Raw genomic sequence first — 144,179 nt, 5'->3', positions numbered from 1 at the left:
ATGTTTGAGATGAATCTGATGAAGAGGCTCCACTAGGCATAAAGAACTTCTGTAAGTATAGAAACAGGAGGATGATGACTAGGGAAAATGTGGGCTTGATGTTGAGTGGACTAGGGACTCTGGTGACAATGTGTGGACAAGGCTGAGGTACTGACAGCCTTCTTTGTCCCAAACTTCACCAATAAGACATTCTTTGGAAAGCCAAGACCCCAAAAACAAGGTATATCTAAACAAGATAATTGTAGAGACTGATCCAGATTAAATTTAATTACATGATCTAACCCAGCTGACCAAGACCTGACCTTCATTTTACATCACATCTATCACAAATAGTAGAGACATTTAAACACACTGTACCAGAAACCAACTTTAATAGTTAGCGAGACTAATAAATTAGATTGTTTCTGGGGAGATATCATCTTGTGATTGACATGATAAAGGTCCTAGGTTTTTAATTTAACAGAGCAACTTTCTCACAAGAAATATGAAAGCTGTAATTAATTAACTTGTTACTATCTTTATGTCAAAACATTGAAGCAAAACATATGTCTTCACTAAAACCTTTCAAGACTTGAGGACAGCACAGATTTTTTAAAATCAACTTAACACTAAATTCTAAAAAAAGTGGCAATAATGGAATCCTTGTCTATTTAGAGCACATTTTTAAACAGAATTTAGTTCCAAATTAAAAATCAACATCCTCCTTGTACCTTCAATTTCTGAGGAAAGAAGTATTTCCATGGTGTCATAAAATGCAAACAGCAGAGTTAAATTTCCTTTTAAATTTTAATAGGTGGCTATTTATTGAAGGAATTTATTATTAACATGTAAATATTTTACAAATAATTGTTACAGATTTCAAAATTTTTCCAAATCACGCTTTAAAACACAGTTATCCAGTATTCTGGGAATACTGACTGTACAGTAGTTACAAACCACCTCAGATTCATCTTGAGTCAGATAAACTACAGCACTGGAGCCTTCCCCCTGCTTAACATTGCCTCATTTAGCTGTGCCCCTAGTTGTGTCCCTCAAGTTAGTGTGTCCCTATGAGGAGAGGACATCCTTAGCAATGTGGGCATCACCTATCAGTGCCCCTGGTGGCTCTCGATCAGCCTGTGGTACTTTTTTTTTTAATACTATTTAATAGCAAGCTCAGATGGGAGGCTTCTAATTGAGGAGAAATTGAGCTGATGCTTGCTGCAGTGAATAGTATGTTAAAGGTGATTTGAAGTGACACATACCCATTTATCAGAGTTTATAATAATCTTCAGAGTGGCACCAAGCTCTGTGGAGCAGTCAGTACACTGGAGCGAAGGATGCCATCCAGAGGGACCTGGACAGGCTTGACAGGTGGGCTGATGGATCCTCACAAAGTTCAACAAGGCCAGCTGCAGGGTCCTGCACATGTTTAGGGGCAATACCAGTTCCAAATACAGGCTGGGCAGAGAATGGATTGAGAAAAGCCCTGAGGAAAAAGACTTCCAGATGTTGGCTGATGCATAACCTACACGATCCACAATGTGTGCTCACAGCCCAGAAAGCCAGCTGTGTCCTGGGCTGCATCACAAACAGCATGGACAGCAAGCCAAGGACTGTGATCCTCCCCCTCTACTCCACTCATGTGTGTTGCATCCAGCTCTGGGGCCTCAGATTGAAGAAGGACATGGATGTGTAGAGGCAAATCCAGAGGAGGGCCATAAAGATAAACACAGTGCTGGAGCACCTCATCTGTGAAGACAGATGGACGGAGCTGGGGGTGTTCATCCTGAAAAAGAGCAGGCTCCAGGGAACTCTGCTAACAGCCTTCCTCTGCCTAAAGGGGACTACAAGAGAGCTGGAGAGAGACTTTTTACAAGGCTCACAGTGATGGGACAAGGGGCAATGGCTTCAAACTGAAAGTAGATTTAGATCAGAAATAAGGAGGAAATTCTTTACTGTGAGGGTGGTGAGGCACTGGAACAGGTTTGCTACTCAAGTTGTGGGATGCCTCATTCCTGGATGTGTTCAGGGCCAGATGAGATGGGACCCTGAGAAACCTGGTCTAATGGAAAGTGCTGATACTAGGTGATCTATAAAATCTTTTCAAACCAAATCCATTCTATAATACTGTGAACAGTCTGAACCTAGGAAACTAAACCCCACTTGACTTGCAGGACACAATAATCTTTCTGACCCACATGAGATTTCAAAAATGTCAGCACTCATTCTAGACATAGTTCTAGCAATTCTTAATTACTTTTATTTTGAAAATCATACAACAACCAGAAAATCCCTTTAGTTTCTGGCCTTGCTATTTTACATGCTCTTTCTCAGTTTCCCTTATTTCTTCAAAGTTTATTCACGCTTGCACTTAGACATGGTACTATTACTATACCTTGCTGTTGCTAAATTATATCATACTGAAATTAATGAATATGTGTTTAATTTTGTCTTTTACTTCCACCTTTCAGTAATTGGCAAACCAGTATTTGGAAACTTTGTAGTGAGTTTCTTTCAGGTATGATTTGTACTATTATTTTAAAAATTCCTTGATCTTTGGACATTTCAGCAAATGGTCATGGCTCACGTGTCCTGTTGTGCATTTGTAACAAAAAAATTCTCCAAATACATTTCTTACCATTTTAGTATTGACAACAAAAAATGTATTTTATTAGGATCACTGCAGATAAACATATGCATAGCTTAAAACCAACCCATTTATTCTTTATGTTGATTATGATCATTACTAATAAGCAATGTTCTGAATAGTGAGTTTATTTTCTTAGAAGTTTTACATGTGTTCATCATCTAAGCCTTCTTCCTGAGAATAGCCCAGTGCTGTAATATTGGTTAAGCGTAATAAGTGCTGTAATATTGGTTAAGAATGGATATAGATATTGTAGTTTCATTCTTAGAAAAACTGGAGAGAAGAACTTAAAATAACATAGCTAGGTTTTGTTGGCAAGATTCTGAGAATTTCTTAAAAGATGAAAAGACACAGCTCTAAGAGGCTGAGGTAGAACTTGTCTCCTTTTTTATGCATAAGTGTAAAAGAAGTGAAAGGAATAGCCCAGGGTGAGAAATTGCCTGGCAAGAAGGAATAGTCCATACTGGACCGTACATATGGAAGAAATAAAAACTTATTTGGAGTTCATTCATTGAACTTAAGTAAGGAGATAAAAGAAAAAATTGCAAAATGTGTGTTTGTAAGTGTTGTCATTATGAGCCACAGTAAGTATCTTACAGGATGGGTTTTATATAGACCAGCAACTCGATATTCTTTGCATAGCTTGTAAATCTTTGTTACCTATACTAACCTATAGACTTCATAGGTTCTTACACAAAATTTAATTGTGTAAACTTCAGAAGATTTAATAAGCAGTTCATATATAACCTTGGCACATGGTCAGAAAAGTAAAAATAACACTAAAAAACTCCCCAAAGACACCACTATTTTCCTTCTATTGCTTTATTATCTATGTGGATGTGTCCAGGAGAAAAAAAATAAAGTTAATTTGTGGTAACCACACAATTTGTCTTTGAAATCTTCAGCTCATAAACCTTACCTGGAAACATGAGACATAGCTGTAGAAAAAGCTGTTCTACAGGACTTGTGAAGGACACTGGGGTCTGTATGAGTGATGCCAGATGAAAAAATCAACATGTTTAAGCCAAAAAATACTGAACTAAGGTTCCAAGGAAAAGCTGTGGACCAAGGCATGTTGTGGCAGTTTTGTGTTCCCTTGGGATGCCCTTTGCAGCTGCAGTGTGCCTGGAGCTCTGGGCTTGATGCTTTTCAAAATGCTAACCCTAGGCCTAAACCTAAGCCTAGGCAGTAAAAGCAGCCTTGGGCTGCAGTAGCATTAACAGGTATTGCTTCTACAGGAAAAGCTCAGCACAACACTTGTGTTCTTCCTATAAATTGTGCACTTTCTGGAAAACAGGAAGATTTGGAACATCTCAAGAAAAAAAGTTTTGGAACATCTCAAGAAAAAAATAGTTTTTTACACAGGACATCCACCTTCTCCATGGAGATGGAATACCTTGTCTCCCAGTGCATGTTTTGAAATCAAAAACTAACCCCTGCTGGAATTGTCTCTGTGCTTATTTATTAAAGGACTTTATTAAAGACATCTGATTTCAGGAGAAGACTCTGAAAGCCAAATTAGTTAAGATGTCTCTAGACTAAATAAAATGCAGGGAATAAATTTTGGAGTTTGAAGAAGCCTAATGATATGTCCAGCTCAGTCGCAGATTAATTGCCAGCCATCATAGTATTTATAGTTCCTGGCTTGTGGCCTTCACTTTTTTAAGTTTTTGGTTACACAGCTGTGGCATGAAGCTTTCTCCACAACTGGGAGATTTGCTGTGAGATAGCACAGCATATTTGAATTTCTGAGAGAAAAGATTTTTTTTATAACTTTTTTATTGTTGATAACTGATGCTGAAGCTTATGCTGGTGCTTCTTTTCCAGTATGAATAACAAAATTTTTAAACATCTTTCATGACTTACTGGCTATATGAGCTGATGCTTGAATGCCAATAAAAATGTAATCATCTTTTGCATGCTTATGACTCACAAAATTTCTTCTTCATTACTATTTCAGACTAAAATATGGGTCAGCCTGCCTGACCTCCCTTTGTGAATATCTATCATTCCAGTTCATACCTAAAAGAGAACACTTAGTTTTTCCTTGCAAAAACTATCTTCTGCTTCCTGTCCTGAATTTGCGGAACTTCTAGCCTTTCACTCAAACCCAGAATCTCAAACCTATCCCTGAAACCCACCACTTGGATGTGCTTCTTCTCAGTATGATTTCACTGCCCTGTGGATTTTGCAGGTTACATCTCTCTTTTTCTGTAGTGATGTCTACCTTCCTTATCCAACCAAGATACCCAAGTACTTTTTATAGCACATTTTCATTTGTCTTGGCAATTGATTCCTATTTATATATCTAGAATGAATCTTCTTCCCAGTGACATTATTTTGGAAATGCCACCTCTTTTTGCATACCTGTACTGATCCTTGTTTTGTTTTGTTGCATCAAGCATGAAACATTTCCAAAGTTCTTCTCCATTTAACCTCTCTTGATCATAATTTCTCATTTAAAAAGTCACATCCTCATACCATTATGTCAACCTTCCTTCCTTCTTAGTTCAGTTTTCAAACACTGCCTTTCTGGATACTTTGGAGTGTATTGGGTTTTTGTGGCAAGGTTTTGGTAGTGGAGGAGCTACAGGGGTGGCTTTTGTGAGAGGCTGCCAGAAGATATTGGCTGTGTTGGTGTCCTGATTTCAGCCAGGACAGGATTAATTTTTGCAGTAGCCAGAAGGCTAATTTCCTGAAGTCAAGTCTATTTTGCCTGTGATAGTCATTGCTGGGCGATCTCTCCCTGCTCTTATCTTTATCCGAGAATTTTTTGTTATATTTTGTGTTCACTGTCCAGCTGAAGAGGTGAGTAATAGAGCAGTTTTGGTGGGCATCAAACATTCAGCCAGGATCAACCCACAATAGAGAGAAACTTCATATAAATGTGATCAAGACTAAGTGATCAAGATTAAGTGCCTTTGATCCTCTTCATCTGTGGGACCTACATTTAGAAATCTGCTAAGGAAGATGACTAAATTATGCCCTTTTATTGTACTTCTCTATCTCATTGTACAATTTTTTTTTTTATTTTCTTTGTATTTTATTTTGGAATTTGAGTGTCTGTTGATTAGGAAATGGAAGATTTTCCCATCCCGGGTGTTTCTAAAACACCTATAACATCAGAGCCTAAACATTCCCAGGCAAGATCTGAGCTATCACCTAACTCATACCATATATCCAAAGAAAAAAGAAAAACAAACACAAATTTCTGTCTCAACTGTTTAGGGCCTTGGAGACAGAGACATTGAAGTTGTCTCTAGAAATCTAGTCAAATTCTCAGAAACCCTGTTTCTGCATATGGGCAGATCTGATATTTTGGCTGAATAAAGGATTTAAATGTATATTTTATAGTTAAAGTCACATGGGGACCACAAAATAGCACATTTGTGCTTGAGAAACCTGCAGTATTCCAGACTAGAATGGAAAGTTGGCATTATTTTTTTCTAATTTGGAAACTAGACACTTTGTTTTATAAGACTCAAATGTCCCAAAAGTATTAAACTATTAAGTAATTAGATTGATAGTAACAGTACCCTTTACACATGTTAAAAGAAAGGATTGTTGGCTGTTAAAAATATCGGTTTCCAGAAGAAACCACTTAAATGCTCTATTTCCAGAGTCTCTGCAGTTTTACATGACCAGTACTAAAAATGAAATAAGAGTGTTTTGCTTTGACAGCTGTAGGGAAACATACAAAGTACATGTGAAGGGATATGTGCTCTGACAGCCTTTTTATCCAGAATCCTAACTGCATTAAATATTTTAAGAGACTAGGTTTATTTTCATATTGACCAATGTACAGTTTTTCTGGGCTGTTTTTAAATTCTGGGGTCATCCACTTGTCTTGCCTGCCTGTAATCCCTATGTCCTAGCTAATCTAAAAAGCAATTCCCATGTGGCAGCTTCTAAGATAAGGATCTATGCCTTAATTTCTGCATCCTCTGAATAAATCTGTCCTCAATTATCTTGACTATTCTTATGTGAGCTCTTTGACTTTGTGTATGCTATTAAAGCATACTTATACTCCATTGAGCAATCTGTAAAAAATGTATAATTGGATTCTCTGTGTGTTGTCTCTCATTAACTCTGTCTTAAGTGTACACTGTTGACAAGTTTTTAAAAAAACTGAAAACCTATTTTGACAGTCAACCTTGCAAATTCGTCCTTAGATCTGCAAGTCAAATTCTGACACTATTTAAATTCTACAAGTGGAGCTTTGTTAATAATGCCTTGATTATCTGTGAGCACGTGAGCAAAAAAAAAAAAAAAAAAAAAAAAGCCAGCAACCAACACCCTAGTTCATATTCTCACAGGCTTATAGATACTGGAGCATGGTGCTAAGAAGAATAAAACAGTAAAGATACAATCAGTACAATAAGCATATCTTTACATAAATAAGTAAGTGTAGATCATACTAACTACATGGAGAAATTAAGTATTTAAATGTAAAAGAGTTGTCATTTTAAACATAGTATTTCAAAGAAAATATTTAGATGCTTGTTCATGTTCACTATGAAATTAACAAATTTTATGTGACTGCTTTGTAACACTACCTTGTCTAAGTAGTAAACTATCCTGTGATGTTACATAAAATACTAACTTTTTCAGTTTTTTTTCTTGAAAAAAAAAAGATATGTGCATGGGCAAGGAATTAGTAGCAAATTTTTTTCTTAATCATATATATAATATAAATTATATACATACTATCACAAATGAAGGAGACAGAAAAAGACAGAATTTTAAATCCACCTTTGAACTTCTTTCCATGTTTTAGAATGCCAGCTGCTACTGCTGCTGGCAATGTCTAAGCAATAATCCATCCTTCCCAAATCTTCAGTATCGCTGGGTCTGAACCAAACTCAAGCTCAATACAAAACTGCACAAGAGCTGTGCTGCCTTGGCTGTTTGCTGCAGGGATTCCTTTGGCTGCTAAGGAATGGATGGAGCTCTGCATATTCTAGTCCACCTTCTTCCCATGTTTGATTCTGGCATGACCCTGACATGCCCCAGGCCGAGGAATGGGGTAACACATTGGCTGTAAGGACATTTATCCAACAGAATTTGGTGTGTCTTAACAAGAATCCCCTTCAGGTCTTTCTATTCTGTTTTCTTTCAACTCTGTGCTACATTGTTAAGCAACACCAGTTTTAATGAGCATTTCAATATCTCTTCTAAGTGTTTTTTAAGCTAAGATACATGTGTATTTACTATGTTTCCTGTTCCACTGTACATACAAGTAGACAAATGAACCAATGCACAACATAAACTGTACTCACTGCCCCTGAAATACTTGGAAACATATTCTAATGTTATAATTGCATCTATCCGTATAGTTTCCAGCAACTTTTTGTTGTAATTTATAATACAGAATCAAGTATGAATTAATACTTTAGTCTCTCCATTTGTTACCATTCTTTCCACTGGGATCAGCAGGCAGATGAGATTCTCATTAAACTCTTGGTTGCATTAAAACGCTTCTAAAGCAACCACTGATAAAGTGCTTTGGGGAGAATACCACACATTAATCTATTTTTTCCCAATTAGTATTTGAGACTATTAGGAAGGGTGGGGTTTTGTTGGTTTTTGTTTTTGTTTTTTTTTTTTTAATATTAATATGCTGTAATCTGTTTAATTATCTGTTTATTAAATGTCCTTTTATTAACTTCTACACCATGAGCACACGTCTGATAATTTTGATTTTTTTCGAGTGGAGGTGAGTTGCAATTATTTTTACTGTCCTCTCTAATTTTTCCCCGTGTTTAAATGCTAGTCCTGTGAGACACAGACTGAAAATACTTCTTTTCTTCTACTGTCAAGAAAATAGAGCTTCAATTATAGTCATTATTTCATTATTTAAACCCTATGTTTATATAGTACCTGATTTCATTTCTCAGACTTCGCTAATGCCAAAATGAAACTAGTTTGACAGTACTTGTTGATGGCAGAAACCATAATTTCTTATAAAATGTCTTTTTTCCTTCTCTCCTAAAATGAACCAAAGCAAAACAAAACCTCTCTTTGGATGAAAAGCAGGCTGCATTGAAATAACTCAAAAAATTGTTGAGAGTTTCAATGAAGTAAGAATTTTATCTTTATTTCTAGTCATCCTGATTTATCTTTTTATTCCAAAAGAGCCTAATCCACAGTCATCAGAAATCACTGTAAAGATTCCTGCTGATATCATGTGGCTCACAAAATTCAATATGGTTTTGTGGGTGCCATTTAATATTTACCTCAGCTGTTAGCCAAGGAAATGTATATGAGGACAATGCATCTTCATGTATATGCACTGAAGTTTGCATCCTAAACCTTAGGTTATGGCGTTATTTGAGCTTAAAATATGAACTGACTGCAAATGTCATGCCATCACACGTATAAGAATCTCATGGCTGCTAGCATACCCTATCTTGATTTTTAAGGCAAGAAGAAAATTATACTGTTCTCAATTAAAAGGACAACTGTGATTTCTTAAATGGAAGGAATAAAATTACCCATGCTGGATTTAGGCTAAGAATTGAAAATTAAAACTCTGTCTTATAAAAGTATCATGGGGCTGTTAACAACCAAAAATTGTCACTAGCTGGCTTTTATGTGTTCTCTGAAAACAAAGACAGTCTGGCTTTAGTAACATTAATTTTCCATAGCACAGCTCTTAAAATTGGATATTTATTTAAAAATAATTTCAGCTGCAATTTTCAGGGAACTGGGATTATGTAGTGATTGCATCTCTTCCTGAGGGTTATTTGTGCACCCAGATACATCACCAAAATTAAATCTACATGAATATTAAACCTATCTTTTAACTAGTATTACAAGATAAGATACTAATTACTCCAGCTCCATTACTAATACTCCAACTGATATGCATTTGTGCATTCCAGTTCTTTTCTAGGTAATTTTTTTTTTTTTTTAATATCCAACAGGTATAGTGATTTAATCCCAAACTCATTCAATCCACTTGACCTTAAATACAAATGCCTGTTCTTCTCCCTAGGAAAAATAGTAGTTTTTCACACAGGTTTGAAAAAAAAAAAAAAAACAAAACTCTTTCTGTCATCAAGTCCCTTGAAGTTTTACACCACAGGGACTTTCTATGGAAGGATAATATATATACTCAATATGTGAAAGAGTCTTCCATAATAGGAACATCTTGCATTTTTATTTTCTCAAAAATTTCTAAATATGATATGTGCTGTGTCACTAGCAAGAAATAGAGATAGATATGGCAAGAACTTCACAGGCTTTTCAAAATACAAACTGTTAGGATGAATTCTGAGAAGTTTCTTCATTAATGGAATGATTATTATGCATTGTTAAGGCAGCAGAGATGTTGCATAGTTAAACAATCAATAGACCAGATGCCATTTCAGCTGTACAGCTGTCGCAGGCAGGTGTGTCACAGGCTTACTTATATCCTTTTAGCTTTGTAGTTTTTTTTTCAGTTGCAAGAAGCAAACTGTAGTGGGATTCCACAGTGGAGACAGAGAGTAAAATATGTTTCAACCATTAAATTTTACAAGCAGTTTATCAGCTGGTAACACAGAAACCTTGGGTAGCAGTTCAAAAAAGAAGCCTGACAAGCACAGATGCTTATGTGAAATTCTTCACTAAGCACATCTGAGAGCTGGAATTGCACAGTGCATTTTCTTTTGCAAAGAGGCTCTTCTCTGAGTCCTTCATTGCTGCCTCAACAATTGTGTTTCAATGGAAGATTTCTCTATTTCCTTTTTTTTTCTTTGTTAATTTGGTCTCTTCTCTTTCCTCTTGGTTTCCTGAAGGGAATAACCTGTCTGGCAGTACTGCCAAAAACGTTATAACAAAAGCCCATACCTGTTGTTTTAATTTCAGAATCAAAAGGGTGAATTCAGCCCATTACTACTTCATTTAGTTGAGGATTATTGAAGTGGTCATGGCATGAGGAGAAAGTTAATTGACGGACCCAAGTAATGTTGATTAATTTAATTAGGAACCCATGTGTGAATTCCTTAAAGTTACTGAAAGAGCTAATATCTAAAATAATATTTTTCCATTTGCATTAATATACACAAAATGGCTACTGTCCATGAAATTTATGCATAGGTATAAAAAATTGAACAAAGGAATGTGTTTTCCTTATGGTCTCTGTGTCTAATGGCTGCAATTGTGCAATACACTGACAAATACTCAATAGATAAAAACCACAGAATTGCTACTGAATGCAAAAAGAAGTGCACATTTTAAGGATGGACAAGATCAAATGTAAGATCAACCACTAATGTAATAACCCATCCTTTTCTTTTGTATTTGAAAAAAATACAATGTTTTAATATTATGTGAAGTAAGCTGACCAGAAATATTTTTGATGTTAAATATTCAGTGCATTATAAAATATTTTTCATTTTCTAAAGAGCTGAAACTCTACATTTCCAGGGTTTTTTTGGGATTTTTTTTCAGCTCCAACTAGCACTACAGTGTTCAGAGGGAATCAAAAGGTTCCCATTGAAACAAAAATTTCTAATTTGGAATGAATTTTAGTTAGATAGCAATATCTAAATTGTTGGTCTTACCTTCTTCAAACTAACTCCCTGTGGCCTCTAAGCAGACGTGTCTTTTTCTACACTCATGTCTTACTAGTAAGTTAAGATGGTATTCATAGAGGTTTAAGTATACATTTCTCTCTGAAGCTGACTATCTTTTTCCATTGCCTCTACTTCATTAGTTTATACTGAAATATATTAAATTGTACAGCTCTGGTTTTAGGTTTTCTAGAATATTTATTTCATACTGCACTTGTAAATAATGGGCTTTGTTTGCTGAATAGCCATCAAACAATTTTGATGGAAAGTTCTGTTGTGGTTTATAAATTTTTCAATTTCATTAAGCCCATTCCTTCAGGTCATTGGCTATTTTGTATGTTCTTAATAACTGTTTACAGTAGGGGTTTTTTTAGTTTTTTTTTTTTTTCTTTGAGACAGTAGTCTGTGACCATTGAGTCTGGGGGAAAATATCACTACAGAGCTGTTTGGTTGAGAAGGAAAAACATGTTTCACAGATCTCAGGTTAATTAAGGCAACCAGAATGTAATTCCCTACTTCAAGTTTGGCCGAGAGAACATTATGAGAAATACCACATAATTTGTAATGGCCACTTTTGTTCAGCACCTTGTTTTTATGTTTTATCTGAAAGATGAGATCTCTAGCAATAGGACTCCATCTAACATGATGTCTGGGCAGTACTAATACTGTGAGAAATTGTCAGTTCCTGTATTACTTACTAATAGTGTCTCCTTAAATACTACAGAGGTCCACAGAGGTCTTCCTTCCATCTGTATACAGACTAGGCTGACGTCATTTAATACAGGGGTTCTTGTGCGATTACAATTTAAACCCGTTTTTCTGCAGCACTACAGATGATTACATTATCTCTCACAGCCAGCACTCTGAAATGAAGCAGCACTCTAGAAATACACCCTTTTGAGGACAATCGACGGTTTGATTAGCACGGCAGTTTAGGGTCAATGGGGTGCCAGGAGTAACTCTGTAATAACCCTCTGCATTAAACACTGATAGCAGAGCAGAAGTGGTGTTTAGGCATTCCTCCCTCACATGAAGGGGGCAACTGACAGGGGTATAATATTATCTGGAATGAATGGAGTTTTGGAACTATACCCTAAATACTGGCTACCATAAACATGCTGCCTGGAAATCAGAATAATTTATACTATCTTTAAGTCTGGTTGAATCTTTTTCAGTCTGTCTCCCTCTTGCTATCTGTCTGTTCAATGGACAGTATGTCTAATTGAAGTTTTATGGTTAAGTCAGAACTTCAGCTGTCTGCTTGCAGCTCTAAGCCAAAGTAGGTGAACTCAAACAAATATGCAAAATATTTTGTAGAGCTGGTGCACAATTTTCAGCTGAAATGTTATAGCAGTTCAATTGACATGTATAGGAACAGTCTTTCATAGAAAAAAAAATTTATTGTTACTATGCAGATTTTGATAACATCTTCACTTAAAAGCTTTTACAATTTTTTTTTTTTTGTTGAAAACATTAAGCCAGTATTACCCAAGTGGTTATAAAAATGCTTCAATTTGCTCTTTCTCAAAATCATTCTTTGAATGATTTTTCTTTTGTTATAAATCCTTCATGAAACATTGGGAGATAACGATTAAATGCTGTTTTGAGTACTGCCCCACATAAAGGTCAACGGCTGTGTAGTAAGATTTCTTTCATACCCTCAAACTTCTTCTTACCTGTTCTTTTGCTTGTATCTAGGTCTGACATTTTTCCTAGTCTTCCTGCAAATCTTAGTCTTTGTAAACCATCAGTAGGGCTACTCTTGTAGTAGAAGGGTCTAGGCATTGATCTGACAAATCCCTACTCATATTGGCAAGTTTAGTCATATAAGAATATCTTCTCAAGTTGATGCTATTTTTTGTGATGATAAATTACACAGGTATTCATTATAAAATGAATCTTAATTTTTAATAGTTATAAACAAAATGGAAACAGATTTGTATTCTATAGTAATAGTGTTTTCCTGTCAAACTATTTTATTGTCCTTTCAGTCCACAAAATTTTAGAGCCATTTCCCAGGAGAAAGCCTTCAGCAAAGTAGAGACACTTCAGAGCACAGCTAGGTACAGAATACAAGAATTATGAAACTGTCATAAATGTCAGGATGTATTGTAATCAGCAGCACAGTACTGTGCCTGGAAACCAGCCATTTATTCTAAGGAGTTCTTTATGGTCTGGTAAATTGCATTAAATTTAAACAAGATTGCAACGGCATTTTATACAAAATAATATTTTAATAATCCAAGACATTGCCAGTTTCATGGGAATTGCATTTACTTTTTTTTTTTATTTCCTCCATATTATCTTTCTATTCCTTATTCTAGACTTTGATTTTACCATACATGCCAGCACATCGCCTCTCTTTCTGTTGTACATACACACTTTCTTGCACACTTCTTTAAATATCAACACTTTGAATTTAGTCTCCCAAGTGCTAGTTTTTGCACCAGTGTGTCTTCATTGGTCACGATGGAGTTTCCAGAAGTTCAGATGATGGCACAGAAGATCAGAGTGAAACTCTGTAACTCTACAATTATTTAACTGGTGTATAGTTTAGTTTTCAGGTGTATGAAAACAAAAGCTCCAAAAATAAAGCAACCTCTACGCACAGTAAGGAAGCAAAGTCAAACAACAGAAAAAAAATCAATGTGATGAAAAAAAATAAAAGAGTATATCTGAAAGAGAATAATTAAACAAGCAGAAGTTAGAACAATATAGAGGAATTCTACATTTCTCTAAAGAGAAATAAGAGAACGCATAGAAGGCAAAATTCTTACAAATAAATAATTAATATTTAACCCTTAATCAGTACATAGTCTGATATACGTTATCTGTGCAGCTATAATTAACCATGTTAACATAATAATTGCTGTTCTGTGGCAGACTGTTCTTTCCCTCTGCTTCCCTCTTTTCTTCTGTCTCCCCTACCCATCCCTGCTTCAGTTCATTTTCTGTTATATTCCTTAGACTTGCATCCAACTTTTCTGTTGCTTTTGACACTTTCTGTAGTCAAGTAATGGTGAGAACAGGTAATATATTATTTATTTATTGAGCACCATGCACACTGGGAGGCAAATTAGTATTCTGTCCCTATCCCTCACTGCTAGACACTGCACGCACTTGGAACACATTACCACATTAGACCAGTTGTGAGGCTTTAAATTAGATTTGTGACTTGAAAGTCTGAATAAGAAAACTAATACAACACAAAACGAAGCAGAGGGAAAATGAGATTAATTATCTACAACATTTGGAGTGAACTGTTGCTGATGCACTGTGTTGTAGAAGGCTATTTTTGTGCTACAAATGTGCCTTAATTTTGCTGACATTAAGATATTTGAATGGTTGTGAAAACACATTTATTTACAGTTTCTAATATACTAGACTTATTTTTTAAATTAAAAATAGATATGTTAAAAGTGTTGTGTAATTTTGCCCTCTGATGTTTTGCTTTACTATTTTGAGACAGGATGAATTGTAAGCGCCACAGGAACTGTAGAAAATAATAGTCAAAATAAAAATTTGAACCCTAATGCTGAATCAGAGGAAAATTAGGTAAGAATTTTTAATGTAAACTTCTTCATTTTGTATCATGTTAAAAGTATAAGAGAAAATTATGTATTCAGTGAATGCATCAATGCAGTTTTTGAACAGGGAACTGCACACACAATGCAAAAACAGATATTTTTTTTCACCCTTTCCATTTTCCTTCTCACCCATGTGAAAGGCTGTCTCACGTTCAGTATGAAAAAAATAGTAAAGACTAACACAGGCAGTAGCCAAATTGCACATTTACAAGTCTGATTTATCATCACCTCTGCAAAGGCTGAGCTCTCGCTTCATTTCTAAAACTATTTCCCAGTGATTTAGGCAATTCAGGTAGACTGAGACAATTCACCTGCAAGTAGTATTGAGTTCAGGCACCTATATTCTTACATCACTGAGTTTCTTTTACTTGTTCTTCTTTACTTACTTGTTCCTTACTTCTTTTCTTATTGAGACTGCTGATATTTAATAAAGGCAAATTTATGGTGGAACATCAAAAAATGTTCAAACAAACCATAGCCTGCCCCTAATGAATCTCATCAATTTTGCTGTATATTGATCCCTCTTCAATATTTGTACATGCTTTTATTTACATAAATAGCCTTCATGTGCTGTAAACACTTATTTTTTACAATTTCCATAGAATTTATTTTTTCTAGTTTATTGGCTCCAGAAAATATTTTCTACTGTGTTTGGACTTTTAGGAAGTATGGCTAAATGCATATCTAGTTCCCGTACCTATGCAAAAAGAATACATATTACAAAATAATGTATAACCCTGGTGTATTTTTAAAATTCAGTATCTAAAACTGGAAGAGAATTTATGGATGAAGAAAAATGGGATAAAATCTCTTGCTTTTTACATTCATATGGTTATACTGACTACACCCACACATAAGTATGTATGATTGAAATGTCTTTAAGATGTTTTGTTGGGTGTCTGAAACTTATTTTTTCTTCAGAAGATATTTAGTAAAAATATCTGAGTTATAAAGAAAGATTTTTGCATCTTTTGGTTGCCATATTTTGAAAGAAAAAAGGTATATTTAAAAATACAAAAAGAAGTAATGTGCAAATAGTAATAGCTAAGGAATTCAGACAGTTGATAAGGACAGCTAAAATAAATATGATTGAAATACATATATACGTGTATATTATACATGTATGTATATATATACATACCTCTCTTCCAATGTATGTACACCAGAACCACAAAAATTAGTGACATTTACTGATAATGGATATTAAACAGAGACGTCAAAATCATGTACCATAATGCAAAAGGGCAGAATTATTTAATACGTTTCTGTTGGGCATCAGCAGGAAAACAATGAAAACAAACAAAAACCCCTTGGAACAAGACATAAGAATAAATAACAAGTTTGGTATTGATAATTACATTTGTTACAAAAGGTGCTAAAAATTTTAATGAAGTTAAGCATTTATTTAAATGCAGAACTAGAATACTCAAATCTAAGAACACCCAAGGAATTATCCACAAATATCTGTGAGCTTTTAAAAATAGACATTTTCAAACAGAAACAATGAAAAAATTACAGAGGGTTTCAAAACAGCTGAACTGCTGTACTGGTGTTTTAAAAGGTTATAGGAGAGGAAATTAAAGAACAACTAGGTTGCTATCAATCTCAGACAGTTATAAAAAAGCTGGCATGGATGCAATCAGTAAATAACTAAGAGTTCGGTAGCATTCAAAATTAATGTAAGCCAATGCAGTTTAATGGAAAATAGTCCTTCTTATACAAACTCTTTACTGTTTTTTATGAGGTTACAAGGTTGTTTGATAAAGGTCACTATGATGAACAAAATATTCAGGCTTCTGTAGAGTACTTGACTTCACATCACATGATTTCATGGTTTAAAAAAAGATTATTATAAAGGAAGACATCCATATTTCATGTATATATAATTGTCTTTAGTACTAAGTTGAAATAAGAAAATAGATGAGAAATCATTAGTAACTATGGGTGATTTTTTTGTGATTTCATGAATATATCTCAGCCCAAGGTTATTCACTGTCTATATTGGTAGTTTAAAATAAAATATAAATGAAGATTGAGTAAAATTACTGAAAATACCAGAATAGAAAACATGGAAATAAATAAATAAAGAGTTAATCCAGGTAAACACATTAAGGTGAGACATATTATTTAGTAATATGAAGTATATTTTAACACTTTACTTTTTAAGAAGACGCGGTGAAAGATTGTGTCAGAATAAACATCGAATCATACTAGTGTGATTTGAGCTGATCTAAAAACTAGGTGCCTATCCAAGCTGCACTCTCCCTAGACGATGAAAAACATAGGAAACATCTGCTTTCTCCTTTACCTCTGCACTGGAAAGTGAGGTTTATTTTTCCTCTACCGCTTCCAAGAAGTAGAATGAAAGAAGAATATATAGTACACGATACAGCTGGCATTTTGACATACAACCTTTACACTGTGGCATTTGCCACCTATAACCCTGCCTTCCCTGCTGTCACTGACTACAGCTAACATGATCTTCCCAAGTTTTTCACTCTAATCCTTACTTCCAATTTTGCCTCTCACTTTGTACTTCTTTCCTTCATCCTCATAGGTATCTACATTTCAAGTCCATGTGTGAAACCTAGCATCAGTACTGTTCCAAAGATAATCAACAGATTTCATTTAGCCAGACATGATTCAGAAATTAAGCTGCATCACCAACTATGCAAGAAGAAAAGCAGTATTTCTGCACCACAAGATGAGATTAATGATGCTATTACTTGACTACTATGGCAAGTTCTGGTGCTTGTACTTTAGGAAAGATGTTGCAATTTTAGAAGCTTTTGAAAATAATAACTGGAATGAGGAAGGATGAAGAAAATAGCTCATGTGAAGAAGCTGCAAAAGCTTCATGTATTGAATTTCTTCAAGGACATGACTTCATCACAATCTACAAATGTCTAGCTGAGAAACTTTGTGGCATTAGGCAAAATGAGATGCAGTGGTTTGAAGGCAAAGTCAGCTAAATTAGACTAGGTATAAAGGTCATTTCAGAGAGATCTAAACAGAACAACTTCCCTCAGACAACAATGGGTTCTTTATTAAGTTACAAAATTAAGCTACTCAAAAAAAAAAATCAAAAATAAGTTAGTAACACAGTTTCTAAGCATGCTTCTGCTGTCTGTATTGTATAAAATAAATAAGATTAAGTAACTGTAACAGTTCTCTTGGTTCTAAATCTTATCAATTCTCTGTAAACAGCCTTTGCTCACTTTTGTATGCCTAATGCTTTTTAGTTAATGGCTAAAAACATTGAGACAGTCACTGCAAAGAGTATTTGAATACCTACAGTGCATTTTCTATGGAATTGGAAAGTCATCTGAAGAAATTTTCCAGAAATATGCTTCTGAAATGATAGTAGTACCTACTTAAGGTGAAGAAACTTTCTTAGTTATAAGATAGTCCTTCTCTAAGCTCAATGTTTATGTGCTTACATCCTGCATTCCTATGTGCTTTATCTAGGAGATAAACCAGCCATCTTTGAGTAAAGGGCTGCTGGGTATCTGCCATAGCTCTGACACCCACAGTGGACAGCTGGCCACTCTCAATGACTTAATCACCCATGTCAATTTCAGAATATGAGCTTTCTTGCCTCTGGATTGGCCCATACTGGGTAATTTTTTGGTGTAGTCTTGATCTGTAATGCAGAATTTCACCCCAGGATCGTTTTCCAGAGGAAGACATATTTGTTCCTTGACCTTCTGCCTAGACACAGATCAGAGAAACATCACTATGTTACAATGCTAATTTGGATTATTTTGATTACCCATGTTAAAATTTTCTTATTTCGCATGAAACTATCTGGCTCATTTGACATTCCCCTAAAGAGTTAAAAGTAATGAAAATAAGATAATATTTGACAACTTTTACCCTGCAAACACAGACTCTCACCTGTTCACTAGGAAGGTTCATCATTAAAAATTTTATAAAGAAAACCATAAGAGTTCCCTCTTATGGTTTTCATTACAAGCATGGCACATGGACTGGTGTCTTTGTTCAGCCTGAGAAGTGTGCAAGAATTTGCAATGAGCAGTGCACCTCCTATTGAGTGGGTTGTGATAGCCATGTCCAGTCATTTCTTCAACACTTCCAAGGATGGTGACTCTACCACCTCCCTGGGCACTCTGTTGGAATGCTCAGCCCCTCCTTCCATGAAGAAATTCTCCTTGATATCCCATATGAAATGCCCCTGGTGCAGCTTGAGACTGTGTTCTCTTGTTCTGTTACTTCTTACCTGGAGGAAGAAGCCAACTCCCACCTGGCTACACCCTAATTTCCAGTGGCTGTAGAGGATGATAAGGTCTTTCCTGAGCCTCCTTTTCTCCAGGTTTAACCACCACAGCTCCCTCAGCTGCTTCTCATAAGGCTTGCTCTCTATACCCTCACCAATCTTTGTTGTCCGTCTCTGGACTCACTCAAGCACTTCAATGTCCTTCTTGTAGTGAGGGCTCAAGAGCTGACGACACAACTTGAGATGTGGCCTCACCAGCGCCAAGTACACGGGGACAAACACTGCCCTGTCCCTGCTGGCCACACTACTACTGATACAGGCCAGGATGCCACTGGCCTTCTTGGCTGCCTGGGCACACATCGGCTCAAGTTCAGCTGACTGTCAACCAACACCTCTAGGTCCTTTCCATTGGGCCTGTTTCCAGCCACTCTGGTGATGTAGTTGTCTTATTAATTTCAAAGGCAACAAAATCTTAATATCTGTCCTGATGTTCTCTTTTCTGTGCTTGATTCTGCTAATCCAGCTACGAAAGTTAATGGACAACAAAACCCACTTAGCTTGTAACTAAGATGCAAAAAAAATCAGAATGATTAGATAATTCTTAGCAACAATTCGGATAGAAAAAGAAAAAAAAAAAAAGAAAGGAAAACAATGAAAGTGACAATCTTAAATTATTAAAAAAACTAGGAAATTGAGAATAAGATGTTCAAATCCCTCAGGTGAGATTCAAAAAATAAGCTTAGATCATTCTGCAGCTCTGTCCTTCAAGACCCTTTAATTTGGGCTTCTCAAATTATTCTTGCCTGACACATGCATTTTAGACATGTGTGAGTGAAAAAGAGAGTGATTTGATAACCTGGTGGCTAAGAACCTGCATAGACTAGGAAGAAGAATATAGCATCCATATTCTACTTTTGTCAACATATTGATGTGAATCAAAAGGCCTTATTTAAGAGGGAAATTAAACTTCAGTCCAGTCTATGTTACAGAGTAAGTAAAAAAAGTAGTTTGTAGTTCTATTCTCTGAGAAGAGTAAACTAATTAATGAGCTAGACAGTAAAAGAGGTCTTTCCGTATCTATAATATTTTTTAGTATGTCCTCTAATGAGTTTTTTCTTGTTTCTAAATTCAGTTCATGGATTTGAGCTTTTCTTTGTTGTTATTCTTTGTTTTATTTTATTTAGATTTAGTTGCTTAATAAAGATAGGATTTTTTAAGTATCAAAAAGACGTAAAACTTAGCATGTAGGCTCATCCAATTTCCCACTACTTTCTTAATCTAATTGAGCTCATGAATATTTGTGACCACACACACATATCTATGCATACATATATATATGCACCTATACTTTCCAAAGGCCTACAGAAGTTTGTAGGTAACTAAAAATCTGTGATTAAAAAACCACCATACAATGGCTCAGGTTATTTTAATTCTTGGTTTATTCACATTCCAAAAGTTAGGCCCAACAGCTCCTTTTCTCTTTTCCACAAGAACAGAAAAATAGTGAGAAAGCCCTAGGAAGAACTTATGAGTATACACTACAGAAGAACATTTTGACTTTCAGGTATAATGATTAAAAGCAGCTAGGAAGGCCTAAAACTGATAATAATGATGAAAGGGAGGATTTATTTTCTCGAATATTATGAGGAAGAAAAAGGCTATCACTGGTATTTATACCTTTTATATGTTAGCAGCAATACTGGAAACAAAAAGTTAGAGGATTGACAGTCATAGAACTGTACATATTGAGAATAACCAGGAGAATCAGAAAAAAACAGTGAGATCAAGTTGTTCATTAAGGGTAGGATAACAGTATACAAATTACTGCTTCAAAGAGTAGAAGAAAAGACATTTTTAGAGTAGTGTAAGGAGTATTAAAAAAAAAAAATATTGTTCCATTTTCTGAAAACTATGTAAGAGTTTCTAGTTGCAAAGCTGTGTCAAATGTGTAATAGGAAGTTTTATTGCTTAAACCATTCAAAACAAGACCAAATAACATACTTTGAAATAATATTGTACCAGGAGGTGGAAAAACTAGCAGACTTTACCCTTTTAAGATGTCTCTGTCACTTCAGTGCTTTATCCTAATCCATTTAATTAGTTACGAAGACATTAAACAATGGGCTCTTTTCTGCCAGTTCAAAAATAGGAGCTTCTGAAACAGTTATTGTAAAAAATGCTATATATATAACATTAATAAAATTTTTATTTTTGTTTTAATAGATGGTACTACAATCTTATTAAGTCTCTCTGCAATTTTTTTTCTTCTGAACTGAAGAAATTCTTACATTCTTTTAAGAACAGTATCAGGTCAGTATAACAATTATGAGAGTGTCTACAAGTCTTTCTGTGGATTGTGACCCCTCCTTTTATTTTCACTTTTAAAAATTTTGCATTAATTAAAATATTAATTTTGAAATAAGGATCAGAGTTTCTGCTGTTTTGAAGACAAGAAGTATATTTATATTACACTACATTTTCCTTGTTTTTCTTTAAGGCACTAGAAAGGATATGATAGGGTGTATTCATGTGGCTGAACTTGCCTGTTAATTACAATATGACAAATGACAAAATGTCTTTGAGAACATGAAGCAGCAGTGTCTGTACAGGGGTATAATTTTATACAGGAATCCATTTGCATTGGAAACTGGTTTTGGGTGAGAGAAAGAAAAATTATTAAAAATGGGGTATAGACAGACACATACTAGTGGTGCTGAAACAACTGATACTGAGAAGAGGAAAAAATTGTGCAAGTCAGTTATTTAATATTACTGAGGTTTGAGAAGGATATCTGAATTCCAAAGAAACCAATATTATCTGATGTATTATAAAGAGACAACTTTAATGGCAAAGCACCACTAGTCCTGTACAATCTTGATGTTAATCTTCACATTGCATTCTTTTTGTATAACAATACTTTCAGCTGGCTTTTCAATATTTTTAAGGGCAATCATTTCTGGCAATGACAGTGATAACCACTATTAAGTACCCATTTTTTTCCCACTGAACTAATCATGAAAATAGTTTAGCAGAATACATTTAAAGAGCTAGTCTATATGATCTTGATGTTAAGAAACACTAACACTTATGTCTAAAACTATTCTTATTTTTATGTAATAAAGGAAGTCTTTAGCTGAAATTAGTAAGTTAAATTTCAATTAATCATATAGTAAAAAATGCTGCTCTGCTAAGCATAAGATATAAACAAATGTCTTCTTACTCTTCATTTCTTAGTTATGTTGTATTACCACACATTTCCAGCTGTATAACAATTAAGAAATGTAGTGAAAGAAGAATCTAAGGCATTAGTATTTTTTTTCCTTGAGAATACATGCCAAATCAGATATTGACACTCCAAGAAGGGCCTTAGGCTGTTCTAAATGTAATTAATGACTCTCACTAGGTTCAAAGATCTTTTGATACGTCCTGCATAGGAATTGGATGTTCAACTGCTAAATTGGAGATTTGAAAACCAAGGTTTGGATTCCAAAATCATGAAGATATGGCCAAGTTATACTTTAATAAACTTTACAGTTATCGCTTATGTAAGAAAGTTTTTATGACATTTTGTAAATGAAAAGCAAAATTTTTTAGATATTGCTACCAAAACAGCAATATTGATATGAACAGATATGAGAGAAAAGTTGCTCATTACTTCATAGTACTCACTATCTTTGCACTGCTTTGACTGACAGTGAAAGCAACAACAACAGTATGCTTTTCTGCTGGGGACACCCTCCATTTTCATCAGACTTTGACAGTAAATTCAAAAGTTAGAAGCTCTGAATCTGGGTCACAGCCATGATTAAAATCTTAGTGCTTCAGCTACAAAGAAAATACCGCATAACAGTTTCAAATTGGCTGTCTTATGATGTCAGAACCATAGTGCACCATCATCTGTGCAAATCTGACTTTCTAGAGTCAAAATGTTAGATTACTTTTCATGAATCAGTTTTGATCCTGAAATAAGTAGGCACCTTTCCAGCTGAACTTACTGAGAGTGACAGCCCTGGTCTATGATTAGGCATATTGGTCAACACTGACAGTAGCAAAAATAACTGAGATGCCTAAAACAGGTGAAGTCCAGTTGCTGTTCACTCTCTCAAATGCTAATAGTGAGAGAGATGGGAACTTTCAGCAGGCATTTTGTGAGGGTGCCTGCACACTCCCTTGGCAGATAGTCAGGATAACTTAGAAATAAAAATGTGAGTGCACATGGAGATTGAATATAGTAAAAATGATCTGGAGGGTGTTTGCACTTAAAATGGTCACACTAAGGACCTAACTGCAGCCCAGACAGGGCAGCCCAACACCACAAAGGAGTGCTGAGGAAGGGCCTGTACCCACATGTGACTCGCACTCAGTGCCACCTCACTTCTAAGTACAGAGGATCTTGTAGGGGGCTTTGTCACACGGCTGGAGAGCTCACATCTCTCACAGGAGGTGAGCAACTGGAAAATCTGTACTGCCAGAGAAGGATGACATTGGTCTCCGGCTATAGGGTAGGGGAACTGTGGGAAGGCACAGAAATTTTGGAAGGTTTAATTGCTGAAGGGTGTTTAGAAACTTATAGGAGCTTATTAGCATTTTGTAAGTGTCTAGCATTGTGGTTTAACTGTTGTATTACTGATATTGATCCTGAATATATAGCTCACTGATTTCTGGATAATTACATGTCATTAATAAATCACTAAACTGCTTTGATCTTAATTTCATTTAAACAATTTAACTGAGATTTTTTTCCTGGCAATTCAGGGTATCTAAATGTTGAAATACCTTCAAGAGTTTCTGTTCCTCTCCACTAGCAATAGTTTTTGACTGTTTTAACTTAAGAGCCTTGGAGAAAAGATGGAAGTATATCTGAGTTCATGCAACCAGCAACAGAATCTGAATAGGTATCTGCATTGCAGGGAATGAAGCTGCAAGTCTCCATCCACATATTAAAGTTATCACAACTGGAACAACAATCCCTAGGGCAGGGACATTTAAATGAGAGAAACTGGATTTTAAAATCTGATTCTTGAGAATTGTACTGTTTCTGACAGTGAAAGATGGTTGCTAAAAGCTCTCAAACTTTATTGAAGTTGCTAAGAAATGATCAGGAAAAAGAACTACATTGTCCTACCAATACTCTGTAAGTGTTCAGGTTTTCTTGTTCTGCTTTTTCTTTTCAAGGGATGAAGAAGAACTGGATGATCATGAAGATGTGTTACCTTTTGGGCTATTTTTTACAAAGCAAGGACTACAGGGAAGTGTCCACACATCATGAAAGTGCTTCTATTTTGCATAGATGAAAAAAAGAAACAGAAGAATTAGGTAGGGCAGGCTACAAAGGGACCTAATAAACAAATAATTTCAATTATCTCATATAAATTAAGTAGGTCTGGTCTAAGTTAGGACATGTAGCCAGGGAAAGAAGAGGTGCAAGGGCCTTACACAGAGAAAAAACTGTTAATTATGAGGTCTGGCAAAGGATCTTTTCTTTTAGATCACTGCAAGCAAATGGTTCTTAGTGTTTCCCATAATTATGTTTATTTTACACTTTCATGGTGCTACACAGCCATTCAAATGTAATTAAACATCAAAACTACTTTTTGCAATGATGACTCTTTTTTTTCTATTAGTCTGGCTATCAACGTCTTGCACAGGAAAACAACGGGCGTGTTGCCCCAAGCTCTACCTGCTGTCTGCACAGCCAGCCTTCCTCCCGCTCTGCTGTCACTCCTGCTGAGACCAACAGCAACCGTGTGTCATCCCAGCTCCTCCTGAACTCCTTGATTCTCCTGAGAAGACCCGCCTGTCTCTGCAAATCTGTTAACTGATTGTCTCCTACCATAACTAAGTGACAACATGTAATACATTCTCTTACCTGTTCCTTCTTAATATTCATGTACGCTCCATATACAATATACACCAAGTGCAACTGGTGTCACAGCAGATGGATTGAGCAAAAAGTGCATTTATTAGAGGAGAAAAAATCACTGGGTTTTTTTGTCCATTTTCTTTTCTCTTCTAGTAAACAAAACACTTTTTCTATTTTATTTCCATTCAAAGCCCCTTGGTACCTAAACAAGATAGAACAATTTTAGATATAGATTACCTTGTATTTATTAGATTTTAAAGAAGAACACATTTTTCAATAACTATTTTTTGCTCACATTTTTCAATAACTATTACATTTCTATTCTGACAGAAAGACTCACTTCTGCCTGCCAATCAGTGTCAACAGCCAATCTCATCAATGTAACTGGACGTTTATTTCACAAAATTAACTTACATTCTGGTTAGTGTTATTGATTATGACAAGTCATACTGTAGGATTACTAACTGGGTAACTTCAAACATATGGAAAATCTCATTTCTGATTTCTCTACAATGTGATTATCCAGGAGAGAAAGTCATAGTAGAAAATGGTGTAGAGTTTAACAGTCATTGAAATATAAAATAATAATTGCTGCTCTACTGGTACCTTGATATATAATTAAACAATACATATTTTAAGAAGTCTCATATTGCATATCCCTATGGCAGACAACTACTTCCATGGGGAGCATTTTGTAAATGGAGGGAATTAACGGGCTAAAAGCCAAATTATCACAGACACTGACAAAAGCAAGGGAAAAATCAGTGTGAAGGATAATACTCCAGGCTTGACTTGTTCCATTATACTTAGTCATTACAGGGAGGCTCTCAGGTCACTGAATGATTTGTTCTGCAATACCTGTAACTGTGCACAATAGGCTAAGTGAAAGGCAGTATCCATCATAACTTTAAATTGCCTTGCTTTTGTCAGTTTGTGCTGTGCCTTTAACATTACTTAAGTATACTACGGGGATTATTGTTATTAAAGACAGATTGTTCCTGAATTATCCAACCTAAAAGAATCTAAAAGAATATACCTAAACGGTCAAAAAATGCCAGGTGTTTGGTACATAAGCTTATTATCTAAAACAGAGTGACTTATCTTGCACATATTTTGCCATGTCAATTAATTTGTTTGACAGACATCAACTGCAATATTAAAAGAAAAAACCTGGTCAAAGAGGCATAGGAAAAAATATTAAGCAGCAAAGCATATTGGTGTTTTTTGGTTTGGGGTTTTTTTTGGGGAGGCAGGGGAGCTGGTAAATTATTTTCTCTCTGTCCTACTCTTGCTTTAATTAAAATAATTATTATATAGACAACATGTTTTTATGATTCAGAATGAAGCTGATGAATGGTAAAGCATGAACAGATGGATATGTGCACATTATGTCAGTGTCATCTTTAGAGTGTGTGGAGTAGCTTTATGACTTCAACATCAAACCCACAAAATCCTTGAACTAATATGAAGCTATCACAGAGTCAGAAAGTCTAAAATTAATTGTTTTTAAAAAATTAGAATCTAAATCCAGCAAAGATACTGAATGCTTTGCTTTTCTGATGGTCGATTCACAGTGGGTTTCATACATGGATTTGAACATAAAAGTGTGGACAGTGCCTCCAAGAAAATTTCAGGAAAGCTGAGGACTTAAGGTAGAGCTTAAACATCATAAAAAAGAGCACATATGAGAGTAGCATTGGGGCTTTCAAGTTACACATTCTGTTTAACAGCTTAATGTGAGTTCTATTTAATATCTTTAGCAATTATTTGGACAAAGGGATCAAATGTACCCCCAGTTAGTTTGCAGGTGACACCAAGTTGGGCGGGAGTGTTGGTCTGCTGGAAGGCAGGAAGGCTCTGCAGGGGGATCCGTACAGGCTGGATCAATGGGTTGAGGCCGATTGGGTGAAACTCAACAAGGCCAGGTGCTGGGTCACAACAACCCCGTGCAACATTATGGACTGGGGGCAGAGTGGCTGAAAAGAGGAGCAGGAGCAAAAGACCTGGAGGATTGGTTGACACCAGCTGAACAGGAGCCAGTGTGTGCCTAGATAGCCAAGAAGGCCAGTGGCATCCTGGCCTGTGTCAGCAATAGTGTGGCCAGCAGGAGCAGGGCAGTGATTGTTCCCCTATACTCGGCACTGGCGAGGCCACTCTTTGAGTATTCACTTCTGGGTCCCTCATTACAGGACACTGAGGTGCTCGAGCATGTCCAGAGAAGGGCAACAAAGATGGTGAAAGTTCTAAGAGCTCAAGTCTTATGAGGAGCAGCTGAGGAAGCTGGGGTTGTTTACACCTGGTTTTTTATTATCACTCTCTAAAACTACCTGAAAGGAAGCTGTGGAGAGGTAGGATATTAGGATAAATTTCTTCACTGAAAGGGTTGTCAAGCCTTGGAACAGGCTGCCTGGGGAGAGCTTGAGTCACCATCCCTGGAAGCATTTAAACTTAGGTGCATGGTTTAGTGTGTTACTTGTAGACTTGACAGTGGTAGACCTGGCAGTGACAGGCTAACACTTGCACTTTATGATCTTGAAGTTGTTTTCTAACCTAAACAATTCTATAATTCTATAACCACTGAACTACATGGTACCTATAAGATGTTTCACTTCAATTGGATGTAGCCCATTCCAATACAGAGAAAATTTGGATTTGAAATCATGCCAGTGTAAGGGCTCTAAGTAGGACTGTTGAGACTGAAGGTGTTGTACAAATGTGAACAGGAAGGAGCTCCAGGTGTCTGCAGGCCCAGATAGCCAGCTTAGAAAGAATTTAGAAGAGCTAATTGATACTTTAATATGCACAGAACCACAGAATGTTTGTGTTGAAAGGAACTTCTCAAGGTCACGTGGTCTGGCCCTCCACTCCAACAGGCCTGTATGCAGAGAGTTTCTGGATATGTGTAGAGATGGAGACTCCACAACCTCCCTGAGCAAATAGTGCCAGTGATCAGTCGCTCTCATGTTTTCTGTGTTACAGTTTATGCCACTGCTTCTGTCACTGGGCATCAATGAAAAGAGCCTTTGCTTCATCTCCTTTGCACCAGCATGTACATAAACTTTGGGGTTAAACGTCCCTAGGTTTAACCTTCCTTTCAGTGAAGTTTCACTGTATGAAATTTCTGCTAGCCTTCCATATTAAATAAAGATACTGAAATATTTTTTCCTCATACTTAACTTTGGGAAGCTAACCAACTTTAGGCAATTCAAATAAAAGTTTAGATAAGAAGGAAGGATCCACATCTCCTTACATAGTCAATGGCAGTTCCTACTTGCCTCTAGGATGCATAAAGGAAGTTTATTGTCATCTGAATGCATTGACATAGAAAGATGATTTACAGGTTTCTAAAGCAGGGACAGTTTAGGAGTTCAGTTACATGCAGCTTACATTTTCATTATTCCAGAATTCAGTAGTCTTCAGAAGGCAGAATAAAACCAGTCAGAGAAGTTAATGCTGCTGCCTTATCCTTCTGAAAGAGGAAGGATCAGTCTGGATCCCCAAAACCTTGCTGGATTTACTCCTGAGTCCCTGCATAAAAAAGAAAAAAAAACTGTGTATTTGTGTCTCTACCAAGCCTTCTAAGTTAAAAGCTTATTTCACATTGGTTTGAAAATTGATCAAATTAAAAAAAAATGGGAAAGGACCTATGGTTATTGGTTTATATATTTTATTTTTCCTATGAAAAAATATAGTTTCCAAAGTACATATTACAGGAATTGTTTTAAGGAATAAATTAGTATTATGGCCTGGTTCATCAGTTCAACTCATTATCTGGAAAAGTATTTAAGCAACAAATGAAAATCACATAAGTAGTTAATGCCACAGTGTTGGAGCAACAGCAATGACTGCTGAGAATTAACAGAACAGTGTGATAATATGTTTTGGGACTAATAAAACAAAGCATGACTATTCAATAGGACTCTCAACACTAGGAAAATGTTTGGTAGGTGGAGAGGATTGGCTCACAGGTTGCATGTCTGCCTGAAGCTCTCCAGTGCAGCAGAGGTTCCAGAAGTGCTACTGATATGAGGTATGGCACAATTCCATGCTGATATAGCTGTTCTTCAGTTATTCTGCATCAGTATGGTTCTTCCTACATGACACTGTACTGTGTCATATAAATGCATCTTTACAGAGAAGGGACTAGAAAAGAAGTTGTGGCAAAAAAAACCTTCAGCAACTGGAAGTCAGCTTCAGTGTCCTGTTATGTTTTATTTTCACTGAATTCAACAGCACATTTCCTGCTGATTTTGGTTGCTCATGGTCAGATTGCAGGTGTACAGATGATTCACAGAAAAAGTACTAATATTAATGAAATATGTAGCTACATGGATTATAAAAGTTGCTTCATCCGTCACAGACAATTTTTGTTCATAAACTAAATAAAACTGAAAAATCTGTAAAACTCCTACGTGTAAATTTACGAAAAGCAAATTGGCTACTTATCATTCCTGCCTCTGTGAACACATTATATACAGAAGTACTCCTTCAAAAACTACTCCCTTATAACTTAAGTCAGGGAACATACATGAAAAATATAAACTACAAGCTTGTACTTGTAAAGAAATGTAATGTTAGTTTATTTCTTTGCTGAGGTATGAAAGTGTAGATAGCTTGTTTTGATACCAAAAAAAATAATTTCAGCCCTTTTTGCTTGAAAAACTACCAGTTTTTGCTTAGCAAGTACTTGTGAATTTGATTTATTGTAATTTTTTTCTAATCCAGAGCAAAGAAGCTTTATATTTTTTAAAATATATATGAAATGGCAAGTTTCGAAGTTTAAAAACTGACTTTCATTAGTATAGAAAATAAGAAAAACCTTGAGGTGAAACCAAAAGGATGTATCTCTATTTCCATACTACAACAAAGCCCCTTTTTTACACATGTCACTCACATATCTTCATTCACTCTTTTCAAGTTTATTGGGGGTTTATTCTTCTTATTTTCTAATATAATTCGCTCCTTTTTTTTTTTCTTTTTTTTTTTTTTTTGTTTTTTAATACAAGCTCTTATAAATGTACATTGTCTTTTAAATAATATTCCTTGATATTTTCATAATTATATTTCTTACAAATCTGTTAATGACAGATTCTTACTGTTTGTGCAGTCAGTCATTAAATATATTCATGTGTTGCATGACAGGTTTAAGGGAAAGCACAAACAGTTCTATAAAGTATTATAATTTATAGACAAGCATCATGGTCCTATGCACCTCTCATGACAGGAGGTCTGCCTAGGGAAAATACATGGAAAGACCAGTGATTTGGGCATTGCTCATATAAGGCTTGATGTCTATGGCCAACATAAACCACTATAATAATCTCAAAATTAATGGGATGAGTCTCATTTAAGCAACATTGGGTAGCTGACTAACTGTAATGCATTAGCAATATATAGCCAGAATTGACTTAGTAGGTACAATAAGTGATAAAACTGCAAAGTCTGAGAAGAATTACCCCTAGTAGCGTAACTTGAACTCAGTGAATAAAGGCTTAAAGTTGTTGGAATACAGCCCATCCCATATAAGACAGTAAACAAATCACATATAAAGCATAAAGATATACATATCTGCTCATAGTAGGTACAGTTTACCTTTTGACATTGTTCCCTTTCTCCAAACAGTATGAACTGGATTGGGCACAAGACATATTAAGGAAAAAAAAATGTCCTTTTCAAATGTATATTTTTAGTGAGGTTTCTAAATATTGCGTTTACCTTAGCATCAGTTTTAATCTGCCATCATTTTTTATTGACAGTTATGGATATCTCCATTATGCACTGGATTTCTTATAAGCGTTGATGAGTTATTATCAAGACATAATAAGTGTGTAATACATTTGCTGGTTTTATAGTTTTGTAATAGTCTTGTCTATGTCATAAAAGTCCAGTTTCATTACATGGTTTCAGAAAAATGTCTAAAATACCTGCATAGTTCTTTCTTATTAAATATTTATATGATACTTTACAAAAAATAAACATTCAAAACCCTGTAATATAACCTGATGGTAAAATTAAACGGCATTTTTAGCTATATATGTATTCTAAGCTCAAATGTATTTGTTATCCATTGTATATGTAAGATAGTACTAATTGTTATTTTATGAGTTAGCTGTAACAAAACATGACTTCCAGTGCTACCAAGGTTTACATGCTTCTGTAGGAAGCTAACTAAAATAAACAGAATAAAATTCTGGTCTGGCCTTGGATTTTTTTTTTAACAGAAAAATCAAATTACCATATATTACAAAATTTTTCTACACTCTATGGCTTTTCCAGATCTTGCAGCTCCCTTCCATGATCTTTTCACACAATATTGATTTATTTTTTTCTTTTTAACTAATGAACAGCATTCATACAGGCATTTAAGTTAAAAGTGATTTTTTTCCTTTACTCTAAACAGACAAAGTACAAAATTATAAACATGGCATTTACTGACCTTTTTCTATATATGATTTTTTATTTTCAGTAACAAACAGATACAAAGGTGCAGGGAGGAATAACAAGCACATACAGGGTGCAGAGTGATATGGAAAAGACCTCAGAGACTGCAAAAGGGGGCAGCAATGTGCCCACCCCAAGGGTATGACATGGATTGGGAAGCACCTCAGAGGTAATCACAGGAAGTGCATTCCCATGGGGGCTCCCTGATGGGATTGCCTTACAGGAAAAGCATGGGGAAGCTCTGCTATCTTGTTTTTGGGAAAGAAGAACATCTGGGCACCTCTCTGAAGTGCACTGCACAGAGTTACACACACAGAGAAATTAGAGGGATTTTTTTGTTTGTTTGTTTGTTTTTAATTTGGGAGTGGGGGAGTTAAACGTGTAATAGCTAGACTACCTTTTATTAGTTAAATCAATTTTTTTTTCATCTTTTTCTGTGATCTCTATGTAGTCTTTGGGGGTTTTTTTTCTTTTTTTCAATTTTTTAAGCTAATTGTAACTTTGACAAAGGTAAAGACTGACCAGTGAGACAACTATAGTAATGACTAAAACAAATCTGGTGTGTGTTTACTATCTGATTTTCAGAGACCAGGTCCTTAGGATACAGAAAAAGGGATAATATAAATAAAACACAAGGGAAGAAGGAAAATGTTTCCTTATTGCATGCAGTCAAACAACCCATGATCCTATAAGAATTTTATTTTCCTTTTCTGATTGAATATGTTCATCTTAGCCTAATATTAACCTTAGCTTAGGTTAATAGCTATCAACCTCTAATATGTTCAGAAGAACATCCGGTGAAATTAATCCCACCTAAACACAGAGAACTAAACTAAAATATCTTGGAAGACTCCTTTTATTACAAAAGGGCTTAAATTCTTGAAGCCCTGAGTAATCTCACTGATTTGGGGACATTGAATTTAGGATGAAATTAATTTCACCCTAAAAGTGCCTATTAAGTTATTTTGACTACTACCATTAACTGCCTCTGTTAGCTAAAAATGTACTGACTGTAAATAACTGAGACAATTACAAAATGAACTTTGAGAGCTAAAAAGTGGTATTCCAGTCCCACAGTTTCAGCTGGGATAATTTTTCTCATTCAGCCAAAAATGAAATTAGGGTGCTAATTCTTTGGAGCTGAGTCAAGAAATACAGGTGGCTCTCTATGCCCCAAATTAAATGTTTCAGCTTCTACACCACTTTTCAAATGTGTATATATTTTTCAAGGGAACCTGGAGAATGATAAGGCTTAAATGTTGTTTTTCACATAAGTAGGATTTCTTGTTTAACTCTTAGCTCTCGTTGCTTAGACTGCCAATTTTTGATTGTTTCTTGCAAGAAGCAATGCCCCCTTTGATGCTTAGTTGTACCTGCCGTGTTCTAAGGGAAAGGAAGGATCCTCACAAAGGGTTCTGTGCTCAAATGCAGAACAGAGTTTTCTTTGAGTGACTATTATTTTATATAAAGACAAGCTAAAATCTGAGCAGTGCAAGTTCTGTCCTTTTGGGTACATAACTCCTGAGAAACTACAGGGGTCAAATTTCAAAACAGAATTGATAGACCGAGCCAGCCAAGTATCCTGCCTGGGTTTTTGCACTCCTTTTTTGGAGGGGAAAAAAAATCTTTTAGATATCCTAAAGAATATTTTAAAACTGAAGCAGATATATATGAGATTGGCAGCATGTCCGAAAAAAATTTACAAATAAATTTCAAGACACCAAGATGCATTCTAGCTGTCAGAAAGCAAATTACATGTTTCTGATACAATGAAAGTTCATAAGTTTTTCTTACTTAACTTTGATTAGAGCAAGCCACTGCTTTGAGAATGACTGAGGCTGAGTTGCAAAGAGGTGAAACATTGAAAGACTATAATGTTTTTTAACTGCAGAGAAGCATCAAGACAGACTGTTATTTCAGGAGAAAAAATAAATTATGTCTTAAAAATTGATCCAAAATATTCTTTTTTGGCAACTTTGCAAGAGTAGTTCATGACCCAGTAACCAAAAGGGTTAAGTGTTTCAATGCCTCCAGTGTCAGAGTACCTGTATGACAGCCTGTTCGCTTGTGATTTGTTCAGTGTGAGCAGGTAAGCTCTCAGTGCTTTGATCCACCACGCTGTTATAACGAACCCATTTGACATTGGCTGAACTCCAGATGGCACATTCAACAGGTATTGCTGTTCTTCAAAGGCTCTGGAAACATTAGCTTTAACCTTTGTAAGTCCTGTACTGATGTCTGCTTCCATTTAATACAACCTCCCTTTAAGGTAGTCTTCATTCTATATTAATTTGCTAGCTTGTTTCATCAGTATTTAAGATCTTAGAGCAAACAGCTTCTTAATGAAATATTTTGCATTTTAGTGTGGGATGCTTGGTCTCCAAAGCCATTCTAAGCTAGCAGTATCCTGTATTTGGTGCAAAGGGCAAGGTTTAGGCAGTGGGAAGGGCGCTGCAGGAGCAGCCTTTATGAAACAAGGCCAGCAGCTGCCTTGTGATAGATGCAGCCAATTTCAGACAGTTCCAACCAGCTCGGCGACACAGCCACCACTGCCCAGCTGAGCCTGTCAGTAAGGCTGGTGGCAGAAAGTTAAGAAAGGGCAAAATCCTGAGAATAAAAAAAGAACAGAAAACCCAAAGCATTGTGTGGTGTTCAGGTGAGACCTAGAAAGAGTCTGTGACCCATGGGTAACCCACACCAGAGCAGATACTTCTCCAGAAGGACTGCTGCCCATGTAGGAGTCACACTAATGCACAGGAACCAAGGAAGAAGGGAGGAGCAGCAGAAAACAAAGGCATGAGAACAAAGCATGGCAGACAGAAACTCTTGTATCCTGACCCCAACATCCTGCACCAACCATCACCTCACCAAAGGGACTGAGAATAGCCTGTGAGATAACAACGAGAGTGGATAGCTGGAAGGGGGAATACAAAGTATCAGGAGTGAAGCTAAGCTTGTGAAGGGGGAAAGAGAGGTGTTTTGCCTAAATTTTTGTTTATCCATTTTCCTCAATGATGGGGAGGAATTGTCTTTTTTTAAAATTTTAATTAATTTGGCAATTAATGCAATTCCCCCAACTTGAGTCTTTTGTACTCATAACATATCCAAACCATGTTCTGTGTGGCTTCCTGCACAAATCAAAACAACCATCCCCAGCTATGCAGAGCACCCCTTCTCCCCTCTGCCAATGCACTGTCAGGAAATTAATAAAACAAATGCTCTATTCCAGTATGGTGGCTACTGTTAATGGTGTTATCATCCATATCAGAGTAGGTATTTTCCTGAGTGGATTATTCTGTTAAAAAATTTAGGGATCTTAGTAGACATACCCTAGGATGATGGGGTTTCTTTTCTGTGTTTTTAAACATTTTTTTTTTCCAATGAAGAAAATAATGAAACAGTTAAAAGCTTGCTGGGAACAAAAAAATAAAGAGACAGACATTAAGTTAATTACTGTGTTTAAGGCAATAAAACTTACTTGGTAAATATTTCAAGCATTAATACAAGACTCTAATACTTATTTGAAATTGAAGGTATGTCAAAGTGATATGTAAGGAATCAATTCTAATTTAATTTCTGTCTCTTGAATGTCTGTTGAGAAAACTGTAACCTATCCTGTAGCTACAGGAAACTTTTTTATGCAGACAAAGACATATTATTCTCTTTCATTCTCTTTCTTTCTTTCTTTCTTTCTTTCTTTCTTTCTTTCTTTCTTTCTTTCTTTCTTTCTTTTTCTTTCTTTCTTTCCTTCTTTCTTTCTCTTCCTTGTCCATTTTATTTTCCTTTTTCTTCTCCTTTTTTCTTTCATTTTCTTTCTATTTCCTTTTTTTTTTTTTTTTCCAAATGGTTGTCCATAAAAGAAAACAACAAAATCTCATTGGCTAATTTCCATACAGGAAAGACAATAATATCTCAGCTTTCAGTGCATGACAAACATCTCCTCAGATTCTCTCACAATTCCTACCACTCCCACCAGATCATTTTCTCAAAAGAGATATTGACCTAATATCAGCCAATAACATGACAAGAAGTTGGAGCAGGAGTTGAAAATCTGTAGATACCTTTTAAGGAGTTTGTGATTTACACAGCACTTCTCTTTAGTGCTAAGACAGCTTTTAGCTGCCTACATGGACATCATTATTTGTGATCTAATGCTATCATAGGGACTGTAGGGTGTCCAACACATTACACGGCTGAAAATGATAAGGGGCCTCTTACACGTGAGAGGTCACATCATTCACAGGCAGCAGCTGGCACCCAGGTAACTAAAAGAGTCACCTGTGTTCAAGCAACTGAATCGTAGGCTGCTGTCTCCCCTGTATGTAAATCACATACTAGCCTGGGGAGAAGAAAACCAGCACGGTGTTGTAATACCAATGTGCCACAATATAATGACAAGTGAACTGCTAATCACAGCTGCATAGGAAATAGTTCTCTGCACACTGAGTGGTACTGAAACAAGAAACAATTGATTGTGAAAACAATAAATAATATTTACCCTAAGATGAAAAGTAAAAAAAAAAACAAAAAAAAAACAAAAACAAAAAAACCCACAAAAACCCCACAAAAACAAACAAACAAGAAACCCCAACAAACCCTAAAAGTACAAATAAAAGCTTGTGTCTCAATCTTGAAACATTCTGGTTTCAAGGGTTTTTCTCTTTTATGTCTCCTATGAGAAAGACAAAACAAAACACTAAAACAATTATAATTTTGAAGGTCAAAATGAAATGGGAAAACATTGAACCTGAAGAGACATATCATTTTTCACTGCTCCTAAGGCCTGTAATGAGGGATATTCTTTAAGAATTATAGATAACCATCAATGTTTTGATTTGAGTTACAGATTAATTGGTGAAGTGGAACACTCATGTTGTATTCAGAATGAAGCTTGGATCCCATACTTGAGCAATCTTATAGAACATGAATGATAAAATTAAACTGGGAGATACACCCATGTATCACATTCTTCAGTTCATGGGAACAAGCTAGAGTCATTCTGAAGAAAATCTCCTGAAACTAATAAAATGTAGGTGCTGATAGCTTGACACCACATGCTTCCAACTGTACAGAAAGCTTCAACTGAGTCAAAATAATTGCTGATGTAGATGTAACCATAGGAAATGTAGACTGTATTTATTCTCCTTCCCCCTGTGCCCATTTCAGTTAGGTGCATTCCCCTCTGGTTTGAATGAAAAGCAAAATACCAAGAGTTATGAAGAGGTAGATTCAAATTTCAGAGGATCCTGCTGTTCCTATTCCCTAAATTCCTGAAGGAGTGCATGTGTGTGTGTGTGAAATTTTGCTTAAAAAATAAATTGTAATTCATAAAATTGTTCAAAATATTCATTTCCTAAGTTGTAGATGTTTTTGACTGAATTTATGTTAGATGAGAGAGGTAGTTCAGAGGTTAAAAGGCCTAGGGCCAAGCTTGCCATTATCACTCTGCCTGGGGACCACTTCTCTCTCTTTGGGATGAGTCATCAATGACAATTATATTGTCACAGATCACAAACTAATAATATGCTGACAATTTCTTGAATTCCTCAGCACCATCACATTTGGGTTCCGCATGTTTCCTTTTGGGAGGGTCCAGGTCATAGCATCACTTTTGCTGAAAAGCTGTGTTTTGTCGGTAGTCCTTTGAAGCCTATAGTTCTTAGGTTTATTGGAATCTCTTTTACGTTCCTGAGTTTAGGCTGGTCTCTGTGGATCTACAGACAACAGTTTTTCAGGGAGGTGCCAGCCATTGCAGAGCACAAATGCCTTTATTTAAATCTTAAATATGACATAAGGCAGCATATTTTAAAAATTAAACAGCATAAACTCATTACTACAACTTAATATCCATCTAACAGGGGCATCTAGCAGAATCTGAAAGTATGTGACTCCAATCCAGATTAGGACAGTTTCTGACATATTTTTCTGTCAAGCTTCCTAAGACAGCAAAGCTGTTCCCTTCAGGAAGTTAAAAAAAAAATAAAAAAAAATTAAAAGCTCAGCATTTATACAAAGAGTATTGAGAATAGGCTTGTGATTTTTGTTCCTGAACCCCCAGGAATACTGCAGTACTCAGCAATCATTATAAATCCTGTAGAAAAGACAAATCATATAAAAACACTGAAATTTCTGCTGTCAGATGCCCTGTACTGTGAATTTACAGTGTTAAACTTGAAACATTTATTGTAGATCCCTAAATCAAGAATGCAGGTTGTTTCATAGTGCTATTCACACAACAGTCCACATCTCTCTATTGACTAAATAAAAACTTAGAAACTGAATTGGGAGGCTTAACAACAGACATTGAAAATACTTCCTGTCCCCTCTGTCAATGCCATTTATTTGAAATATAAATCTGAAAGTTTTCTTGTTTCCAAAGGAGCAAATTTGCATCATGTGATGTCATGAGGAGTTATTTAATGTCACAGAACATTATCAATAGCAAGGTATTCTATTGAAAGTTGCTCTCATACTTTGCTCATCTTTTCTCCCTTAAATGAAAGGAAAATAGATTTCCTTTCATTTTAATGAAGAAGAGAAAAAAGAACACAATGAAACTGTTTATTAGTGATCCTGTCAGTGATCAGTGAAGAGATGGTGTTTACCCCAAATGTGATTGTCAAATAGAAAAGGAGAAAGGAGAAGCAGTTACAAAGTTGATATGAATTTATCCATGGGATCCCAAAATAATGACGTCCACTGAAAATGTTGTGCTCCATAATATCTCCTTACTTCTTTCTTTCAAGGAAAAAGTGACCTTTTGAAGTATGAATTAGAGAATCAATAAGGCTGGACTCCAAAATCAACGAGTCCAACCTTTGACCAAACACCATCATGTCAACCACAGCACTCAGTGCCAGTCAATTTTGGAATGTTCCCAGGGACGGTGACTCCATCAACTCCCTCATCCTGGTCTTCAAAAAAAAAATATTAAACAGGACTGGGCCCAGCTCTGAGCCCTGGGGAACACCAATAGTGACCAGCTGCCAACTGGATACAGCACAATTCACAACCATTCTCTGGGCACAGCCATTCAGCCACTTCTTAACCCAGAGAAGAGTGCACCTGCCCAAGCCTTGGGTTGCCAGCATCTTCAGGAGAATATTTTGGGAGAGAGTGCTTTATTGATGTCCAGAGCCTTCCCTCATCTGCTAGGTAGGTCACCTGGCCATAAAAAGAGATCCGGCTGGTCAAGTAGGACTTGCCTTTCCTTTTCTAAACCCATTCTGATTGGGTCTGATCCCCTGGCTGTCCTGTATGTACTCAAGATATTCTGTTCCATAACTTTCCCCAACAACAAGGTCAGGCTGACAGGCTGTAGTTCCCTACATCTTCCTTCTGACCCTTCTGGTGAATGGGTGTCACAGTGTCCAACCTGCAGTTACCTGGGATTTCCCAGTTAACCAGGACTATAGATAAATGGTGGAGTGGCTAGGCAAGCTCTTCTATTAGCTCCTTTAGTACTCTTGGGTGAATCCCATCCAGGCCCCATAGATTTGTGTGTGCAAGTACAGAGCAACTACTTCCTCCTGAGTCACAGGGGGCTTATTCTGCTGCCCATCTCTGTCTAACAGCTCATGGGGCTGATTGCCCTGAAGTTATCTGGTCTTTCTATTAAAGACTGAGGCAAAGAAGGCATTAGGTACCTCAGTCTTTTCCTCATCCTTGGTGACAATGTTCCCTCCTTCCCCACATCCAGTAAAGGATGGAGATTTTCCTTGGCCCTCCTTTAGTTGTTAATGTACTTATAAAAACACTTTTAAATATCTTTTACAGCTGTGTCCAAGATGAGTTCTATGTGAGCTTTCACCTTTCTAATTTTTTCTGTGACTTAATGACATTCTTGTACCCTTCCTGAGCTGCCTGCCTCTTCTTACAAAAGTTATAAATTCCCTCTTTTTTCCTTGAATTCAAGCAAAAGCTCCCTGTTTAACCAAGCCAGTCTTCTTCCCAGCCAGCTTTGGCACACAGGAATGGCTGGCGCTTGTTGCTTAAAGTATGTCTAGCATTCCTCAACCCCTTTGTTATTAAGGACTCTTTCCCAGGGGACTCTGCATCAATGTCCTGGCTAAAGGAACTGGCCAAAATCCACGTTCTGGAAGTCCAAATTAGGGGTTTTGTTGACTCACTTTGTTATTTCACCAATCACCTCAAGGTCCTTGTGTCCACAATAGCCTCTGACCACCATATCTCCCACCAGCTGCCCTTCTCTAAGTGTAAACAGTAGGTCTAGCAGGATATCACCCCTGGTAGGCTTGCTTACCAGCTGTGTCAATGAGTTCTCTTCCACACTCTGAACAGACCTCCCACACTGCCTCTTCTCTGCTGTATTGAGTTTCCAGCAGACATCTGTCAAGCCTTCCACAAGAACAAGGGCTAGCAAAGGTGAAACATCAGGCAGAGGCTTACAGAATACTCCATCCATATTTTGCGTCATCATGCTCCTTCCAGCAGGCTTTTGACTGTGTTGAAACCTTTGTTGCCTGGAGGGGTGGCTGTGCTCTCCTATACAAACTGCTGCACAAAGTGTCCTTCTGCACATCTTCTTTGTGTGTGGTTGCTCATGGGAGCTGCCAGGTCTCTCTGCTCTTCTGAGGGGTTCCCTGACTCCAGTAACCCCCTCCTTATGTCCTTCAGGCGTTTTGCCACAGAGCTTGCCATAATTGCTGCTGCTATTGCTGCATATCTTGCTGACCGAATTCCTGTAATGACCAATGTCTGTCAACCTGTGCAGGTTAATCTATTTGATGAAATCCACTTAGATGTGCCAAGTATTAGTATTGTTATTACTGCAATGAAAAGATTAAATATATGCTCTTAGGCAACATGAAAAAATCCTGGTTTTCCTGAAAAGTGTTGGGGAGTTTTTTCTTGTTTGTTTGCTTGGTTTGGTTTCCTTTTTTCAAATATCTTTGAGTTTAATCCCATTAGTTCTACATTAGAATTTAGTGGGGTTTGCAGCACTTAAGTTTTATTACTTTGTATTTGTCAATGTTACATTTAAATCCCTCTGTGACACCCTATTTACAAATCAAATCTAACTTGTTTTTAAGTTTGGCTGTCTGTATGGCCTTGATTCTTCATCTTTCATTTTTTGGGTACTCAACACTACTGTACTGTACTGTTGTTCTTTGTGTTTGTAGGTCATCCTTCTAAATTAAGGCATACGACATACAACATTGGACCCTGTGGACCTGAAAAACCACTTTCTCTCTCCTTCTTTCATAGGAACTATCTATAGTCACTGCTTTGCTATTTTACAACCTTTTCTGTGTCTCTGCCCATGTCCTGCCCTGAATCCTTGCATCACCCTTGACCTTAATCAGGAACATGTCATGTGGAATGTTACAAAAGGCTTTCTGAAAATCTAGATTCTGAAAATATATTATGTCATCTGCTGGGCCCTTAGCAGCCCTGTCAGTAGCCTTTGTGTAAATTCTTCTTCCCAAAAACGTAACCAACAAAACCACTGAGAAAATTATTAAGACATAATTAATAGCTCTTTATTTACAGACAAGTGATTAAATAGGACACACACTCTGCCAGAAAGGTATCTTGCAAAAACTCCACTACACATTTACACTGATTTTTCTCACTAATAGTAGTGATGAAAGTAATAATAATAACAATAACAATAGTTCAGTAATTCTTATCTACTGCTTTACAGTGTCTAAGCTGCTTGATAACTCCAGAAAAGCCCTATTTGCAATGGTAGTCCAATTAAATACATATAAATGAATTGAAATGTTTAATTGGCTGGCAACTCAGTAAGTGTCTGTAAAACATGGCTGCTCCTTAATCAGAAGACAAAAATGAGCTGTCATATATTGTTATTCACTTGCTGTTTGAAACACAGAGCTCTGAGGCAAAGAGGATGCCTTTCTTTTATTACTATGCCCCAACTCAGAATGAGCAAAAATGAGAGACAGAGCAGATAATGGACCCCATTCATGAATGCAAAAGGTTATTTCTGAGCAGTTATTGCATTGTTTATGCCACCAAAAATTGCATAACTGTCATTCTCTACAGAAATTACATGTTTTTTATGCTTCATTGGACTTTTTACATAGAACATAAATGAAGCTTTTGCAATAGGTAGTACAAAGACTGCTATTGGAGACAGTCTAAGCCTCATTATTAGGGCTGGATGAAGAATTTGGCTTTCTTCAGGTTTGCTGCAAAGTCAACAGAGCCCAAAATTCCCCTTATGTTTTTATTTCCTTTCAGCTCCCAGTTTCTTGAGTTTTTAGTGAAATGAAAATGGAGGTTTTCCAACCAAAGTTGTGCTAATTGCTTTAAGACACAAATCAGAGCTTAATATGACCCATTGAATGTTGCCAGCCCAGGACAGGGAAAGGGCTTCATGTGTTGACTGAACAGCAGGACTGCCTGGCCAAGGAAAAGGTCACACAGTTGCACAGAGCCAAAACACAGCACAACAAAAATTTTCAACTGCATTGCTGCTGTGAATATGGGGAGGTCATGAGAAAGGAACTTCCATTTCTCAATCCAAGAGCTGCTAAAGTGGTATCTATTCACCCCCATATGATGCTATAGATTACCTTTCAAAAGCAACTTTTGATGGGGTTTTTTGGTGTCTGATTTGAGGCTGAAGTTCAAGCTAGCTATGCTGTAGTTCCACAACTGAATTTGAAAATAGTGGTGAGTTCTGCTCTTGGAATTCATGTTCAATGCATGTCCTAGGCTCAGCTGAGTCTATAAATTTTGGGTGTGGTGGCACAGCAGAAGCTGCCAAGGCCACCGCCCTCCAAAGAGCGTCTTCCTTAGGGAGAAGCGGATATCTCAGGGCAAGCACCAGATGCTCACGTCATCAGGTGTAGAGTGCAGCTTGGCGGAATGAAGAAGAAGGAAGGGTTCCTCGTTTGGAATTCCAGTGGCAGTTTATTCACTAGCACACCAAAGGCATCCAGGGACAGAAGAACCAAGACCAAAGGAGAGCCCAGGGTTTATATGGGTTGAGCATCAGGTCTGAGGGCCAATGGGTATAGGGACCAGGGGTGGTGCAAAGGTGGGGTCAGAGGTAAACAACCTACAGGGATACAGGGGAGGAGTTGCAGGGAGTGGGAACCAGAAGAGAAGGCAGTAGTAGGGAACATTCTAGAACCGAGGAGGAGAACAGGGGTGATATAACTGGGGTAATTAACTTAAAGAAGCAGAGAACTGTGGGAATGTGTCTCACTGTATCGCCCGGTCTCCAAGGTGAGTATGCCAGTTTCTGCATCTCCTTTGCTGACCTGGGATGCATCATTTGGGCCCCCTCACTAAAAGAAAGACATCAAGATGTAAAGATGGATCATGTCCAGAGAAGGGCAACAAAGCTGACTGGAAGGTCTGGAGCACAAATTTTATGAGGTGCAGTAGAGGGAGCTGGGAATGTTTATCTGGAGAACAGAAGTTTCAGGGTAGACCTTATGGCTCTCTACTGCATGAAAGGAGCTTGTGTGAGTGAAAGGGGGGTAGGGATTTGCCTCTTCACCCAAATAGAAAGCAGCACAAAATGGTGTTAGGTTTGGTGAGGGACGGTTTAGATTCGATATTGTGAGCAATTTCTTCAACAAAAGACTGTAAAGAACAGGAACAATGTGCCCAGGGAAGTGGCTGAGTCAGCATCTCTGGAATTATTTAAAAGGTGTGTAGATATGGGTCTGAGTAACATGGTTTAGTGGTGAACTTGCAGTATTCAGTTGATGGTTGGATGTGATGGTCTTTTCCAACCTAAATGAAAATGATATATGTTGATATATGATGATTATATGAAAGCACATATATTTTGCACACATTATTATGGCAGTAGAGTTGGATTTAGCCTGACTATGCTGCTTCTGTTAAAAGAGGGATTTACAACACGATTGCTACCTCTTATTATAATTACTGCGTAGAAGTAATATTTATGTATAGAGAATCTTTTACATAAAGAAACATTCCTTCCTGTGAGATTGCCCATATACATAAATGGATTAATTTTGCTCTATTGAATTGTCTGCTTCTCTTGCAAGACTGCAAAACATTCATGCCAAACCTTTTTTTCCAACATTTGATTCAGAGGGGATGCATGTTTGTCAGTTTGATGAGCCTCTTTCTTTTCCTTTGTTGATAGTTAGGCATGAAAATATTGCTTTTAGGTCCCATGGGTCTTTTTACAATTTTTCCCTGAGTAACTAATACCTAAAAAACTCTTACAACTGAAGCAGTTTGTAAACAAGGAGATTTACCAAGGCAGCATCAGAAGTCAAGATGGATGCCGGAAATTGTGTCTATCAAATCTAAATGCTTATTTTCACCTACTAATCAGAGACCCTACTGCCTAAACAAGAGCAGGACTTTAATTCTGTCTGAAGTCAAAAAGTATGCCTTCACTTTCTTTCTAGTATTCATCTATATTCTGAAGCACAGAAATTACCCATTAAAGTTATTTTTATGACTAGCTTTTGCTTGCTTGGGTGGGGTGTGTGCTATCTTATTAGCTACTGTGAATCAGCCTCAGCCCCTTTGGTGCCTTCTCCAGAAATATTACTTTGGAATCACTACATTTCATTTGCTGATGAGGTGAAAAGAACCTAATTATTCTGACAATTTTATCTAAGGCTTGCAGATTTTATGTACTATGTATATAAAAAATAACTTCTTGATGAATAATCCTCCAGGAGTACGTTTTTGTAACCATCATCTTAAATGGTCCTTTTTACACACAGATATGCAATTCTTCCACTGGATGATAAATAAATTTGCTTTACTTCAGGGATCACTGTCCCCGCATACACACATATGGATAAATATACAAATATATACATATAAATTTTAATTGAGCTATAGCAACCTCTCTACAGAACTGTGAATGACACTGAGACAACTACTAAAGCTTTTATAATTTTCACACATTAGCCATGTGATTTCTGTTGTATGATTTTCTGTCTTTTAGTTGAAACGATGAGTAGCTTTTACTGTTGACATGTAAGAACCAAGAACTGTAGCATTATAAAAGCCAGATATGGCCTATTAATATAAAATATCCATTCAAAAATGCATAAAAATAAAAATAACACTGAGTTTACAAAGTCAAACTTTTAAAGGGTGAAAGTGTTAGTGATTATAATTGGTCTCAATGACCATAATGGTCTTCTCCCACCTAAATTATTCCAATGTGTTCACAGTTATGATCCTTTAACCAATTAACTGAAAATGCAGAGATAATCATATTCTTATTTTCTTTCAAAGTTCTGAAAACAAGGATAGAATCTGGTTTAAAGTAAGAAGTTTTAGTTCTTTGAATTCACAAGGCCCCTGTGGAGGGGATCCACATATTTTTGTTGAGATTTGTCACTCTTCTTAAGCTTCCTCACTTTTCCATGTGTTAAGTGGAGAGTTATAGATTCCCCCAAAGGATGAAGATAACATAACTGAGATTCCCTACTTGGAAATATTCTTGGAATATTAGTCTCCAAGTCTAAGATTAGCCTCTTCCCTGGTCTTTACTGTCTCCACAATATTGTTTATATTTTCCTGTTGCCTCCTGCCTAATTAGTTGCATGTCCTGTATTAGTGTGTTTCAAGTGTGAAATACAAGCCAAACCTCTGTTTCACTTCATTGCTGCTCAGCTCAGGGCTTCTTTCTGGTCCCTTCTCTTTAGGCCAGCTCAGGACAATAATTCTTTAGAAGAATGTAGCCCCAAGGAGATGTTGCCAATGGTCTTATTACAAGGGCTTTGTGCTTGGGTTTCTTTTATTTTTCAGCCTAGATTACAAATAATGAGCAAGAGGTATGTGACTATGTCATGATGGGTAGTATCTGTTTTTTCCTCATATATATGTTGTGGTGGTTTAAGAAAACTTGTTACTAGAGCATGTGAAATCTTCTGACAACGAAAGTGCTCCTTCCCTTTAGGACTGCTGAGAATGCTTGGAAGGGAAGAGCTTCAGTGACAGTAGGAGGGTTTTGTGAGGGAAAAATGAGAAGCAAGCCTAGAGCACAGCAATGAGACTCAGCCAACATTGAAAGGGGCTGGAAGCTGACAGAGAAGTCTCGGCTGTAACAGGAAGTCTTCCTTAGACTGGATGGCCTGTACTGAACTAGCTGTAACTCCTGTATTTGTAAGAAGAACTAAAACCAAGGGTAAAAACAGGAAACCACCTTCCAAGAATTCATGTGAATAGAGAGGAGGTGTCATAAACATCTATTGTTTCTCTGCTGTCATTCTGTACTTGAAAGGTAACTGCTATGATTCATATTCTAATAAAAAATTTGCTTTCTATTGTGAAAGTCCTTTCAGTCATTTTTTTCTCCTCTTTAGGGAAATGTCCTGTTAGGAAAATGCATGAGCAGTTCCATACTTAGTTTCAAACACAGAATACAAGACTGAATTCCTTGCCAAGGTCCAAAGTGAGGATGTGCAAAAAGCATCAACATGGGTATCCATGTGACTGTTAAAGAGAGAACAGAGCAAAGCTGCAAAAGAAAGGAACATAAATTAAACATTAAGCTATAAAATCATCAGAGATAAAGAGGACACAATGGGAAGCTGAACTGACCAGATGTTTTGGAGATCAAATATGCTTTTAGAGTTTTGTTTTCATCTTTAATATTCATAGAAGCAGAGAAAAGGTGATATACCCTGGGTGCACTCTGAAGAAATCACTAGCAGTAGAAAATTTCAATAAAATGTGGTTTTTTATGCTGAAGATGGTAAAACAAAATTCACAAAACCTGAACTCTATTTTATTGGAATTATATTTTAAAAATTATTATTAGAAACTGTTATTATTTAAACAGTGTTTTAATAACTTTATGTTTTACTTTAGTTTATATATACTCTATAAAAGCCATATTCCCTTCTGAATTCAAAAAGTATTCATAAAGATGGATGATAGGCTATTTTGCATTTAATATGACATATCTACTTAATAAGAAAGTCTTGAAATTATATTTGTATGAACTTCTACAAATAGAAAATAATGTTTCACTTCTTTCTAATCCTCACTTATTTTATTAAAATTTGTGAATAAAGGTGTTTAAAGTAGAAATGATGAAGTGAGAGAAGAATAGGAGTAAATATAAATAGATCCTGATTTGACCTACTGCACCAGAAATAGTATTAAGTTCACTTCAACATTCATTTAAATGCAACTAAATAAAAGTGGGTTAAAAGAAAGATAAAAAAAGGAAAAAAAAAATCTTGGCATCATCATCTTGCTGTCTTCAAACTATTACTATTAATAAGAAGTAGAAGAGCAAATGAATGAAGTTTTTCCCTCATTATGTATGTGTGAACTAGATGTCTGCACTCCTATTATAATTAATAGAGACTTAGGGCAGGATTCAGCTACGTAAACATGGGTATATTCTGCCACCTCAGATGCCAATACACCTAAATGGAGTTGGCAGGTTCGAGACAGAACTTATGGAAGATATGCAGCCTTTTGGAGATCAGCTGCTAGAGTTTGGGCATGATGCCTTGTCTGTCTTACATTTTGGTACCTGAAGCCTGCCAAAATGACTGCTGTAGTTACAGCTGCAGAGATATGCAGCAAATTCTGATCCCAGAAAGTGGCATGCTACTTGCCAAAAACCAGGAATCTATTGTGATTCCAGGTATTTTAGTGTATTAAAAACATCTGGTTTAGCATCCAAGTCATAGGACCTACAGGAGACCTATTCCCTTAGCAAGTGACAGATAGAGGCCAGACAAGCATCTCAAATAACTAAATATATTTAGAAAAGCTTAGTAAGGCCAAAATATCTTTTTTTTTTTTTATTTATTTTTTTAATTTTCGTGTGTGAGTCATTTGTAAGAAATACCCAGTGAAAAGTAGCTGAAATGTGTGTAAAAATAACAGTATTCATATAATGGCATACATGTGCATGTGCATGTGCGAGCATATGAAATTGTGTATGCATTAAGTTATATAATATTTTTGTCTATAGATAATTATTTTAGTACAACCTTCATTCTTAGCTATTTCTGGGCTACCTCCTTTACTAAGCACTCACAGAGAAACTAATCTATTATCAGTGTGGGTATAATCATTGTGGGGGTATATCATTGTGGGTGTTCTGTCAATCTAGTGCACTTAGCTGTGATACCCAGAAGTCAGGGTATTTATGTGTCCTTTTCCTGGTAGGTCTACAACCCAGGTTTAATAACATCTTTCCTCTCTCTTTCTACTAGGTTTATGAATTTCCTGCTAGGTAAATTACATTTATTTCATTTGCAAAATGCATTAGCATTTTGATCCAAGAAACTCTGGATTCTGTAATTACTTGGGAAAAATTAATAGGACATGAACATTTGTAAATGAGATTCAGAATCTCTAAATTCCAAGCTCAGACTTGTGGCAATTTGGGATCTTTCTTTCAAACAAAGATTAACTTGTCTGGTCCCTGGGCTCTGGATTATTGCTGTAGAAGCCTAAAATTGATTTATACTGCCATTCTGGATCACAGAGTTCCTTCTATCCTAAACAGAAGCACTCAGATGTCTTTAGATCAATCTTTAGCTAAGCAGTTGGATGCATGATGTTTTATCTAAGCTCCATCGTGATTCAAATACAGACTGAAGAAGCACACGAATTGTAATTCCCTGGTGAGAGTCCCTGGTGAGAATCCCACTATTGACAACTTTTGAATCACCTTTGTGAACATATGCCTTCATTTCAGCTGTTTCAATGTGGCAAGTCTGAAACTAAAAATAACCCAAATGATTTGAATGCTCAAATGAAGATTTATTAAATCCTACAATTCTCCTATAAAAATCTGATCTTACTTCTTGCTCTCATATTTGAAAGAGTCTTCAAAGTACAAGTGTCCTCCTCATCCTCATTAAAGACAGTTTGGTAGGAAAACCTTTGGACTTTGTTGCCTTTTTTTTCCCTTTTCCCTTCACTTATTCTCACCCATATCACACTTTCAGAGTTGTGAGTTTTAAGGACAATAACCTTTTCTATATTTATATTTAAAAGGCAAGTCAGGATACTCAGTACCAGAAGCAACTCACAACAGTGGAGCGAATTTGCACGTGTCCAAAACATGCATATCTGCACATAAATACAATTACCCTCAAATAACTGTTACTAAGCAGAGAGGTAAACTAAAAGTTGATTTTTTTAAACAAAATTACCTAATCTCTGATAAGCTTCTGTCAGACTCTTTTGGCAAAAAAATAGATATTTCATCCGTCTCTGTGTTATCAGAATTTGAATTTGTTCACTGAAATATGAATTCCATGTCTCTGTGTCCTTTATGGATATAATTTTGTATCCTTTGTTACAAAATAGTCCTGAAAATGCATCCATTTGGTTTTAGTGGCAAGTGTCTTAACCTCTATATACTTATTCCCTGTCAAAATAATGCATTACTATCTGAATTGTATGGAACAGGATATTTTTCACCAGCTGGACATCTCCTTACAAAGAGAATATGTCTGCATAGCTAATTTACACATTGCAAGATGAAACTAGCATCCCATCACTCCGAGAATAGGATAAGTTCATACACATTTTAATTCTCACTAAATCATTGTGCTAGAGATAGAGAAATGCTATGCTGTTTCTGTTTTCTAGGTTTTGGGTTTTGTTACTAGCTTGTTGTTATTTTCCCCCCTTACATTCTTGTGCACTTAAAAAAAACAATTCAGGCTATTTCCATACAAATTATGCTTTTCCTGGATTCATTAAATGCTCTTTGCTGAGACATAACTGGACTGTCTTCTTTCAAATTGCCTATGCAGAATATTGAAAGGGTCAAAATATTGCAGCATGCTACAGTATTTCACAGAGTAGAAGAACATGCAGATTGCTCTTGTTTCTCATTCTTGTAATAAGGGGTAGTAACAAGAAAAGAAAATGGCTGAAAATGGTTCTGTTCCCATGTGTCAAATACCATAATTAGAATAAGAAATGCTACAAATTAACCCATTCTCATTACAGTCACTATATTATAATTTCATGGTCCTCTTCTGATGCTGTACTCTTGCTAAGTACATTTACATCTCATCAGTGAACACAAGCAGCAGATCTGCCGGCGGTGAATGCTTGATTCACTCCAATTTATGTCTTTTCAGCTGGGGAATCCATTGTGTGAGCTAATAGCAGGTTTCCCATTTGAAATGACTGCAGATCTCTTCACATTTGGATACAGTGCAAGCATTGTCATAATTTTTTTTTTAATGTGTCACATAATTGTCGTATTATACTATGTGCAAGCAAAAGAAAGGAAATTTTCAGTATTAAATGAACCACAAAGGGCAATACTATGCTTTACTCTCAGAGATGTGTGGGGGAAAGACACAAACCCTTTTTTCTTAAGCCAAGAGGCCAGTATAGCTGCAATATTCGTGTTCACCTGCGTAAAACACTTAACAACAATTTCACCATTAATCACATTATTTCCGCAAGGGTGGTTGTCAAAAAAGAGGATTTTACTAAAACAATTAAATGGACAAATGTATCCTTTTGTAGAGCGTTTGAATTTCCATATCCCTCTTATCTAACTGTTTAGAAGCATAATTTCCAGTAAATTATTACAAAATATTAATAGTATTTCTATTGCTAATTTAGTGCTGTACAAGTGAAAAAGTGAACATGAGTGACATGCTGATCTAACAATATTAGTTTGAAGTTTGTTTTTTTTGGTTTTTTTGTTTTTTTTTTCCAAAACAAAGTGTGTAGAAAGGAAAAGCCATATTTGAGGTGTTTTGCTTGTTCTGTTGTGCCTGGTCTGACAACTAAAGAAAGCACAACCTACTAAAAGCTAAAGGAGGTTTGCTGTTGATGTTAATGGGAGAGGATTTCATTGAAAAGATTTTGTCCTTCTAGGCAGGAGGGTTACATGCACTATCTTTGCAAAACCTTGGAGATTGACGTAAGAGATGCATGATCAGTGACTCAAAACATGGGGTTATTTCAACTGTCCTTAGTCATTAGTGCTTGGATTCACTTAAACTAACTTTAGACATGTCCAATATGATTGTTGATGTCCTGGGCAAGATTCAGTTGCCTGAGCACAGGAACTTAGTGTCACTGAAGGTCTTTTAGGATATTGAAGCCATACGCAGGCCACCCAGGTAGGGCATAGAAGTTACAGAGACACATGCACTCTGGTACCAAAGCTGAGTATCACAACTGGCTTAGCACAATACAAATAAATGACACTATATGCCTACATTTAGGTGTCTGAATGTCACTCCTAACTTGTCTATTTGGATGTTCCAAGGTCAATTCAGTTGTCCATATATTGGTGTGTATTTGTTTCTTGAGTCTACATCACTCATGCCAAAGGTTATGAGTATTCTGCAGGTATTGTATCATGTGTGTTTACCTTAATGAAAATTAAGGTATGGATGAAAATTTCCTTATTAATGAAAATCTCAAAGCTGCCAGCAGAACCATTTTTGGCTTTGCTAGCTAATATTATAATCAATGAGAAAAGTATTTCCTTTCAGGTCATGATTCCTTTAATCAGTTTTACATGTTTACTTTTGGATGAAATGAATAATATCCTGTAAGCTTTTTTTGGCTTTTTTTTTTTTTTCATTTACTTGGATTTCTCTTTTTTTCCTTTTTGTAGAGTTTAACAAGGTACAGGTTTCTCAGCTATGAAGATTGACATGTATTCTTGCCTGGCATTTCTTTTCTTAGTTTTTTTGTATAACTGAGAGTTCAGTAATTCAGTAATTCCATAGTGATGCAGAAGCCAGGCTAACCACTGGCATGAAAGGAAGATTAGAGGTAAGAATATGCCCTTGCCTTTACCAGCACAGTTACAAGAACTTATGAGTCACCAACCTGAAATTTATTCTATTCAATTACCTAATATTTCAAAAGACTAGTAGTAGAGATCTGAAGAATACTTCTCCAACTTCTGGTATTAAGCTGTTTTGGATATCCTGAAACTCTAGTTGTGCTCAGATTACTAATTACTAGATTAGTGAATTTGACTTTGCATGTTTCCATGCGAAACTTTGTGTTTCAAAGCTGCTTTATGTTCAAGTTCCACAGAGTAAACCACAGTTCGCTGGAAAAAAGAACAATAACTTATTTTGTGATTCATAGAGCTCTTTCTAATGGTGAAAACCAAATTTTTAAACCATTCTCATACAAAAAAGTCCCATACTTCTTATCATAATTTTCACCTTTCTGTATTTTTTTCTTTTCCTTTTTTTTTTTTTTTAACATAAGAAAACCATGATACAAAGTAGTGTAACAGCTAAAAGAAACATGGTGAAGGCTGTGAAATCAGTTTCAGCCTTAGTAGTATTTGTCCAGCTGCAACATGAAATATTGAACCTTGAAGAAAGGACCTAATTCTGTAATTACAGAAGGAATTTTCAGAATTTCCATGAACTTCTATGAATCAGATGTGATTTTTTGACACACTAAGCCTCTTTTATGCACATCACTGAACAGAATTTTTCAGCTACCTCTGACCCAAGTTAGATTTCAGTGAGTAGTCTCCAAATGAACAGTTCTCTGCTGCATTTAAATATCATGAGTGATAGCCCTTTTTGGCTTCATTTTAATGTTAATATTAAAAAAAAAAAAAGCCAAAAAACCTCCAATCTGTCATGCATGTGTATGGTAATTGGCGTAATAGGCCCTAACAGCTACTTTGGAGCATAATGGACCATGACAGATCCATTGGAGCTTACTCAGATATTGAGATATTTTAATATAATTTAATTTAAAAATAAAACCTAGACAAAATTATCATTTATTTGTATACAATATTATTATTCATTTAAATATTAAACTGCTACTCACACATGCATATGCACACAATCAGTACCTTAAAACAAATTATAAGAAAAGAATTACCAGAAAGCTTTCTCAGAACTTATCTGATCAGAATGAAGAGTACTTGGTGTTCTTCTCACATATCTAACCTGGCTAGGTGAACGAAATACGTATTGTGGTAATTACAAGTTGAAGTTTTTGTACTTGGTAGTCATAGAAGTAAAGAATGCAGAACTTGCAAAGTTTATCTTAGCATTTTAGTGACCTGACAAAACTGGTTGCAAAATTTGGTTGCCCAGAGTAATAGAGAGAGAAGTGAAAACTAAGAGTAAATCACACAGAGAGAAGGTCATTTTCCAGTGGTTATAAAAGCTGCTTAGCTGGGTACACGCTGACTTATGTTCAGATGGCTGTCATCCAGCACTCCCAGATCCTTTTGTGACAATGTCATGTTTTGCACGCTAATACCACAAAATTCAGAAAGAAAAACAGGAAATCCATATAAACACATCCATACCTTGTGTATTTTCTTATATACTGAATCTAATTTTTTATTTCATTTTTATCCTAATTTCTTTAAGGGTTCTATGTCACTATATAAAGCGCCAGTGAGGAAACATGGTTGAAAGATGGAGTGCAAGGGAGAAAATTTGATCATGAGGACTTTGCTTATCAGCAGTGTTTACTCTCCTACATTTGACTTAAGCCATGAGGTCTGCAGCCATGTTTCATTACTCACCAAGAGCCCATGGACCTTGATCTCAGTACTCAGGTACATTAACCTCAGTGAAAGGTTTGGTCCTTGTTTTGGTCTTTGTTTTGTAATGGAGATAGCTAAGTCAGAGTATGGTTAGTGTTTGCACAAGTGCAGAAACCATATTTTAAGAAATCAAAAGCTTAATTCTAGGATATGGGTATTTTGCTACTGGGCATATTTTGTATCACAACTATATGTTCTTCCTCTAAGTTAACAAAGATTTTAGTTTTCTACCTCAGTACTTTGGAAACTCTCTGGAGTCAAAAGAAAATTATCAGAACCCCAAGAGACACCTCAAATATTTCAAACCTTTCATTTGGCTTTGGAATGAAGTTTTTCTCCATCAAGTAGAGAGGGACTCTTAATTGCCATCTTCCACATTGTGACTGGGATTTATCTCCTCACTGACTGAAGAGGAAGCATGGTTGACAAGATTAAACAAACTGAAGAGCTCTTAGGAAACTTCAGAGAGATTATTTCCTTTATGGAGACAGACATTCTGAATTGCCTTCCCAGGACTCCTGACAGTTTTTGATCTAGCTTATAGGAAGTTAATTCAGCAGGAAACATCTTGCCTATTTGGCATGTGAGGAAAACACAGCTTTAAACAGGAGGGCTCATATTCTGGCTGCGGAACACCAGGCTGCATGTTAGCTATCACTGAGCTCCAGAATGGGATTGAAGCCCAGATACAGCTCCCTGATTAATTCCATTTTGTTTGTTCTATAAACAATTTAGGGGCTTAAAGTCAGCAACATTTACAGTATTTGTACTAACTGTAATGTTTGTAATTTCACCATGTAATTTTCTTATATCCCTCCTTTGTGTGCTGTAAGAAAGGGCACTATATTTAGGGACTGGTCTAAACTCAGTTGACATCATTCCCTCTACTTCAAACAACTCTGAATAGGACCTGACATAGAAAAACTGCAAATTGCCCCAATATTTGATGAATTAAGACCAAAGAGTAGGACTAATCAAACAATAGGATGGAAATCTCCCATGTGTCCTGAACAAAATTTACTGCTGTATGTAAACTATGTGCTTCAGCCAAGAAGGCCAAATATAGACTTTGCTAAATTTTTAATTACACCAGGCTGTTAGGGTTTTTTTTTCTTACTTATGTTATAAATGTAAATAATTTAGGAAAGAAATGCAGTGTAGTGACACCATAAATATTTTACTTGCTCATTTGAAGGGCATAGTGTTATTGAAACACATATGGCTGTACAGGCAAATGTAGACTTTGGACGTAGCACTGTATGTTCACAAAGTTGTCTTGGAAGACATATAATTTAGGATAATGGACTGACACTATAATATTTCATCATGGTATTAACATTTTAAAGTGTAATAATTTCTGAACAATGCTATCAGAAAATCTAAATAAAATAAAATATTTTTATATCTATACCCTTTTTCAGAACCAGGCTGTCTCCTATTTTTGGCCAACACAGGTAGCAGGGAGCACAGGTATTTGCTAACTAATTTGAGGGGTTTGTCAGTCTAACTTAAATACTGAAATATTTGTGTCTACTAAGTGTAGTTCTGGTCAGAGCTTTGAGATGCTCTGGCGAAAATCAGAAATGAATCTGTCTCTCTTCTCAGAGACAGGGTTAGTCTGTGCTAATGGGAAAGGTCTCTTATCAGGGGCTCATGGAAACAATTAATTAAATACTTGTGATGGAGAACTTCAGCAAGTATGTTCTAAACTTGTTTTATGGTTGCTTAGATCTTTCACAGTGCAGTGAGATCATTTTGTATCTTGCTCTTCTATTGGGATTGTGCAGAATAGCTAGTGCTTGTAATGTCATTTTTCAGAGATTTTCTGAGACACTGTGTTCTTTGATGTCTATAAAGTAAAAGTAATCTAATTTACCACTTGTCGTTTGAAAGACTGTAAAAAATGTAGAATATATCAATATTCAGGTTTCTCCTTTCATTTTCATTTCTGTGAATAGCTTCAATATCACACAAAGTATGTTTTTATTATTCAGAACAGTCACTTTTAATAAAGAGACTCAAAAAGATTGATTTGAAAAAGTTCTCTATTTCTATTGTGATAGTCATCAGATTTGGTTTGAAAAGTGGTGCTAGGACTTATTTTAATACAAGAACTAAATCTAAAATAAGCCACAATCAGTAAAATTTTGTGCCACAAATTATAGCTGTGTGAAACATACTGTTTTCTATTTGTCTTTTAAATTTTATATTCATTTTTTCCCATATATATTCTTTAGATATTCTGATCCTCTGATCCATGCCTGTTTGAGGTTTTGTGAAGAGAACATGAAAGGAACACCTTACCCCCAAGTATCCTTTTGTTGCAAGTTCTTTCCTGTCATCGGTTTTTGACATGCTTGCTGCTACATCAAAATGTGACTTCTAAGTTGCGACTGAGATTTCTATAAATCAGCACCTCAGCCCTCTCTAGATCTCTCTGGCCACTCAGCTTGAACACGTGGCTCACATTTCAATGAAGCAGGACCATACAAGAACATGCAGCAGATTGAGCAAAGCCACAGCTCTTACAGAGTATAATGTCCAGGTCTACCTGCGCATTTTTTTCCCACTCATTTTGCTATTTCATTTTCAGTTCTGTCAAAGTGTTACCTTTTTGGTAAATTATTTGGTGCAAATTTCTGCTAGTTTGCTTTGCTTTGAATCAATAGATTTATCTGCTAGGAAGAAATCCTCAGGACAGTGAGATTATGCTTCCATAGACGCCTCTGCTACATAGATCTGTAATGTCACCAGAAGAACTACCAGATGGAAGTCCCTGTTTATTAAAAGCTGAGCTTTGTGTTTTTATCACCTCCTGTTCAGATTTATGAATGTCATTTGATTTCTGTGGGCCTTGTGGACATTTATCAAATAAATAACAATTCTCAGAGCACAGCAGTGTGAGTATACCCAGCTTTCAGGTGATACCATGTTCCATGACCTGAATTAACTACCTGAAATTCTTCATAGGGCAGAAAGATCCTGTCATAAGCACGTCCTGGTTCCCCAGTTTTCCCACTCAGATCCCTGGCTGTTTATTTGCCACTGTGACAATTTCAGGATTTTCAAAACATGCACATCCTGTGCTTGCCCTGCTTTTGAATGTAGTCATAACTCTGTATATGCAATAATAAAGAAGATTGCCACTGACATCACTGGGGTTTAAATTTTGACTCCATTGGTAAGTTGGATGAAGGGACAAGCATTGAACAGGAGACTTCACTCATGCTTCATTTGTCAGAATCTCTACAGCTAGTAGAGATTCTAGCTAGTAGAATCTCTACAGCTAGATCCAAGCAACTAGTTTAATTTCCTCATCTCAAAACCAGCAGCTAAATGATTACTTTTAACAATAGTTCTTCCCTAATTCATTGGGTTTTTTTGCTACATGACAAAACCCAGATGCTTCCTTTAAAAACAGCACCAAAAATGGTCCTCCCTTAGGCTGTTCTCACTGTGCATCAGCTGCCCCTGTGTCAGTGTCACTCTACAGTTCACAAATTTTCTTCTGTTTTTTTGACATCTCAGAATTATTAGAACTGCGATAATAACTGTATTTTAATAAAATATATTCTACCATTTCCTTTGGACTTCAGGCTGCTGAAAGAGGAGATGAGGTCACAGATTAGAGTACAGATAGGAAGTCCTATTTCTTTTGGTGAATTAAATCCAGCATTGCCCTCTTCCTCTGGAATCAAAAAGGGAGGATCAGCTCTGCCTTTCTCATTGATAATAAATGTTTTATTCCTTTTTCAGGGTGTGATAGCTCATGATGTTTTAATTTTAATAGCTTAGACTGATGAGTTCACAGCTCCACCATTAGTATTAATTAGTTATGTAGCAGCATGGTGAAGTGACAGATCTAAACACCCCTCTCACAGGGGTTAATACCAATTAATGTAAAAAAGACACTGGAGAAGGAAAAACTTTTTACGTGGATACTCTTTGCTCCCTTCTTCCTTTTGTATTGTATTTTACTGCAGAAATTGTATACAATTATATTGTATGACCTAGTGGTTGCAACAGCAGCAAAATAATAATAATAATAATAATAATAATAATAATAATAATATACCCTCATTGGAAGTACCAATTAAGAGAAATAGGAATATACTTTAACTGTATCTTTACCTAATAAGTGGATTTGGTGTTTTCAATGAATTTGTGATGACTACTATCTATGAGAATCTATAGGATCACAGATCTTATAATATTTCCCCTTATTTTATAATATTTCCCCTTCTTTTCTGGTCAATCTCACTGGAAAAAAAAATCAAAACAAAGTATAAGTACTAGTGAGGTAAAAATGTAATTTCAATATTGCAAAATATTCCTTTTATTCCTGATATTTCCTTTTCTGCTGCTATCCCAAATTGGCTGTACATTTGATACAAACTTAAATTAATTTCTGATATTCCCCGAGTATCTAACCAGAAGCCAAAAAACAGGGTCTCATCACAACTACTTCTAGAAACTTCTGTATTGCAAATATCTAAACTGTATGTTAAGGCTTTTTTTTAGAATCCTTTTTAAGAAACTCTGAAGGTACACTTTGATTCACGCTACAGTGGTTGCCTAAAATGAATCTGCTGAATAGGACTTTTACAGTATTTATTATTGTTAAGTGATTCAAGTATACTGCAGCAAAAGAGTGAGCAAACCTAAGGGTGGACAGAGAAATCACGGTTCAAATCACAACTCTAATAAAATCTTACTGTCCATCATAAACCAATAAACTAATCTTATTGCTAGTCTATTTGAATAGTTCATCAAAATGTTGAGTACATAAGGTTGCTATATTACTTAGTACAGAGCTGAGATTATTTTCTTGAAATTTCTTGCCTCAAAGCTTGGTCAAGATAAATCCACCATCTACTCTGAGTTGATCATGTTATTTGGAAATCACAATTCAAAAATATTTTATTTTAACAAGAGCTGGGGCCATATTATACACCTGGGACAGGATAACCCTGGTTATACAAGCAAACTGGGGGATGAGAAGCTGGAGTGCAGCACCATCAAAAGAGATCTGGGGGATTTGGGCTGATAGCAGGTTTAACATGCATCAACAGTGTTCCCTGGCAGCCAAAAGGGCCAACAAACAGTGCCCCGTGATGTACAAGGCACGGAATGGCAGCCAGTTGAGGGCAGTGATTGTTCTACTCTACATTGCACTGCTACAGCCTCACCTCCAGTATTGTGTGGAGTTTTGGACACACAAAATGTAAGAAAGATATCAGACTATTAGAGTGTGCCCAGAGGAGGGTTGTGATAGTCACATATCCTCTGAGCAGAGGGAGACATAGTTCTCCCAGGACTTTGCTGGGAAGCTGTGAGAAGCTGTGGGAAACTTAGATAAAAAAAAAAAAAAATTAAAACAATGATTATCTTTCTTTCTGTAACTGTTTTTTATAGATATCATTCTCCGGGGTGTGCTATTCATAGTTCACCAATAATGTGAGAGGTTTTTACTTTGAGGCCAGTCAAGTCTCACCTTAGTGAGTCACCTCATAAAAAGACCCTCTACTTTCATTAAATGCCTTCTGATTCACCTTCTGAAGACTAGAGTCCTTTCTTCCCGTCCCTGACTCAACAGTGTCAGAGGGTGAAAGGTCTTGAAGGCAAGAGGAGCAGCTGGGGTTGCTTGATTTGTTCAGCTTGGAGAAAAGGCTGCAAGGGACCCTCATCGAAGTCAACAGGTTCCTCGATGAGAACAGAGGAGGCAGAGGGGCTGGTTTCCTCCCTCTTGTGACCAGTAGTAGGACACAAGATGGAATGAAGCTGCACTAAGGGAAGTTCAGGCTGGGCATTAAGAAAAGGTTTTTCGCATACAGGATGGGTGATCACTGGAAAAGTCTCCTTGGGAATGTGGATATGGCAGAAAACCTGCCAGAATTCAAGGAGCATCTGATTTGTGCCCTTAGTCCTATGGTTTAGTTCTATGTTTCTGTGATTATTTTTAATTACCTGAACATATTTTGAACATTCAGGAACATTAATTGAAATTTCTGCTTGATAAATTTGTTTGTTTATCATTAGTCTGTTATCTTCAGAAACTGGCCAAGTGTCACTTTGGTTTCATAGACAGATTTGTTATTAGTTCTCACGCAAACGATGACTTACACTATATACCAACTAGCTCTAGTTCTTGTTCAGCTGTCTCATCTCAAATGTATCATTCCAAGAATGTGTGCACATTTCTAATAAGTCTTGTAATATTCGTTTTATATTCACTTTTACTTAACCTCTAGATGCACATAAGAATAATGAGTTCTTTAGGATTTAGGGGAGAAGACATTTTAGATATTACCTGTATATCAAAGGTGATAGGTTTCTGCAATGTTTTTATTATTTCTTGTGCTATTAGTTTAAGCACAAGCAAAAGGATGCAATTTACCATCTGGGTGCAAGACAAGCGCAGGTCTGTAGATTAGTATGGTTTTAGTTTCTATAGATGTTGCCATATTGATACTAATTCTAGAACTAAGAAATTAATTGTACTATGCCTATTCATACTGATTAGGATGTTTCTACAAGTCTTTGCTCAATAATTCTGATAGGTTGAATTGTGTAGTGCTGCTCATCATCTGTAAATCACAGTCGGATTAAGTATATACACACATGCCCATTCATAAGTCATCTATACTCTAAAATCTTTATTTCACTAATTCAGTAAAAATATTTTGAATGTCAGTGCTAAGATAGTCTTTTGATTTGCTGATGTACATATATTATCTTAGAAGTTGTTTGCTTAGCTTATGTGTCTTACTAGATTAGATGCAATGTTTCAAATGAGCAAACGTTTTAAGAGTCTTCAAAAACAGAATTCGAAAGTGTAAATTCAAGCTCATCTTGAAAAAGACTTTTTATCAAACAGAATGAGACTTTTTAAAGAGCTTAGTTGTCATTGAAAAGACACTGATGCAAACTAGTTGAATAACTAGGACATTTTTGCCAATCAACTTTTTAACAATATTTTTTATTTTTAATCTCCTGACTGCAAAGTATAGCTGATGGGCTTTTGTCATGTTTTATGTATAAAGTTGATATACATCAATTATTTCAGAAGCAAATGTATTATATGCTAAGATGATTGCAAAGTATTGCTTGCCTTGCCAGAAGAAAAGAAAAAAGAAGACCAAAAAAAGACCCCAAAACACAGGGAATAAAGCCCCTCCGCTTTAAACTTTGGCAAGTCTGTAAGGAACTATTAAGAGCATACAAGAGAAAACATCCATTCAAAAATATGTGAATTAGTTCAGTTTCATTTTAGGAAGAAGATAGAAATGAACTCCACAATCCTGAAACCCAAACGCCAATATTGATGGTAAAAATGGATTAGTAAACAAGAGAACTCTGTGTTTGTTATGCATACAACGACCTAACAGTGCAAACCATATAAAGCAAAGCTCTTTAGAGAGCAGAGCTAAAGTGTATCAGAGGTTGTGTTTCCATTGTTAGAACTATGATTTAGAATTACTTGAACTCGTGGCATAGTGGGGAGGAAGTGGCAGCTGGTTGAAGCTGTGGAAGGTGAAAGTGAGCACAGTGCTGTGATGGAAAGTTAATAGCTGCTATTGATATCCAAAGCTTCACCCAGTGCAGCTTCCACTGGAACATGATGTTTAGAAGAAACTGAAGATTTAGAGACTCCCTGTCATCAGAAGGCATGAAGATTACCCATGAGCATAGCCACAGGGCAGGACAGCAGACTACAGCTTCAGAAGAACCTAAATATGAGCTGGAGGAAAGACAGATTTGGGGCTACAACTTTTCCTCTCTCAAATTAGAATCTTGTGAAGGAACAGATTCACTCTGCCAAGGGGACATCAAACACAGGTCAGAGAAAAGGAAAGAGGAAAACAAGACAAAATATGGGGTTGTTTTCCAAGGAGCTGTGCCTCCAAAAATAGCCTTACTCTGGGAGGCTGCAAAGGGCTTAGGAACCTGAGTGCATAGACTGTAAGTTCAGGGTGCAATGACAACGAAGGGGGAATTTGATTTGAGTGGCACATTTCCTCATCAGCCAAACTTTAGGGTTTGATGCTGTCACAGATAACACAATGTTAAGGTAATGCTGAAGCCATTAATTCAATAGAGGAAGTAGGAAATAGTAACCTGAAACGGCATATTTCTCCCTAAAATTTCTTGTCGGTGAATATTCAAACAAGACCTGGGGCTTTACCTCTAACTAACACAGATCAATGCAATATGCCACGTGAAATTGGACAAGCTCTTCTAATGACCTAGGAAACACAGATAAAAAGAGGTGTGTGAACCCAGTTCTTTTTACCCAGTTTGAAGTGAAAAAAACCACAGTTCAAACCACTTACCTATAGATGCCTGTGCAAAGAGGTTAGTCCCCTAAATGACCTGTTTAGAGAATGAAGAAAGGCAGATCCTCACAGATAATAGTCCAGATTCCGGGTGTGCTGAACTGGACTCTGCTGTCTCTTCTTCCTTTGTGATGGTGATATATGCAATACAAATTTGACTGATTATGCACATGCCAGCACAAATCTTAGTCTGTATTAAATATACAATTGTTGTAGGTAAGTATATAACACAATTGCCACTTTGGCAATATTCATCAACAGTGTGGTTGCAAGCCCTGCCACACCAGCCAGATTCAATGCTATTTCCAATTACTGAAATGCAGGAAGAAATAAAAGTGTTTTATTATTTTATAGCATCTTTAGCTCTTCTGTGCTGACAATAAAGAGCCTGATTGTTTTTTTAAGATGAAATCTGTTCTGGAATATGGTGTGGTTTTTTTTCGTTAGTATATAGTGAAACTGTCAAAGGAAGGACAGTTGATGTCAGAAAGGTTCATATTTATTCATGTTTAAATTGAAACTGGCTGTGTTTGCTCTCATTACTGCTGTCATAAATGGTCAAGGACATCTAGGTATGTGTTTTCATAAATGATGTGATCATTCCAATTCAACAATTTTGAATACTGAGTCCTATAGCTCCATTACAGTTTCTAAAGTGCTCCTGTTGCAGCAGTATGTAGGAATCTGAAACCTACCTATCTCTCTTAGAAATGCAATTTTTATGACAGCTCAAAGCAGCTTAATATCACTTCTTGAAACTGAGATTTCAAAATCAGAATTGTGCGGTAAGCCAATCCATTGTGATAGCGGACAGTGTAGTGGAGGTGAATGAGAATTGCTTATGCCTTGGGGAACACATTTATTTATCGATACTGAAATAGCTTCATTTTAAACAGCAAGGACAGAGAGAAGCAAAGGTGAAAAATCCTCTATCTAATATTTATCAATTTCAGACAACGTCTCAGACCACACACAATTTGATTTGTACATTACAGTGATCTTTCGCTTTGCTGTATGCAGTATCTCTGAATTTTCTTTCAATTAAAATATAAAGGCACACATCAAATCATTTCTGCTTACAAAGACAAGACCACCTAGTGGTTTTTGTATGTTTAATTCGCTGTCTCCTGCCACAAATGCTTGAGGCTTTGATTAGCTTTATCTTACTTGAAAGAGGCACCCCATGTAGAAGCAGACAGGGTGATAAGCTTTCCTGTTGTCTCTGCAATTCTGAGGGAAGGTTGCTCCATTCTGATCCCTGAGCTACATGGAAAATGCACTTTAGAAATCAAACAGGCTCTTATTCTTCTTAACCACTTAGCCTATTTCAAATACCAAAACTTGATGAATTTTCTGATGATTGACATGTTGAACTAAGCATATTTCCTAAAGCAATGACTGCAAAGTCCTTTTTTTAATCTGTTAAATAAAGATTCATTTTATTTCCTATATACATTTCTACTTCTCTTTGTGTTATTTATGTGCATGTGCCAATATTTGTGTCTGCTTAATTATTTGCAGTTTACTTTGAAGACTTAGATAAACTTAATAAGGTCCATCTTTTTCTTTATCCCTGAGACATTTGAAGACAGAAAGGGAAAAGATTGAGCCTGAAAAAGAGAAGGAATGCTGAAGGAAAAAATAAATTTTTAATTTTGAGAAGCCTTGGATTTGGTGTAATATTTAGACAGAACTGAATGAATACACTTTGCCAGGGCTAGATTTCAGCTGTGCTAGAATTTATAGTTATGTCAAGCTTGCCTGCAGCATGTGGATCAACTCTTGTTTTTTTCAAGTATGTATAAATTTAAAGAAAAACAGTTCCTCTACAATTACAGCTACAGGGTGGGTTTAAATAAAAATACTGATGATTGTTAGCCACTTACAAAGCACCTTTAACTCAGTTATGAAGCCTGAGTTAGAATGCGAAATACAAAATGATTCAGTGTTTACAAAATACCAGAGAAATGAGAAATGGTATATTATGAGTACTCGTTCTTTTTGCTGCTTCTTGGTTCTTAGGTAGTTAATTATGGGTATCATCTAGAGGGATAAAAATTTTACATTTGTCCTCCATAGATATACACATGGCACTGAATATGGTGGCAATAAATAGCCTTAAATTGTATACTCAAAAATAGCGTCTTAAACAGATATCAAATTAACTGAGGAATCTCCACCCGTAGCTTGAAATTTTTCTTCTCTTTGTAGATTTCTTGTCTTGAAAAGAAAGCTTTTTTTTTCTCTTGTGTTTTAATTACATTTTAACTTTGACCCTCTATTTTTTTAACCGTTTTTTTCTCCATAGCATAATAATTAGGTATACACCATTATTACTGATTAAATTATTGAAACAATGGAGCATTAAAGCAGAAATAATTTGGCATGTGGATTATATATTGGCCTTATTTAGTTCCAAAAACTCTTAAAAAACCAACAATAAAAACATTTTTCCTCACTTGCATTTGCTTACACTGTAAAATCAGGAAATATGTTAAAGGTCACAGATCAGAAAAAAATAATTTCATCAAACTGAAAGCAGAAATCATCAGAATTGAAATATAAGAAATTTCTGAAATCTTCAAAATGCAAAACATTATATCTCAGAACACTGAACAGTTAAAGTGTCCAATCACATGCTCTATTGTCAACTGGAAAATCTTAGCCTTCTCTAAAGGATATTTGAGGAATGGAAACACAGAATATATAAGCAAACTTGCCTGGACCATGGGAATCTGAAAGTTCAAAACAGCTCCAGATTTTAATTTACAATGTGTTTAACTCCTAATTAACCCATGAAGCTCAGATAGAAAGTGAATTGGGAAAGAAAAAAACAAATTTAAAAAAAGCAAGCATGTTTCCAGTACAGCAGATAAATAGGTAGCTGTTACCCAGATATTGTTTTTAGATAGTTTACCTCCTTTGAGATCTTAAAATGGGATTGCTTACCAGTAATGAGTTTTTCCCTAGGTAAGCGATTGTTTTTGCAGACATGTACTATGTTGAAAAGACCTATTTCTTGTAGCCTATATATATCTGTAATTTGCCTGTAAACTATACAGAGTGTTTGTAGGGAAAAAGTGAAAAAATGTACTTAGTTCGGAAGGATTTTATTCTCGTTCTGGCTTTTTCATATGCATTGGTTTTTTTTAAGCATTTAGGTTAACATTAACGTTCATTAAGATGCTTAAGCTTAGTTGCATAAGGGACATAACAGAGTAGGCCAGATAGCTTACTAAAATTGCAGGTCAGCTGGAGATTTTATTTTAGTGCATTTCAGAAAAAATAATGTCCATCTTTCAAGTTTAAACAAAACAAGGCAATTTTTTTTTTTTTTAAAGGCTTTGGTGCTTTAAGGATAAAACAGTCAGCAAAGCTTTCCACCTCCCCAGATGTCATGCCCCATTTCATTTAACAACAAGAAGTGCTGGGGAAAGGTGCTGCACTGTTTCGTCGAGGCTGTGTTTCTGGTATGGCCCCACAACACTGCACCAAACGTGAAAGAGAAGAAGCAGAAAGAGGAGATACTGTGGCTCTTGTGTCTCTGAATAGGATGGACAGGGCTGCCCTTTCCATGGGTCACAAGCTTCTCTGCAATATCAGTGCAAAATTTAAGGAGAGGGGCACAGGAGTCAAGTGCTGTCACATTGGATCTGTTTGAGGAGATACATCTGGGAAAGGGGTGTTTAAGTAGTGCAAATATCTGCAAAAGAGCTGGAATGCAATGAAAATAATATTATAGTTAATAATTAAATAAGACATTGAATTTTTACTATCAATATGCCATTCACAAAGCTATACCTAAGGCTAGGTTTTGCATTTAAAAAGAGTTTCTATCTTTTCATAGTTTACAGAAGTCCCAAACAAATTAAGAGCACTTCTTATTTGTGTATGGCATTTTTACCGGTGAATGAAAATGTGCAGAGAAAATTAGATTAAAAAAACCCCACACCTTAAAACCAGTCAGTATCAGAAGGTTCATTTGTCCTCCCAGGTCTTAATAACGTAATCAGTTTTCAGAGAAAAATAAAATTGAAAACTAGTGAATTTCTCATTTGAATATATTCTGAGAGGTTAAGATTCATTTTCTTATTCTACATAAATACAAGTTTTCTTGGACTCAAGCAACTAAACAAGTTACTTGGAAAAAAAGTTCAGTTAATGCACAAAGAGAAAGAAGGTAAAAAATATGTAACCGAATGGTTTTAAAGTCTATTACCATAAATTTCAGCTCAGCACGTTTGTATTTTTACTTTATACTCAAGATTGGACACAATACATTAAAGTGAGTGTTACTTCAGGCCTTTTAAGCATTTGGGTTTTTTGGTTGCATAATTCATAGCATTAATATTCATATATTATAGGATGCATTGGTTCTGAAAGCCTACTTAAATACTGCAGTATTTTAAATGGATACTTAAAATAATGTTGGTGTCTAGGCTTAAAGCTGCAAGCCCTCAACACAAACTGCCTTTGCCCCGATTGAAGAAAGTCATTAAACTTTGTCTCATTAAAGTTTATTGACTTAAGCATAGGCCTGAAGCCAATCATGTGTTTAAATTCTGCTCCTCAGATAGATCTGATTTCCTGAATGCTAAATTAAATTCTGAGACCTATTGTGTTGAATGGATCATTGGCTATTAATGAAATCACACTCTGTGTAGGAAAAAAGTTAAGATACAGTGTTCTTGGACTAGAAAGAGATCCCTGGATCCTGGGGATCTAGTGGTGGAGTCAAACAGAGAGAAGGGATGCCATGAGGCAGAATGTACAAACAAAAAATAATCCATAGCTTGCTTGGTTGATTTTTTTTTTTCAAAATATGGAAAAAAATCTTTCTCTTGAAGGTGAACGACATTGTCCTTTCCCAAAACTGATTAATCTCTAAAAGTGCATCATCCCCTCTTCTTACCTGCATTAACACTTATTCCCAACATTATACCAATAAAGCCCTTCTGGAGAAATTTAAACTGTCCAGCCTGCTTGTGTAGCCCTTAAAAACACTCTCACATGCAAAAAAGGTGCTTATCTTTATACTGTGAATGGCTACATCATACTCCTCCTCACCCCTGCTCTGTGCCCTGGTGACAGCAGCACTAAAATGCTGGAGAGACGAGAGCTGCCCTGTGCTCTGTGTTTGGTGCCCGGATTAAACTGAACCTGAGCCCCTGCTCGGGTCACACCTCATCACAGCAGCTACTTACATGCTGCATTGCAGCAGACATCACCACAGGATTGTCAGTCAAAAGATGGCACAAGCTTGGATAAACAGAACCAAGAGCAAGTTCATTTTAATTACAGGACAGAAGGTGCCCTGATGTTCCTTGGAGAAAAAACACTTCTGCCAAGAATTAATATGCTCTGCATTGCTGTGCAGTGATCTGACAAATATGTTGAAGCATCTGAAAGGAGTTCACACAGACTTTGTCAAAAGAGTGATTGTAAAGCAAAGATGAAAAGTGAAAATCCTAATATCTTCTTCATACCCCTCAACCCCCCAGATTCTAACTATAATCTGTATTTCAGTACTTCAGAGAAGGTTTACAGGGACACTGTCAGATTAGATTTGGCTTATAATGTAAGCTGTACAAAGATAAATTGATATTGGAGGAAACAGTTTTGTTATTTTTCTTAAGGATAAACATACTATTTGTGCAGTGTTACACCAAATAGGTAAACAAGGAGGTCACTGCTACTTGAGGGAATCAAGTAACCATAAAAAAAAAGTGTACATCAATCCTATTTAACATTTAATTTGCTTTATGAGCCACTATCATACTTATGCATTATTTTTTTAATTTGTTTTAAAATTGAACACATGAGGTCATGTTCACAATTTATTACTGCATAGTTGGTGGTGAAAATAGTATTTTATTACAGGGTGTTGTGTTTCTGTTGTTATTTTTCTGAGCTCAGCTATTGCAGTTTGAACTCAGAATCTTACAGTAGTCTGAGAGCATTTTCAAAATAAAGTCCAATTTTATGACAAGTTTAGGAAGCAAGTTTATAAAGTCAAATATAAACCAGTGCAGAGTATTTATATATACTATGTATAGCAGTATAACTGCATTAAGCATATGTACACATATGTTTAAATATATATATATGTCTATGTATCTGAACTTTAGCACTTTCTTCTACATATGCTTTTTTTGGTCTATTTTATTTATACAGAAATTTATGCTTTTGTATGTGTTAACATATATGTGATAGCTAATACATGAACACCAAAATCAACACGGTTTTCCACATACTGTCATCTTTCTGCCAAGTTAAACCTAGTTTATGCCATTCCCAGACTGTCTGAAGTTCGATATTTGTACTGACAGCACATCATTGTATTGTGACATTGTTAGGGAGCAGGCAGAACTTTTGGCTTCTGGGTTACATGTAGGTTTTGAAGAGAGAGTTTAGTTTAGTTTGGCTACTAATTGCAGCATTCAGCTGCTGTATTGGCAAATGTGGAGCTGGAACTGTAATCAGTTTTTTTGGGTGGGGGAGTTATGCATAAAAATAAATGCTTAAAAGGCTAAATTGTTGGGATTATCAAATCGGAGTAATATTCTTTATCAGAGGATTATTAGTGAAGGAGTTTTATATGTTCCTAGTATTTTATCATCCTAACTATCAAATTTCTTAGGAATCAAACAAAACCCATTGTTCTGTTGTCCATTCAAGCAGAATAAAAGGTCTGGTGCATTTATAATCCAGACAAGGCAGCTAAAAAAAATCAGGCAAAGAGGAAAGCACAGAACCAGCAAGATCAGCTCTACTGTGCTTTCTTGTGAGAGTTTGGAGCTTTTTTGTTTTGATTTGTTTTGTTCTCTGTCTGGTGTTTTTCTTTTCTGGTTTGTCATTTTCAATTTCTTAGTGGGGATCATGTTAGTAGGAAGATAATGGGATGAAAAATAATAAAGACTGAGAAGTTTGAAATTTGGGGTCATGTCCGAACACTCTGGGTTGCAGGGAATGAACCACACAGCCAGTTGCTTCAGGGACAGGATATTCTCTATATAATCTGCAAGAAATAAAATAGAACTGAGATCAATCCCCACAAAAAAAAAAAAAAAAAAAAAAATCTGTTGAGATATGAACTCTGTTCTTTGCCCCTCAAAATCTTTCTACAACAGCTGTCCTGGTTTAAGTTTTTGCCTGGCTTATCCCTGTAATTCTTTTCTTGAGCATTTCAGGGCTTAAGGAGAGCTGAAGTACAGGGGAGGAGGGATTGCCCCAGAGATCCAAGTTTCTCCTGGAGCTTCCTTAGTTAGTGAAATAATGTACACAACACAACGATTTTTTTTTTCTACAAAAACAACTATTTGTTGGTGTATTATCAGCATAATTATGCCTGTAACTGTTTTTGTTACTGTAAAATGTATACTCAACCCCTCTGTCTGTGCAAATAAGCTGGATGTATCTGCTTAAAAACACAGTCTTAATTATACTAAAAATATTGTCCTGTGTTGTGCAAAGATATTATGAAGAGAGAAAAGCTGTTTTATTAAAATTGCCCATGGGAACAAAGGACATCAGATGAGGTTAAGAGTCTGTCTTTGAGAAGTCCTACAGGTGTATTCTCTGCAGCCTTGTCATAGAATCATGGAAATCACAGTCCTTCTTGGAGCACACCACTGATCTCATCTGACTTGTACACCTGGGTCACAGTCTGTAGAGAGCAGAGCGTGTGGAAGGCAGGAGGGAAGGGACTTGGGCACACCTTGCAATGGGTTGAAAGCATATCCATCTTGTCCATCCAGACCTGTTTGTGTGGAGGTGCCTTTGGGTCATTCAGATCAGATAGAGCAGGAGTTGACCAAGCATTAAGACAAATGGGCCAGATCATCTACTGGACCGGGGTTTTTTTTTGAGTTACTGTTTCAAGCTGTTGGCAATATATGACAGTCATCACTGTCCTGGTTTATACTCAGTTGATGTTTTCATGGTTATCTTCATTACCATCTCTGTTATAAATATTGGTTTTTAATGAAAGCTTAATATTCCCATTATCTAAATAAAAAGGAATAGAATTGCTAAAAAATATGGAGAAAAAGAATTCAATTGAGAATTGCCTGCTTGACAATAATCTAACAAGGGATCCTTAAACGTAGTTTTCCTCCATGTTTCTTCTACCTCCCTCCATCTTTGATAAAGTAACTGAGATAGTGATGCTCCTATTACTTTGTGTATTTTTCTCTGTGGATATTTTTTTACTTTGACTGTAAGGATTTCTGGCACACTGTGTTGCTCGTATCGTATGGTTTGCTTTAACTAATAGAGACATTTTTTGTGCCAAAACACTGCTGCTACACTGCTGTCTGCTAGTCTAAAGCTCAAAGAAACACACCACAGGAGGAGAAAACACGTTATAATTGTATAACTTTCTGGGTTTTGCTTTTTTTTTTGTTATATATATTTTGTTTTCCTGAGGGCTGGGGGAGGAGGGAAAGGGCACAGAAATAGGAATACTGGCATGGTTCCTGATTTGTTTGTATTCAGGTCAGTAGACAGTGGCAGGACTGCTTCTGAGTGTTTCTCTTTTACAATTGTACCCTATCCAGCCCTGTGACAGGAACATCAAAAAAATTTGGCTTGTATTTTTGTTTTGTAATATCTGCCAGAGTGCTGCTCTATTTTCATCCTGAAGCATTGAGAAGATAAAAAAACAACTGGATTATATAAGAAACCTTTTCCAAAACAAAGATTCTGCACTATTTGAAGAATTGCCAGCAGCCATTTAGTTACCAATATATTCAGAGAAAGGTAATGTTCAAATTCCATTAAATATTGCATATCAGACTATGGTGTATCTGGATATACAAGCACACACAGCACAATCATTTTGTACTACCACTCTCCGTGCTTCGTATGGCCTTGGGCTGACTAGAAAATATCTGATCCAATTCTGCATCAGAAATGCAAAACTAACGCAGCTGCCTTTCTTTTCTTTTTCCAGAAAAAAGTGAAGCACAAAAATGGGAAGAAATTAAGATCTGCTTGTATGACTGGGAATTTCTCAGTAAAATACTTTGGCACATACTAAATCTCTGAGAGATACCTGGTATGGTTTATATATTTTACTTGCTATTTATTTTTGTTGCTTGTTTTTCTTCACTTGAGAGACACTTGTAAAAGCAGTGTATCAACAGGTTGTCAAGATTAAACAGTCCCAGCCTTGGGAACAGCCCATTTTCAGCATATCAGACATATCATCCTGTCTCATACATTACTCAGTTGAAGGAAAGAGACCAGAAGCTAGGAAAATCGAAAAGCATAAAGTACAAATTATCAGTAAAAAGATGAAATACATAGCTTTAATGGAGTCTATGGAGTTACTCTGACAGCCTTTCCCTAAAATGTTATGAGCCACCTGGAACTTGGGGGAATTCAGAGAAAGGATAATAACGATACTCTGTAGTTTTTAATGCCTTTCAAATAAGGGTCTCAAAACACTTCACAAACATTAATCAAATGTCATAACAGTGCTGTGAGATAGTAATCTATTATTATTCAAAACCAACAAAAGATCCTTTAAAAATAAAAGCAAGCTAATCTTTCAGTGCATTTGAGTGCAATCCAACTAAACAGTTTCCCTTGGTGTAGTTTAAGCAGTAACTTTCCCTAATTGTGGTGAATAAGGAATTGGGTCAGCACTGTGCCCGGAACCACTACCAGCCCTTGCATATTGTACATTTTCTTGGGATGTAATCTAATATTTTCTTGTAATACTTATAAGGCATCCATGACCCTGGATCCTAGAGTTTTATCCTGCTCCCCCCAGCTGAAAAACAGAGTAGTACCTTTGCATTCAACCAAGTCTTTGAAAATGTTTCTCTCAATTTCCCCAGTTAGGAACTAGATCAAAGATCCACTTGGAGAGACAAGAAACAGGACTAGTTATGCATGCAAACTAGTTCGACCAGGAAAGAAAAAAAGACTGGGACAAGAAGATTTAATAAAAAAAAATACCTAAAGTTACAGTTAAGCAGCTGCCTAGAGAGGGCTAATGACTATGCAGTGTTTTACTGTGTGACTATCCATGTTTTATCCCATAGCTGGTGAATCTAAAAATCTTTTTATGAGTAAGTATTTGTTAACTGTCCAATGCTAATGATCACTTGGCTCTGGATGATGTATGCACTAGAGCTCCTGTAGTTGATATACGTTGATTTGATTACATATAAGAGGATGGACTCAAGTGAAAAATTAATTATAACCATAAAGGTTGCAGGAAATGGCTGACTGCTTAATTTGTACCTAATGTGAGGTCTAGGTTGTTTTTTTCAATATAACTTGCTTCATCTTATAACTGAGTTTCTGGGTTAAAACATTCATAAATATGTCTTGGAATGTTAGTTCATTACTAGAAACAGTGTCAAGAAAGCTTAGCAGTCATATCATGCAAACATCTATCTTATAATTAAAACTCAATTAATATGTTTGCAACAAATATTTGCTGCTTAGGATGTCTACAAAAATTGCTTAATGGAATCTAAATTTAATCCCTATTAGTAACACTTTAAATTTGATCACAAATCTTTATCTCCACTTCACATTTTAAACATAAAAAGGGGTTCAAGAAGCCACATCATTTTAATCACAAAAGATCTATAACTTGTCTAGATCAGTCTTTAATAAATTATGTTATTCTGGCAGTCTGCACACAAGGGCAAAAAGAGCTTTTGCAGAAAAAAATCAACCAAACAAATCCACATACCCAAAGAACCTGTAATTCCTGTGCTTTTAAAATGCATTCTCTTGTTTCCCTCCCTTGTGTGAGGAAGCATCAAATTCACCTAGATAAGCAGATTCCTTCATTCACTGAAAGCCTCAGAAAATCTAGGCAGTAGTGCTGGTGAAACCAGGATTTAGCTGAAAAAAAGCAGCAGGATTGGGTCCAGGACTAATATGTGGTGCTGTCAGTCTGAACTGTGTCCCTGGTGGACTTATACATTTAGAAGCTGATGGTGATGGTGACATTACTGAAAGGCAAAAGAAAGTATAAAACATCTGCTGGCAAAGAGAGCAAAACAAAACTGGTATGTGCCCCAGAAGGGTTGTAAAGAGAAATGGGGTTAACATCCATAGCAAATGCAAGAGGAAATAATTCTCTCAAAAACTAAACAAGGTGAAAGCCTGATTCCAGCATTCTACATTAACATTAGGGATCAGAAAACACAGCAGAAAACAGATTTTTTTTTTTGATAGAGAGAGGGGAAAAGGAGGGAAGGAAAAAACCCACAAAGCCTACACACACCCCTAAATTAAGGGAGGCTAGCAGACTTAAATATCCGGACCTACTTTTCAAGAGCTAGACTCCTTCCAGACAGAAGGAGAGGCTGGATTCCATGACATTCCCCCTTGTCCATTCTGACATCATTGGTATGGGATGCAACCAAGCAATACTAGGTGAGTAGGGCAGTTCACCTGTTCTTCATAAGCTCATATGTGTATTGAACCAGTGGCTGTATGCCCTATATGCACTGTATGAAGAATCTTGAAGGATCTGGCAGTCAGGACTGTCTAAACCTGTGTAGGCAAACTGAGCACACTCAGGATGTTCCTGTGTCACATTTTCAGAGAGTAAAGTCAAGACTATAGTTGCCATAAACTTTATTAGACTTGTTACATAGATGCATAATGTGTTGAATAGCATCTAAGAGTGATCACTTTGCTGACTTTTAGGAAAATTACAGGAAAATCTGTAACATGACATTTGATCTAGTAATCAGGTGAGAACACCTGAGATATAGGCAATGGCTGGAAATCACAATTCTGGTTGATGGCCTTGGAGTTCTCTTTCAAATGAAACAGTGTTAAGTGTCATGTCATGGGCCACTAACATGATTTGAGCAAGCAGATGATGAATGATGCTTCTGGACTGTTGCCCTATTTTCCTGCAGGTTCCTTTGTCTGTGTATAAGACTGCCCTCTTTCTGTCTCTAGGCTCCCAAAATTGTGGAAACATAGTTAAAATTGTAAAGATGGTAAAACAATACACCTAAAGCTTCTAATTAATGTACCACCCTTAGTTTAAACCTTATGTTTTCTTATGTGTCTGAGGGGGGCTAGAAGCACAGCAAATAGAAAATAGACAAATGCTGTCATTAAGTGCTCCCACTAAAACCATGCTGCCACTTGCTTCTTCTCCCCCTTCAACTGAAAGCACAAAAGGTAAAGATCACAGGTTGAGATAAGAACAATTTAATGGAAACAACAATGAGATAAGAAAACAAACAGTAACAGCAACAATATTAAAAACAAAAGGTATAAGACAAATAAAAGATTTATGCAGAAAGTCCACTACAATACCAACTCTTTCTCCGGCCACATTTTCTTGCCCCTGAAGGAACTTCTTGAAAACCAGTAAGACAGCCCCTTTCCCACCCCTGACAACAACATGAGATGGTATTGAATAAAATTTGGGGCTTGGCCATGCCCACACATATACAAACTCCACCCCCTCATACATACTGAAAAAAATTAACCTTGTCCTTGGCTGAAACCAGGACAAAAACATGTAGGTCCTTACTTACATTGCTGAGTGGCTTCAGGTACAAAGTGGGACTTCTGTCATGCTAAAGTATTTGAAAATTTGTGTCCTGACATGATTTGTATCTTTTTCAATGTCTAGGTTAGTTATTTGCCTTAATTAATGTGATGCTCAAGTTTATTTACAGAAAATATGTATGAGCTATGTCATCATTCTGACAAATATTCTAACAAAAAAAGCTAAAAGAAGGACTTGTCTGTCATAAAATCAGGTATGCAATCTAAACCAGTTGGGTAGCTCCTTTTATATTTGCTGAAGAGAGATAAACACTGCCAGAGAACTATATATCTCACCTGTCTTAAACACCTATCTTAGGGTACAGGAATTGCTCTTCAGAGTTTGTCTCCCTGTCACCTTCTTAAAGAGGAAAATTTCAAGGCTTATTTTAAAGAAAAAACCCTACCACCTGAATGTCAGAAAGCCAAGGTGGGTCTCTTGCTATGTGTTGGCTTCCCTTACTGAAGGTCTGTTCACCTCAGTAAAAGGACTTATCCAAAATCGTCATCCAAGTTATTTTTATTTCTTAACACAATCAATGAGCATGTCCCAAGTGCAGTGTAGGATTTTTCAATCTGTTCAGTGCTCAAGCCTGAAAAAGTAAGTACCAAGACATCCTTCCTCCACACAAGCTGTTCAATTCATCATTTCCTTATTGAAACTTGTTTTTTCCTAGATTCTGCTAAACAGATTACAGAGTACCCTATGGAGAAGTAAGTTCTCCTAATGGTATCCTCTACTTGGGAGTGAATTTTTCTTTGCCTTTTTTACTGTGCCACATTTATCTGCAGTTTCAGTCTCTTATTTGCTGTTCTTTGTTACTCACTGTGGTACAAATATTTGGGCAGTACACAATAAGACCAATTTATATGAATACTCTTCCTGGTTATTAGATTCATTAATTGTACAAGTTGCATAAACAAGTTGCTAAAGAGCTCTTTGCTAAGCTACTTTTCATATTTGTACACTTGCTACAGTCCTTTGCCTCCCTTACTCTCTTAATGGAGCAGCATACAGATGCTGTGGGTACAAAGAGAGCTGTGAGGAGGAAGAAGAGGAGGCAATGTCAGCAGCATTAGCTGTTTTACTTTCATGCATATCCATGCTGCCTGGTCCTGAATGCATCATGTTGACGTGTAATCACAAATGGCTGTGAAAATAGTTGACAGTCATCATTGAAGAGAGACAGCACAGGAACTCCAGAGCTGAGTAAGTGACCTTGTCTGGACATGCTGTGTGAAGGGTATGTCCTCACTCATTTCAATGGACTTATTAATCTCCTCCTTGCTGAGTTAAAAATCAGAGTAACAAGGTGCAGTAGCTGGTTTTGAATACCCACTGTCAGAAGACCTTACGTCATAGGTCCTATTGGCTTTAAAACTCCTAAAGCTGTGAGATATAACATTGGAACAACTCACCACTCCCATGAACAAAGTCAAGACAGTGACAGGTGGAGGGATGCACTTCCCTTGTAAGAGAGAAGTAGCAGTTTATTGATACAGAACTATGGTTTGACTAAGTTTGTAATAAATGCGACGGTGATTTAATCAGATTCAACTGCAAGGTTGGTCTTCATTGCTTGTTGCATAGAGGACAGGGTCAGGCAAAACTGTCAGGGAAACATTCCTGTTGAGACATGAGGCTCAGAAAGGACCACCTTCTGTTCTAAATTCCTTTCTTAGGGGAGCTTATGTGCAGCTGGATCTATACATACTTGGTCAATGGTTTATACCTAAAAGACTATATATGCACAATCAATCCTTTCTACCACTTAGCTGAGATTTCAAAGCTTTAGTGTGTTTATTCCAATTTACTTACTGAGCCTTAGATGTAATAAGGATTCTCTCAGCCTTGAGGAGTAACCTTGAGACACGTCCTTACACAAGGGTAGATCCTGGTGTGCAGCTCACTGCCATGCAGGTTTCCACAAGGGCCCTGGACTGTCCACTATTTATGGAGTAAGATGATTGACTTGTATTTGCAAATCAGTCATATTTTGGGTTGGCATCCACTCAACAAGCCCTCAGCTGTTGAACAAGATTTATTTTACTTTACCTATTGTGTTGCTATGTGTCTCCCTAGAGTACAATTTAAGCCAGAGGTAGCCATCAAAACCACCACTGGTGGCCATTGCTCAAGCAGAAAAGAAGGAAAGAAGGGAGAGCACACAACCACAGTCTGGGACTACACAAATAAATGCTAATGTTAATCAAATTATATAGAGATATATGTGAACATAAAGACATATACTTGTATGAACTGATGGATGTTAGCCAGGAAATTTTAACTCCCCTTGGATTACTGAATGGTTTTATTGTCATAATTGTCTTCTTCTATGGTTGATTTTCCTCCTAACACTTCATCGTCTCTCTGACTGCATCAGTTAATTCACATATTTAAAACAAATATTTCGCACGTATCTGCTTGGTATCCATACATGTACCTCTTCTGAATAGGATCCCAAATTTTTCTAATGAGAATGTCATGGAGACTTTTATTTTATATATTTAATATTTTCTTATTCCACAAGTAGAAAAATGAAAATGTAATAATAACTGTCAATGTATGGTTCAAAACTATTGGATGCTTTTCACTTTGGTAAAAGAAAAGACAGCATACATCTGAAAATCCAATCACTTTTACACAATCTTCCAGCTGCATTGTGCAGCCAAGAGGATGTCTCCCATATTATTGATTCTGTAATAAAATTATGTGCATGCTTATGTAAGATAATAGAAGGATGTTATATCATACTAGCTGTAGGTGTCTGTCTATTCCCTTCTGTTTCAACCCAAATATGTTTCAACTTGAGTAGGATGAAGTACACACACTCTTCTAAAAACAAGCCGAATCAGTCATTTCAAGAATTAAAAATAGTCAGTTTTGAAAAAGCATGAGTTAGTTATATGAAAAGCAGAGCTAAGGAAGCTCAATTTCTTATGGCTCTGTTTCTCTTTGTGGCACACCATAATGTGCACTCCCATCTCTTTCTTTGCTCTCTTTTCTCTTTTTTCTTTCTTTTTTTTTTTTTTTTTTTTTCTTTTTTTTTTTTTTTTTTTTTTTTTTTTTTTTTTTTTTTTTTTTTTTAACCAAGCATCAGATTCTGTAACTTGAGATGAATTACAGTTATGAATAAACAGTGTGCATGAACCTCTGACTTCTGTTTCCTGTAATGCTAACTGAACAAGCTTCTCATTATTGTTGGTAGTGCAAACTATTTACAAATCATGTCTGTAGCCTGTACACTATATTATACAGGGCTATTATAGGAACTTTACACCTTTGATAGCTCTGTCACCTTGTCAAAATTGAATTTTCACAGAGGGCTTAGAAGGACTAATACACTTCTTTTGGTACTGTTTTGTTTTGGTTTTTTTTAATAATGTGAGATCCAGATATCCACTCCTAATGCTTCCACATCCAGATTTTCAACATCCCTGTGACTGAATTATATGCATTTATTTTATTGGTGTTTAGTTCAAAACATCTCAATCATTCTGGTATTTTGACTTCAGTTAAAGAACTATTTTTTAACATGCACCTAAACAGAGATTATTTTCCTGGCCCTTATAAACATGATACTTCAGATACTGTGTTTTGCCATCAGAATTTCTTGTGCATTAGCCAGACATTTCACTATATTTTAAACTGCAAGTAGACATTCTCTTTACAGTTATCTTACAATACTAGATTTTGCAAAGAAAAAATGTTAAAGGTTCTCTAGCAATGAAATAAGAAGTGGAAAAGGATAAAGAAATGCATCAAAGACACTGTAAGCACTTTTTTTTTTATAGATTAAACATATTCTTGGCTTGACCTTAAAATTACATGAGTAGTACATGTGAGGACAAAAGAAGATGAAGTTTAATAATGGATAGTGACAATTAATAAGCATTTCTGCAAAAGTTTAAACCTTCTCTGTTATTAAGAATAGTGAAGAAGAAAGATGATATGTGGTAATTGGCTGCAAGATTATGATATTTCTCTAATATAGTGTCACTATGAAATGGAAATTACAATCAGAAGAGGTGCTTTTAGCAAAGAATAAGAAATTTGGGTAGTGATGTTCAGAGCACTGATATAACCTTATCTGAATTTCTGGACATCATGCTGTTCATTCATATGCAAGATGACCAAACTAAACAGGTGTGGAAAACGAGCATTAAAGTGACAGAGAAACAGATATTTAATCATATCCAAGAAATGTTGTCAAGAAATTTGAAGACTGATATAATTCCTTACAGAAATGGAAATGAAGTAGAGTATCATAAAGCCACAAGAAGGAGATACATAAAGCACTTTTGCCAAAAGAAATAAATGTGTATAATAATAACAATAATACAAAATATAATAATAATAACTAAATAAATTCAGTCTGAAATAAAAGGTTCATATAATAGAAAAAGGCAGGTGAAGTGAGAAGGAGGCATCCTAGCAAGCATTACCGAGACTATTGATACTTATATTAACAAGTCACCTTCTAGGCAACTGAAGTGAATGTTCTAACATTCCTCTGCAGAAGTGCTCTCCAGGTATATTTTGTGAGTATGACATCTCTGTTTACGTTTTTTCTCAATGTGAGCTGTCAAAAAGCACCCAGATTCTTGTCATATACTGTTTAAGAAATAGTTGAAAACACAGTTCAATGTTTTTCATATTTTTTGAGCTGTAAAAGTACTGAGCTCCAGAGGTACTAGAATGCTGAATGCAAGAATACCATGCCATACATAATTAACACCAGACTTAATCAAATCTGACAACTGAGCATGGAACTTATACTGAAAACAATATCTAGAAAAGTGCTTATGGCTTTATTTTCTGAATATATTTTTTGCTTAATATATTGTGTTCAGGAAAGAACACCTGCTGTACAGGGGTAATGCTTTTCTATTAATTTAATTAAAATTATTTATGATTTGTTAAGCATGGTGAAAAAACAAACAGACAAACAAACAAACAAACCTCTTGTACCCCTCCCCTGCAAAAATTAATGCTTTGTGGAAAATTATTTTGCAACAGCTTTATACTGAAACAATTATTACAGAAAGATAAGTAGGAAAACAGATAAAAGAGAGACATCAAATTCTCTGCTGGCATGCCTGTGCTTGCTTCTTTCTTGGTCAGCAGAAATATGGCCCCCAGAACAAGATAAAATTTTTAAGCATCAGCAGCATCTTCACTTCTGTGAAGGCCTGGAAAAAGGAGAGCATTCATGAGAACACTGATAATAAGAACTTTGCTAAAGGGCAACTTGGGCCCCAGTTCTTCGTAAAGGTTTACCTGGGTCTGTCACTTTTGTGTCCTTAGATTCTACTAAAATCAAAGGTGTATCAATCTCATTTCAAAGCAGCTGCCTTACTTGTTCATTCTGCTGCGTGAGAGGCATCGGTCAAGAAAGAGACTAACATTAGTTCAGTCAGTGACTACCTTACACTTCCCAACAATTTTTAGAAGAAAGGGAAAAAAAATAAACTGTCCTTACCACTAAGCAATGTTTGTTCAACTGATTTTAAAATAAAAATTAATGATTTATGAAAAATACTGCATGACTTCTTGCCAGACATCCATACAGTCCAGTAGATGTCAAATCTACTGTAAGACTCAAATGTTGGGCAGTTAGGGAAGTAAGACTGCTGTGGAGGCAATTTAGGGAATTTCTACTTCATCAGTAGTGCAACTATTCTGTGATTTCCCAGAATGCAAAGATGCAAGTATTAGAAACCTTACTTCACAATTAGAATCTATAGTGGAACTGTAGCAACTACCATTGATTTTAATATTTCCATAGTCATCATATCAGCTTCTCAAAACCTGTCATGTGGACAAATCTTTAAAATAAACTGAAAATAACCACCTTGTAGAACAGCCATTAAATAGCTGTTTTGTGCCAGCTGTTTCATTTCATGCTGTTTCTACATTTCTAAAAATTCTACAAGGTATTGGTTAGTGGGATCCAGGACAAGACAGGAAGGTTGTGAAAGAGATTTAAGGCTTGTCTGACAAGTATACACAGGTCTGCTTACACATTGCCACATAATTTGTAACTGATGTACTTGGAGACTGATTTTGTTGTCATTTATATTATCGGTATTATATCAGAATAACTTAGCAGAACTCATTGGCATTTTATCTGTTACATATAGGAATAAATCCAATTAGAGTCCAGCCCTACATTTTGAGAATGCTGATAACAAATCCAATTAAGTTACATAGTAACTTAAATACAGCTTTTTTTTCTTCCTGTTTGCTAGGGAGTCCATCTGCTCTCTCATTCAATATGGAAGTCAACTACTGGCTAATTTTTTACAGCAAATTCATCTTAAAAAATTAAATCCAGAGAACAGGTATTTTCTCACATAGAAAGGAGACGCCAACAGCTTTTTGTCTTTCAAGATTGTGAAGTTAATAAAAATTACAAAGCAAAGAACCTTGCTCAGAGGTTTTCCTGACAAGTCCTAACATGACATTTAGAGTTTTCACAGTGTGTGTAAAAGACAGTATACCAAATTTAAACACCCAGGGCATAATATCCAGGTGCACAGATGTGTATCTCTACAGAAAGATGACAAGTATGATGCTTTTATTTTTCCCCTGTTCTTGCACAAGGTTGAAGGTTGGACTAGTTTCTCAGACACTCTAGAGCTTGTGTCTCAGACCTGCACCAAATGGATCTAAGGGATGGCATTAATTATGTATAAGCAGTGGATTTAGAGAAATTATTCCAGTTATTCATCCCACCCTATTAGATATGTCAATGTACCTGGAGAGAGTTGCACTCTGTGTGTTGCTTTTCTCAACAGGAGATAACTTTTGTCTAGGCCTTACGTTTTAGAGATGAAAGTTAGGTGAGACAAAACTGGCTTTTAATGGCTGTTTAGTGTTCCTTAATGTCAGTTATTAGCATAACATGCTAATACAGTACTTCCCTCCATCAACTCAGAAAGGTTCTCCTCACCTTGACCATAGAGATATGCATCTGTAGAATAAAGAACGTGTGATATAAATTATGTTTAACATGGCTTTAAGGCACTCTGCTGCACCCTGAAGACCCACTCTGCCTGTGAGTGATCATTATGGGGTAGTACTTCTTGGTGTGTTAAGGGCAGAAAAGAGTTTATTGTATCACAATCCCAGGGGACCTCTTGTTGCAATTTCAATCACTGATGTGTTCAGCCCAAGATAATGTGCTCTAATTTAGCCCAATGGTATTGAGGGTTGCTTGCCTGGTAGATTTTCAGTCCTGCTCTTTTCCTTAGCTCTGGCAGAGCAAACTCAATTTACTGGTCAGACATCTCTGTTTCATATACTATTCAGTAGTAACTTCTGTTTTGTTTTGTTTTCCTTTTTAAACACAAACTTTATCTTCAAAGAATGGCATTCATCTATGTGTGGGCACATTTATATCTCGGCTGCATATTTCCTACAAATTATCTGTTCAATTACTGTAAAACAATGCAATTTGAACATTTTCTTAGCACCACTTTAATACACATGCTCCCTGTGAAGGTGATGGTGGGTGAACCGCATAGTTATGCAATAGATCTCTATTTCTTCTTTAAGCCTACTAATTAATGTAATTGAAGAGGATTCCAATTACTTTCTGGATAGGGCTTAGTTTAATTTATGTCTGTGCAGTTCATTTTCCCATGCAAATCCAAATTTTTGGCTATGAAATCAAATAACTTATAGCTCCCAGACAGCGATTTCAGACCTTCTCCTTTCAAAAATTAATTAAACTGAAGCATGCAGTTTTACATGCCAGTATTAGAAGGGAGGTCAGCAACTAACAAAAAGTACTCTGCATATCATGGCTCTGATCCTGCCTCTCCTAACTATCTTTAGCATCAGATAAAGTTCAATGGCACTCTTCACTGCCCTGGATATTAACATCAGAATTAGAAACAGTGACACAGTCTTGAGGAAAAACCTTGGAGAAACACCCTGCAGCAACAGCAATCACTCCGAAATATACTAGAAAAACAGGTTTTTAAAGGGAAAAATTGGTATCCGCTGAGGTCAGAGAATGCTACTTCACCAAGTACACAAATGCCAAGATTTCAACCTGCGTATGCTTTGCCAGGACTTACCAACTATTATTAAGGATAATGAAGCATGGGAGATAGGAAATATTTTATTATTTATTCATTATATTTATTATTTCAAACCACAATGCTCCATAAAGTCTGCTGTGTGCTGAAAAATAAGTGCCATCAGTAATGGATACACAGTTTTCAAAGGCAATTTTATAATTTTCCATATCTTCCTGCTCTTATAAAGCTTTTCTTAAGTATCTGCATGGGAGAGGAGTGAAATATAGTTTTGGAAGCATATTTTATTACTCTATGTCTACAAACATGCATTACAAAAGACACAAAAGACGTTCTACTGAAGCATATGGTTATTGTTTAACACAATCCACAAGTCATTAAGTACAGTAAATAATTTACACGTCAGAAAATTGATTGCTACTCATAAATGATTTCAACTCCTCTTTATTAGATTTTCGAACATTTTCCACTTTCAATAGTCAAATAAGCTCAGTTTGAAAACCCTTGAAGGCATCTAGAAAAGAAGTTTGGTATACATAAAAGTGTTAGTACCCTTCTTTGTGCACTGAATTTATCCAATACAGTACCTAGGGTGACGGCAGAGATGTGGGCCCTTCAGATAACTGCTTTCAGTTTAATCTCAGTAGGAATTTTGTTAGTAAGAAATGTGAGAGGAATGTGGGTTAAAACGAGCACAAATCTCTCCCCTTACCTCTTGCTTCCTTTTCTACCTTAAAGTCACTGTGGTCTAGATCAGTCAATTTATGTGAAACCAGACTTCAGTCTGAGAATATCATACAGGTTAAAATAAAAGGTGTTTTACCCCATCATTAGCTGGATTAAATTAGTAATCTTTCAGATGGCATAGTAAATAGATTGGGAATAGAAGGATGGATGAATAACATTGATGTCTTCACTCCTTTTTCTCAATTTACTGACATTCAAACCTACTTAAGTTTTGTATGTTATTGGCTCTTTTGATCCAAATGCTTAGTTAAATTCAGGATGTTGAGGTTGTTTCTGTTAGGAAAATAAATTAATAATGAAATCATGTAGTACTTTTTTGGCTGTAGTTAAAAATATTAATCAAAAAGCTTCTTTCTCAAATATCTTTTCACATTGGGTTGCCATGGATTGTGTGGATTTCTGATCCTTCTCAGACACTTTTTTTCAGATTGTTCCACTCTCTTTCCCTGCTGAATTGACCACCAAAAAAAAAATTTCCTTCATTAAAATTTTCTACCTATTTGTTGACTATGTATCCATACTTTGCAAGGTTCTAGGTACAACTTTTCTGTGGTGTCAGTATCTAGTTTACTTAAGGACTTTAAATTGTTTGTTTGAATTATACTAAAAATAAGGCGAGAGTTATTATGTATTTCAAATATTTTGAGGATTCTGACCGACTCAAGTATCAAAATTGTATCTTATTTTCTATTTATTTGAATGAAAGTAATAATAAATATTAATTATCTATTGAAAGGTACTCTAAAGGTTTTGTATTTCAGAATAAGCATGACAGTGGTCTCATTTGGGAAGTCTCACCTTCAGGAATCAAGCCAGGTATTGATTGTTCCAACCAATTATGTCACCATCTGAAAATGTAATTAAAAAGAGCTTTTGCATGACTTACTGTGTGACTAGCCATGAACAAAGAAGTGCACACAGGGGGACATATTTTGCAGTCCTTAATGAAATGAAATCCTGTTGTTTTCAGTGATAGTTCCACTCAATTAAGAACCACAGATTTCAGTCCATGCATTATAATTCACAAGGACATTGTGTGTAGTGGCATCAGAGATGATTTTAAGATGAATATATGTGTGAAGGAAATACAGAGAAAAAGGAGTGCTTCATTCTACATGGAGTGTTACATATTATTCATCAGGTTTACATATTCTTCATCACTTTCCCTTGCTGTAAGGATTTATTCAATACTGAAAAATAAGAGAATAAAAGTTTCCTGCCTTCTTGCCTTTTAGCTTACTTCAACAATTTGTAATCTTTCCTTCAGTTATTGCTCTGAATTGAGTTTTTGATGTTGCATAACATGAAACATCTCCCCAAACCACCAAACTGAATGCCTGTATTTAGCTCTCTAAACTCCATTCATTACTTTTACAAGAGGATGAACTGAATTGTTTGACTAGACAACTACTGCCATACCTTGTAAAATGAAAATAATGTTCACGGGCTAGTAGATATGACAGCAGGATCTATGGGAGTGGTCAGATCTATTCTGGAACATCAAACTGGGAAGTTTCCCTAGAGTATGGATCCTCCTTTTCCTTTATAAAACAGAACTGAGTTCTAGGCGTTCCACTTGTTATCATATTCCAGGAATCAATCTTTCTGCAGGCTGATATATTTGAAGATATAAGAGTACATCCAATTGGTTGTTTTATTTAGTGGAAATACTTGAGTACATTGTAAGGGATCTTTCAGGGGCCTTTATCAGCAGGAGCTGCATGTTTCAAGAACTGAAGCAGGGAATTCATCACACATATCTCTACCAGCCAGCAGCATGTTCTGGCTCTTCTCTGAATGAAGCAAACCGCAGAGTTTGAAAGTCACTATCCTTCAAAAGTGTTTGTGACTTTTCCCATTGCCTTGCACAGTTTGAATCTTTGTTGCGTCATGGCAACAGTATTGCTTTGATACAACACTTATGGCAGCTACTGAGTGAAAAGATGACACAATTTTAGGATGAATATGAATGGGACACTGCATTAACAAATAAATAAACACAATTGGTAAGAACTAGTAACCCATTATATGGAGACCATGTTTTATTCTTGGCACCCAAGCCTACACTACTTATAAGTATATCAGAAGCTGGGTTGTATAAGAAATTGTGAGGCCAACAGGACTAAGGAAGAGATTTTCCCTCTGCAGTCAGCACTGGTGAGGCCGCAGTTCAAATCCTGGGTCCAGTTCTGGGCCCCTCATAACAGGAAAGGCATTGAGGTGCTGGAGCACACCCAGAGAAGGGCAATGGGACTGGTGAAAGGTCTGCAGCACAAATCTGATGGGGAGCTACTGAGTGAGCTGGGATTGTTTAGCCTGGAGAAAAGGAGGCTTAGGGGCTCTCCATACCTACCTGAAGGGAGGCTGTGGTGAGGTGGGGGTCAATCTCTTCTCCCATGCAATAGTACAAGAGGAAATAGCTTCAAGTTGTGCCAGGGAAGGAACAACTGGATATTTAGACTGGATATTAGGAAACTTTTCTTACACGTAAGGGTTATGAAGCATTGGAACAGGAAGTGCTTGAGTCACCATTCCCTGAGATATTTAAAATACATGAGGATGTGGTGCTTAAAGACATGGTTTAGTGGAGGATTTGGCAGTGATAGGTTAATAGCTGGACTCGATCTTAATGGTCTTTTTCTACCTAAATGAATCTATGATTCTACAAAAGTAGGGAGAAAACTTAATTGCTGCTTGAAAAGGGTATTCATTCAGACTCACCTGTGCATCACCAGAGTACAGAATTCTTTGTGGTGACAGAGAAATGCTTTGAAGGAAGCAGATATGAAGAAAAATTTCAATTCATGGTCCTGAACAAAGTAAAAAAAATGAGTCAAATTTACAAATGTAAATTGCAGTGTAAATCTTATTTGTACGAGTAAATAAAAAAAAACAAAACAAAACAAAACAAAAAAACCAACCAAACAAAAAATACACACACAAAAAAACCCACACAAAACCAAACAAAAACAAAACAAAAAACAAAACAGAAAAAAAAGAAAAAAAAGAAAAAATAAAAACAAAAAAAGCAAACAAACAAAGAAAAAACAAACAAACAAAAAAAAAACAAACAAAAAAAAAAAAAAAAAAAAAAAAAAAAAACAAAAACAAAACAAAACAAAAAAAAAAACCCAAAAAACTCCTCCCAACCAATCATTTCAGAGTATAAGCAAATGAGAGTGCAGGATAATCATCTAAAAGTAATCTCTTGTGTCTAGGATGATTTTATCACTCCCTGAGCTACTTGTTCCCTGCATTTCACTTGGGAAACACAGTAGCATTACAGACAGCTGCCACAGTGGAATAAGCCCATAGCATCAAATTTCTTATGAAAAAATCACAAAAATCTTGAAGAGTGTATCTTAATTAGTTTTGATATTCAATTAAGTTGTTTTCTTGTCAAGTGTGTTCCCCATTCAGGTTTACAGACTCTTGTAATTTTCAGATGTATTCATTGCATTTCAGAAGAAAAAAAATCTTTTTGCGAGTTATATGCTGCCTGATATGAACTTGTCTATACTCATGTAAATAGCATTGAAAAAGTATAAGTTCCAGAAGCTCTAGAAGAATGAGAATTTTTCATCCCAGAAGTATATTTAATTTTTCTATTTTAACCTATATTTAATGAATAAGTTGTGGTAAGAGATTGGCCTTACATTTTAGAAAATAACCAAATACATAAATCAATTTGATCTCAGGACTCTCAAGACCAGTAGAACATGGGGATTGCACACAGCAAATAATAGAAATAGCACTACATAGTGGAAGAATTCTTTTTAAGGTGATATTTGTGGGGAGAGATTGCATTGATAGAATCTGATTAGCTAGCAAGGGAAGATGAGTTTTTATCTCTTGGGCCTCACAAAGTGATAGTAGTGAAGGAAAATGTAATGTAAGGAACAAAAGCATTCTGGCCCTGTTTCAAAAGTATCAGTCCAGTGACAATCTGTGAAGCCACCTGATTCCATCTTCCTCCTAGGCATTGACCTGTGTGGCACCAGTTTAACTATCTAGATCATGACTAACTTGATGAGTTGTTGTGAGAGACTGCAATGTTAATGACCAATGACAAAAAGTGGGCCATTTGCTGACAAGATGTAAAGTAACAGCCCAGGTGCAGAGGGTGTGGGCACCAAAGGATGCTCATGACAAACTAAACTTTGTTTAGCAACAAGCTGAGGTTTGAGCCAGATAAGGGACGAGACTGATAAGAAGTGAGACCTGTGAGTGGGGATAATGCTTTTTATTATGCCCTTACACAACTGGTTCAGGTGTGAAAATTCCCCTCTCAGGAAGTACTGGGGCATTTACACATAGGCCAGAGAATGTTCATCCCTGCTGATGTGACATAACCAGCTCAACTAATTTCTAAAATGTAAGGCCAATCTCTTATCACAATTTATTAATCAAGTATAGGTTTGAACTGAAAATTAAATGCACTGCTGGGATGACAGAATCTCATTCTTCTAGAGCTTCTAGGACATATCTTTTTTTTAATCATATTTACATGAGTACAGAGAAGTTCATACAGTATAAAAATATGTGGGTTAAATGCTGGGTGGCAGTCAAGTAGACAGATGTGAGAAACTGAAAAAGGAGTAAAACTAAAGCAAAGAAGGCAAGAGAGTGATCAGAGTTAAGGCAACAAGTAGTTTGGGCAGAACTTCAGTTAAGTGGTATATTGACCAGCAACATCAGCTGAAGGGGATGGTGCATATGAAAATACTGTGATTAATCCCCGGATAAAGGCAAAAAAAAATGAGGTTGTCATGTCACAGAAGGTGTTATAAACAATCAATGAGACCTGAAATGCTCCCAGACTCATTTCTGGGGTCTTCCACCGGAGGAATTCACATGCTCTGGTGTTGCAACAGATCCATGGTGTTACTTTGGACAGTGTAAACTCTGCTCCCAGGGGAGGTACCCTGGGCATACCCATGTAAACCTTAGAGTATATTAGCTCACTGAACTTTGTGTTTCACAGGCTTCCCCCACCTGCAATGGACTGAGACTGCAACTGTCATTTTGACCAATAGACATCGAAATTGAAATAATCAAATCTTGTTACTGTATCCGCAAGTGGATCTTTCTACTCTTATAATTTCTTTCTCTTTCTATTCTTTATATATTTACTTTAGTGATATTTTTTATGGTTTTATGTTTTTATATTTCTATAGATAATTGTAACCAAAGCGTCTACGTACCTCCTTTCCATTGCAACAAAATTGTTCTAGAATAAACCCTACACTTAAATATATTTATATGCACCTATTATCCAGTGTCAGTTCACTCTAATTCACTCTATGGGACCTATTAACAAGAATCTGACCTACCCTTACCTTCAGGGGCAGATCGTAACTATTGTGTAACTATTTGCAATGTTTTGTGTCCTGTAAGGCTCTTTCATATCATCTTCAAAGGACCAGAAAGGCACTAGTACAGCTTGAATGAAACAACTGCTCTATTTTATGCTATTTCACCTTCTTCATGATTCATTAGTGAATTACTAAGTAGGTAATAACCATATCAATAAACTGAATATGCAACAATGACAAAGATTCATTTTCATATTACTTATGATTATTATTGCTGCAACAGGGATTTATCAGTATGCATTTTACTGAGGACAAGGAAGAACAATTGGTAGATGTTCTTTGAGGCAATAAATCTGCTCTAAGTTCAATACCCATTTTTTTTCTAAATGCTGTATATAAGAAACAAGAAAAAAAGAAAAAGAAAAAAATAGTTACAATGCAATAGTTATCATTTCACTTTACAATAGCTCTGGTCACCAAATCATCAGCTGACTGTCACTGTCAAAATAATTGTGAAACCATAATACATATTCTGCAGAGTTCTGTGTCGATGTCAAGTTATTGTTTTCCCAAGAAAATGTGAACAGTGTATTTTACTTTTGAAATTAAATACTTATTACTAAATTGAAAAAACAGTACATTTTAAAGTATTTTTGAGTTTTAATACCAAGTTAACCACAAAACTGAGATTTCGAAGGTATAACTTTGTGTACTTGAATACTCTTTTGGGAATGAGTGGTTATTTTGCTTCTTGTAATTGGAAAATATTACTTTTTAAATTGAATAATAACTTGTCAGAGCTAGGTACCTGAAAGTCTAGCTATTTAAGTACCAAGGGGAAGCCTGACTACCATAATCACCAAAACTGTACAAGTATTTTATAAATCTCTTCTTTCCCATTGTTTCTCTTCTGATTGTTTCAAACTCTTGCATGCTTCCTCTTTTTCATGAGGTCAGATTTACAAAGAAGCCCTCATTTTTCTACCTCTAAGCCAGTGATAATTCACAGTATTTTCATATGCACCATCCCCTTCAGCTGATGTTGCTGGTCAATATGCCATTTAACTGAAGTTCTGCCCAAACTTCTTGTTGCCTTAACTGTGATCACTCTCTTATTTTCTTTGTTTTAGTTTTACTCCTTTTTCAGTTTCTCACATCTGTCTGCTTGACTGCCACCCAGCATTTAATCCACATATTTTTATTCCAATTTCTGATTTCTTGACCTTTAACCTAAGTTCTGAGCATAGTTACTGTCTTTTATTTTTTTACTATACCCAGGTTTTCCTGAGTTTTGGTTCTTTCTTTCCAACTGTATTTGCCCTTCAGCAGAAAGATAGTAGGGAATAAGAAAACCATTAGGAGAAAATGATAATGGCACAAAGGAATGAGGAAATCAAACACCTATTTTGAAAATTCTCTAACAATAGCTTGAGGAAAACAAATAAAATCTCACAGTAATTTTTTTTTTTTCAGTTACAGCAAAAAATAAGGGGGCACCAGCTCACAAGAGCATTTATGAAATAATTATTAGAAACAACTAGCTGTGTTTTAGAAAAAGGAAGATTTTTCACCCAGTACCACAACAACAGAGGCATACAGTGCAGGAAGCCCTTTGCAGATTAAAACATGAAATATAGAGATTCCAGCTGAGTTGATTGTTAAAACTGAATTTGAATTTTGAATGTCTTTCAAAGTTTTGGTTTTTTTTTTTTTTTTTTTTTTAATGAAGAAAATATTTCTGAGGGGAACACGTTTCGAATAGTTTATTTTTCTAGAGCAAGAGAAACCATTGACAGTGGTTGTAGATCTCTAGGTGATGCAGACAGTACATCCACGACAGGCACAAAAACTGTATGGTTTCAACATATGTAGGGAATGGAATGCAATTTACGTCACCTAACTTCAGCACAAATTTGTCTTGTCTTCCCTGTGTGTCAACCATATTGGTTTGCAGCTAAGCTTGGTGTTTAGGTTCCTGTTCAAAGGAACAGATTTCTATTACTTACTTGAGTTGTTGATTCGGACGTATAAGATTGGTTTCAGAAACAGGAACATCTAAAACAAAATATCTAGATATGTGTAGGTACAACACTGGCTGCACAAAAGACCTTCTAAAATGAAAGCCGGAGTTGATCTGGAATCCCCTAGTGAAGCACAAAACAACCTCCTGCACTGTGGTTAGGGCAGATCAAAACACACCTCATGTCTCTAAAAGTACATGTTTGCTGTACCAAAAAGTGAATTAATCCTTTCACTGTATTGACTGAAGTCTTGATTAAGTTATTCACATAAAAATATCTAATGCTCATTTTCATGACCTAGCACATCCTGCTACCCTAAAAATTCTTACACAGGAGATCACAGGTCCATTTCAATCCCTATGCCATAAACACCAGCATATATGCCTTAGATGCTCTAGGGCAGTTCAAAAGGCATCCAAGTAGCCACTGAAGTCCAAATTTCTACTAACTACAAAATGCAATGAAGAGAAGACATGCATAGAAGCATTGCAGAGCATCCCTATGGAACAAAGTGACTATATATACTGATAATGCAAGAAGTCAAAGTTGAATTAAAAGTAAGATTATTATTTCCATATTCCAGAACCTTATTTGGATATACTTTTTTGGTAATAACTGAAAAGCATTAGAGAGTAAAGTCATTTTCACTTCCAGGGAAAAGGAGACAATACTATCTAAAAGTTGTAGCTCAATATTTTATTTGCTTTCGAGAAGGCAATCCTTTTAAAGTGGCAGATTAGGACATGTCAAAAATATTGAACATCCTATTTTTATGCATATATGTTTTGTGCCAAAATAAAATGTTAGTTAGCTTGTTGTGATTTTGGAAAGCAGTTTGATTTTTGTTTGAAATGTTTTCAAAGGGAAACCAGGTCTATATGAGTTTTTCTGATGCAATCTAATAGCAATATCTAAAATTTAAAAATAGTAGAATGTTTTCTTTCTAAAAAATAATTATAATTATATAACTAAAAAATTTATAAGTTTCCAAAATGTAATCATAAGAAAAGACTGAAGAAATTCTGCATGGTAGCCTCATCAGAAATCATATGGATTCTATACAAGAGGACAAAAACTGCCTTTTCCCTATTGTCATGGTTGCACTCATTTTGACTACTGGCAGTATCTTAGGAGACAAGAGATAACCTTCTTAAAAAAGAGATAGAGAGACTCTTCACACTTCTTGAAGTGGAATATTTGTGCAACAGATACAGAAAGGCTTAGCTTTGGCTTGTTGAAACTATTTTGTATGTTATTATTTTTACATAGAAAATGCATGTCCTCACTGAAACCACAAATAGTGCTGTTTCAGGTTCAATTCACAGCTGAGGAGAGTTGATTTATCAGAGCTATGCCTTCCTGCTGACTAGAACAGATATTGTTATGTGGGTGAAGCAGTCTTTGTCGGATTGGTAGAGGAATCCATACCAAATGGCATTCTCTCTGGGGTGTCCTGCCCTGCCTGTTGCAGTTGTCCTTTTAGAGAAGAGTCAGAGATCACCACTATAAATCGATATCAGCTAATTTTAAATCCAAATAAAGCATGTAGGGAAGATTTCACTGAGAATTAGGGTCCTAAATACACGTCTCAGTTAAGGCCTAACTTCCTAATCACAAAATTGTCACTAAAAACTAAATTCTGCCCTAAATATCACCAACCTTGGAGGTATCTAAATTCATAAAGAAAATAGTCTTCTTAGAGACCTCCATATGACCAGAAAGCAAGCTGGAGAACATACCTACCCAGCTCTCTAAAATACAGAAATTAATGATACTTGGCTGTTCATTCTTACTGGGACTGATGCAAAAAGCATATTACAGGCATTCTAGCTCCCAAAGACCAAGTTTTCTGCAAAATTTGTTCAGCTTCAAATATGCAGCAGATGCTGGCTTTCTTGTAAAAACCATGGCTGCAATGATTAGTGCATGAAATCAGTGCAGGGCTGCACATATACTCTTGGTCAATAGCCTGGTTAACACCACCTGTTAAGATAAGAATATGAGTGCACACAAGTGTTTGTGTGTATTGAATAGACAAAACTGAATGGTGTTTGTCCAAAAAAATAAAATGTTAAAGAGAAAGAAGACTCCTCACCTGCAACTAACATCTTTAGGAGGGAAGACAATGATCAGCTAGGTTAAACACTACCCATGAATTTTCAGACACTTCTGCAGCAAAGAAAGCTTAAAGAAAAAAAAATATGTTAAAAATTTAAATTAAAAAAAATTGAAACAAAAGCCATCATTAAAATTCATTGCAGATGAGAAAGACTGAGAAGAAATCTCAACAATTGCACTGGACTTGTGCCAGACATGGTGGCCCTGCAGCGCCCCAACCTCAGCCCAAGCCACACAGCATGCCTGCCCTGAAGGGCACCAGGAGCAGCTTGCTTGGTTTGAGTGTTAGCATGAGATCAGCACCCTGGCCCTGCCACTGCTGGATGCAGGGACCTTGTGAGGGTTTTCCTCACACAGCTGGAGGGGGAGCAAGCAGCTCATCTGCACTGCTGGAGAGTGGTATACTAGTGATCTCCAGACCAGGATCAGAAGAATTTCTGGGGGAAGATGAAATTTAGAGGATTTTGGTTAAATAAGGGTATCTGGAAATATGTCCATGCTTATCAAAATTTTGGAAGAATCTAGAGCTGTGCTTTCTCAGTTGCATCACTGATACTCATCTTGATCCTGAATGTGTAGCTCACTGGTTACTAATTAATTATGTTACATTAATAAAATGATAAACTATCTTTCTCCTTATTTTCATAGAGTTTTCAAACTGAGCAGTTGTTTTCTTGAGACAGTCAGGAAGAACAAGTTAATATCTCAAAATGCCCTATTCAATTCTGGTTTACCTCCTTTGCTTTTTGAACAAGAGAAAAAAAGACCAAGTTTGCATGAATTTTTGAAATAGCAGACATATCTAGAGTTATACTGAGGTCCAAGGCATGAATTTCTGTTTGATGTTATTTCCCATATATTCAGGATATCCTGTCCCCTACATCCAAGAAGTACATATAAACTGTGTTTAGATATTTTCAATATAAGTATTTTTGCCTGGCTATCTCTATAGTCAACATGAAGTAATGGGATGCAATTTGTTTGCCATATTTTATAAATATATTTAAGGATGAAATTAACTGCTTCTTAAAATAATTATTTTTTCCTGAGTTTATAAGGGATTTTAAAGGACTAAATTATATCTGGACTGGCGATTACTGTTTCTACTGCTAAGTATTTTTTTCCACCCTTCTTATCATGAATAAAAGAAGATGCCTGCTGGGAAAAAAATGTATTAGAGAGCTAAACATGGAGAAGTACTTATGAACACCTTTCTGTTTAATGTTTATTTTGCTGATTTCTGGTTCTAAGTTATTTGGATTGCCATGCTCCAGCAACCTGACATTTCATTCACTGCATTAGGAGTGTGTTGTGTTGTGATCTATTGTATGGATAATAAAAAGGCAAACAATGGGATCCTTATACCCTTGTCCAGTCCATGACTGCCATTTTGACTTGGAGATTGGGACACACATTTGGAATTTACTGAAATATTTTAATTTTGATTTTCTGGCTATTCTAAGCCAGAAGATTTACTGTAGACCTTCCGCTTCATATTTTTCATGTAAAACTTTTGAATACTTAGTTGTCAAACTTAAAGATTCCTTAAAAAGATTAAAAAAGGGATAATGCAGTACAGTGTTTACACTGAGACGTGGAAACCCAGCTTCTAGATGCTGCCCTGCATAATGCACAGAGCAACCTAAAAAAGCTTCCAGGTATTATAGGCCGTGTTAGCTCATCTGCTTAGCAGCAGAGGTCATGATGAGCACATCACCCCGGTGGTCCATTATCTTCTCATGAAATTCAGAGGCCAAATCAAGGATTCTCCTCTAGTATTAAGACTCTCTACAGGATTGGCACTAGCTGGCAGAAAAATTGTCTTACCCTGCATGATCCTGACCTTCCAAGGCATAACATTTGAGTGAGGCTCTGAAACTCTTGACCAATGGAATAAAGATATTGTGAAATATCTGACAGCATCTGGGCATCTAACTGTGAAGAAGAGGTGCTGTCATACATGCAAGTATTTGTGTAAGTAATGTAGGAATAATTGTTTCTCTGTAGCTTTCCTTTAAGCTTCGTATATATGCATTTTACTTTCATATAGCCACAAAAAGGCAAGTAGCCTCCAGCCTCCTTCCCCAACCCAAGAAAAGAAAATAAAACAAAAAAAAACAAGCAAACTACTTAATTCAGCATATTAATACAAAAAACTTATGGGCTAGATAGAGAAGTAGAGGAAAGAGAGACCTTACTCTTCACATTTTTCTCTTTACGCAATGGGATGAGGATCAGGAAAGTATTTGAGATAAAAAAGCTCAAATGCTGGATTTTGAAATAACTATTTATAAATGAAAGCTTTCTATTTGTATTTTGAAAAATAAATTAAAATGGTGAAGTATGGAGATTGTGGGTGCTGAACAATTCTGATCAAGTCATATTGATTCAAACTTGGTAGAGGAGGGGAAAGAAGTGGATATTATCTACTTTGAGGTCAGTAAAACTTTGGACACTGTGTCACTTAAGTTCTTAATAGATACTGTTGATGTACAGGCTGGAGGAGAAAGCAGTAGAATAAGTTGAAAATAGACTGAATCACCTGGTCCAGTGGACAGTGGGCAGTGGTACAAAGAGACCAGTCACTAATGGTGTACCCCAGGATCAGTAGTGGGTCTGAAGTTGCTCAACATCTTCATAAATTATCTGAATGACAGGGCAGAGCACACCTTAACAGGTTTCCTGAGCAAAGAATGCCCAGAGGAGTGGTTGATATGCCAGAAGGCTGTTCTGCCGTCCAGAGGAACCTCAAAAGGATGGAGAAAAGAGCTGAGAGGAACCTCATGGAGCACAAGAAGAGAAATGTTAAGTCCTGTCTTAGGCAACAGAAAATTTCTTTAGCTGAAATTCAGATTTTTTCAAGGTGACTTTGCAGTCTTTCTAGTTTTGAATGTAGATTTCAAGAAAATAGATATGAGGAAAACCAATATCTTTAACATTCCTTTACCAAAGACGTATTACTAGCTTTCAACAAGCTGTAAAAATATTTGTGCACATATGGGTGTATAAACACAGATACATAAATGAATTAACCAATATTTGTAACCATGTACAAGTGCACACAGACCTCAGTACATGCATACATACATACATTCAGAGACAGATTTTTTTAGGAAGATGTTTATGTGTACATTTGGATATACAGAGGCTTATTGAAAGTTATTTGAATCAGGCACTACAATGATGTAATTTAAACAAATAGGATTTGAACACAAATGAAAAAATAAAACAACTGTTTTTACTTCTATCTTACTTCTTGTGGGGTTTATGGATAAAACATTTTCTATGGCTCGGAATTGAATTTCTGCTGAAGTAAGCTAGTTTAAGCTCCTTGTGTTTTTTGTGAATACTCATTAAAAGAAAGTAAAATCAATAAAGATATTCCTTCTAGAACCTGAGAAATATTTGCAAAAGTTGTGGCAAGTATTTTTTGCTAGAACAGAGATAAATAAATGTATATATCTTAGAAATAATGGAATTCATTGTAGAGTTCTGGCATCAGACCTTAGGACTGTATAGTAAACTGTTGCAAAAACATTACCACAAGTCAGAGAATCTGAAGATTTCACGCTTAATATTCACATGGGAGAGTTTTTTAGGTAGGGTGATGGGAAGGAACAGTAGATATGAAAGACTAACAGAGCAGAGGGAAATATTTCAGTGTTGTTCTGGACAGAGCTGAGCAAATACCTTTTTCCTGAACTTGGCACCCAAACTGTAATTTCTAAAGTATGATTGATACCTTATTCTGATTATGCTACCATAAGCTACAATTATTAAATCTTAACGGAAATTTCCAGATAATGCAGGCATCAGAACAGACCTTTAGTGGTTCTGAAGGACACTTCACTCAGAATGCCATAAAAAGCACAAACCCACTTTGCTGGACTACAGCATCCCTGATGTCAGATTGCCTTCTGTTTCCTCTACAGTGAACAACTGCCTTTGAGAAGTGACTTATGCCAACAAACTGACAACCTCATATTCAGTTCCACTATGAAATTCATGTCAAAAGGTTTTGATCAATGTTTTGGTAGCAACATCCTGTGTGTTGAACAACCAAGGACGTCAGCCGGAAGAAGCAACCAATTAAAGGGGCTCTGGAGATTCAAATAACTTGTGTTATCCTTTCACCGCTCATTGACTTTTAGAATACATTTGAAATCACAGACAAAATCAATGTAGGTTTTCCACAGAGAGTGTCAAAATACCTTACTAATTTGTGGAAGTAATGTAATTTAATATAAGTGTTTGTAATGCATACATTTTCATCTGCAGCACAGACAGGATAAAATGTATCAAATTCAAATTATGCTGAATTAACATATTACAATGATAAAAAACCAGCACAAATTTTTCATTTGCTAATACAAGTAAAAATTGGTTCAATATAATATAATTGTAAAATTATTGATAACATATAATCATCAAAGAATAGCATTTGGCCAGAGTGCTGAGACATTCAGACATATGTTATGTTAGATATCCTTAATATTCCACTTGGAGTAACTATAGCTTTTAGTGTTTAGATTTTTTTTTTCCTCCTACATATTACACAGATGAAAAAACATGCTATGTCAGAACCCTAATAGAATTTTTTATTTTGAGCTAGTCTAGGAAGAAACACCTTTTGAGACACCAGAATGGTTTCTAATAGACTTGGTTTCCTCTTGGAATTTACTTTGCAAGAACTGCTCTGGTCCAGCCCTCCTGAGTGAGTTATAGGAGTGACCAGAACACAGTTCAGAAAGCTACACTTTTTCTGTCTGTAAAGGCTGGGCTGCAATAACAGCATTGCCTTTTTTATTATGGTATGCACAGCACTGGTAGGTATGTAACAGCTTTCTTACAACTTTCCACTCATTTTTGAGGGGAAGTGGCTCATTTCACAGCAGCTACACAGCACTAGGAAATGAGGTTTTGTGGAGAAGTATCCTGCATGATGGTATTTGAAGTGACTAGAAAATGAGGCACAGGGAGATTGCTGTGCAATAGGATGGTTACTGTGAGTACTTCAAATGTTTATCATTATACACTGCATTGACAAGCTTTTTACGCAGTTTGATGTCGTCTTGTTTAACAATCATAGTTCTCCTAACACTGAATAAAAAAATAATTTTTATTACATCCAGGCTGAATAGACAATAATAGGACAATGGTTGTTTTTCTGTGCCTCGTTGGTTTGAAGATACTGCTTAGGACAAGATTTTTGGCAAGTTTCTATATGAAAAAAAAGTCACAGAATGGTTTAGCTTAGAAGGGACCTTAAGGTTTATGTATTTCTAAAGACCTTGCCTCCTGCAGGGATGCCTTCTGCTAGACCAGATTACTCAAAGCTCCACCCAGCCAAGTCTTGAACACCACCAGGAATGGAGAAGCAACAACCTTTCTGGCCAAAGTTCCAGTGGCTCACCACTGTTATACTTAAGCATTTCTTCATAATACCTAATCTAAACCTACCCTGTTTAACTTAAGGCCATTCCCCTTGTCATATCACTACATGCTCTTGTCAAAAGTCCCTCTCCAGCCTCCTTATTGCCTCTTTTAAATACGGCTGAAAGGTGTCCCCAAAGCCTTTTTTTGAACTCTTTCAGCCTGTCTTCATAAGAGAGAAAAATCCTTGTGACAGTCTTTTGTGCATCACATAGGGCTGGCTAGAGACTTCATAGAAGATTTATTATCCTAATACAAAGAAAATTGGTCTTTGTATTTATAAGTTAAATTATCTAAGTTACCTTCATTCGCAATCAGATATGTACAGTCATTGTTCCCACAGGATCAAATGCACCCACATACTAGCGGACAGCTGGGCAGGCGTGTGGCAGACAGCAAATCAGCAAGGCACAAAAATTGCACTTAGTTCCTTATTTATAAAAATGAGTAAGATTTAGATATGGTCTTATATTTGTATTACTTTTCTCAGAGCCACAAGTCAAGAACAAATTTATTCACTATTACTAAGTTTATAAGGATTATAGTTCTCATGGAGATAATAAAAGGTAATGTTTTAGACTACTAGGTTGTTTGTAGAAGATTTCATCTTTGAAATTCTCATAATGGCAAAACTCCCATTGGCATCAAGGAGAATTTTGCCTGCCAAAAGACTGCAAGATCAACCAGAAAGTATTTACAATAAATTTACATTAAATTGAAGGGCTTTTATGACTTCAAAAATTGTTTTGGGAGTTCCCACATAATAGGTCTCTACACTTCTGATGAACTTATTTGCAGATACTTCTTCATGGATATTAGTTTACACATTTCAGATAAAGGTACAAATTAGAATATCTTGTAGTAATAAATTTTGCCCTATCTTAAACTTCAGGGAGATGGGAAAAAAGGAACCATCAGCATTTTGTTTGGTTTTGGTCCAACTCTCCACATAACCAAAGAGACTCATGATTCATCAAAAATTACTTTGTGCAGGAGAGTGAGAGCTAAATTTTCTCTGATTATGTCATGGTAATCAGAGGTACTTACCTCTTTTATTTGCATGAAGAATACATTTGTGTCTTGTGAAGTATTTTACTCTAATTAATGCTATTAATCTAAACATACACTTTCTAATTTTGCATGAAAATGAGGATAGTAAAAATATGCTACTGTAACAGTAATTTAGAAGTCCTCATTGTGCTTTATATTACCTAGGAAGTATGTGGGAGAGGGGCAGAGGAATAAAAAGAGAAAAATAAGAAAGGATTAACAGAAAGAGAGAAGGAGAAAGAGAATGTTGGAAGAAGGGAGAAACTCTTCTGAAGGGTGATCCAGATCAGAAACCCTATAGAAGTTAACTGATTGTGATCAGAAATTCCCATGTCAGTTGCCTATATTTAAATACTACTAATAACTCTCAAGATGTCATGAAGAAAGAAAATAATTGAGTTGTTTTTACTATACTTTGCACAATAATGTTTTTATTTTGATTAGGTCATATGGATTTAGACATCATGACAGGTCTCTTCTGATACAGTAGAATAAGGTGGCTTCTTGCCATTAATTAATTTAGTTCCTTTGCCCTCCTAGAAAAGTCAAATCTGAAGACAAATATATGAGCTTACAATTATTGTCACTGTTTCATTAAACTGCTACAACCCATTTTTTGTATATAAGAAGTCTAGAACTCGATAATTGCAGCATGACTGCAGTACTGATTTTCTCCTTTTGTCAATGACCTTGTACTAATGACAATTCTATTGCTCATAACCTTTGAATACCAGACAGGTAATTTTGCTCTGATTTATTATACCTTAAATAATATTTGATTGGTATGAGCTACATGATGATATCACTTACTCTAGGCATCATAAATGCATCTGAGTGTTTACCACACCGAGAAATTCATCACAGCAGTCTGAAAAAATGTTATGGACACTAAATAAAATTACTTAATTCATAAAGTGGCTTTTTAAATGTATTTCAAAATTTCACATCACTAGAAAAGTCAAGTCTAGAAACATTATTTTCTTAAGAGAAAAAATAAGGCTCCATTTTCTCTCTCTAAATATACACATATAGATTACAGATGTGATACTAAATTGTCTGCTTCTGAAAATTGTATACAGATCCATCAACAAAATGATACAGTACAGTTTTATAATTCCCCTATCCAGTGTGATCTCAGTATACTTTTTGTGAGATTACATAGCAAAAAATTTACCCTGCTGCATCTGTATTTTTTTTTTTTTTTAAGGGGGAATAGAAATGTGGACTGTTTGAATGAAATCATCCAAACGTATACAGAAGCAGGTACCTTTTTTTCTCTTCCACATACTTCTTCTGATTAGTTCATAGGAAGGTCAACTATGGGAAAATAGAGAAATGGCCCAACAGGGAACAGAAATAAGAAACTGTTAGACCTATTCTCTTCTCAGCACTGAGATGTCAGTACTTTGTAAATACAAAAGATGCCTTGTTCACATCTGGTTTTAACTGAGATACAAGAGTCATCTAGTATTTGTATGAGGCTAGTTTTGATGTGATCTTCTACCAGAGTAAAGTGGTTGAGAAATAATGTTTAAATTTCAATACAGGGTTTTTACAAAACCACTAAGGTTCTCACAAGGAGTTTTTGTGGAAGAACAATCTTTATTAGATAATTACTTACTTTTTTAATAATAAAATGAGCAAAAAATGAAAAAAGAAAATTTCTTTCCTATATGAGAGCATGATAATATGTATCCAACTGGCCTACCAGTCCACAGGGAAAGGTATTTTGACCAGTTATCTATACACACAGAGACACCTGTGTCTATACGCTTGGAAACACTTACATGGAATTTTGTTTTATCTTAGAAATATGCTACGCCCCTGGCCACTGGTATAACTCTTACCAAATCTGAGTTTTAATTAAGTTTTAAGGAAAGTATGGTGATGTAAAGCTTATAATCTTATCTTCAATTGGGAAAAAAAATCAGTAAACAAAAGAGGTAGTTTTATGTTTTCTTTCATTTTTTTTGAATGGCTTTTCTGTCTTTTAAAAATGTCCCATACATATGTGGTTACAGCAGCAGGACTTATTTATGAAGTAAAAGGTATAAATTACAAATATCTCATTTAAATACAACCCTACAGACAGCGAGAAAACAAGGCAAACATCACAATTTAAACTTAAGGAAAAAAATCATGTCCTAGCACTGGGTACTCATAGTTAACAGAATGTATATTACAAACTGAAGAAGTCTGGGAAAAGGAAAGAATCAAAAATAAATTATGTACAGCAGTGTGTCTGTTCAATGACAGCGAACTGGCCTTTTAAATATCTCATATTTATTTTTCTTTAATTATCATTCTCCACAGATACAGGGTTTAGTCTGAACTGAAGTGTGTGCTACAGAACTAGCACAGCTACTAGCAACTTGCATTATATTGCCTGCCAGTCATTTTATTAAGCATCTACTACCTTGAGTTTTATCACAGCAGACAGTAAATGAGTAAGGAAATTTTAGGAAAATTGAAAACATTACTTTATTCACTTTTGTAGTACAGATTTTCAGGTAATAGTTTTCTTTAAAAAAAAATTATAAACCCTATATGCCACTCTCACTAACAATAATAGCAAATAAGACAAGTGCTCCTGCTAGAAATGTCTTTTAGACACACCATTAGAAAACTCGGTAAGAGCTATTTGAACAAAGTCTAGTTAACCAAGAAACACTATTCATAAAAAAATAAATAATTGTCTCACCCTCCAGACACATAGATTTCTCCAGCAGCTATCAGAGAAGCAAGTTCTAAAGGCAGTAGGAATTCACCATTTTGCTCAGCCCACCAATATAATGTTCAGTACATCACAGCAGTATCTTATCAGCTGAACTAAGCCCTTTTCATAAGTGACAGGTTCTGCACTATACAGAACTTTGGAAATTACTTCCAATTTGAGCAGTTTATAGATGATACAAAATACTTTTAGAAGCATGTAAAGGTAGAGGATATGAGTTTTGAAGGTCTACCTACCTAAAATCACAGGCAAGTTCATGCAGTTTTCTGTTCACTGCTTTTCCCTCTGAGAAAATAAAATGTGGAAATTATTTAGTCTTCAAGGACTGGGCACACATGATCAAATATAGACATGTACAGCACTGAAATCATCAATTCAGTTCCTCAAAGTACCCCAAAACTCTTTGACACCTATTAACTAGTGAATGGCAGTAAGACTCATTCTCAGGGAAAATAAAATAACCTCATCTAAAGATAAACTTATAGAACAAGTAAAATGAATCGTGTCCTAAAAGTGAAACACTTTTTGTTTAAAATAAAGACAGACTTAGATGAATAGCTTTTCTGTGGTTTCCTGAAATGCATATGTTTAAGATAATCAAACTATGTAGTCTTATCAGGAAACATGAGCTATGTTGAAATGATTATGGAAAACTGGTTAGTCCTCTGTGATAAAAGAACCTACCAGAAGGTACTGGAAAACTGCTGAAATCTATAGTGACACCCACTCTTCAAAACAAAAAAATAAAGAAATAAAACAAACAACCAACAACGACAAAAAAAAAACCCCTTAAACAACAAAGCCAAAACCAATAGGAAAACAAAAGCTAAACAAAAAATCCCCACCCCACAAACAAAAAAGTCCCCAAACCAAACCAACAAACTAGAAACTCCAAAAATCCTTCTAATAAAAACTAAAAATCAATTCAATGTAGGGTTTTTTCCAGAATCTAATTTTCAGGGAAAGAAGATATGTGAAAGACCTTCCATGAAGACACACACTTTCATATAACACCCTATCCACCATATCTAAACAGGTCAGATTCTAGTCATATGTATTTTGAATCCTATGTTTTATGACACCTGGGCATTCTTAATACATTGTACATAGTATAAGTCTCCTATTTTTTCAACTTACAGGAATGACCTTCATGAAAAAGTTATGCTATAGAATTTTTTTTTAAAATTGAAGACATAATATTCCTCCAAGCTTGCTGTCTGATTGAATATGCAATGTAACTCAAAATGTGAGAATGTCATAGGACATCAGAGGAAAGGAGGTGGAAATACACAGAAGGACATATACCCTATAACTTTGAAAATAATGATTTTTTTAAAATTATTTTTATACTCAATTCCATCATCCTTTCCCTTTTCTAATTAGCTTTCCTCCATAACTTCTCTTATAGCTATTTAACCTCTGGCTGTGATGACATGTGGAAAAATTCCTCTGAGGCCAATAGTAATGTGGTTCTCCGGATTGCCCAGTAATAGTCACAAAGTATTGTTGATAAAATCTCTCAAGCACAACACCTCCAGGATAACAGCTAGTGGCCATAAAGTAGGAATGACCTGAAGTTCACTTCCCTTTTTGTGTAAAAAGAGAATAACCTTATCTCTCCTCTGCTGTTCTTCATTTCAAGGTCAACTTAACATGTTATACATTAACTTAAAATATTTGATTATACATGATTATTCAGTAGATACACAGTACTCTTGTGTTTTCTATCCTTTATTGTCTGTGAGTAAACATTGAAATGAAAAATAAATGCCTTATATGCAAGTAGAGAAGCTATGTACTAGAGACCAATGACCAACCAACCAGTTGTGGTTGATTGAGGAATCTAATGCATGTTTTCAAAAACAATACCTCTGCAGGTTCCTGTGTTCATAAGCAGGGTTTATGAGAGACAAGAGCTAGATCTCTGATCCTAACCTTGAGAGTCTGAGATTCAGAATGCTCACTGTTGTGCCTCACAGAGTGTCAGTGATTAAAGCAATATTTAATGTATAATTTTTTGTTTATTTTCTGGGCAACTGCTTCATTTTATATTGTCCCATTATGAAAACCATATGTAGATCCTGCTGTAATATGCAGAACATAATTACTGTCTTGTTTAGTTCTTTCAATTCATCAGCAGCGATGCAGATTAATACAAGGATGTACAACATATAGAAGAGTTTTCCCTTATTTCTCAAATGTCAATTGTTTTAAAGGCTTGTTTTAAAAATAAGCCCAAACACGAAATTTGCTTTTTTATTTGAAGTTCTCTACAGGATGGAGGGGGAATCAGAAATGAAGATGAAAGCTATTTTCAAATGAAAAAAAAGGAATTGTTCATTTCAGAAATTCCTAATGAACTCTTAGTGCATACTGTATGCCTTCAGTACATAGGACTAGTGAATAGCAGCATATGAAAAAAAAATCAAGCAGGTATTATTGTTACTGTCATCATGATCAATCATCAGCTCCATCACACAGGTTTGTGCATATGCTGTAATGGAAGAAAAAAAAAGGAAGCAAAGAAAAGGAAAAAGAATGAAAAAGATAAAAGTCTCCTGCTAATTCTAGATTGCTGAATAATTTTAGCTAATCAGTACACTACCCTCTGAATGATCTCTGAAAGGAGGTTTCAACTCACCAGCTCTGTCATTACTGTCATTAGCTTAATCAATATAATACCATTATATTTGCTTTTTTTTTTTTTTCTTTTTTTTATAGAGACTCTCCTAGGAAAGGTTATCAACAACTCCTGTGTGAGAATTCTTCTGTCCCCACGGATGCACAATATGTCACCCACTGTCAGTCAGATCATCACCGACATGAACAAGAGGCAGTAGCTGTGTGATTGGCCTGTGCAACATACTATATTCTTCCAGAAGAATGAACTTGAGTCCAAAGGGACCATCGTTGATGTTGTCAAACATGGAGATTTGGTGCGAATTCCCTGCTAAGTCAGTCAGACCAAATTATTTTTTATGATGTATTCCTAAGGAGGCCCCTGTTAAATATAGTGGATTTTCTGCTTTTGTTTTCTACTAGTCTTGTTTCTACCTGTCAGGATGCTCAAAAAGAACCTTTTTATAAATTTCCCACAACCTTTACAGGAGTAAAAATAGAAGTTTTGAGTCACTGAAACTTTGTGGGAAATGTGCTGGGCTGAGCATTAGCATTGCAATTTTCAGAACAAAATGCTAATAAATACAGAACTTTCTTTTCCTTTAATGACAGTTCTTCAACATTTCTCACCAACCACAGTAAGCAGCAGGAGTAAAAATATCACTGTAGATGGCTTTAAATTTGGTTAGAGACCATGTGACTTTTGGGTAAACTACAGGTAAAAGATTCACACCTAGATTTGGGAAAATGTTATTTAGATGAAGAAGTTTGTGTTCTGTTGTTTTGCTGCTTTTTTTTTTTTCAGTATTGTTAAAAATCACAATGTTTCTGTGTTCACTGAGAAGGACAATAATTGTGCAGAATTAGGCTATTTTAGAGCTCCAGGACCAGAGACATATTAAGTTTATAACATATCCATACACAGAGGTCCAGGAAAAATCATTTAAAGCTTGCAGCAACCTTTAAGTTCCCTAGATAAGTTGGGAAGAAAATTTTATTAATGACGTCTAAACTTTTAAACTTGCACCAAAATGAGATAGGAAGAAATTGCTTTCCAGCATCTAAATAAACACATTAAAAAATCTTATCTATCATTGCCGCTGCACTATAATTCATTATCTTAGACATCTGCATGTACTTCAGAACTAGACGCTGATATTTGTTGATGACTTCATGGTCTTCTCATCAGTTAAAGATGATCAATACCTTTTTCTGATTTGTGTGAAATATTTAAAAAATAATTCAGTGCATACTGCCCTGGTATGAAAATGTAAAGCAAAGTGTAGCAGGTTATGTTTTGCACTTTCTCAGGCCTCAGCTGTCAAAAGAGCCCTGCAGGGTTTGATGGATTTTTGCTTTTGTTTTGTTTTCAACCTAGGTATGATAAGCCACTCTGCGTAATTTTGCTCTAAAAACACTTTTTTGTGGTTGATTAGCCTTGCTTGGATACCAGATGCCCACAGAGCCTCTCTATCACTTCCCTCTTAAGCAGGGCAAAGGTGGGAGGGCAAAGAAAATTAGATAGAAAAACCCTCATGGATCAAAATAAAAGCAAAAGCCAATGCAGCATGAGGAAGCAAAGTAAAACAAAACCAGATAAGGTCCAGCTCAGGAGACAGGGTTTCCGTGTTTGTAGTGGTTGCTCTGTAAGAAAAGCACCATAATAACAAATGCCACAACTCTTCAATTCTCTTAGTTTGTGCTGAAGTGCAGGCATCATATGGAATATCCCTCTGGTCAGTTTGGGTCAGCTATCCTGGCTATGTCCCCTCCCAAGGTTTTGCCCACCCCCAGCCTACTGGTGAGGGTGGAATGTTGGAGGGATAGCGCTGATGTTGCGCCAGTCCTGATCAGCGCTAGAGTGTTACCAACACCTTTCCAGCTACCAAGGCAGAGCACAAAGCTATAAGGACAGCTATGAGGAAAACTAACTTCTTTTCAGCCAGGATCAAAACACTTTTCTATGATCTAAATAAAAAAAAAAATATTACAAGATTTTCAAAATACATACACACTTTTCTATGATCTAAATAAAAAAAAAAAAAAAATTACAAGATTTTCAAAATACATAATTACTTGAAGTATATACTGTGAAGGCTTATATAGATATTTTTGAATTTTTGTTTATTTTTCCCCAGAAAAGAAGTGGTCAAAAAGAGTTCTGGTTCTGGTTTTTCTCATTTCAGTGGGAGGAAATAACTGTTATATGTATAGGGCCAGGTTTTTCCTATGGATAAAGCATACCTTAAATAATGAAAATCATAGATAGAAAACTGGATAATGACTGACTTCTCCAAGTCAGTCCAGACTACGTGTGATGAAGAACTCAGATGCAAGTTCCATTTTAAAATGGCACCAGATGGCAATTTCTAGAATGTGTTAGACAACAGTATTCATACCTTGGACAAGTTTTGCTAGAGATTCATCACTTCTAGGTACCTAATAAAATGATTTATCATAAACTAATCTTAAAAGCATTTAGTCCAGAAATTTTTTCTCTATTACCAGTTCAAAAATTACTTGTGACAACCTTGAGTCAACTTCTCATAGAAAGGAGAATAAACAGAGAAATTTAGGGCAAAATGTGTTTTAAATGCCAATTATACTGTTTTCTCAAGAAAAAAATCAAGAAACTAATTAAAACTTTAAGAAAAGGAAGAGATTTCTTTCCTATGTGCCAGTAAGAATTGAGTCTTCATAATTTCCCTCAGTGAATTAGGTCAATGGTAGCAATGGGTCAAAACACTACTCTTTAACATTCATCTATCGAATATTAGAGCAAAATTTCTAAATCAGTAGTATTTTATCAGTACTTAAATGTTTATTTATTTATATATTATTTGACAGTGATTTAAAAAGTTTCTTAGGCCTTCCTTTTAAAAAATATAAACCCCTTTTTGAGTCTTGGAGACAAAATATAAGTTTTACTTAAATTCTTATGCTTTCAAAATACACAGAGAGATTTATAATAAGCATGTATTACATTCTTAAAAGTTTTCTCAAGCAGTAGACAACAACACAATAGTTAAAAAAACCCCAGAACACAAAACTCAAAACCAAACCAGAACAAGACAAAACATTTTAAGGCATTTTTTCATTTTCTTTAGGTTCCCCTCAATCATACTCTCTACCCTTTGCATTCTAATCAAAAGAAGAGTCACACATACTATTTGAGCCCTTTACTCCTCCTGTACAACCATACAAAAATACTCAGAGGCAACCACATACAAAGACTCAGACAGTCTTATCATGGCATCTCCTTGTAGACAAACATTGGAAAAGATTTTCTGTATGAACCAAATGTCTTTTCAATATGATAATACCATGGACTTTGGCATGGGCTTTGCTTTATATATTATCTTTATGACAACATGAATTATCAAGACTCCTCATAATAAAGCCAGATAAAAACTGAATAGAGACTAGAGCTATTATTATCTTTTCATAAGCTTATATAGAAAACAGATCTTCCTCCTTTCTTTCATTATATCAACTTAAAACACGCTCCTGAGAACTTCCAAATGAATTAGCAGTACTGTTGACCCATGGAAGATATTTACCTAATTTTCATTAGCAGGGGAAAAGAACATAGAAACATAAAACAGAAAAACATTATCATCTCCCTAGAGATAAATTTCCCATGTTTGTGTTAACTATTTCCAGAAAAGTGAAACTTAGAATTGGAGTAATCTCTGAAAGTTTGCATGCATACACTGGGGACTACGGCATCAACTCTTTCTAGTATATTCAGGTCATATTTGATTTCATTACTCAGAACAGGAAATTAACTTTTCCTACGCTTGAACAACATACAAAATATTCAGTACTGGCAGAAGTGTGTGCCTAACAAGCCCAAATTGCGTTCACACCAAACAGCACATTTCACCTGACTTGAGCATTTATTCCCCATATTGTGTCTCTCCTGTAACATATGCTTTGCAAACTCAGAGGAGATAGTACTCATACTCACTTAATCATGGAGGAAACAAGCTAAGTGTAAACAGAAGTGAGCAAATTTTAGCAGTCCAGTATTTGAAAGAAGTCTGTTCCACAGTTTTAGAAAGATCACTTAGTCTAGACCTCAATAGCTCTGGTAGGCAGTTTTTCCTGGGCCTAAATAATGCTCTTTGGAGCTTAATAGCTGCAAACATAATATTATCAGAATCATGTTGTTAGCCAAAATAAGGAATGCAATTAAAAACCTTTTAAAGTCCATTTAATGAAATCAGCAAAATACTCATTGGAAACTAGGAAATCTGCTTTAGAGATGACCCCAGTTTTCTTTTGATGTTTGTAAGTTATGAGTTTTCTAAATAAGGTTTGCAGTTCATTGTTACACATGCATTTTCATTATAATGAAGATTGCAACAAATTGGCATGTACAATGGGTTCACAGGAGGAACAACCTCCTGTAAATGTATTTGTAAACATCAGAGAGTGCTGCTATTGTTCAGTGCTATTTCATTTCTTCACTGATTGTCAGAGTTTAAACGAATTTAGTACATCTGAAAGTTTCTAAACTGACATTCAGGAAAGTTGCAGAATCTTAAATATAGGAGAGAAAAAAAAAATGGGAAGACACAAGTGGTATATTATCCACTCTGTTATCATCTGATCTTTTGATTGGATGATTGCCTGATAGGTCCGTTCTATACAGCATTCATTCCACTACTTAGTTTATTTATTTCTTGTGCATAATTCAAAATTATTTTAAAAATTTGAAAAGGTTTGGGCACAGGATTGTTTTTATGCATAGAAACAGGCTTATGAGGAATATGATAAAATGTTGGTCTGTATATATCAATGTTATTTTTAACTATGCACAACCGGCTAATATGAAAAGTAAACCAACCTCTTTGTCATGCATAATTTAACTGGAGTTTGGATATGCCAACAATTTCCACTCAGATGACAGATTCTAATTGGAGAACTAAAATTAATCTTTTAGTATAAGAAAAAATTAGCTATTTTAGAGATGATGATCATGCCTTAAAATTCTATTAACAATGGCTTTGAAAATTGTGGTTTTCCAAAAATTCATTACATGAAAAGAACTGAGTAACATATGTTAATGGAACATATGTAAATGGAAAGGGCAAAAACTAGAAAAACTGTAGGCTGAGTTAAAGATGTTATCATGGGGAAAGCAGAAGTTGCACACTCAAGGAGAGCAAACAAAGGAATTAATTCACTGCTTCCCATGGGCAGGAATGTGTTCAGCCATGTCGGGGAGAACAGGGCCCCATAACATTTAATGATTATTTGGGAAGACAAAAACCATCACTACAAATATCCTCTCCTTCATCCTTCTTTTCCTACTTTATATACTAAGCATGACAGTCTGAAATATCCCTTTGGTCAGTTGGGGTCATCTGTCCTGGCTGCGTCTCCTCCCAGCCTCCAACACACCCTGAACTTCTTGGCAGTCTGGCAGTCCAAAAACCAGAAAAGCTCTTGGGTCTGTGTAAGCACTGCTCAACAATAACAAAAACATCTCTGTATTATCAACCCTCTGTTCAGCCCAAATCCAAACATAGCCCCATACCAGCCACTGGGAAGAACATTAACTCATTAACACAACTGAAACCAGTAGATTTCTCAGAAACTGAAGTGGAGGAATTTGTGACACACTGGCTTGAAAGACACAGTGTGTCTTTCAAGTGGTCATCGTGCATTAAAGGGTGAAAAAGTATTTTTTTTATTACCAGGTAATGAAGTTATTTCTTCCTTTAATTGGTTGCTATCCTTTTGATAGCATTTTTTTAACCCAGATTTTCCATTCCTTTCAGTTTTTTAATACTTACAGCCCAGAGCCAAACACGGTTGCATTACAGTAGTTACAGCCAAACTAGTTTCACCATATGCTGTCTGTACTATTATGCAGAATGAATCCAACAGTTGTGACTGATGGTGGTTCATGAGCCATCAAAAACTTTCCCCTAGGAATTGAAAGGAACACTCCACTCAAGCACAGGCATGGCACAGTAATAATTTTTGTATGAGCAAAGTTTTTCAGATTTAATGCAGCACACACTGAACACCAGGTCTGAGTCTGTGTATAATTTGAATGTGCTGTGCAAAATTAAAGTGCTCCAGAGTGGTTTTTTATTTTCTAGCTTATTTCCTATAATGTTATGCCCGCTTGTATTTTTGTTTCTGGGCTTAAGTTTGTTTTGATTTTGTTTAATACAGCTGAGGGTATGTTCTACTACATCTAATTTTCTATATAATTCATAGAAGCCCAATAAGAAATTTTTGGTCATGATAACTTATTGACAGAGTACCACTTTCCCATTTTTCATTCGTAACTATAATGACCTCCAGAAAGATTCTCTCAGTTTAGATGGATGATTTAGTAATGTGATCAAAAATATTATCAGTATATGATTACTTTGATATGTATGAGTAATATTTAATTATATATATATATATATATACAGTTAATCACAAATTAACTGGATGACTTCTGTTGACTCAGTATAAGCAAACTGTTTTCAGTAACCTCTTTAATGAGTTATAGATAATAGGAGATTTAACATCTACTTCAAAAAAGAAAAGCAAAGAGGGAAGTCAGGCAACTAAAGCAAAGAAGTTTATTAAGTATAGGCAAGTTACCCTAACTTTTACTTTCTGAAAATTTCAGCAGCAATTTATAAAACAACCTATTTGCAAGTACATAGGAGACAAGAATGGAGTACACAGCAAGCAAAAGGCAGCTCTATGAAGAATAGGCAGGGTAAAGCCAGCCTAAACCACCTAATCTTTCTACACAAAGACAAATAGAAAGGGAATTATGTGTCATATAGTTTCAATTTTTGTAACATATTTATTGCTCTTTGCACATGACATTGTCTTAAGAAAATAAGGGAAATGCAGTTAAATGACACTGGGGGGAGTTAAGCCAGATTGGATACCCATAGCCACAGAGAAGGATGTGAAATTGTCTTCTGTAATCTTGATGTATCAGACAAGAATTAATGAGCTTCAAAATCAACACAGAAAATTCAGTATAGACACTGGGGAAACATGAAAAGGTAAGGTAGTGAATTACAGTCACAGGTTGCTGTGGGAATCTGTGTCATAGAAGAATTTAAAATAAATGGAAAAATGTCTATGAAGAATCATAAAGAGAACTGATTCTGCCTTAGGGCAGGGAAAAGGACCAGATGACCTCTCAATGCCTTCTTACTCCTGGTTTCCTGAGATTTATTACGTAGATGTCAAAATTTGAATACATTATTAAAAATATTGTAATACTTCAGTTAATATTTTATAATAATACTAAAATAGTTAACAAATGTTGATAATGACAATAATATTATTTGCTTTTTCTTTAAATTATTATTGGCATTTGAATGAATGTTACTGAGTAGAAGTATCATCCATTTCCTAAGATTTAATTTGTGAATCAATATTCAAAGAAAATATTCAAGGTCACTACTTTTTATTATTATTTCACAGCTATAAATTTTATTTCCTGATAGGCCCATTTGGATTGATACAAAGTTTTTATGAAAAAAAGAACCAGTGGAATAGTTCCAAGGATACTTGTGCTCTGGTCTCTTTAATCTCAATGACATGAATTCTATTCATCCATTTAGTGTGGCAGAATAGCAAGCTTGAGTTTCAGTAATGAAGATAAGAATGTAATTCAGCTTTTTTTTCAGGAGACTGATAGGCAGGATCCCATGGGAAACTTATCTGAGCAGTAAAGGGACTGGTGAGATCAGGTTTTCTTCTCATAAAAACTCAAGGAGGTCAATCCCAATATGAACAAGAATGTGTAGCAGAGGGCCAGGTACAGAAACCCAGAATGAGCTCAAGCCCAAAAAAGAAAGTATGGGGTGGAGTTGGGAAAGTTGCACTAAGGAGCAGTACAGAAACAATGCCTAGGTGTCCAGAGCAAGAATTAAAAAAACCCCAAAGTTCAGCTGATACTAAAAATGGCAGGAGGTGTGAAAGGGAACAAAAAACAATTATATAACTAATTAGAGAAATAGAAGTGGCATAAAGCAAAATACGTGGCTACTGCTGAATGTGAAATATATCTAGATATATAGGATATTAGAAAACTTGAAATACTCAGCATCTTATCTACTCAGCACTTTCTCTACCTCAAGCTATCCAAGTCCCTGTCCCTAATAGCAGAGTCCAGGGTGATTAAGGGCTTCAGAAGGTACCAGAAGACAATTAGATGGATCATGTCTTAGCGATTGCTATAGCAAGTTTTATATAAGGAAGTCCACGGGACCAGATCACATGGGACCAAAAGGCTTTAACAACATGAACAGGAGAAAAGAGGAGGATATACTGAAGGGTAGGACCGGCATTTTATAAAGCTTGAGTAACCCAGTGAAACTCAGTGAAAACAAATGTAAAGTTGTGCACCTGGAATGGAGTCAACCCATGTGACAGTACAGGCTAGGAATGAGATGTGAAAAGGAGTCACGATCAGCAGAATATTAAACAAAGATTGAAACAACAGAGTACCCATGCTGACTGGAGATAAGGCATCCAGATTCTCCTGGATATGCTCAGTGACAGATGCAACAGACAAAAGAAAAAGCTATGGCAAATAAAATTCTGATAAAATATATAGAAAAAAAGATTCTTCATGGTGATGGTGGTCAAGCACTGGATTCATGGAATACGTGAAATATACAACCCTCATAGAAAATCTCAAATCTAATGCATTTAATGGAAGAGTCTAAATTCAAAACTATCCCTGCTTTAATGAGCAGCTTGGGTAGATGGCCTACTGTGTCTCTTCCACCTTAATAATTTTTATGGTATCTTTCTTACATTTTTTTCAAAACGATAGGAAATATATCTGTAATATCATATTTGTTGATTTAACCTTAGCTTCTTCTTCCAGAAGTACCTGCTATTTCCTCAAGCTTCCCTTTAGCTCACACTATTTTTAAAAGCTCTTGTTGGCACTACTTTTCTTTACATGTCATACTCATTTTCATATTAGCCACTTCTTGGCCATGTTGTGATTATTTCTTTACATTTCATTCTTTTGAACACTTTTTTTTTTTTTTTTGCACTTTTCTTAATTCCTTGTGATTTGTTAATATACGTGTAATATTGTGGTTCCCAGAACAGAACTTTTTCTTGCAGGTACAATCACACTGGTGTCATATAAAATGGAACTCTTGTCTGCCTGCTGTGTGACATCAATGTGACAGATAACTTGGTCTCTAAAAATAAATCTTGTTTTGTTTTAAATAGGAAGAGGAATGATCATATCTGTATCTTGAAGAAGTTGAAGCACAAATATGCACAAACATGCACAAACACTCAGACCTGCATAGGCATACACAGATATACAGAGTTGAGAGAGATAGAGCTAATTTCTATCTAACATCTCATGTGCAAAATGATTGTTACAGGAGGGAAAAATAAACAACAAAAAACCCAACAGAAATGGAAAATAAACAATGTCTTGGACTTTTTGCAGTAGGAAAAATGGGGCAAATGGCTAGAAATAACAGTAATTAACAAAACACATTGGAAAACATGCAGAAATCATTGATTCATTTCCCTTGAATGGTGCACCTTTTCATACAGTGACATGGTGAGATGCTTTCATAAAAATCTTTCGATTTGACAGTAAATTATAACACATTTTGATTAAATAAATCACAAAGTATAACTCAGCATGACCTGGAGGAAAATATCTTGGGATACAGGGAGCAGAAATATTCTCCAAAGCTGTCTGCACTTAAAGCTCAACTCTGCCTCACTGACAGACTATCATCTGGTTTCAAACTAGCAATGTCAGATAACCTATTCATCCTGTTTTAACACAATTTTCTTACTCTGGTCTTGATAGTTTGAGATTTTCTCTCATATTGTCCCAAGAGAATCATCTTCAATGCAAAAGCTTCTGACTCCACTTCACACCTGACTCAGTGAGATGAAGCGTAGACTAAAGGATCTTGCTCCCTCTTGATTGTATTCCTAGATGAAATATATTTCAGACAGGTCCACAGGAGAAGGGTATGAACTACAAGCAAAAAATGAGTTCAGAGGGTAAAAGTGACAATTATTTTTCTACATGAACAAAAATGAGAAAATTATTGGCCTTTTCCTTAAAAATGTATCAGAGTTTCTGAAGCTTCCCCATGCCAGTTCTGATTCTTTTGTAGTCTTTCTTCACATAAGTATCCCAAAACCCCTAAGGAAGATCTGACAAGCACCCATTTTTTTATATGATCACCTGATTGCTGTCTCTTAAAAGGAAATGTCTAGAAAGCATTTATTGCAAATAATTCTTTACAAATGAAACAAGGCTTGGTAATCTCTGTGGTACTTACCCATAGCCTCTTATTTACCCATTGAAAAATCACAATTTGTGTCTCAAGGAAATTCAACAGGAACATAACCTGCTTAAAAACAGATCTGGACTGCATTCCATGTCATTAACTTACAATCCTTGAAACCAAAAGGAGCTCAGAAAGAGGATTTTGAAGGGGTTTTTGCATGCATTTTATCTGTCAACACATTTGCATTTGTCATCTGAGCCTAAAGGGGTACACAGTGAAATGAATGTCTGCAACCAGAGCTAGTATGGCTTAAAGGTTTATCAAGAAGTTGACCTGCTGAAGTGAGGTACTAGTAAGTCTCTTTTCAAGAGTCTCCACCACTGAAAGATTGCTTTCCAGCTAAGGTCATCTTGCCTTGCTGAAGAGAGATTTTAATTCAAAAGAATTTATTGAGATGTAACTGTGTGTCTTCAGATGAGATCTATTAGGGAGGTAATGAATGTCCTTTTGACCCATTCTGCTCACATACTGGGTTAATAGTCTTGTGCATTTTTTTTCCCCAAGCTGCTAAATATATTTCTTTGGCTATATATCATTCCCATATTTGTAATTTTAACTTCATGCTTAAGCATATTGACTTCACTGTTAACTTGTGCTAAAGCTCTTCTAGATAGCTGAAGAAGAGCATCAAACAAAAAAAAAGCATGTAGAAGAAAAATATCTCCTCTAGTACTTTGTGTACTATGGTGTACTATATGTTTCAGTTATTCCACAAGGAATTTTGGCCATAGAAATGTATCTGCAGCCTAACTTACCTGCCTAAACTTTTGATTTTATTCCTTTACATAGTCAATTTCGGTTTTCTGTTTAGTGTAATCACTTAACTCAATTTTTAAAAAAGCAATCTCCCCTTTTCTTATGGTTTTTAGTTTGGTTTGGTTTGTTTGCTTTTTGTTTTAGTTTGGTTTTTTTTTTGTTTTTTTTCTGGATACATCTGCTCTGTAAAAAAAAATCCTAAGGGATTAAAAGTCCTCCTATTTGAAACATGCATTTTTACTGACTGTTTCACCTGTTTTCTGTTAGAAAACATGAGAAAATTCCATCAAAACTTCCACTCATTGGATTACATGACACCAGACAGAAAATTTCGGTCTTGTTTTGGAGTATGAGTATACATACTTTCTTGCATAGTGTATCACCGATATTTCCATGAATGTCATTTTTCAAAATTCATAAGCATTTATTTTTCATATTATAAACTAATCCCAGTGCATGTTGAGTGATCACAACATGTATGACAACATTCTCAAAAAATGTATGTGGAATAAGAAACTACCATATTTTGCTCCTTAAAATGTTGATGCTTAAAATACTGAGATTAAACATCAGCATCAGTTTTGATACTGAATGTCATGATTATGTATTTTTTTCAAAAAAGCTCTATTTGCCCTATTTTCCTGCTGAAAACACAGAGGTTTTAGTGGGTGCTATTTGTGCTTTGTGACGAAGGATAGGCACCTCTTTGAACTTGAGTTCTCTTTACATGTACTGACAGATAGTAACATACAGGGCAAATAGAATTAATTATAATGCCAGATATGAATATTAATGCATGAACATAATCTTACATTTTTTGATAAGTATTCTTATTCAATGCTAATAATCAGTATCTTTTTTTCTAATGATGGGGCTCCCTAATCTCTTTTCAACAGCACTCTTGCTAATCAACATGAAACAAACCACCAGCTTATTCAGAGAACAACTGTGTCTCTGTGGTCTGAACAGTAATGGAGTCTGACAACAGGTTATAAACAAAATTTTATTGAGGCACTTTGAAAGATGAGCAACAATGCAGCCAAATAGTGGTTCACCTGATCCCTGAGAGTGAACACAGGGTCAGAAACTATGCCATGTCTCTGGTGGACTATCAGGAGCTCAATGTCAAGTCAGCTGTGCAAATGAATTCTGAATGTGGATGAGAGTTGTGTCACTCCTTGGCTCCATCAACATGAGTGTGAGCTGAGAGAATCACACCTTACATGGCACAAGCACGGACTACATGTCATCTTAGATGATGTGGGTGACATCCTGCCTACATGGCAATGGGGCCAGGGTGCAAGAAAAGAGGGAGTTGCACAAATAGAACAAGCTTGCAATAAAGACACTCCTATAAAATTTCCAACAGTTTTCTGCTTCTCCTGTATTGTCAAGATTAGATCTGAAGGCACATTGTCTACAGCACCAATAGATATTTATCTAGAAATTTTAGATGAGTTCTGTTCATTTTTCCAAACAATATTGCTTGGTTCATTCATTGTTCTCTAACAGGAACCCTTTGTGAAAGGAAACTGCCTCTTGCCAAGACTTGTCAGACTTCTAGACAAAATACCCATGAAGAATGAAATCGGATATGAGCACAAAATTTACTGAATAGCAATTTACGAACACAATGTTTACGAGAATTAAGAAGTAATATTTTGCCCCATTTAATTTCAAACTGAGTCTTATGTGTAGAAAAGGTATCTACTGCTATACTTTTATTTTGCTGGCAGTGGGAATGTGATTCTTCAATAAAGCAAATAAATCTGTAGTTTGTGATTATGCCTCCTCAAAGAGTCATAATCTGTTTTTCTGTTTGTTGCTGTGTGATTGACTGAACAAAACAATACACAGCAGCTATTTATACTTTTAAAGCCCGTTCTCATTACACTGTGGTGGACTTGAGGCTCTCTGTTCATCTGATTTACCTTCACCTTCATCGGGGTGCAGAAATGGACCAGAACTCTAGTTGCGATCTTATTAGAGACAAGCAGTGCAGAAAGATTAACTTATGTAATTTATGCACAGAACTTCTGTTTCTACAACTCAAGACAGTAGAATATCATGACATCCTCAGTTTGCAACCTACAGAAGGTTGCACGGGATTGCATCCATGTGAGTTTTCAGTATCTCCAGGGAAGGCAAGTCCACAACATTTATTGGCAACCTAGTTCAGTGCTCTTGTCACTTTTGCAATAAACAAATTTTCCCTCATATTCAGATGGAACTTCAAGTGTTTCCTTTTGTACCCATTGTACCTTGTCCTAAGCTTCTAAATTTTCTTTGTTTAATATTATCAGTTTATCTGTTTGTCTGTTTTCTGATCACTTCCCCAGTCTGTATTTCAACATTTACATCTTTCATGGAAAGCCATAAATGTACAAGACATGAGAAAACTTCTGCAGGACCTGCCTTCTAAATACTACCTTCTGATTTGATAGCAAATCACTGTTCAAGACTTTTTGGGCACATCTGATAATTTTGCACATCTTTGATACTAATCATTTTAATCTTATCTTTTGCTTATAAGTGTCACATAAAGCAGCTTCAAAAGATTTTGTAAATTCAAAATATCTAACATATACATTTCTTCTCCTTTATGTGCACAACTGTTTTCCTATCACAAAAAAGAATATAGATTATTCTGACAAGCTTTGTTCCCAAGAAAACTGTGCTTGCAGTTAGTCTACTCTTATGTTATCTCTAGGTGCTTATAAATTGTTTGAATATTTGTTCCAGCTTTTTACAAAAGGAACAAAAGCTAACTTGCACATAATTCTCAATTCCTGGTTTTTCACCTTTTTGAAGATGCAAACTGTGATTTTCCTTTTTTCCCAGCTCTCCAAAACTTCATAACCTTTAATGAAGTCTATATGGTTTCAGCAAATCTTTAAAGTTTTCTGAGTAAAATTCAATTGGACTATCCAACATAAAACTTCTAACTTACATTAGAGCTCTTTAATGTACTTTTCCTTTCTCCAGAAATCTGAATCTTTACCCCTTTCTTGTTGATTATGTGTCAGCTGCCTAATCTCAGACAATCTTTTTAGCAATATCTGAAGCTAAAAAGAACATTAAACACTTCAGCTTTCTTGGTATCATAATCAGTTCTTCCTTCTTCTGTTCAGCATTTCCCTTTATCTTCATCTTGATACTAACCTGCTTACTGAATGTCTTCTTGTTCTTTATAACTCTTGCCAGTTGTCTCTTATTTTACATTTTGCTCTTTACCAAATTTTTCTCCACACATTTTGTCCTTTACAATTTCACCTCTTTTTCTGTGTTCTGTATACTCCCTTCATGCAATTAAAATCCTTGAAGAGTCAATATTTTACCCAAGCTGTGTTTTTTTTCTAAACTTCCTATCCTTTCAGTATTTGTGGTCTGTGATTATGCTTTTACTATAGTCTCCTCATTAAGCTGCCAAATTTCTTATTCTTTAGACTTGCCTCTCACAGAAAGTAAGTTCCCAAAACTCTTAATTATTGCTCTAATAAATTTTCATGTTCAAGGTTTATTTAATCTAACGTCTGAGAATAAGGAGTTTTCCACAAGGGAAATCTATAAAAGCACTTGAAAGCATTTTAGCTTTCCCTGTTCTGTGGGTTTTTACCTATTTCCCACAACTACCCAGGCATTTTCATATAACAAATCCCCCGCTATTGAACGACATACCCTGGATCCCTCCTTCTCTCTTGCTGTGACACACTGTAATTTGTTTTTACCATTGTTACGGGTCTTATTTTTTTTCTAAGGCACAAAAATTAATCTTGGGGGTTGGAGTTATGAAAAAATATGTGAAGGAAATGCTTAGAGAAACTTACCTATTATGTACTTAGTCGTAATTCTCCAGGGATATTGGTATTAAGGCCAATAAATCTTCATTAGTTGCTGTATCTTCAACCTTAAATAAATGTGTGCAGTTGCTAATTTTTTTTTGTATCTTTCATTAAAATTACCATTCAAATTTTTACCTTAGTATCAAATACTTGTACAAAGTGGTCTACTATCTAATGAGTTCTTCAACATTTGTTAACCAATTATTTGTGCTAAATCAGAGAGCCATAATTTGTTCCTTGTATAAGTTTCCTTTATACTCTTTCTCAGAAGATAACTAGAAAATAAAAAGAAGTTCAGAAAAACAAAACTTTCTGATGAAATATGAAAAATGTAAATTATGTGTAGCTGATATCAGGGGTATCTGCTACATGTACTTTTGCTGCAGTTGGATTCACACTTTGTTTTTCTTGATCGGGATTGAGAGACAGAGAAAAAGAAAACCCAAATATATGAAATTTAGCTTCAATAAAATGAAATAACAGTGGAAGGTCTTCTTATCCAATTCAGAAATATCCAACCCAAAATGCAACATATATATGATGGAGAAATTGTACTCATTATCAGATAGGCATATGGCTTATTTCAAATCTATTTGTAGAGAAAGGATACTGCCACAGAGAGTTAATTGCATATGATGCTCATAATGTAATATGAATCACAAAAACAACCCTAAATAGCCATTATGGTAAGAGCAGTGAAATGGAACTAGAAATAAACAGTGCAAAGAGTGCATATCAGTTAGCTTGAAAGGATAGGAGCTTTCCGGTGGAGGAAGAGCATCAAATACAGTATCTATTAAAGGACTATTAAATATGAATATAAAGTGTCTCCCCAAAGACAAGTGCAACTATTTGCCATATGAGTGGGAAAATTCTTAGCTTTGTTGCCATAGGCAAAGTTCCTATTAATTTTCTAAGTCTCTCCTCTGTAGGATTCTTAGGCATCTAATAACATGGTTGCACTCAAATTGCAAACCTTACTTCAACGCAGACACTCCTCTGTCTCAATTCTGTGCATATTGTCAGTAAACTTTTTCATCATGCCTTCCCACTGTGAAATCTGTTCACATTTTGGAAATGGCCAAAGTATTCAACAGTTACTGGAGATGAGGGACAGTCTGTCAGGAAGAAATACACACAAGACAGTGAGAATCCAACATCACCACTTGAAACAAGTTTTTTTTAAAAGAGTGTATCTTTTCATCAGGAAAGAGAGGGTAGATATGGAATGGCTTTCTTGTTGCTGCCAACACAATATGTACAAGCACAAAACTTTGCTGGCACTTGAGGGCACTTGGGGGGGCACTCCAGTTCATGCTTTCCATTTAAATGATTGTCATATCTCAACTGGTTCTCCACCCAAGCAAATGAATTTTACATTGCAGCACAGGGACACTTCCACAGAGACATTTTTAAGTGAGTGAGAAAGGAAACCAAGGGACCATATTTGTGAAGAATAACCTGATACTGAACAGAGATTGGTAAGCAGAGGAATAGTCTCTGTCTGCTGCATTCATGCTTCTGTCTTCACAGATATTTTATACAAGTAGCTTGATTAAAACTGTTGCACAGTAAACTGATTAATATTAGTCATGATAGAAAATAAAGGCAAGTAAATTTATTTTCATAATATTCATTCTTACAGAGGACATTACGGAGCCATCAGTTTGCAACCACCACTATGATCTGATTTGTTCCATCGTATTGTGACCCTGTATCTTCTTTTGGTGAACTTTCACAAGACCTTTTGCTACAAAATAGGAACAAATTGCTTATACACAAAGCTTTATTTAAGTGAAATCTTTTAAGTATGATTTCTTTGAATAATTAAATAGCCATGATAAAAAGGAAGCTTCTTTAACAAAAGTAATTACTTATTAAAATGTCAGTTTCATGAAAGTATTTGCCTTGAAGAATAAAATAAAAGATAAACATTTCTTTTCTGACTCTCACTCCATGACTGCAGTACATATTATGGATATAACATTAAGATATGCCTCAGTGTTGGCTGACCAAATTGTACTGGATTTTAAAGGGATATCAAAAAACTGTATTTAACCACATTTTCACTTAGCCTCTGAAAAGACTCAAAGCAGACTTCAGATAATATATTGAAATATGTAAGTTCTTCGCAGCAACAGATATATAGAACAGGAGAATAAATAACACACAAAATTATGACTATATATATGATATACTTTGACTCAGGACAATAGACCTGCCAAAAATATACAGCTCAATTTTGAGATCCAGCTGTGAAAGTATTTCACCCATGTCCAAGACTGGTTTGGTTTCCAAGGCCCTCTCCCTCTCTCAGATCAGACAGATGTGTATAAGTAGCATGCAGTATGTAAGTATGGAAAAAAGAGAAAAGGAAAATTATTGTAATTTATATTTAAGTTTGATGTAAACTATGTGATAATAATTCACTTCTTTAGTGAAAATTCACTTCTTTATCTTCAAAAGAGATTGCAGTTTCATTCAGAAAGGAGTCAAAATTCTGACTTTCATCACATTACCCAAATTGTTGTCCGGATGCAAGAAAATATCTAATGAAAACTAGGCATAGAAATTGTCATACCTAAAAGACCCATAAATATTACCAGTCTGTGGAAACACTTTCAGCTAGGTTTATCCAACTTATTATGTGTGTCTACAATGGGAAAACATAATTCACTTGCTGTGTTTCCATTGACTATAAATGCAGTTAAGGATTAAACATTGATGTTTCCCTGATCTAGATTAAATAAATTTGGTTTAGAGTACAAATGAATTACTCAGAGTTAATATCAGTTAACCATCTACGTAAACAAAAGAAAACTGCCGTGTATGTGTTGTAAAGAGTGAGAATAAATTAAAAAAGTAAAATATGCAACCAAATATTACCAAAGTAATATTTAGGCTCCGAGGCCCTTCCTAGGACCACACACTCAGCCCATGTAGAAAAAACTGTATCCTACAAAGACACTAAGAGAACAATCCATAGGTTTGGTACTGGAACTAGCTTGTGGAATGGTGGAGCCATTTTTTGTAACACATTAGCAGTTGAGGTATGTTAGCAGCCAAGTCGTCCACAAAAAATTTCTTCCAGCCATTCATAAATCACCTGCCAGCCCCTTGGGGTTTGGGATGTAACCGGATTATGAAGTTTCTAGTGTTTTGTTCCATTTGGAGACTGTATTTTGAGATGCTTTATTCCAAATTCCATCTTCTCCTGGGGAAGATAAAACATTAAAACCATTTTTACACCACAATTTCCAGCAAGGTATGCTCAGAACTCAGCTTCATTCAAATAACACCATGGTAACTCCAGTGTTCTTCACAGGTTTATTATGTACCTAATCAAATTGCCTGTGAACTAAATGAAATGAAGCAATGAGCCAAATCTCCTCTATATTCCCTGTGATGCCATGTAACCATAATACATAGTCATTGTTTTCATGTTTCATGAAACAGCCTAAAATGATTCATATAGTATATATCATTGTTGAAACCAAAGAACTTTGTTTACAGCTTAGTGCCAAATGGACAGGGAGAGTTGCCCTGGCAAACTGCGCAGCAGTGAGGGGTTTGAAACTGAAAGGTCTGACAAGGGTGGAAAGGGTTCAAGGAACATAAGGAACACCTCCTAGAACCTCTGCAGCTGGACCTTATTTTCATCTCAGAGAAGTTTTTGTGACATCCTAAAAAAATACACACTTCATCTGCAGCATGGAATGGAAGTATGGGCCTGGAAATAAACCCAGCCACAAAAATATATGACACAGAAAATTAATTTTATGTTATTGATTCCTAAATATCATGTAGTCATTTCACGTCACTTAAAAACTAAACATGCAGTTTAAGATTCTCATCTTGTTTGTTGACAAAACCAGTGAACAAAGACACATGAGTACCTCCAGAAAACAGCTGAAAGCAATTTATTCTATCTGGCTTCATTTCTATGTTCAAAACAAGGGTACTGGAATGGATGTAGCTCTTAGTCTTGGTTGCCAATTAAATAAGCTTAGATGAATACTTCTTTATTGGTTTAGGTGAACTAAAGATAAAGGAGATAAATCCCAGCACACAACTGAAGTGTAATGGGAACTGGAGCAATTTATTTTTTCAAACCTTTGAATTCTTATCCTTACACTGTGATGCTCTTCAAAAGCTACATCGTTCTAGGGAAATTTGATTCTCCATTTTTCCTAAGCTAATCACCTTCTCAAAACACAAGAAAAACCCTCCATCTTTTCCACAGTGCAGGGAATCACTAAAGGGAGGGTGGTAGACCACAGCATAACAGGTCATCTTCCAGATTTTCAATACAGGATACTGCGCTGGAAAAGAAAGATCCCATTCCAAAATGTTAAAAGCAGACAAGGCAGAAGGGTAGCTTGGTTGAACAGGGATCTTTTAAAACATAGGCAAAAGAATAGAAGGTATATGGCCAGTGGAGGCAGGGTCAAGTGACATGGGAGGAATACAGAGATACTGCCCATCACTGTAGGGAGATTTGGAGATTTGTGTGGCCAAAGCTCATCTGGAGTGAAAGCTGCCTAGAAATTTGTGGGATAATAAATATATTTAAGACAAAGTCTCTTGGATGATCTATGTTTGAATGTGCGGCAAGTTGAGTTTATCACAGAGGAATAAAAACCAGAAAATAACATTTTAGGCCATATAGTCCACACCTTGTTATTACAGTGTTTCAAATTTACAGGGTTGGAGTGTTTTCTGTAAGTTTTGCTCCAAAATCCCTGGTGTTGATTTCATGTTGCTTATTTAATATGTTTAAATATACAGTGTATATACAAACATGTTTAAACAAACATATGGGGGATTTCAGCACGATGAATTCTTACTAGTGTATTTGGCAGATCTCTTCTCCTCCTACATTCAGGCTGTTCTATATAAGGGCCTTAAATCTCTTCCCAGTACAGTAAAATATACCAACATCATCTTGCATTGCTGAAATTTGAATTGGTCTTTCAGTTTCTCTTGCAGGTTTGTATGATTTCTCCTTCTAATGTACATATAAAGTGTCTCAGCTTCTCTCCCATACTTTGTCTCACCTCTTGCCCAATACACAGAGAAACACTCTCTCACCTAACAGATTTTTCTGTTGCCTGAGATTTTTCAAAGCTCTGTTTCCACCGAAATGCTCCTTCATTCACCCCAAGTTTTGTTCCTTAATTTAGTACCAGCTTAACCTACTTTTCATCTAAAAAAAAATGGTCAGAAATTGAGGTGCCTAGACATTAAGTCGGTAGCCAGGGAAAGCTCTGAGAGGAAGGAGAAGAAATGGAGTGGACTCTGTTGTGCAAAGCTTTGATGAGCCAGAAAAATAGTTTTGGATATTGACTGTGATTGTTCCTCATAGCCATTAGTTCCAAATTAGGGGTAGCATCAAGATATTGTTTCCCTCATAAAAATTGCAAGAAGTCTTTAAATGACATATTAAATGAACATTTTCAAGTTCTCTTTCAGTGTGTTGCAATTCAGACACAAAATTCTGAAAGGAGCAGATACTGGGATAACCACATCATCATGAATGACAACTCATGAGCAAACAGAGCAAGTCCTGTGAGACATCTTCCTCTGGTATTTATATCAATTCACAGAAAAAATCATGACAGTCAGTCTACAGTCTTATAATAATAATAATAAAAAAGGCAGTATGTTCATCTTTGCTTATTTAAATTGCCTTAGTCAAAGTCAATATGATATGCAAATGCATTCCATGATGAGTAAGGGTTGCACATTCTGAATTGTGATCAGATAACATCAACAATTTCTGAAGTACTAAGAAAATACATTTAATAAAACATACTGTGTCACCAAACTAAAGCATGAACAGGGACAGAAACCAAGATTATAAAGGTTAACAGTTAGAATGATTTACATATTTTTAACATTCATTAAAATATACACTAAATTCAATTTTTTTTTAGGACATAACTGCTTCATGGATTCCAGTTTGGCCCTGAAATACTCAACAATGATGTATGAGCAGTATTTTTATTACTCATAGTGTCCATCAATTAAAATGTACCTGTTCCCTAGCTGGACTTCCAATACTTTAGTCTTATGAAAAGAGCATATCCAATTTTTTTCACAGATTTATGTAAGTCATATATAATTGATTAGCAAAATTTTGTCCTGAATTATAGTTGTTTCTAATAATTTAATTCACTGGAAATATAAGCACTCAGGTAAAATTAGACCCCCTTGAAATTTTCCCTATTGCATTACTTGGGACTAAAAAGTGGTTTTTTTACCTTTTCCTATTCAAACAAATACTGCAATCATTCTCCCCATTTAAAATATAGATGTAAACTGTAAAATATGTAAAACCCAATTTTATTCTTATTGTAATACCACAGACTGAGAGTTAAGTTTATAATATCTTTATATGTATGCACATGAATATGTGTTCTTGAATATATATGTATATGTGTGTGTATATAGTGTAAAATTACAAACTGAATAAATGAGAAACTGGAAATTGCCAATATTATATTCAGTTGCTGCCTGCTTCCTGAAGATAGTCACCTTGCAATAGAAGGCTAACCAGGCTCTTCTGCTGTAAACATCTGCTTTTATTAGTTAAGCTCATCAACAGAAGTTAGGTGCAATTAATGTATGCAGCTTTAATGAAACATACAAAACAGCAATTATAGCCATAATTATAACATAATTAAATTGCAATCATATAATCAAAGTTAGCTACATAAAACTTTGCCTTTGAAACAACTCAAAAGAACATTGTACCTTTTTTTACTGTCTCATATCTGCCTCTTTGTACCTTTTTTTCTCAAGTATATAGACAGACAATAGTAAAAATTTAATAGGAAAGGAAAACAACAACATACAAAACTTACATGCTTTACTTGACAGCCTTGCATTTTCAGGGCATTTAATTTTTACTGAGCAAAAACCTACCCAAGTGCAGATACACTTATATCTGTGGCCTTGTCAAATTTCATTAAGAAAGCAAGTTCCAGACCCAGTTTGGGTCTGGTCAACACTGAGGCAGCAGAGCTCCAAGGATACATCATCTGTTGCAGGAAATGGTATTAGAGGTTCCATAAATAGTGTCTTCTAAGGAGATCTCACAACAATGTTAAGTTACACTGTGATATTAAGATGCTGTCATTGGAGGACATGATGGAATATCTACTGTCATTTATGGATACCAAACAAGGTTTAACAGTCTTTTATAAAAGACAAGAAAGAGAAATACCTAAAACTCAAAGGTCAGGATGCCTATAAGGAAAACTGGTTGTTTATTCCAGGTGTTTGGGTGACTTAATCTATTCTCCTTCCTGCCTAGTGACCTGTCCACCCATTTGTGTCTTCTCTGTTCCTGAAGGTGAAAATAAATATGATACCAATATGTCCCATTCCTTTCAAGAAGAAAAATGGGCATTTGTTTTTGTTTTGGTTTTTATCTCCTCCCACCCTGTACAAGGAAAACATTATTTAAATGGTGATGTCATCATGTGAATATCTCATGTTTTGGATCTTTTTCATTTGCTGACTAAATGCTGTTAGAAAATTCCTGACAAACTTTTTACTTCTTCAGATCATGATTTTTTTTTAAAAAACAAGACACAATAAAGTTAAACATCTTTGAATCCAGGGTTGTTTGGTTATTACTAAGTCATATACTTTCTCTATACGTCTGCTTTGGATATAGAGTGGAAATAAAATCTCATCTATTTTGTCTGGTTTCTTCATCTTTTGAATATTTTCTTTTCTTTCTTTTTTTTTTTCTGTTCTCTCATCTTACTGCTGAGAGTCACAGTCTAGCTTTGAAGGCAATTTTTATTTTAGTTAAACAAGAAAACAAAATAAATATTAGATTTTTTTATGGCTTTGCACTTTTATTTGAATGAAAGCTATGAGCTGAAACAGGAAGAAAAATAAGCTTTGCATAATAAATGTGTGGTTTATATCAGGTTTGAAAGCCAGAAAATCAGCAAGTCTTCTTTTACTGTCAAGAATTTAAGTAAGAAGACATTTGCAGAAAGTTATAATCCAAGAGCAAATTTCAGGAAAATGTGGTCTCACAGAGCCCTTCAAATTTTTCTCTCAAGTATTCATGTCATAGAGAGTTTTGGTCAAAATACAAGACTAGTAAAAGAGTTAAAACACCAGGATGGGATTCATGACCCCCATCAGATTAGTATCAGATTAGTTCCTTCCATTGATATGTGTACAGTTTATAAGCCAGGAGCAGCTGAAAATCATTTGCAACTAAACATGCTGAAGATGAGTGTAGGGGTGAGACAGTAAATTAATTTGCAGGTTAAAGACCCTTATGTTTTTTGTTTTGGGTTTGGGTTTTTTTGGATACCCCAAAGCCCAAAGCCCAGAGGGATACGCATGCTGAAAGAGTTTGTTCCCTGAAGGACTGTGACCTTTTAAAGGGACCCACATTGCAGCATCTCACAAAGAACAGCAACCATGGGAAGGACTCACACTGGAGAAGCTCATAGAGTGTTGCTTCTTGTGGGAGAAACCCCAAGCTGGAGCAGGTGATGAGTGTGAGAACTCCTACTGCTGGGGAGGAAGGAGCAGCACAGAAAAGTGTGATGAAGTGACCAGAGTCCCTGCACCACTATGCCACAAAGTAGAGAAAATCCTGAGTGATGTTGAGCCTGAGAATAAGGAAGAGTTGAGTGGAAGGTGTTGTAGGATTTGCTTTTATTTCTCACTATTCTACTCTGATTTGATTAGAAATAAATTAAACTAATTTTCCCAAGTCAATACTCTTTTGCCTATGATGGTAATTGTTGAGTGATCTCTCCTGGTCCTTTTCCCATGAGACTCTTGGGTTTTTTTCTTTCCCTGTGAGTTTGAGGATGGGAGTAGCTTTAGTGGGCACTTGGCAAATAGCCAAGGTCATCTCACAACTATAGTTTTTATTACACTCTATAACTCTAATTTTTTTTGGTCTCTTTACATGTAAATCTGTATTACTGACAAAAAACTTGTTATTCTGACCAAAACTTGTTATTCTGATACAAATCTCCATGTAGCGAACATTTTCTCTGTGATATGTCAAAATTGTAAAGATATTTTCCTTGTAAATGGATCATCAAAATACTACAGTGAAACATTAAAGAAGCATGAAGCAGTTAGCTAACGATGATTTGCTGATTTTTCCCTAAACAGCGTCTTACTGTTGTAGTTCTATTTTGACTTTTTATTTATTAATAACTGAATTACCAAAGATATTAAACTAAAGTGAGAAGTAAAATGGATATCTAGTCACATGAGGCATCATCTCTAACTACCAGTGACCCCTGTGATTTTGGCATCTTTGATTCATGGATTCGACCTACCTGTGAAAATTACGATCATCCCAAAGCTGTCCTTTAAATAATGCAGAAAAGATTTTCAAGCTCATAGTTTCTTTGACTTAGAACATGCTGTATTTGGAGTACTAAGCAGATGTTCTGTAAACAAACAAAAGCATCATGTTCTTCTTCAGTCTGCAAATGGGAAAGTAAAGCAATGAGGTTTTGACTGTTTTTTTTCAAAGTAGTACATACCAACCACGTTTAACATGTCTTGACACCCCATATGATCTGTTAGATCTCTTGTTTTCTTAGTACTGGCAGATTGTGGAAAAAAAAATCAGATTTTTGAAGTTGCCTAAATATAATACTTAATTGATTTTAAGAAAAATTGTTATAAAATGAAACTGAAAATGTGTAGTTTTAGATTAGATGTTAGAAAGAAGTTCTTTACTGTGAAGTTGGTAAAGCACTGGAACAGGCTGCTCAGAGCTGTGGATGCCCCATCCCTGGAAGTGTTGAAGGCCAGGTTGGATGGTTAAGTGAAAGGTGTCCCTGAACAAGTCAGGAAGGTTAGAACTAGATCATCTTTAAGATTGTTTCCAACTTAAGTCATTCTATGATTCTATAATTCTGTGATCCTCTTAAACTTATTTACAAGAAGAAATTATATGTGATGCACAGTTTGCACTAGCATGACTTTTGCAAAACAGTGATAAATGATCCTTACAAATGCTTTGTATGTGAGGGCAAAAGGAATAATTTCAAAAGGCACAGCAGTGAGTTTGTGCATGCCATTTCTTACAGGACCTGATATTTGAAGAGTTTTTTTTGGGAAAGGGCCTTTCTGTTATCATCTGCTGATATAACCAACTATTAATAGAGACCAACCACAAAAGCAAAAATTCATAAATGTGCACAGGATGTTGCTGACTGTCCAATAAAATCAGCATTTCACACGTGGTGTCTATATAATTCATTGCTAATCCAAAATGTTTTGTGAAGCGATCATTTTAAAAGCAGAGTATAAATACCAATGAAATCACAAAAGCAAACGCTGAATAATTCTCGTTTCAGACAAAAAGAAATTAGCAGAAGAAAATGGTGTTAGAGTAAAATGGCATTAAGTTTATTTTCTGTGCCATTTCATAGTTTTCATAGGCTAGACAGTTCTAATGATAACTTAGTTTTTCAAACATACTGCAACAATGCAAGATTCCTTGACAATTTCAAGATATTCGTTCATAAAGAAAGTCTGATATCCTAAAACTTTTCTGCTAGGAGCCAATGAGTAGGTCTACACTTCTTCTGGAAGATAATAATGTGAACTGTTCCCAAAAATAGGAACATAGAAGGAGAAAAAAGGCATTAAAATAGAAACAGCACAAAACAAATGATCAAACAAAAATTTTCACTGTTATATGCCTAATTAGATAAAAAAGACATTTTTTTCTGCATACAGTGTGTAAAGGCACAGAAATATTGATTTCTGCTCTTGAAATTGTAGGCTATGATGTACTCCTAAAATAGACCTTGTGGATGACTTTTATAAAATAAACTTTTCCCAAGTTTTGCAAAATTCTTATTTCATATTTTTTTCTCTCAGCTTGTCAGCTGTTGAACCTTTATTCAACGAAAACAACCATGCATTTTCCTGAACATTAATATGTAATACTATCCCGTATGCCCTAGAGTATCCTTTGTGGTTTCTTCATGAGAAGGACACAGCAGTACCAGTGTCTCACGTCATGCCTAGCAGATCTATATGAATTCTTTTGATATCCTAGGACATCTCATACAGTACTAGATGCCTGCATTTGGAGAAGTGCATCCGCTTTAAATGCCCGTCACAGTTTTCCCTCATTGACAATACAATTTGTGTTGGTTACTCATGGGTTGGTGGAGTAGGATGAATTTTTTCAGTCTCAATTTCTGCACTGGATAGATGGCAGAGAGGAGGTGCTGAGTATCATAGACACATAATGTCTGAATTACCTCACATTTTCAGGGGAAGTTTCCCTTCTTAATTTGATTTTTGTTTGTTAATTTTTTTTTTGTTTTTTTTTTTGTTTTGTTTTCTTTTTTTTTATTTTGCTGATCTTATTTTCCAGAATCAAAAATAGCAAAGTTCTGGAGCATTATTTGCCCTTCCAGGCAACATTAGCAGTCAGATGTTCCAGGATGAGGTGAAATTTCCTCAGTATATTGCATCTAGCTTTCTATGCTTTCTGAACACCCTTTTGCTGTCTAATGTTCTATTTTAATGCAATATTTTCCTTTTAATATAAAGGAAATTATAAGAAAAAACAGGCGCAGATGAAACCATCTGAGGGCTATAATAGTCTCACAGCAGATTCTGACCTGTCTTCCCTGCAAGACCTAGGTCAGGTAAGCATCTAGTATTAGGAAAAATTTCTTTAGGACCCAGGGTTCCTTTCTGTGTTGCTTAAAATTTCATACACTTTTATGTGAAACTTCTCATTTTCTCTGCACAAGGGCAAACCTCATATAATCAAATAAAATGGAATGGATAACAGGAAAAAAAAAATACAAGACTATTTTTCCTAAAATTTGAAGTCTGCATTGTCCAGATTTTTAACTCAAATTCTTTAACTGAAAAGGTATACATAAGCCTTTGTCTTCAGATTTAAACATGCTGATGGAAAGAAGCACTCAGAAATTTACTTAATTTATAGACACATGTGGCAATGATTTGGTTTTCACTGAGGGTTATTGGTAGAAAAGTAATAAAATAACATATCCTTAATCTCTACCACAACACATAAATTCAATAAGAAAGAGATTAATTTTGCAATGTTGTTTTTCAAGTGTTACATAGTCTTTATAGCCAATAAGCAGAAATCTTTTTCCCCACGCAAGAAACTCCAGTATTAGTATAATGTATATGTTCATCTAGAAAAATAATAATAATTTTTAAAAAGAGAAGAAAGATGTGAGGAGACATTCCAGGTACCAGAGCAGAAAGTCTCTTTGCAGTTTTTTGACAAGACCATGTTGAAACATGTTTTTGCTTTTGCAGTACGTGAACTGTGATGGAGCAGACTGCAGCTTGTGGAGACCCCCATGTCAGAGCTGGTGGATAGGTCCTGGAGGAAACTAAGGCCCATGGAGACCCCACATCAGACCAGGGAGAAAGTCTGAGGAAGAGGGAGCTGCACAGAGGAGCTGTTATGGAGGAATCACGAACCCCATTCCCCATCTGCCTGCACTGCTCTCTGCGGGGGTAAAGGGTAAAGCTGAGCTGCAGTAAAAGTGCAAGGAGTAGTGATTTTCTTTTAATTTTATCTTTGTTTCTCACCAAAATACTATGCTTCATGGCAATGAATTCATTTTCTCTAATTCACAGGATGCTAGAATTATAAGATAGTTTCGGTTGAAAGAAACCTTAAAATCATCTAGTTCCAAACCCCATGCTGTGGGCAGGACACCTGCCTCTAAAGCTGCTCAGAGGCCAATCCAACCTGGCACTGAGCACTTCCAGGGAACAACTCTCTTTGGCAACCTGTTCCACTGCCTCACCATCCTCACAGTAATGAATTTCTTCCTAATATCTCATCTAAACCTATTCTCTTTCAGTTTATGCCATTCCCCCTAGTAATACTACTACATGCCCTTGTAAAAAGTCCCTCTCCACTGCCTTGTAGGCCTCCTTTAGGAACTGGAAGGCTGCTCAAAGGTCTGTCTGGAGTCTTCTCTTCCCCAGGCTGAACTCCAGCTCTCTTTACAGAGGTGCTCCAGCCTTCTGATCATCTTTGTAATTCTCCTCTGGATGTGCTCCAGCAGATCCACACCCTTCTTATATCAAGAGCCCCGGGGATGGATGCAACATTCCAGGTGAAGTCACACAAAGGCAGAGCAAAGGGGCAAAATCACCTCCCTCCACCTGCTGGCCACACTGCTTCTGATGCAGCTTTTTGGTGGTTGGCTCTCTGTGCTGTGATCACACATTGCTGGGCGATACAAAGTTATTTCAGTCAAGTCTGTTCTGCCTGCAATGACAACTGGTGAGTGATTTCTCTTTCTTTAGGTTTCTTTATGTTCACAAAATTGTTCACCTTATTTTCTCCCCCTGTCCTGTGTGGGAGGGGCAGTGAGAGAGCAGTTCTGTGTGCCTGGCAGCCAGCCAAGGTCAACCTACCCCCACAGATGGTGAGAACTGGATGAGGATGTTAAGGATTTTAAGAACAGCCACCGGCTCCAGCAGGACTCCTGCGCAGGACTCTCGCCCAGTGCCCTGTGGTCTCTGCTCAGGCAGAGGGATGCAGCTGCCGCTTTGCTCTTTGCAGCTTCAACCAGCAGCAGAGCTGAGCACACATCTCAGAGACACAGAAGCAGACACACAGAGGGCACGGACACAAACAATCACAGAGAAGCTGCTGCCCCAGTAGCTCCCCATTGAGGACTCACAGCAGACACTGGCACACAGGGAACACGTCCCCTCCTCCTCTTGCGCTGCAGAGGCAGAGGGTGACAAGTGCAGCACACACCCCACACTCCCCAGGTCCACTGGCATATCCCCTGAGCACCAGCATGGCCCCACTGCCCACCCTGCAGCCCTGCTTGGATCCTGTCATCTTGCTGTCATTTTGAAGTGTCTTTTTTGTCCATACTTATTTTATCTTTGTTCCTTGACATGTAGACTTAATCCTCAAACTATCCAAAATGGCTGTTTAGTCTAAAGTTGCCTACTGATCTCCCATTAGCCTTATCTTCATTATTACTATGGCTATAACTCTCCAGATGAGTGCTAATTATGTTTGAGGACCTAATCCTGGTTTTGTTATTAAAAGGAATGATAAGCATGAGGTAGAGAGATATATTTCTGGCACCTTGATATACAAAATCTTAAACATTTTATGCTCCACAATGGTGTATTTTTCAACTCAGATATTAATAACTTCTCTTATTCAGTTATCACATTTTCAATGCTATAAATAATTTTAAAAAATAATTTTAAATCCCAATTATTTTCTTCTGAACTTCAAGGAATTTGGGTTGCTTCAGTACTGTTACAAGACAATGTAGGCCCAAAAACACGTTCATGACTTATAGGTCACACATGATAAATTTCATTGAAAATTGCTGTTTGAGGCATCTCACTTTGTCCATTTTTAATCGTTTTTATATAGTCTTTATTGCTCATAAATCCATGATCACAAAGACTGGCTTTATGACATTACTCAGCCTTAACCTCAGTCATGCAAGTACAGTTATCCATGTGTAAAGAACAGTCCAAATCTCTTAAATCTGTACCTCTCATCATACTGCTATCAGCTGCAGCCATCTGCACTGGGGTGCCCAAGTAATTCAAACATAGACAGATTCAGGTCTTTGTTGAAAAATGTTGACATTCATGTATTTAATTAAAGTTAAATTTCAATAAATTAATATATGAAGAAACTTTGATACTTTTAAGCACTAGGTAGGAAATCTGTTACAAAATAGGCAAAATTTATGTTATTTTCAATCAACTGTAGAGGAAGAGTTAATGGAGACAAACAGAGCAACATTGCAATGAACCCTCAACTCTTCAACTCCATCCACACAATAAAGAAATGGGCTTCCATTTTTCCTTAAGTTGACAAGCTCCAACTTATGACAGGAAAATGTCTACAGCAAAGAGCACAGGAATACTATGCCTTTAAGACTGATAAAGCATTGAGGTAGTCTGACATTCAAAAAAATCCCTCGAAATTTAGCAGAAAATATTTGTAAAAATCCTAAATTTGAAATCTTGCAGGAAATGAGTAATTCTCAAAGAATTCAGATGCTCATTTCAAATAACCACAGGGCTGAGGGGTTAAATGCATATAAAAGCTTCTCTGGTTTGGGACTCCCCCTCTCTTAGCTCTACATCATTATAATCTTCTTCATTACCTAATCATAAACCTATAACATTATACCTCTTCTGTATCTCCGTGAACTATCTGTGACAATTTACTTTTCCTGCCTGATAGTGAATTCCCATCATACTTAAGTCTGCAGTTAAGAGGCACATGCTAAAAATGAAATATATATTCAACTGTAGTAAATATCTCACCATGCTCTTATAGTCTAGGAATAAAACAAAAATATTGCGACTTGTTAAAAAATAATATAGCAATAAATATTTCTTTTAAAATATTTACAACTATATGCAACTTTCTGCATCACAGAAGTAAGGCAGGCTGCATAGACTGTACAATCTATTCAGCAATATTTTCAGCTTTGCCTAATAAAATAATAATGCAACTTATTCTCATTTAAAATTTGAGGTCTAAACCCACAAATGCATTTAGAAATTTTTTTCATCTAAATCAATATGAAGCAAATCCCTAAAATAGTTACCGTCTATCATTTAATAAGATACAGTATAGTTATATTTGCCATTTATTTCAACCACTGTGCAACATTAATATGCAAGAGCAATATATTTTTTCATTTTCTATTCCTGATGAAATTTTAACAGAAGACCTAATTTTTCTCTGAAAAAATAGATTTGATCAAACAGCAATGTATGAAAAAATATACCTTTTGCAATTAAATTAATGGAATACTATTAAAAAAACCCTGACCTAAATTAAAAAAAACAAGCAAACAAACAAAAAAGATTACAATTATTTCTTAGTAAAGAAAATAATAAAAGAAATTTCCTGAATGAAGAATTTTGGGATAGCTTCTCAGGCCTTAGGAAGTCAGATTCTAAAAAGAATGAAAGAGGAACAAGAAACACTCTATTTCAAAGTTGCTTTTTATTTCTGAGCTATGAAAAATAACCATATATATGTATATAAATAAAACCTGGCAAATGTTACTTTCACCTTGACATTGATTATGATATTTAGAATTATTTCCGGTACAGGAAGGAGATTTGGTAATTGTCTTGCAACAATGCTGCTTAACCCCTAATTTGTAATGCTAATCATGATAGATTAATATCAAATGAAGCAAACATCTAAATTCCTTTGAAAGCATTATCTCTCTGTAACTCAAAAACAAAACAATAAAAGAGGAGGCAATAGGAATGTGGCTAAAATTACTATTAAGTGATGACCTAAAGCATGATCTCATTGTTCTGCCAGCAGCAGTGGAATTGAAAAGACTTTGTCACATTCTCTAGACACATTGACTGTGAATAAAACACATACCTTTGATAACTGAGGACCTGGTCAAGGATTAGACCTGACATGACATAATTGACTTTGAAGGCTTGAAGAGGAATTTAGATCATTGTAGCTAAACAGGAATGTCTAAGGAAATGTCCAAGGAAATCAGATTAATAAAAACCTGTCTTAAATGAAAGCTCACTGTTGATAAAGGATAAGTTCACAGCTGTTAACATTAAGTGAATCCATAAACTATAGAAACTCTTTAAAAAATATGCAATCAGTTGAATTTGAGTTTATTAGAGAAACAAAAACCCCAAGTCTTTGTAATCTATTCAGAAATTCTGAATGGTCAAAATGGGTATTATGGACTATGTAGTGCTTGGAATTTTTTGGAGGACTAAAAATCAATTGTGCTGAAGGAGATATTTTATTCTTTGACAGCGTCAGTTTCTGTGCAATGACTGTACAAATATTCCAAAACAAAATTTTAAACAGACTTCTCACTGCAAATGCTTTCTAGACATAGAAGGTTTTAAATAGTCTTGGGATGGATGTATAAACAACAGCAAAGTATGGCTTCCAAGCTTTCTGTTTTCTACAGTTAACCATGCACGTCTTTTTGTTGTTTATTTGTTTGGGGGTTTTTGTTTTCAGCTGCCTTTTCAGAAGTTTAATACCTTCCCTTAAATACTTTAATAGTTAACCTGAAAGGTCCTTGGATTTCACTGGAAACAAATCTACAGACACTAAAAACTTGAAATGAGGTGACGTCCTGGACAGAATATACAAGCCCTGATGCATCTGCAACACTGACAAACAACAATGAAGACATGTTTACTGCCTCATGCACATCCAGTGAATGAAGGGGTTGGAAGCTGTCTTGATATAGGTTCCTGTACAAGAGAATAATTTCAGAACTTTATTGCACCAATAGTAACTGAGGGAAATGCAGCATTAAGCAGAATGAACAAGATGGTATAAGAATCAAAATGAACTTTCATAAAAAGACCTTGAAGTTAAATAGATTTTGATTTTCTAGGTCTGAAAAAACCCATTCTTTTCTTTATTGCTGTCCAGAATAAATATTGGTCTAGGCCATCAGTGTTTGCAGAAATATTCCAAGAGGAGGATAAAAAAAATTTAAAAAGCAATCCAAAATCAATCAGACTTTCCCCTTAATTTCCCCAAAACTTCAAAACTTAGTTCTGAAGGTGTGTGAATATCTTTTTCCCACATGAACAATTCTTTACATAGAAAGCAATATTAATATAACTCCTAGGAAGGAGTGAGACTGGATTAATGCACAAAAGTTCTTTGCTATAGCTTTCTTGTTGCTCCATAAGGGTCCTTTTGCTCTACTTGCTTCTCTCTATTTTTCCTTTATGTATCTCATTTTTCTTTTTTTCACAGGATGATGCCTTTCTTTGGTGCTATAGCATAATGGTTAGAGCACTCAGGATGTGGGAGAACAGGTAAAGAACAAAATGTATTATGTGGCTGTGCTACATGATAATTTATTTGAATGACGCTTGCCAGAGATGATTTTTTATTTAGCTTAAAACCAATTCCTGTGTCATGAATTAAAACAAAAATAAGATTGTCTTTATCAAAAGAAGGAATGTATTTCAGGAACAGAACTGACAAGAAATGTGACTTGAAATCAAATATATTACTTGGAGAATTCCTGTTTTGCAGATCTGCTAGGAGTGAGATCTTTATTGAATTTGGTTTGAAAGCTGCATCAGAAGTCATTAATACTTAAACATTAACATGGTCTAAAATTGCTGAGGTCAAGTTCAAGCAGGTAGGAACTTATTTCTAGCCTCTTGCAGTCATATTGTAAGGGTTAAAAAAACCCCCACCATTTTCTTAAAATTTTTAGCTGTGTTGAGTTACATAAATTATCCACATCATCCTAAGAAAAGATTGCTTTTTAAACCCAATAAATGCACCACAGCATTTTCCAAATAATCAGCAATTTTCCCTCCTGAGTTGTCTGAAAACGACTGTGAATTCAGAGACCATCTAGCAAAATCTTGCTTAGCTGTGAAAATAAGCCTGAGGATGCTCTGCCAAGCATTGCAACAAACTAGCTAAATCATTGACTATAGCCCACAACAGAAAGGCTTCTAAATGGAAGATGATATGTGCTAGAAACCTTTCCCCGAGTATCAAAAATAGCAGTAGGACCGGGACAAATGCATAAAAGAAAAGATTTTCAAGAGCCATACTTTATTCCACAGAAGAATGAGGGCATCATGTTATTCACTGTCTAGTGACGTTTTTCAACCCACCACTTGAGTTTTATTTCTGAATATTTAACTTCTATTGAAATATTGTTTGAAAATAAAGAAATATGATCTAAAATACTTCTGATATTCTTCTATCTGATAACATTAACTAATATGTAAAAAAAAAAAATTCAGATATTTAAGGTTATGCAGCCATTGTTTGTTTTTGGAAAACATAAACTATCACTTATTTGAGGTTTTATGTTTCAGACCTGGCATGTTTTTTGGATTCATCTAGAATGTAAAGTATAACAACAGAAACAGGTAGGAATCTTTAAATTGTCTTTTTTTTCTTCCTCTCTGCAGTCAGATGGTTTCCCATGGGCATCTTTATCCTGTTCCTGTTGCACTGAAAAAAGAATTAGATCTGACTAAAAAAAGAGGAAAGGCAGGTGGACATGTTTTGTTGTTTTTTGGGGGTTTTTTTTGGTTTTTTTTTGTGTCTGATTCTTCTTTCTCTTCCTAAGATTTCAGAAGAACATTGGCAGACAGTTTACAGAACAATGAAATCATTAGTTGTGTATTTATCAGTATTATTTTTGTATATAGAGCTACACAAAATAACCTCGGGATGAAAAAAAAAAAAATCTAATCTTTAAGCTCACAAAATGTAATAATCATGCTTAATTTTAAATATTTCTAACAGTTTTTTTAAATTTAATTATGATACATAATGCATCTAAATGTAAGCCTTATGATTGTAAGCTCTTTATCTAAACACCTAAATATACTTAAGTGTTCCTCAGTTCTGATACCCAGTTTTAGGACTTATGAAAGACAATATAAATAATAGTGAAAAATAGTTTGCTAATATGTGTGTTGTATAGTGAGGTATGAAGATTAAAAAAAAAAATCAATGAAAACCAGTAAGTTAATTTTAACTTCTGGTGCTATTAGTCATACAGAGATTTGAGAAAGATTGTGATGCAGCCAAAATGATATGTCTTCTTCCAGGACATATTTCTTTCTGTTTTTTTTTTTTTTTTTCTTTCCTTCTGTTGTAAAGGGAAGAATATCAGTGTTTTTAGCCGATCAGAAGCAATTGCAGTGAAAGCTCTAAAGTAAAATGCTTAGAGGCTAGGGAATATGACAATACTTAAGATACAGCATGCTTCATGATATTTACAGTCCATTCCCAAATTGCAGTAGGACCCTAACCCTTCTTCTACCCTCTTTTCTCCCCAAAGATTAAATCTGAACGTGCCACCTCCACATTTGTGTTTCTGACTGTTTGAGGAAACAAACATTGCTTATCAAGTCTTTCTTTTTCCTTCCTTTTTCTTTCTCTCCTTCCTTCCTTCCTCTCTCATGGAAAAAATTAATTTTTTAGTCTTAGAAAACTATTTGAAGCTTACATTGCATATGTTTGGTGTTTCCTTCCTTTTTAAACTCTCCTAATTATTAAAGACACCTGTAAAAATCTTATACCAGCCTCAAAGAAATGAAGGGAATTTTTAATGTCTCCCATTAATTTTGGAGCTGGAATTTGTTATTCTTCTTTTTTTTTTTTTTCTGATTGCTGTTTTTTTCTAGGTTAAAAAAATTAAGACAAAGAAACTGCAATGCATAAAACTCTTGATAAAACTGTACATGAAAAGAAATTATAAAACTGAATTATATAATCAATATGTCCAATAAACTCAAGTATTATCTCAAACTTGTAACAGCATCATTGGGACTGTTAGCATTAGCATTACTAAAGAAGTTTGTTTGTATGTCTTGGATTCTTGCAAAAAACACTTAAAGTCTTTTTTTTTTCTTTTTACAGAAGTAGTATATAGTTTTTTACAAGTGACACTTCTTTTCCTGACTGTAACAGGAAAAGTAGAAGTGGGACAGAGGTGCCTCGTATTAAAGGAAAAATGTATTTGAGCAGGACTAGCAATTCTATGGGCAGTGTGACACCAGCTGCTAACAAGCTAGGAAGGAAATAAACAAATAAAAGAAAGAAAATCAGGAAAGTTCAGGCAGCAAAGCAGCATACTTGTAACACTGTTTGGGACAGAAAGAGAGGAGAAAATCATTCCTGCCTTGCATTATGCTAGAGGTCCCTGGTGGCAAAGACCTTGGAAAGGTACCATATGAAAAACTGTAAGGCGCGAAGAAATTTCATCCTTACTATTTCTGCTTCTTGCAGGGAATTACACTGTGCTCCCCCTGCACAGAGGGAGGATTGGCAACACATGAGGAGAAACAACTGTCATCAAGCAAATGGGTGATGCAAAATGGGAGAATTTTATTAGTGTTCCAGTAAGAAGTATGCCCATGTTTTCACCATTTCCCCTGAGTCACCCACTGTTTCTCACTGCAGGGTTGAAAGAAGGAACATTGTGTCTCTGCCTCTGAAGCTACTTTCCCTCACTGGGAAATGCATCTCTCCTTTTCAATCTTTCCAACCACAAATTCTTTATTGAGTGACTCCGGAAAAAAACAAACCAATACGAACAATTCCAGAAGGGCAGGAACTTCTCTTGAGTGTAAATTTAATGCATACTACTGCAATAGTATCCCCCTACACCACTGCACACATGCAACAAATAAATGCATTCAGCATAGAAAATAGAGACTATCAGTATGAATTTCATGGGGAAAAAAAAGAGCAAGATCTCATTTTCTTTCTTTGTTGTGATACGATGATGCTGCATGCTGCCAGATCCTTCTCTTAAATTGCTCTCTAACAGCTAGATGCCCTCCACAAAGCTGTCACCAGAGAAGAATAGCACACACCAAGGTTGTCTTCGTTTGTTTAAGCTCCTGCTGTGCTGCTTGTCTCCAGTATCAAAGCATTCTTTTTTCAGAACAAATTTCTTTTAACATATTGTTCTCCCTTTTTAAGATTCTGCTTGGTTCGCATAACAAAATCACCACCAAACACTCATTGATTTATTGAAAGAAGTTACATTTTCCAAAAGTAAAAAAAAAAAGCTGCTGAAGTATAGATTTTCACATATTTAATCAGAAAGCATGTGCTGAGGTATTGATAAGATATGATGCAAAATCATTATTATTAGCTTTGCTGGACCTCGCTGCCATGAAATGATATTGTTGTCTATTTCTGTTGATTCCATAGCAGAATTATAACTTTAATTCCTCTGCTACCATACCTTGAAGCATGTCCTTTTTGTCACCTACACAGCTTAATATGATAAGGATCAGTATCTGCAGGTATTTCTGTGACCATATATACGTATATATATATATATATATATATATATATATATATATATACACAGTTTGTATACAGTATATATATATATATATATATATATATAGTTTATATATAGTATACACTGTTTATAGACAGTATATATATATATATATATATATATACTGTTTATAGACAGTATATATATATAGACACGTGTATATATGAAAAGTAATGTCAGTATTTAAAAGCAGGCAACATCTTGTAAACATTCATTGTCTGAGTTAGTGGCATTCAAGGTGTCAATCCCTGTGGACCTTTCGGGGTTTTTTAACTTTTCCATTTTATGGAACATTAATAAGCATGTAATGCAATACAGTAAACTAAAGTTACTACTAAAGAGTGAGAGCAACATTGTTAAAAAGAAACCAAGAAAGAATAGGCAATTATTTAATAAATATTTAATTTTTATATTTATTAATGTACACTTTTGAATAGCAGCTATATTAATAAAAGAAATGGAACCATAAGGAGAGATATTCCAGAAAGGAAGCGTCACCCCACCTGCAGTTTATTTTTCATCTCCCAAACGATAGTCACAAATCTGTATTATTTATTAGCACTGTAGTAGAAGCACACTGCTTGATTTAGTCAACAGTGTTCTCCCCCCCAGAAGCTTTAAGATAGTCTCTGCCACTGTGTTCTCCTAGCACTATTTTTAGTCTTCCTTTTTTTTTTTTTTTTTTTTTTTTTTTTTTTTTTTTTTATCACATCTTTCCTTGTGACTGGCTCAGCAAGTCAACATGATGAAAACAAATGTTATTAGACCTTCTTTTTCACGCTAAAATCCCAGAAGGGGAGCTATCCTGCTTACAGGTCTAATTGCTTTAACAGCACATCTTTCAGGGCTTGTTCTTGTAGGTTTGATTCTGCAGCCCTTACTCAGCTTGAGTAGTACAGCTCTTCTGAGTAGTTTCATTGATACCCAGGAGCCTCCTCTCACTATTAAGTGCTTCTCAGCAGGCGTAAGGACTGTAGAATGAGCAGTGTGAACTTATTTCAAAAGGATGAAGAAACTAGGCACAGATTCCAGTGGAAGGGAACACAAGCTTTGCTTATCTCACATTTGCCTTCCACAGACAGCCATCCCCCCCACCCCCTTTTGCCCCCACCACCCTTCAGTTTCCAAGTCTCTCAAGCACAAAATAAGCAGAATTCTACCAAGGTGGAGACAGCCAATTCAGCTGATGCTGTAGTTCATTTTTAAGCCAATGTATGTTATTCAGCATACTTCTATACAGTGGAAAAAGTACAACTGCAAGTGTTTGCAGAGCTCCTGGTTTGCTCTCTCAAGATAATTTTGTTGAGGCAGTCTCCGCTAAAGTTTAAAAATATAGATGGAAAAATCAGTTAATTAATCTATAAAGTTTAGCACACAATTACAATATAATATAATTTAATGAAAATGATAAATACTTTTCTCATAGATATATACCATCATAAGCTCATTTTAATTCTTCATTATTTTGAAGAAGAAAAGGTTAAGTAAAAATTTTTGACATTAATGTCAGCTGAAATTGAAGGTAAGATGTAGTGGAGGTTGTGAAGATATATTTTAGCATATATAAGGTAATCTTATTATTCTTCATCATTATTATTATTATTATTATTACCATTATTCTTATTTAGCTCTCTGAAATTTTGGCATATTTTATGTCTCCTTTTTTGACCTCACATAAGAGGATAACTGTCTAATACCATCCAGAGTCTAATTCTTTACTTCAAAATGTCAAAACTCAAACTACTTTGCTCAACAGGTGTTTGGCTTCACTTCTGAAATTCCCCAAGAGATTTTGAACTGCCAGTGTTCTCTATGTGCAGACTATGTAGCCTACTAGTGGAGCTGATCATATTTTCTTTTTACATTGATTTTGTAATGAGAATCTAGGGATATTTTGTACATATTTGGTGACCAATCACAAAAACTAGTTCCTGATTATCTCTTATCCAAAGTGGAGGTTTGTGTCTTCTACAGGAAAAGCCTGTGCAAAAGTTAATATTCCACCCCACACACCTCCCCGCCTCCACCCCCACCTCGGGCCCAGTATTTGTGGCCTGACTAATTTCCAAAACCTCATATGTATCCACCTGCTGCAAGAACAATCTTGCACACATAGAGCTTGGGTTTGTGGGTATTTAGGTTTGTTTCTTGGTTTTGGATTGGGTTGGGTTTTTTTTCAAATACAGATATCTGAAGCAGTCCTATCTCAATGAAGGTTTCTAGGAGTCTGTTGTCATTTTCATGCTCATGTCATTCTGGACTGCTGGCATTTTGATCTTTGAATTACCCCAATTGCTAACAATTATGTTTAGCATTTTTCTTCCTTTTGCTTCCATTTTCTTTCCTCTGACGTTATGGAACTTGCAGTGATGTAAATGTTTAGCAGAATCACACTTCTGTACAGGGCTTCTAATAAGGCTTCCTTGACTAATTTTTCATGATCCTGTGTGCCTTTTGATACTGTAAAACCAATTTTCTTTCCAGAAAGTATTTAATTTATTATTTTTTTATGTCTCAAGATCCCTCAATTTGTGTTCCTCCTACATAGTTGAACCTTTTAAAATGTTTCTGGAATTACTCAATTGAATTACAATATAAGCCATTCTTCTCTTATTCTGCAGCAGTTTCAGCTTATTCAGCATCAGAATATGAAACTGATATATAAAAATGCAACCTTTGTTTAGTTTTCTTATTTGACTTAAAATCAAAAATCAGGTAGCATATTTCTATGTTCTTAGCAAAGCAGTCCTTGCGAATTAATTTCTCAAAACGCACAGCAGCCAGATTTATCTTTCAAAGTAAGATAGTAAGCCTTTATCATATTGGATATTCAACATAGATAAATTTAGACTGAAATTTTCAGCAGTGTCCAGCTTTAGATCCCTACTGGAAGTCGTGGAAGTCTGATCATAGGCTCCAATTTTAAGTGAATGTTGAAGCTGCTACCTGAAACGTTTCACCCAGTTGTTTAATACAGCCTTTCAAGTGCAATTTATGACTTTGTTCACTATCTACTAAGTATATTAATTAATCAGTGCTTTATGAACCTAACACTTTACGGGTTTTGTTGCTTAGCAACAGAACTTCCTCCAATAAGGGGCTATATCCAGAGTCCTTTAACCACCTTTCATCTTCCATGACATTTTAAAATTCAGTTATTTCATTACTTTTAGAAAACAAAGCGCTTCTAATTTCAAAGGAAAAATTATTTTATTTAAATTTTTACTTCCATTTCAAATACTAAGACGACACTTAGGAATGGCTATAGCTGCACTAACATATTATTCACTGTAAATATGTACAATGAAATCCAAACAACAGTAAAGTAATCACATCAGCCAAATGTTGGCAGTTCTTTTCATTGCTGTGGGAAAAACACTCTCACTCATTCCAAAATCCCTATTAAATCTGTATTAATGTCCTCCATCTCTGGAAACAAGCAATAGAGTAGTAAATTATACTTCTGTGTAAACTGAATTCTAAAATTGAGAACAGGACCTTTGCAATTTACAGGCATTTTAACTTCTAATGTGTTAAAATAGATGTTTCTCAGTCCATGAGCTCTT

The sequence above is a fragment of the Pyrgilauda ruficollis genome, unplaced genomic scaffold (genome assembly GCF_017590135.1).
Source record: "Pyrgilauda ruficollis isolate IOZ18807 unplaced genomic scaffold, ASM1759013v1 scaffold20, whole genome shotgun sequence".
NCBI lineage: Eukaryota > Metazoa > Chordata > Aves > Passeriformes > Passeridae > Pyrgilauda > Pyrgilauda ruficollis.
This window is presented reverse-complemented; position numbering follows the sequence as displayed.